We start from the raw sequence: 144,179 nt of genomic DNA, 5'->3' as shown, positions 1-144,179 counted from the left end.
AGCCCAAAACTGCACTGCATAATCAAGGTGAAGCCTTACCAGGGAACGGTACATTCTCTACTTGGAGTAAGGTGCTTAGTGGAGTTCCTCAGGGCTCGGTATTGGGTCCACTATTATTTAACTTGTTCATTAATGACTTAGGGGAGGGTATTGTAAATAATGTATCAGTGTTTGCAGAAAACTATGCAGCCCAATTAATTCCATCCAGGATACGGATTCCTTCCAAAAGGATCTTGATTAACTGGTAATCTGGGCAGCTAAGTGGCAGATGAGATTCAATCTTGATAAATGTAAAGTCATGCACCTTGCCACTGGGATGTAAAAATACCCAAGTCACTTATACCCTTAATGGGATTGCACTAGGCAAATCCATAATGGAAAAGGACCTTGGAGTCCTTGTAGATAATAAACTTGTCTGTAGCAAGCAATGCCAGACAGCAGCTTCAAGGGCAAAAAAAGTTATTAAAAGGGGCATAGATTCACAGGAGGAGGGGGTTATTCTTAAACTCTAGAATATGCTGTACAATTTTGGTCTCCAGCAACAAACAGAACATTATTGAATTAGAGAGGGTGCAGAGAAGAGGACCTAGTGGGGTCAGATAGTTTGGGGGGAACAGAACAGCAGCAGGATGTTGAGGCAGCTAGCTGGGTGACAGTTAGAAAATCTAAGGTGGGCAAAAGGAAAATGGAGGCTGATCCGGAGATTATACATCGCAACAAATTTGCCAGATTGTGTGAAGATGATGGGAGTATGAACTCTGGATTGGCAATTCTAGATGGGGCTGATCTCTCTAACAGCCGGGAGACCAGTTTCTCTAGTAGTGGTGAGGAGGAGAGTAGAGTCAGGCCTAAGCAGATTGTGGTTGTAGGGGACTCAATTATTAGGAAAGTGGATAGGGTAATTTGTCGTCCGGATCGCTACAACCGAACAGTTTGCTGTCTACCTGGTGCCAGGGTTCGGCATGTGGTTGATCGGATAGACAAATTATTGGGTGGGGCTGGGCATGACCCAGCTGTCTTAGTGCATATCGGTACTAATGACAAAATAAATGGTAGATGGAAGACCTTAAAGAATGATTTCAGGGATCTAGGCTCTAAGATCAAGGAAAGGTCTTCCAATGTCATCTTTTCTGAAATTTTGCCCGTGCCACGTGCAAGTTTAGGAAAACAGCGGGAGTTTAGGGAGCTAAATGCGTGGCTCAAGTCTTGGTGCAGGAAGGAAGGGTTTGGGTTCCTAGAGCACTGGGCCGATTTTTCGTTGGGGTACAACCTATACAGTCGTGACGGTTTGCACCTCAATGGAAGGGGGTCCGCGGTGCTAGGGGAAAGAATGGCTAAGAGGTTGGAGGAGTGTTTAAACTAGGCAAGGGGGGTGAAATAAAGAATTATGGGGAAGCTAGGGTAGACGGGGCAGTGGGGTTAGTAAGGGGTCATGGGGGAGGAGTGAGGGGGGCATACAGTTTACCAGCTAAGGAGGTCCCTCTGTTACAAGGAAAACAGAATAATACTAACTTAACGTATAATTCTTCACTAAGTAATGCAAATTTCAAAAGTAAAAGTAGTAACCTCCGCTGTATGCTGGCAAATGCACGGAGTTTGTCAGGTAAAATGGGAGACCTGGAATTAATTGCATGCTCTAAAAATTATTATATAATTGGTATCACTGAGACATGGTGGGATGAAACCTGTGACTGGATTGTGAATTTAAATGGTTACACCCTTTTTAGGAGGGACAGAGGGATTAAAAAGGGTGGAGGAGTGTGTTTGTATGTAAAGCCTGAATTAAAGCCATGCGCTAAAGAAATAACAATAGCTGGCACTGTTGAGGGTATCTGGGTCAAGTTGTTGCTATGGGTGACTTCAATTATCCAGACATTGACTGGGGTAATGGGGTTGCTAAGACAGAAAAAGCTAGTAGGTTTGTAAATATGCTGAATGACAACTTTTTATTCCAGCTCGTTCAAGAACCTACTAGGAATAACTCTCTTTTGGACCTTGTAATAACTAACAATACTGAACTCATCTCTAACATTTGTGTGGGTGAGCATTTAGGGAATAGTGATCATAACATGGTCTCCTTTGAGATTCTGTTGCAGAAGCAATTCTATAAGTGAGTGACTAAAACACTAAATTTCAGCCGTGCAAACTTTGACAGTATAAGGGCATCTCTGCAACATATTAAGTGGGAAATGCTTTTCACATGGTTAAACACAGAACAAAAATGGGAAGTCTTTAAAATGCTGCTTAATAAATATACTTGTCAGTGTATTCCACTTGTAAGCAAGGAACGTCGTTGCAAAGCAAAACCTTTTTGGTTCAATAGAAGCTTGGTGTTGAGGTGGGTAAGAAAAGACGTGCTTTTAAGGCTTTCAAGTTAGCTGGTACAGCCAAAACATTTATAAGGTACAAGGAGGCCAATAAAGCATGCAAGGAAGCTATAAGGCAAGCTACAATTGCTATAGAAAAGGATATTGCCGCTAGCAGTAAAAAAATCCAAAATTATTTTTTAAATATGTTAATAGTAAAAAAATTAAGCAGGAAGGGGTGGGACCCTTACTATCAGAGGGGGGTCAGCTGGTTGATGAAAACAAAATAAAAGCGCAGATTCTGAACTCCTATTTTTCATCTGTCTACACAAATGAGGAACCAGTAAGTGAAGGTTTCCTTCTTAACAGTCCCAATTCTAGTAATACAACTAATGATGCATGGTTCACACATGAAGAAATTCAAAAGAGACTAGAACATGTAAAGATTAACAAAGGTCCAGGGCCAGATGGTATTCATCCCAGGGTAATTAGCGATCTTAGCTCTGTGATTGCCAAACCTCCTTACTTAATTTTTCAGGATTCATTGAGATCTGGCATAGTGCCGAGAGACTGGCAAATTGCTAATGTGGTGCCTCTATTCAAAAAAGGATCCCGTTCTCAGCCTCAAAACTATAGGCCAGTTAGTCTGATGTCAGTGGTAGGAAAGCTTTTCGAAGGGTTAATAAAGGATAAGATACTGGACTTCATAGCAAATCATAATACTATGAGTTTGTGCCAGCATGGTTTTATGCGTAATAGATCTTGCCAGACTAACTTAATTTCTTTTTATGAGAATGTAAGTAGAGACCTCGATTCTGGGATGGCAGTGGATGTGATTTACTTAGACTTTGCAAAAGCATTTGATACAGTGCCACACAAAAGGTTACTGGTTAAATTAAGGAATGTTGGCCTGGAACATAGTATTTTTACCTGGATAGAGAACTGGCTAAAAGATAGACTACAAAGAGTGGTGGTTAATGGAACATTTTCTAATTGGACCAGTGTTGTTAGTGGAGTACCGCAGGGCTCTGTACTAGGTCCCTTGCTTTTCAACTTGTTTATTAATGACCTGGAGGTGGGCATTGAAAGTACTGTTTCTATTTTTGCAGATGATACTAAATTGTGCAGAACTATAGGTTCCATGCAGGATGCTGCCACTTTGCAGAGTGATTTGTCTAAACTGGAAAACTGGGCAGCAAACTGGAAAATGAGGTTCAATGTTGATAAATGCAAGGTTATGCACTTTGGCAAAAATAATATAAATGCAAGTTATACACTAAATGGCAGTGTGTTGGGAGTTTCCTTAAATGAGAAGGATCTAGGGGTCTTTGTAGATAACACGTTGTCTAATTCTGGGCAGTGTCATTCTGTCGCTACTAAAGCAAATAAAGTTCTGTCTTGCATAAAAAAGGGCATTAACTCAAGGGATGAAAACATAATTATGCCTCTTTATAGGTCCCTGGTAAGGCCTCATCTGGAGTATGCAGTTCAGTTTTGGACTCCAGTCCTTAAGAGGGATATAAATGAGCTGGAGAGAGTGCAGATTGGTTAGACGGACGGAAGACTTAAATTATGAGGGTAGACTGTCAAGGTTGGGGTTGTTTTCTCTGGAAAAAAGGCGCTTGCGAGGGGACATGATTACACTTTACAAGTACATTAGAGGACATTATAGACAAATGGCAGGGGACCTTTTTACCCATAAAGTGGATCACCGTACCAGAGGCCACCCCTTTAGACTAGAAGAAAAGAACTTTCATTTGAAGCAACGTAGGGGGTTCTTCACAGTCAGGACAGTGAGGTTGTGGAATGCACTGCCGGGTGATGTTGTGATGGCTGATTCAGTTAATGCCTTTAAGAATGGCTTGGATGATTTTTTGGACAGACATAATATCCAAGGCTATTCTGATACTAAGCTCTATAGTTAGTATAGGTATGGATATATAGAATTTAATTAAAAGTAGGGATGGGTGTATGTATGGATGCTGGGTTTTCATTTGGAGGGGTTGAACTTGATGGACTTTGTCTTTTTTCAACCCAATTTAACTATGTAACTATGTAACTAAGCTGGTGAAAGGTATGGAAAGTCTTAGCTATGGGGAAGGAGGTTCCAGCTAAATATTCGGAAGGGATTTTTATAGTGAGAGCTGTGAAGATGTGGAATTCTCTCCCTGAATCGGTCATATAGGCTGATACATTAGATAGCTTTAAGAAGGGGTTGGGTGGCTTTTTAGCAAGGGAGAGAGTACAAGGTTATGGAAGATAGGAAGGAGCCTGGAAGGAATTTTTCCCCCTCTGAGGCAAATTGGCACGACTAGCAGTTATTCAGGTTATATATAGACTTAAAAGGTTGGACATCTGTCTTTTTTTCAACCTAACTTTGTAACTATAAAAAGTAAAAATCATGTTTTCATTGCTTGAGTTAATACCCTTTTTTATACAAGACTGTATTTGCATTAGTAGCTACTGAATGACACTGCCTAGAGTAACACAGTTCATTATCCACACAAATCCACAAATCCTTCTTAATTAATGATGCCCTTAACACTACCATTTAGGGGGTTATGTGATAAAAGACATTATGTTGCCCGGAAGCAGTAGCCAATAGCAGATATTAAGATGTTTCCTTTTAAACAGGTGACCAGCACTTACTAAATATATAGTTGTTGAAGCAACAAGAGTCACTATATATTAAGTGGAAAGAAAAGCATATGAAACCTTGCAGAATTTGCCCAGCGTAAAAAGTATATAATAACTCTGTTGATGCATACAAATTGCATTGCATTAATGTTTAATAGCAACACTCATCTACATAAAGAGGAACACTGGAAGCATTGTAACTTAAAGGAAAACTTTACCCCCAAAATGAATATTTAAGCAACATATAGTTTATATCATATTAAGTGACATATTAAAGAATCTTACCAACTGTATTTAAGTAAATATTGCCCTTTTACATTTCTTGCCTTGAACAACCATTTTGTGATGGTCTCTGTGTTGCCTCAGAGATCACCTGACCTGAAATACTAATTGTAACTAACTGTAACTCTAACTGTAAAAGGAAGAAGTGTGGGAAGCAAAAGACAGAACTCTGTCTTTTAATAGGCTCTTGTGACCTAACATGTATGGTTTGTTTGTGTGCACATGCTTTTTAAAATGGCAATTTTCTATTTAGGATTACCCAATGACACATACTATTAAGAAGTATATTATTATGAAAATGGTTTATTTACATGAATCAGGGTTTTACACATGAGCTGTTTAATACAATACCTTTTTATAAAGACCTACATGTTCATGGATATAGTTTTCCTTTAAACACAGTATGGGCAGGGGCAGTTCAATTCCTGCAATAACAAAAACTGATAAAATTGTTGCTATAGTTCATTATACAAATAAGCATCTATAATTTAAAAAAAAAACCATTTTGTTTTTAAACTTTCATTCACGTTCTTTTAATCATCATTTGTAGCTAGATTTGAATAACTGCAGCTGTATTCTCTGTGTGAACAGCTAATGATTTGGACATTGTCGTCTTGTAAAAAAAAAATGCACAGCTGGGTTGCTACATAGCTTTAGGCAAAAGCCAATTTGAAAAAAAAATATATTGTGCTTTGGGAAGTGGATGTTTATTAAAATGTTGCATTTATTAAAAATATATGATTCATCATTGGCTATTCTATGTGATCCATTACCAGCACCTTTCAGGCATTTAGCATGCAATGATAGCTAAACATAGCAATTATGTCTGTTTACTTTTTATACATAAATCAAAAGTTACAGTAAATTATGAATAAAATATCAACTCTTAAGTTAAAAGTGAGTAAAGCATGTATAAGTTTAAATATGGTATTTTAGCTAAAGGTGTACATGTCCTTGGTTTTAGGAATTTTGATCACATCAGAAACCATTAAAGCAGAAAATTAAATCGGGCATGTCATTCTAAAGAAACTGGTTTACTTTTTTTTTTTTTAGCTAGCAACAAATATTAAAAGATACCAGGATAAGATGCAGGATAAAGAAGCATGGACGTTTACTTTGTCATTATCTTATATAGAGTTTAAAAACTATACTACAAACTTCAAAGACAATAAATATTGTAAACAATATACACACACAATTATAAGCTTGTCTGTGCAACCACTAGACATAGGTAGCTTTGTAGTAAAGCAGGCCCTATTGATGAAGCAATTTAGGCCTATTCAATTTGAGAATTGTTTGTTTCTTGGTGTAGTATAGTAGTCATTATATTAATGTGCAGCTTTCTGAAGAATCGTCCTGTGCACTGACAAGTTCCCGCAGTGCCATAGCTAGATCAGGCTGTAGTGTTGCAGCAGGCCCAAACAACATGGAACCATATACACGGGTACCCATTACATTGAGTATATCTGTTATCCTTTGTCTGTAAAGTCTCTGAGTAGTCATATAGGAGTGGCAAAGGAACCTGCTCTGTGTATGTGTATGTGTATGTGTGTATATATATATATATATATATATATATATATATATATATATATATATATATACAGTTATATATATCTTTGGACAATACAGTGGATTATTTTGGGATCATAAATTTTTGAATGGCAGTTCTCAGTGTAGTGTTCATTTATGATTTATGCGCCTCCCTTTCCCTACACAGTAACAATCTCAAAATTTCTAATGGCTTTTATTTCAGTTGCTGAATTAACTCAATCAAACCACCAGCAGGCAATTACCAGAGGAATGAGTCTACCCAAATAAGGGGTGAATTACAATGGGGGTATCCCTTAGCCCTGGGATCTATTGCAAATATAGTAGTTTTCTGCCATTAACCTTGAAATTGGAATACTTCCCATTATGGTAAATAACCTCTAGAAGACAGCAGAGCCAAGGTTTTTTTACTTCGAATCCTTCACTCGAGGTTAGTGAATCGGCCCCATAGAGTTAGACAGAGTTGGACAGCAGTTGGATCAGAGTTTGATTAGAATCTCCAAGCAAACATTAGACATCACTGCTCATCAATTCTTCTATCAAGATAAGCCGGATTATACTGTTTAACTATGTTTAATTTGATTGCCTTCTTTTTCTCTCTCTCCTCTATACTTCTGCATATATCCTCTGCACTCTAACATCCATCAAACTATCCTGAAATTGAAATCTCCTCTTCGCTGCTCCCATCACCCTCTCTCAGTCTAAGCACACTATCTTGTATTGTTAAATCTATTATCCCCTCTCATCCCATCAAACAATACAATTCTCGCACTGTCAAATCTAGGTCACACCTTGTCTCACTCTCATTATTACTGTTACTTGCAGCTGGGGACATCTCCCCAAACCCTGGTCCAACTCACTCATTTGTACCCTCACTTATTCCTACTCTCAGGCATTCAACAATGTCTTTTCCAGTCTCTCAGACTTTACGCACTTCTAATCTTGCAAACCTAATTTACATAAAGCCGGCACCCTCCCTGCCTTTCTCATGTGCCCTCTGGAATGCACGGTCAATCTGCAATAAACTAACAGCAGTCCATGACCTCTTTATAGCTAAATCCCTTCACCTTCTTGCAATCACTGAAACATGGCTCTCCCCCTCAGACACTGCTTCACCTGCTGCCCTCTGCTATGGAGGCTTCTCACTTAGTCACACTCCTAGACTGGATGGCCGTCATGGCGGTGGGGTGGGATTTATTCTCTCCCCCAAATGTAGGCTTCAAAATCTAACTACACTGACTTCTCTCTCCTTCACTTCTTTTGAAGTCCACAGCATACGTTTGTTTTCTCCAATCTCTCTGCGTGTTGCTGTCATATATCGCCCCCCTGGTCCCTACTCCACCTTCTTGGATCACTTTGCTGCCTGGCTTCCATACTTTCTCTCCAGTGCGACACCTGCTCTCATTTTAGGGGACTTCAACATCCCCATTGACAACTCTGCTTCTGCTGCCACCTCTAAACTTCTCTCTCTAACAGCTTAATTTGGTCTCTCTCAGTGGACCGACTCACCTACCCACATTGAGGGTCATGCTCTTGACCTTATATTCTGCCACTCATGCTGCCCATCCAACTTAATTAACTCTCCCTACCCTCTGTCTGACCATCATCTACTCTCCTTCCAGATACTGCTTTCATCTGCACCTTCACAACCATCTCTCTCTACCCACACGTACAGAAACCTTAATGCCTTTGAACCACAACAATTATCAACAGTATCAGCACAATCCATATCTCATATTAATACTCTCTCCTGTCCCAATATGGCAGCTTCTCTCTACAACAATGCCCTTTCAACAGCACTTGACTCCCTTGCACCTTCTACCACCCGTCACAGCCAGCCAGCTAAACCCCAACCCTGGCACACTAGTTTAACACGGTACCTCAGAAGATGTAGTAGATCAGCTGAGCGACGGTGGAGAAAGTCACGAACTGATCCTGACTTCATCCACTCATTAGCCAAAGAACGATACATCTCTTATCTAATATCTACTATGTCCTCCAAACCACAGCAGCTGTTTGCCACATTTAACTCACTCCTATGCCCCCCTCCACCTATTAATGTTACCGCCCAAGACCTTGCCCATTTCTTTAATGAAAAAATCGATCTCATTAGGCTGAGCATACCGTCCGACAGCAATCTCAGACCAACGTGCAGTCCACTCACATCTACTTTGCACTCCTTCACCCCTGCAACTCTAGATGAAGTTAGCAAACTTCTAGCCTGCTCAAAACCCACCACCTGCTCCCTTGACCCCATACCCTCTCGCCTCCTCCACCCAATCTCTGATACACTCTCTCGTGCACTTACCCACCTATTTAATCTTTCACTCTCTACTGGTACCTTTCCATCATTATACAAACATGCACTAATCACTCCTATCCTCAAAAAGCCTTCCCTTGATCCCAGCTCTCCCACTAACTATCGACCGGTCTCCCTTCTTCCATTTGCATCCAAATTACTAGAAAGGCTTGTTTACAAACGCCTGATCCAGCATCTCACTCACAACTCCCTCCTCGACCCCTTGCAATCTGGCTTCCGCCCATTACACTCGACTGAAACTACACTCACCAAAGTAACCAATGATCTTCTATTGGCAAAGTCTAAAGGTCACTATTCCATTCTAATTCTTCTAGATCTCTCTGCAGCCTTTGACACAGTTGACCACACACTCCTCCTTGGCATTCTACACTCAGCTGGCATTTGGGACACTGCTCTTTCATGGTTTACATCTTATCTGTCTGATAGTTCCTTTAAAGTTTCCTTCTCTAACTCTACTTCTACTACTTTCCCACTCTCTGTTGGAGTTCCTCAAGGCTCTGTTCTTGGCCCCCTGCTGTTCTCGCTCTATATAACTTCACTAGGAAAACGTATTCAGTCATTTGGACTTCAGTATCACCTTTATGCTGATGACACCCAACTCTACTTGTCTACTCCTGATCTCTCTAATTCTGTCCTTTCCCAAGTCACAGACTGTCTCTCTGCTGTCTCCTCCTGGATGTCACAGCGCCACCTGAAACTGAACCTTTCTAAAACAGAACTCATTATATTTCCTCCAAGATCTTCCCCTGTCCCTCAGATATCTCTCACCGTAAACAACACCACCTTTCATTCCACCACACAGGCACGCTGCCTAGGAGTTATTTTAGACTCTCATCTGTCTTTTTCAGCACACATTCAAACACTTGCAAAATCTTGCCGTATTCAACTGTGCAACATTGCTCGAATACGACCATATCTCAGTTCAGAATCAACTAAAACACTGATTCAGTCTCTCATCATCTCCCGCCTTGATTACTGCAGCCTACTCCTCACAGGTATTCCAACAAGTCACCTTTCACAACTCCAATCTGTTCTAAATGCGGCCGCTAGACTCATTCATCTAGCTCGCCACTCAACATCAGCTGCTCCCATATGTATGTCCCTCCACTGGCTCCCAATCTCTTCTAGAATCAAATTCAAATTACTTACACTCACATTCAAGGCCCTTAATAATGAAACCCCTCCCTATATTTCATCTCTAATCTCCAAATACACTCCTTCACGAAACCTACGCTCTGCTTCTGATCTTCGTCTCACTTCTCCTCTGATCACTTCTGCCCATTCTCGTCTACAAGACTTTTCTCGGGCTTCTGCTTTTCTCTGGAACTCTCTGCCACAAGCTGTCAGACTTTCTCCTTCTTTCCAAACTTTCAAGCGCTCCTTAAAGACCCATCTGTTTAAAGAGATTTATTCAATGTACTTTAATTAATCATTGCTATATCAAAAATGACAAAGTGTTTATATAATCCTAATCTCTCAATTGTACCCTAACCTTTAGTTTGTAAACTCTAATCTCTAGGTCCTTCTCACCCTATTGTATTCTGTAATCCTTGTTTGTTATCCACCATTTATTCCCTGTTTGCTATAACTGCAGTAAAGCACTGTGTATCTTGACAGCGCTATATAAATAAATGATGATGATGATTCATCAATGTTTTGGCTCACATTGGATCTTGACTTCCTGAGGCATTAGGCTTCCTATAATGGGCCATTCACTTACTGGGTGGTTGTTTCATTTCTCCATTGTATTGTGCATGATTCACTTCTCTGGACTGTATATACAGTAGTGACTGGATTGTAGTAATCTATTAATAGTCATCCCTTTATGAGTTTTGCCTTATGGTGCCTATATAAAATGCCAACATGTAGCAGCATGGTACCTCTATCCTTTTGGTATGGTTTTTTTTGTACAAATTTTGGATAAATTTTAGTGTACCAAAAAAACATTTCATGTGTAATACTGCCTACATGCCTATCATTTGTATTATTACATTATTTATTCAAGGTCTAGGGCAATATTCACTAGTGGCTTACTCCTAGATGCTATTCAGCTGACACACAAGATAGATTTTCGAGATAATCATGCTTTCTTGCTCTGAAAGGGGTGGTTCACCTTTAAAGGAATAGTTCAGTGTGAAAATAAAAACTGTGCAAAATAAAAAATGTTTCTAATATAGTTAGTTAGCCAAAAATGTAATGTATAAAGACTGGAGTGACTGGATGTGTAACATAATAGCCAGAACACTACTTCCTGCTTTTCAGCTCTCTAACTCTGAGCTAGTCAGCGACTTGAAGGGTGGCCAAATGGTACATATCTGTTCAGTGAGTTTGCAAATGATCCTCAGCATTCAGCTCAGATTCAAAAGCAACAGATATGACCCATGTGGCCCCCCTTCAATTCTCTTATTGGTTCAGTGGAAACCAAGAGAGTTGAAAAGCAGGAAGTTGGCCTATGTTCTGTTATGTTAGACATACAGTCACTCCAGTCTTTATACATTATATATTTGGCTAACTAACTATATTAGAAACATTTTTTTATTTTGCACAGCCTCTCTATTTACCCAGATTTTATTTTTACACTGAACAATTCCTTTAAGTTAACATTTAGGGGCACATTTACTTAGTTCGAGTGAAGGAATAGAATAAAAAAAACTTCAAATTTCGAATGATTTGTTTGGCTACTTCGACCATCAAATTGGCTACTTCGACTACGACTTCGAATCGAACAATTCGAACTAAAAATCGTTTGACTATTCGACCATTCGATAGTCAAAGTACTGTCTCTTTAAAAAAAACTTCGACCCCCTACTTCGGCAAGTAAAAAGGTCCCCATAGGCTTTCTAACAGTTTTCTAGTAGAAGAAAAACCGTTCGATCGATGGATTAAAATCCTTCGAATTGTTCGATTCGAAGGATTTCATCATTCGATCGAACGATTATTTGTTCGATCGTTAGACTTCGATATTCGAAGGATTTATCTTCGACAGTCGAATATCAAGGGTTAATTAACCCTCAATATTTGACCCTAGGTAAATGTGCCCCATAGTATGTTATAGAATAGATAATTCGAAGCAACTTTTCAATTGGCCTTAATTTGTTCTTTAACATTTTTGAATTATAAGCCTTTTTCTTCCAATTATTTCCAACTTTCAAATGTGGGTTGCTTACCCCATCTTAAAAATCAAAATGCTCTGTAATGCTAAACATGTATTGTTATTGCTACTTTTTATTACTCATATCTCTATTTTCGCCTGGTCTATTCATATTCCAGTCTCTTATTCAAATCAAAGCATGGTTGCTAGGGTCGATCGAACGAATTGCGGTAAATCCTTAGACTTCGACATTCGAAGTCGAAGGATTTTACTTCGACAGTCGAATATCGAGGTTTAATTAACCCTCGATATTCGACCCTAGGTAAATGTGCCCCATAGTATGTTATAGAATAGATAATTCGAAGCAACTTTTCAATTTGCCTTAATTTTTTTTGTTATTGCTACTTTTTATTACTCATATATCTATTTGCGCCTCGTCTATTCAAATTCCAGTCTCTTATTCAAATCAAAGCATGGTTGCTAGGGTAATTTAGACCCTAGCAACCAGACTGCTAAAACTGGAGAGCTGCTAAATAAAAAGCTAAATAACTCAAAAAATTAAAACCAATTGCAAACTGTTTCAGAATATTACTTTCTACATGATACTAAAAGTTAACTAATATGTGAACAAACTCATTAAATACAGTTTTATGATCGCTATATACTTGACATATTGAAACTGCCTTAGCTATGCATTACTGCCTATTAAGTACCAAAGAATATCAGCTTTGCATTTAGTAACTGGTGGTGCTCCATTTGTATGATCACAGGTTCTGTCAATGTAGAAGATAATATGTATTTGGTAACACATGTTCAAAGTTTATCTGGTTTGACAGAATGTTGGTTTTCTCGGGTACAGTAATCACTATAAAATGGAGAGTTAAATTTCGGGCTAGGAAACTAAGAAGAAACCCTAGAAACACTGTGTTTCAAAAAAATTACAATGTCTTCTATGAGAGTTCAAATCCATATAAGAATAGTAAGGCCTGGCCCACAGATACAGCAGTGTCATGCTGCCACCTTGTGGAAAAGAAATTAATTTATTGCTTTAGCTATTAATAGATTCTGTCAAACTTTGGCAGTATAAGGGCATCTATTGTATGCAATATATTACATTTGAAATGTGTTTCACAGGGTTCAACACAGAACAAAAATGGGAGGTCTTTAAAATGTTGCTTAATGAATACATATGTCAGTATATTCCCATTGTAAGCAAGGAACCTTGTTGCAAAGCAAAACCTTTTTGGTTCAATAAAAGTATCTGTGCTGAGGTAACTTAGCTTGTCAATGCAGTCTTTCTTTGTTGCATAATAACAAAAATCTGGTTTTAGCTGACCACAGGCTAGCAGATGATTTGGCAGAATTTTTGGAACTCCCTTGTTTGATTTCTATTAACTCTCTATCTAAAAAATTCTGGAATATTTATGGGTCAGACTCACACTCGTTATCAAAATCAAATCAAATGGGCTGAGTTTTTACAATGTCAAGTGTCCCCCTCATATTTGGTGAAATCTATTAATAACTATAATAAATAAATTTTAGCAGAGAGTTGGAGGATACAACATTTTAAGCTTATCCATCTAGGCTATGGCTATGGCTATATAATAGTTCTATATCATATTGTCCTAAATGTGACCAGACTAATGTGTCCATTATCTATGGACTTGTCCAAAGGTTAATCTATTTTGGTGGGAAGTCACTAGTTTTTTGAATTTTAGACTGAAGATAAAAATTAAATTGTCATGTTTTGCTTTACTGCATCTAGATATAAATAAGCTTTCTTCAATTCCTAAGATAAATTTTATGACCCATGAGAGTAAGTTATTGACTACTTTATTTCTAGCTGCTTGTAGGAGAGCTTTACTTAATTTTTGGTTACAAAAGGAACCCCCCTGTAGTGATCTTACCTGGTGGTCTAGTGGGGGGACGGCAGGGACGTCTGCCGCTCCCTCGGCGGGGACGCCCGCCACGCGGCCTCTGCCTGTAGGCCGCAGGCGCCTGCTCACTAGGCAAGGGCGCAAAATTCAAAAACTATAAATAGCCTAATAGGGCTTCCAGACCTTTGCCCGTTATAGGAGTTTGTTCCTGGTGATATTTGAGCTTTTGCTAATCTGTTTTGATCCCTGTTGTGACCCCTGCCTGGCTTTTGACTATTCTGACCTCTGGATCCTGACCCTTACCTGAATACCGACTACCTCTTCTACTTAACCCCTCTGATTGACTTCCTGGTTTCACCCTTGCCTGCCTGACTACATTTATTCTCTGCCTGCCCCGACCTGGCCTGATCCGACTACTCTATTTGTCTAACGTCTTGTACCACGACCTTCTGCCCAAAGACTTTACCTACAGTTGTGCCCCTTCGCTTGTTTAGAACCTTTCGCCTTGCACCTCTCGTTTTAAGACCTGGCGGCATCTGAGTAGCTGAGGGCTCCTCCCGAGGCCAAAGGCGGCTGCTACAGGCAGAAGCACGAGCCGAGACCAGGGTGCTTGCCATTGGTTCTAGATTCAGGGTGCCAACCGTTACACCCCCTCATTATCAGACATAATTACTTATATGAACCAGCTTAGTTGGCAAGAAGCCTTAATAGCTAAAACAAAAGGAAGTAATTCCAAAGATTCTTTTAGGCTGATTTGGTCTCCTTATTTTGAGATCTGTAACTCTAATACTGGTGATCAAATAATTTGGTTTCTTCATTGGAAAAAGATTTGTCCAGCATTCCAGGTGATGAATGGGCGTTTTCTTTCTTTTTATTGCATTTACATCCACTGGCTTAGTTAATTTTAGTTAGTTCTTGTTAATAATAACATGCCATTGTGTCGAATGCAACATATTTTCTTCATCTGCATAGTATTTGTTGTCATTTTTATTTCATTTGTTTAATGTGAAAATCAAATCAAATATTTTAAAACGAATAAAGAGGACATTATAGACAAATAGCAGGGGACCTTTTTACCCATAAAGAGTACAGCACCAGAAGCCACCCATTCAGACTAAAAGTGAAGAACTTTCATTTGAAGCAATGTAGGTGGTTCTTCACAGTGAGGATAGTGAGGTTGTGGAATGCACTGCCGGATGATGTTGTGATGGCTGATTCTGTTAATGCTTTTAAGAGTGGTTTGGATGATTTCTTGGACAGACATAATATCAAAGGCTATTGTGATACTAAATTCTTTATTTAGTGTAGATATGGGTATATATCTACACTATATATCTACATACGAAGGTATGGAGGGGTGTGTGTGGATGCTGGTTTTTTTTTGGGGGGGTTGAACTTGATGGACTTTGTCTTTTTTCAACCCGATTAAACTATGTAACTATGTAACCCATACAAAACATATTTAAATTCACACAAACGTATGCAAAGAAAAGTGCTCTCGTTCATTAGAAACAATAGTAAACTTTTCTGTTGTACAGTTAGAAGTCAAACTTTTTCATCTTTTGTACACATTTATATAATTTTAAATGTTCAAAGTTAGTCAATTACAAAGAGCTATGATGAACCAGTTAAGAGGCCAGTGACAGACAACTTTTACTACAATGATTGTACATTAATTTCAAGGGCTGAGTGTAGGTGGCAGATTTATTGAAGGATAATTCTCTTTTCTATTTTATAAATGATCATTTGATGAACAGTCATTAAACATACATCTACATTATGATACAGCATTAATTTTTCAGAAGTCTGTGAATATGAAAGAAGGAAGGTGGATTCTCATAAGAAAATGGAAACATCAAATATGTACGCCAAGGTCAAAAGCAGATCTATGTACTGTCTCAGCTGTAACACTGTGAAGTCCATTTATCAAATATACTCACAATTTGATTGGGAGGTTATTTAAGAAAAAAATTGAATGTCTAATATTTGATCGAATGGTTCAGACCCAAATATTCAAATCACGTGAATCAAGTTTTTCTCCCGAAAAAAAAACAACTGGAATGTCAGGAAGGCTAATAACATCTCCAAATGGCTCAACGGACCTCTGCAATTGAACAAAAATTACTAATATGATCATTTCTAGTGCTCAACATCAAAATGATGTCTGCATCTAATTTTTATGTGCTGCATGTATTGACACAGGTCACAGTGGGAACCTCAGAAGTAGAAGTACCTTTAATAAATGGCATTAGTAGGTGAAACAACTGTGTTGGTATTGCATTCATTACAGTTACTATTGTATGCAATAGTAACAAAAAACCCATCTTTGATTTTTAAGTTTATAAACTGTAAGCAACAAAACATTCAAATTACCTTTCTACCAACAATTACTTTAATTCTCTGGTGGGAAAACAAAAGCCCACATATAATTACCCTCAGGTGATTTACATTAATAACGGTAGGAATGTAACTTCAGATGCTTTGTCGTACATGCTACAGGATATTGGGCAAAAAAATGTGCTGTCTGCCAGGGCCCTAAATGATCTTATATGTATTGCATTGTGTGTGCTAATTGAGCCTAGCATATATATCAGAGATTTTTTTTAATGAATGACCCAGTCTACTTCTTCCCACATTTAAAGGAAAATGACACCCCCAAACAATGTAAGTCTCTATAAAAATATATTGCATAAAACAGCCCATATGAAAACCATGCTTCATCTAAATAAACCATTTTTGTAATACAAGTATGGGACCTGTTATCTGGAAACCTGTTATCCAGAAAGTTCTGAATTATGGAAAGGACATCTCCCATTGACTCCATTTTATCTAAATAATTCAAATTTTTTTAAAAAAAAAAATGATTACATTTTTAGCAGTAATAATAAAACAGTACCTTGTACTTTATCCAAACTAAAATATAATGAATCTTTATTGATTTAATGTTTACATGATTTTCTAGTAAACTTAAGGTTTGAAGAAAGAAAGATCCCTTATCCGGAAAAACCCAGGTCCCGAAAATTCTGGATAACAAGTCTCATACCTGTAATATATTTTTTACATGAGAAGCATCGGCCAGCACAGATAAGAAGGTGTAAGGCAACGTTTCGGTGTGGCAACCCTTTCTCAGGTAAAAAAGGTACCTTTGCACTTGAGGAAGGGTTACTCCGAAACATGCACTTTCCTTTTTTTACAATAAGGAGCAGATTTATTAAATTGTTAATTTGGGTGGTTATGTAATAAAAGATACTAAGTTCACCAGGAGCAGTAATCTGTAGCAACCAATAAGCAGGAAGCATTTATTGTCACCTGTTTAAAAGCAAGGATCTTATTAGTTGCTGTTAGTTACTGTTCCTTAGTACTTTTTATAAGATATGGGGGTTAGAGCTCACCACAGAAAAACTCACTCACTTTCTATTCATTCCTATGGGATTTTTAGAAGCATATTTATCAAATGGCGAACTCCATTGATGAATACGATTCTAAAAATTCCATAAGACTGAATAGAACATGGGTACATTTTTCAATGATGAGCTCTAATTTCACATTTTGATACATCAGCCTATCCTATGCAGTGCCAATCCTGCCTTACCAGATGGAAGTGTGTGAACACTAAATGAGTATGTGAATACCAAATGCAGTATACTGCACCCCTCCTTAAAAGCCGCATAATTTATTATTAATATAATTATTAATTATTTTGTATGTATAATTATTTTTTAATTATATAATTAAACAGTTGAATTTCGGCGCATGCGCAGTTTTCGAAAACCAGCATACGCCCGAAAATACCGATCTCCCAGTCATCTTACTGAGGAGCCGGAAGATGGATGCGTGGAACTCCGCTGGAAGAATCTGCACCAAGGGGTAAGTATAAAGTATGGGGCATTTCCCCGGGGGGCAGTTAGCCTGGGGGGAGGAGGGTCTACCTGGGATGGATGATACGGCTTTTTTTAATCCACGGTTGAATTCTCCTTTAAGTGATCCAATATATATGCAAATACATGTATGTACAAAAACAGTGGTTTTTAGTTACAAAGTTATGATCATAAAATTGTTAAGCCATCCTAACACGTCAAGGTAAGCCTTTGAATACTATGACGGGAGGTAAACAGCTAGGGACCACCATATGGGGTTTACCTTAACGTGGTATGGTGGCTTACCAATTTTATGATCATAACTTTGCCAAAGCTCTGGGTCCATCCATCATTAATTAATATACCCTTCAGAAAAAGCAGGTGGCATATAACATGGGAGGAGCATGGTTCCCTTTTTGGAACCAACCTGTGTTTATTTTCTTTCTGTAAAACATTATACACTGACTTGAGGTTATCAAAAGTAAATTCATTCTTGGATGAAATCCAAAACCCAGGAAGAAAATCCTCAAATAACACATTGGCTTTCATTTGGTTTGGGTAAACCCTTAGGTATTGTGCAGAGATTTAGCTTTTGTTGGTAGGAGTTTAATTAGTTTTGTTTGCTATAAACCCACATTTGCTCCTAGTTAACTTTGGCCTGGACATAAAGCTGGAAAATTAGCAAATTGCACTCGCACACCCTAGCCTTGGATAGAAGATAGTCCCTGGTGCACAGCAATTGTAGAATCGGCGTCCCACCTTGAAATGACGAATCAAAAGGAAATTCACTGGCACACAGGTAATACTAGCAGGGTAAACCCTTGCTATTTTATTCAATGGTTTGCAGCATGCAACGTTTCGGGGTAACCCCCTTTATCAAGCATACAGACACATTATGCACATACCAATTTATAGTGTTAAAAGACAACGTGACCAGTAGTGAGGGCGTGGTTAACAATAATTAATTAATTCGATAATAATTCGTTTAAATACAATTAATCTAAACGAAAGTGCAATAGCCAATAAATACATATAATAAGATAAAATATCATAATAAGTGGAATATCCTAATAAAACTTTTTTCCATAAATACGTTTGTGAATAAATTCATTAGTGAATAAAATCATTAGTGAAACAAGTGAATGTCCATAGGATAAAAAATTGATTTAAAAAAATCGTTATGAAAAAGTCCAATAGAAAGAGTCTTTATGGAAAATTCCTTTAGAAAAATCCATGGAAAATTCCTTTAGAAAAATCCAAGGAAAAGTCCATTAGAAAGATCCAATAGGAAAAGGAACATCCTATAAAAAATAGCTTTGATATAATAGGAAGGAAAGGGTTTCTTTATTATAAACATCCGAGAAAAGAGATAAAAACTTAAACAAAGTATCCAAAATCCAGGAAAGGAAGTATAGCTACAAAAAAGTATCCAGGACCGCAGGTAACATTGAAGTAGACACATTTTACAAATGAATGAGACAATATTGGTAATAAAGCTAGATCACTATCTTACCCTAAATGTGGAGGGGTTCTATCCCTGCTACAGCTCCAACAACTGATTATCTAAAATAGAAAAAGGAAAATTATTATTGCAATTACAAAAAACAGGCCATATTAAACTCTTCGTTTAACCCCTTAGGGTGACGTGTTTGTAGAACCCAGATCCAGAAACATTCCCTTTGTAGTAATTGTTTTTTCCTATCCATTCCTAATTTAAAGTTGACTTTCTCCAAAATCTGCCATCTCAATTGCGACAATTGATGACCTTGTGCAAAGAAATGTGTTGCCAACAGAGTTTCAGATTTTGGTTTGTCCGATCTTTCATCAGACTTTTTGGAGAAGGTCTGCGGAGTGGGGGGTAAGGGACGGTAAGTGCGGATACTTGATTTGTGCTCATTAAGCCTCAATTTCATGGCCCGGCTGGTTTGACCAATGTATAATAGCCCACATGGGCACTTAATACAATAGACAACATCCTTTGTGTCACATGTAAAAAAACTTTGAATTGTGTGTTTAGTGCCCAAATGTGGGTGTGTGACGTAACTCCCTGCGATAATGGCGCTGCAGTGGCTGCAATTCCTGCAAGGGAAAGTGCCAATACTTTGAGTGCCCAAAAGATTCAGTACCCAAGATTTTCCAATGCTTCAATATTACATTGCGGTAGAATTTAGAATTTGTGTCAAAAGAGGTTACAAACGGAATTCTCTGGGATTTAGCATTTTTCTCTTTGGCCTTCTTAATTAAAGTTGTTTCCCTAGGGATAATTTCCACCTCTTTCTGAGTGGATAAAAGGATGGATTCGTCGTAACCTCTCTCCACAAATTTATTTATCATTTTATGGGATTCCAACTGATACAATTCAGGTGTAGATGTAATGCGTTTCACACGCAATAACTGACTACGTGGGAGGCCCTTAAATAACCCAGGAGGGTGAAAGCTTGTTGGTCTCAGTAAATTGTTCCTATCGGTGGGTTTGCTATACACCGAAGTGACCAATGTGGATTCACTGACTTGTATCAACACATCTAGAAAATGTAATTCAGATGGATGAGCCTCGAATGTAAACTTAATGGTAGCATGAACACCATTAAGGTAAGCCACAAATTCATGTAAAGCATTAATGTCACCACGCCATATGAAAAACGTATCATCGTCATATCTCATGTAATCCTGGATGAAATGGTTAAAGGGGCAATTGGAAAAAATGAAAGTTTTCTCAAAATTATCCATAAAGATGTTGGCGTAGGCTGGTGCCATGTTAGCACCCATGGCACAGCCTTGCAGTTGTAAAAAATATTCATCCTGGTAACGAAAATAGTTTTTGACCAGAACCATCTCCAATAGTTGACAAATAAATGTAACTTTATGTGGTGGTAAATCAGACTCAGTCAGATACTTAAACATGCATTCGATGCCTTCATTATGGGGAATAGACGTAAAAAGATCTTTAACATCTAATGAGCATAACAGAAAATTTGTTTCTAATGGCAGCATTAATGTATTCAATCTTGTTAAGAATTCTGTGGTATCCGTTAGACATGGTTTTAAAGTAGGGAGAATTTCTTGCAGAAAACTGTCAATGTAGATAGCAGGCGGTTGCCAAATGGATCCCACGTTAGAAACAATAGGTCTTCCCGGTGGCTTAACCAGACTTTTGTGTACTTTCGGCAGAAAATAAACATAAGGTGTTTTGGGATGTTTCTCAATGAGTAACTGGAGGATTTCCTCAGAGAGGATGCCCTCCATTACAGCTCCATTAAGAAAAATGTTCAATTCATTTTTAAACTTAGCAGTGGGATCCCCATTCAAGCATAAGTAGTGTGTTGCATTCCCTAATTGGCGGGTTGCCTCAGTATCGTAATCAGTTTTATTCATGATCACAGTACCACCACCCTTGTCGGCCTTTGTAATGAAGATGTCAGAGTTCTTTTGCAATGCTCTCAGTGCCATGCGTTCAGCCTGAGAAATATTTTGACGCAAACCGTACTGTTTTTTATTTATGTTAGCAATATGCCTACTGACATCGACCATTACCATTGCCTCGAAGGTATCAATAGTGGGGTAGCTACCGGGAGGAATAAAGGTACTTTTTGAACCCAATTTACTCTTTAATTGCTTAGAAAAAATATCCTTCTGGTCGTATTCCTTACCAAAAAAATGGGCCTTAAGTTTGAGTGATCTCACAAATTTGAATAAATCCACTGCAAAAGAAAAAGGTGCAGCAGTATATGTGGGAACAAAATTAAGTCCCTTATCCAGTACAGATAATTCATTAGTCTCAAGTTTGTATGAAGATAAATTAATGACCATGTTTACCTGCGGTAGTATCTCCCCGTTCGTGATTTCGTTTGGGGCCTGCCTTCTACGGCCTCTCCTGGTCTTTCTTTGTCTTTTTTCCGGTCCTTTCCTAAAAAAGAAGCCGATGAACTCTGGGAAGAAGCGGGTGAAGAGAGTTCGGAGTCTGATTGTTGTGTAGCCGGTCTCCGTGATGAGCCAGTGGGGGAATAGCGCTGATAGCAAAACGACCGCCTGGCGTCCCTCCATGTATAGACTTCTCCAGTTTCGTAATCCCTCGTGTCCCTCCTGAATTTGCGAAGTTTGAGTTGGAGTATCTCCTGTTGTAGCTTCTCGATCTTGCGGTCCAACTCCTGCACAGTTGTACTGCTTGCTGTCCCAGCTTTCGCCTTGTATTCGTCCTCTGCTACATGTATTTGTTGTTGCAGCTCCTTCTGCCCGGTGTGGAGTTGCTGAATAGTCAGGGTGATAAGATCCAAACTGCAGCGGTTCAGTATCCCGCGCCATTTTGTGAGGAAATCTTGATCCCCGCGGAACAAAGCCGGTTGCAAAGAAATGCGCAAGCCTCGTGGGATCCTTTGTGCCCTTGCGTATTCGGTGAGAGAGGCTGAATGTAATCCCCATACTATATCGCGTCTTCTAAGTTGATCCAATTTACAGAGTAGATCTGGTTCAGAAGGTGAAGATACTTGCGGTAGGCTCTGGGACGCGTGCAGGATCTTTTTCCTTTCGGCTTCAGTGAAGCTGTACGTATCGGCCTTACGATCTGTAGTTGCTGCAATGTCGGCAAACGACATTCCGACGATGGCGTCGACGGGGTGCTGAGAGCGGTGCCGAAGGAAACCAACTGGAAAATTAGCAAATTGCACTCGCACACCCTAGCCTTGGATAGAAGATAGTCCCTGGTGCACAGCAATGGTAGAATCGGCGTCCCACCTTGACATGACGAATCAAAAGGAAATTCACTGGCACACAGGTAATACTAGCAGGGTAAACCCTTGCTATTTTATTCAATGGTTTGCAGCATGCAACGTTTCGGGGTAACCCCCTTTATCAAGCATACAGACACATTATGCACATACCAATTTTCCTTTTGATTCGTCATTTCAAGGTGGGATGCCGATTCTACCATTGCTGTGCACCAGGGACTATCTTCTATCCAAGGCTAGGGTGTGCGAGTGCAATTTGCTAATTTTCCAGTTGGTTTCCTTCGGCACCGCTCTCAGCACCCCGTCGACGCCATCGTCGGAATGTCGTTTGCCGACATTGCAGCAACTACAGATCGTAAGGCCGATACATACAGCTTCACTGAAGCCGAAATGAAAAGGATCCTGCACGCGTCCCAGAGCCTACCGCAAGTATCTTCACCTTCTGAACCGGATCTACTCCGTAAATTGGAGCAACTTAGAAGACGCGATATAGTATGGGGATTACATTCAGCCTCTCTCACTGAATACGCAAGGGCACAAAGGATCCCACGAGGCTTGCGCATTTCTTTGCAACCGGTTTTGTTCCGCGGGGATCAAGATTTCCTCACAAAATGGCGCGGGATACTGAACCGCTGCAGTTTGGATCTTATCACCCTGACTATTCAGCAACTACACACCGGGCAGAAGGAGCTGCAACAACAAATACATGTAGCAGAGGACGAATACAAGGCGAAAGCTGGGACAGCAAGCAGTACAACTGTGCAGGAGTTGGACCGCAAGATCGAGAAGCTACAACAGGAGATACTCCAACTCAAACTTCGCAAATTCAGGAGGGACACGAGGGATTACGAAACTGGAGAAGTCTATACATGGAGGGACGCCAGGCGGTCGTTTCGCTATCAGCGCTATTCCCACACTGGCTCATCACGGAGGCCGGCTACACAACAATCAGACTCCGAACTCTCTTCACCCGCTTCTTCCCAGAGTTCATCGGCTTCTTTTTTAGGAAAGGACCGGAAAAAAGACAAAGAAAGACCAGGAGAGGCCGTAGAAGACAGGCCCCAAACGAAATCACGAACGGGGAGATACTACCGCAGGTAAACACGGTCATTAATTTATCTTCATACAAACTTGAGACTAATGAATTATCTGTACTGGATAAGGGACTTAATTTTGTTCCCACATATACTGCTGCACCTTTTTCTTTTGCAGTGGATTTATTCAAATTTGTGAGATCACTCAAACTTAAGGCCCATTTTTTTGGTAAGGAATACGACCAGAAGGATATTTTTTCTAAGCAATTAAAGAGTAAATTGGGTTCAAAAAGTACCTTTATTCCTCCCGGTAGCTACCCCACTATTGATACCTTCGAGGCAATGGTAATGGTCGATGTCAGTAGGCATATTGCTAACATAAATAAAAAACAGTACGGTTTGCGTCAAAATATTTCTCAGGCTGAACGCATGGCACTGAGAGCATTGCAAAATAACTCTGACATCTTCATTACAAAGGCCGACAAGGGTGGTGGTACTGTGATCATGAATAAAACTGATTACGATACTGAGGCAACCCGCCAATTAGGGAATGCAACACACTACTTATGCTTGAATGGGGATCCCACTGCTAAGTTTAAAAATGAATTGAACATTTTTCTTAATGGCGCTGTAATGGAGGGCATCCTCTCTGAGGAAATCCTCCAGTTACTCATTGAGAAACATCCCAAAACACCTTATGTTTATTTTCTGCCGAAAGTACACAAAAGTCTGGTTAAGCCACCGGAAAGACCTATTGTTTCTAACGTGGGATCCATTTGGCAACCGCCTGCTATCTACATTGACAGTTTTCTGCAAGAAATTCTCCCTACTTTAAAACCATGTCTAACGGATACCACAGAATTCTTAACAAGATTGAATACATTAATACTTCCATTAGAAACAAATTTTCTGTTATGCTCATTAGATGTTAAAGATCTTTTTACGTCTATTCCCCATAATGAAGGCATCGAATGCATGTTTAAGTATCTGACTGAGTCTGATTTACCACCACATAAAGTTACATTTATTTGTCAACTATTGGAGATGGTTCTGGTCAAAAACTATTTTCGTTACCATGATGAATATTTTTTACAACTGCAAGGCTGTGCCATGGGTGCTAACATGGCACCAGCCTACGCCAACATCTTTATGGATAATTTTGAGAAAACTTTCATTTTTTCCAATTGCCCCTTTAACCATTTCATCCAGGATTACATGAGATATGTCGATGATACGTTTTTCATATGGCGTGGTGACATTAATGCTTTACATGAATTTGTGACTTACCTTAATGGTGTTCATGCTACCATTAAGTTTACATTCGAGGCTCATCCATCTGAATTACATTTTCTAGATGTGTTGATACAAGTCAGTGAATCCACATTGGTCACTTCGGTGTATAGCAAACCCACCGATAGGAACAATTTACTGAGACCAACAAGCTTTCACCCTCCTGGGTTATTTAAGGGCCTCCCACGTAGTCAGTTATTGCGTGTGAAACGCATTACATCTACACCCAAATTGTATCAGTTGGAATCCCATAAAATGATAAATAAATTTGTGGAGAGAGGTTACGACGAATCCATCCTTTTATCCACTCAGAAAGAGATGGAAATTATCCCTAGGGAAACAACTTTAATTAAGAAGGCCAAAGAGAAAAATGCTAAATCCCAGAGAATTCCGTTTGTAACCTCTTTTGACACAAATTCTAAATTCTACCGCAATGTAATATTGAAGCATTGGAAAATCTTGGGTACTGACCAAAAATTTGGGCAATTGTTTAAAACTCCTCCCCTCTTCTCATACCGAAGAGGGCGTAATGTGGGTGAACTAATTAAACGTAAGGCTTGCCCAACGAAAGGGAGACGCAATCTTTTGGGCACTCAAAGTATTGGCACTTTCCCTTGCAGGAATTGCAGCCACTGCAACGCCATTATCCCAGGGAGTTACGTCACACACCCACATTTGGGCACTAAACACACAATTCAAAGTTTTTTTACATGTGACACAAAGGATGTTGTCTATTGTATTAAGTGCCCATGTGGGCTATTATACATTGGTCAAACCAGCCGGGCCATGAAATTGAGGCTTAATGAGCACAAATCAAGTATCCGCACTTACCGTCCCTTACCCCCCCACTCCGCAGACCTTCTCCAAAAAGTCTGATGAAAGATCGGACAAACCAAAATCTGAAACTCTGTTGGCAACACATTTCTTTGCACAAGGTCATCAATTGTCGCAATTGAGATGGCAAATTTTGGAGAAAGTCAACTTTAAATTAGGAATGGATAGGAAAAAACAATTACTACAAAGGGAATGTTTCTGGATCTGGGTTCTACAAACACGTCACCCTAAGGGGTTAAACGAAGAGTTTAATATGGCCTGTTTTTTGTAATTGCAATAATAATTTTCCTTTTTCTATTTTAGATAATCAGTTGTTGGAGCTGTAGCAGGGATAGAACCCCTCCACATTTAGGGTAAGATAGTGATCTAGCTTTATTACCAATATTGTCTCGTTCATTTGTAAAATGTGTCTACTTCAATGTTACCTGCGGTCCTGGATACTTTTTTGTAGCTATACTTCCTTTCCTGGATTTTGGATACTTTGTATAAGTTTTTATCTCTTTTCTCGGATGTTTATAATAAAGAAACCCTTTCCTTCCTCTTATATCAAAGCTATTTTTTATAGGATGTTCCTTTTCCTATTGGATCTTTCTAATGGACTTTTCCTTGGATTTTTCTAAAGGGGAATTTTCCATAAAGACTCTTTCTATTGGACTTTTTCATAACGATTTTTTTAAATCAATTTTTTATCCTATGGACATTCACTTGTTTCACTAATGATTTTATTCACTAATGAATTTATTTACAAACGTATTTATGGAAAAAAGTTTTATTAGGATATTCCACTTATTATGATATTTTATCTTATTATATGTATTTATTGGCTATTGCACTTTCGTTTAGATTAATTGTATTCTAACGAATTATTATCTAATTAATTAATTATTGTTAACCACGCCCTCACTACTGGTCACGTTGTCTTTTAACACTATAAATTGGTATGTGCATAATGTGTCTGGACATAAAGCTGGCCATAGACGCAAAGATCTACGGACCGTGTGTGGAGAGTCCCCACATTTTTCATCCCATGGAGATCGGTCGTTCAGTTGATCGGTCAGGATAAAAGATTTCGGTCGGCTGCCGATAATTTCTCTGCATGTATTGCCGATCAGACGATTTTCAGTGGGAGACTGTCACCAGCTTTGACATAACTTTCATACGATTGCTGTCAGGGGCGGAACATCGGCTAATCTGTTCTTACTGCTTTATTTGATCGGAATGGTTTGTGGCAGGTCGGGAAATGGGGAAGTCCGATCGTTCCGAGGATTCAAATCATCGGATCTTTGCATCTATGGCCAGTTTAGCATCCCCATCCATAAATAAATATTTTTTAACCCACAAAAAGGGATTTATTGGGATTTTTTGAAATGTGTCATAAATATAACAAGATATACCTCTATAGCTTTTGTATTCATTTAAAATGATGGTTAAATAAGCCAGAGGTAAATTGGGTGGGCTCTCTGTAATAATATTCCAATCAATGCAAAACTATTAGTACTCTTCTCTCTCTTTCTCACTATTTTTAAAAAAAACCCTTTTAGTGACCCACGTGTGCTATAGCAGCACCGGATGTGATAAGTAATTTTTTTCAACAATTAATGCATTCAGAAGGCAAACAATATCTATCTATCGAACAACAGGGAGATTGTTATTTCGCTCTGCCGGTGCTAGGATAAATTTGTCAGTGCTTCAATCCTCAATGAAGGGTTATCCCATATTGATCCATGAAATGGCAGTTAGAGGAGAGCACTCATAGTGTATTAAGGCAATTTACCTATGTGCAAGTATGAAAAATTGGTGCAGTCCACCAATTTTTTGCAATTTGATTTCCTGTGCTCTAATGACATGTAATGCCAATCATTAAAGAATCTTTAAAGGGGAACTCCACATAAACATAACTTAAAGGAGAAGGAAACCCTCTAGCAAAAAACCCCATACCCCCAACCCCACGTAGACCCCCCTCCCTCCAGGCCAACTGCCCCCCCCACCGGGGAAATGCCCCATACTTCATACTTACCCCTTGGGGCAGATTCTGGCAGCAGATTTCACGGAATCCATCTTCCAGGTCCTCGGTAAGCTGACTGGGAGATCGGTATGTCGGCGCATGCGCAGTTGGAGCAATTCGCCGAAATTGACGGTGATTGCCGATCTCCCAGTCAGCTTACCGTGGACCCCGAACATGGATGTGTGAAGTCTGCTGCCAGAATCTGCTCCTAGGGGAAAGTATAAAGTATGGGGCATTTCCCCGGGGGGGCAGTTAGCCTGGAGGGAGGGGGGTCTACATGGTCTTGGGCGTACAAGGTTTTTTATCTACAGGGTTTTCTTCTCCTTTTTCAAAAGTAAACATAATTTCAAGCCACTTTGCAATATCCATCAATTAAAAAATATGCAGACTTTTCATGATTTTAATGGTTTGGAACAGTTCCCTAAGCCTAGCCCCCTGCTCTCCTGCCGATCTAGCTGACTACTTTACTGAACCGGCTGACTACTGTTACTTTGTATCAACAGCCATCTGTCCTCAGCCTTCATACTCCAAACCCCACAATTCCCTGCACACGTGATTTGAATAAGGAATGGAACATCACAGTGCAATGCATTGTGGGTTATGTAGTTCCTTCATGCTGTCTGTAAGCTATGGAGAAGTGTTTAGTCCCTCCCTCTCTGGATTTCAAATGATGCAGAAAGAGAATTGTTAAACAGCTGGATTTCAGCATAAAAATGGCCTTTATTTGTACTTTTTAAAGAAACAGGTAACTGTAATGGGTATATTAGGGGTTTCTGAGTTATGTGGGCCTCTTTATCAAATTTTAGTTTGGAAGCCGGAGTTCCCCTTTAACATTTTGCCCAAGAGAAGAGAATGTTTGTTTATACATAGAGAACATTTTAGCATACCAGGTAAGGCCTTGGATGCTAGAAAAGACCCTCAGAATGAGCAGACAGAACCTGAACTTAAACATGTATTAACTTGCTGCCACAGCTGGTTTACTATAGGTGTTAGTTACCCTAAGACCCATATAGCAAAACTACAATATTAAAATTAAATACCACTTTCATGTCCCTGTGTATTGGTTCTCTGGAGACCCTTAAAGTGATACTTTTCAAAATATGAATCAACATTAAAAGTTACATATTAATCGTTTTTTGCTGATAGTTCTGCTTTTGTAAGTAATTTTTACTTGAAGTTCCTAAACCTGACTGTTTTTCCAACCTGACTGTCCCATCTCAGCCTGTCACTTAGAAATTCTAATGCTAATGGACTACTTCTGCACAAATATGGCAGCCCCATCGTAGAGGAACATGGGGGTAAGTAAGGTAGTGTAAAAGCATCAGGCAAATACTTTTATGGCAAAATTATAAATAGCTTTCAAAGACAATGTTATGATGGATATAATAAAGGGTTATTTTCTGGTGTCAGTATATCTTCAAAGAAGAATTCAACCATAAAGTAAAAAAAAAAAACCCTACCCCCAGCCTAGCTGCTACAACGGGGAAATGCGCCTTACTCTTTACTTAACCCTTGGTGCAGATTCTGTCCAGTGAAGTTCATAGCAGCCATTTTCTTCTCTTCGCTAATCTTTCGTAAATAAGTGCCGTATCGGTGCATGCGCTGGAATCTCATTCCGAAGATTACCGAAGAGCCGAAAGATGGCTGCCCTGAACTCTGCTGGACAGAATCTGCACCAAAGGGTAAGTAAACAGCTAGGCTGTGGGGGAGGAGGGAGGGGGGGGTCTATGTAGGGTAGGGTTTTTTTTTTTTTACTTTAGGGTTGAATTCTTCTTTAACAACTAGACATGTCAACATGCATTCACCTGCTAGGGGGCCTTTAAAAAAGAACTAATGTTCAGCTAAAGAAGTAGCTAGTAATGTTGTACATTATATTTTGGGCTTCTGTACCAGTCCAAGGCAACCACAGTCCTTTAGCAGTAAAGATCTGTGTCTCCAAAGATGCCCCAGTAGCTCCCCATCATCTTTTCTGCTGATTCACTGCACATGCTCTGTGCTGCTGTCACTTACTAAGCTTAGGAGCCCACTCAAAATATACAGTACACAAAGAATAGAAATTACAATAGAAATACATTTTTTATTTTGCACTGCCAGTTTTTATTTTTATACTGAAAGATTCCTTTAAAATATATATATTTTCCTTTCCCACAAGTCTTAATTAAACTATGAATTTATAGAAACTCATACAGTATTCAGTAGACAAGTTATACTGCTAAGAGACCTTTAAACCAGACACACTTTCTATAATTAAAACCCTTTCTTTCACATGGCATAAGATAGTCCATGGGTTGCTAAATTCTGCAGGGTGCAGTGAAATGTGTGGCTAAGAAAGCTTTCCCTGCAGATATCTCCCCAGATATTTGATTATTAGGAATTATTAAATGTTAGTTATCACAAAATATGCAAATAGCAGATTCCATATGATCTTTTTTTATGGCAAGAGGGAGGGATAATCTCTTATATAATCTCTGAGCTATAAGGTCCTGAATGTGGTAAACTGCAGTAGACGGTCTATACAAGACTCCCTTTAAAGCTCACCTGCATTATTGTAAGTTTTATATAATAAAATATATAAAAATAAAAGATATGGAAAGTTTGGTGGGAGGCCGGGCTGGAGGAAGAGATGAGAATGGCGGATTTACTGTATGTTAAAAGTTGTGTAACTATTAAATAAAGCAGCAAGTAGCCACCCTACAAATGCCACCACTGTATTAGGTATTGTGGAATTAATACCTCACTTCTCAGAAAAAATGTTTTCTGCAATTTTTTTGGTTTGTTCTTTTTCCTTTTTTTTTGTGTGATTTGCATTCTTTTATTGAAGTTGTATAACTGAAATGCTTTTAAAAAAAACTGAATTAAAAATATACATCCTCAAATCATGAAACATTTAAACGCGAATGTCCTTTATTAAAATTATTGCACAATGGGTAGACTATTATAAGATCTTTATCAGGATAAACTAAACAACTAAATACTATTTTTTTATGTTATGTAAAAGGCAATGTAAAAACTTATGTTTTAGTAAAGTCACGGCGTCGCCATCATCATGTCACAACAAAATTGTGAATCTACACAATATACAGAAGTAAAGACCTATTGCTAGTACACAAACATGTAAAGTGTGATTTTAAAATCATTGACCACATCAATAGCCTTTTCTGGTAATAGTGATTAGCAGAGCAGGCTGAAAGAATTAGAAAACTGGGGTCCAGTCAGAGCTGGAAAGTGTGTATCTATAAAGGGCATCTGAAATCTCCAGACTCATTACTTGGTTGGTATTTTACCAGTCTAACTGGTAAAGATAATGTTTGATGCCAATGTTATTTATTAAGAAATAGAATTAGAAAATAGAAAAAATGGAAACCTGAAATGGGTGCTTCACCTTTAAGTTACAGAATGGCCAATTCTAAGCAACTTTTCAATTGGTCATTGGTCATATATATATATATATATATATATATATATATATATATATATATATATATCAAACAAGGGAAAGTTGTGCTCACCACTATTTTTTTTAAAACCATTAAGCGGGGGTGCAATGAGGCTGTGACCACAAAATACATATAGTCAAATACAAGAGTCCTCTGCACTCAACCCATTATCAATATATCTAAGACAGCGACATTTTGTGAATACTGCTACTAAAAAATGCCTTACCCTTTAAACAAAACAGGGATTGTTTGTCCATATATTGCAATATATGGACAAACAATCCCTGTTTTGTTTAAAGGGTAAGGCATTTTTTAAGTGAACCTCTTTAAGTGAAACAATGCACCCACTAGAAGCCCTTAGCAGAGCACTTGCTCTCAGAATGCTCACACCTACTTAGGTTTGCCCCTTCAATCCCTCAGCACTGTAAGTAGTTACGTGTCGCCTTAACATAGCGACATTATTCCCGTCCTCACCTCCATGTTCACTATTACAAGTTTGCAATTTTACTGGAAAACAAATACAAGAAAAAGCTTTTTGGGCGTTTACATTTCTTCACTTCTAATTGCCGTCAAGCATCAGCAACCCTCTTGCTAACCACTCCTCATTTTAAAGCACATAAAACGTGCACTATTCTCTTTCTGTCTGCTCAGCACGGGAACATTATACAACCACGCTTTCCCTTCGCGCTGCAATCAGCTGGACACGCCCACGGGTGACATCACGCTCTCCCGATTACATCTTAGTCACATGGCTGTGACATCATGACTTCCTGAATGGCAATAGAGTAGAATGGTTCCCCGGAGAATAGAAATGCTGACAACGACATCACTGCACAAGGAAGGGATTACAGGAGGTGAGGGCATACCTGTGAGGAAAACGTTGTGACATGAAGCCTGGGGGCTTGTGGTGTGGTCTGTAACCTGTTAAAGCTGCTAGACTGCAATGTGTATAGTGTTGCTGGAGACAGTAGTGCAGTGTGATGTACAGGGAGGCTTCTGGGAAAGGGAAATGTGATCTCATGTCCTGTTAGCTGCTACATGCATAGGTAGTGTGCTGTTTTAGACAATTTGTATAAAGGCCATAATGAACCAGTTCTAGTAGGGGTGTAATTATAGAGAAGCAGGTCGTGCTACTGCTGGAGACACACACACACACACACACACACACACACACACACACACTCACTCACTCACTCTCTCACTCTCTCACTCTCTTTTTTGGCACCCAGTAACTTCTATTTATACCAGTGCACTTTGAATTGTTATCTAGACAGGGCTGCTGGTGGTCAGTGTAATGCCTAGTACTAGGATACTTGGGGACAGTAGTATTGCAAGAACAGGGTTGCAGTGTTTTCTGAGTGAACTGGAAAAATAAATTAACTAGTATACTAATTGGTGCAGGGTGGCATAAGTGCTTTTTGCTGTAATGGAATGGAAATTTAGAAAAGAAGACTAACAATCCTTCAGATTTAACATTTAGGGACGGAGTTGAGGGATTTCCTGTATAGTTATATGAATATGAAATGCAGAAGTGCTTATTTATATGGATAAAAATACACATTTTTAAAATGATATATAGGGACACAATGTAAATTAATCATAGTACAATAATATAATTACATTATTGGATATGAACATACCAGTTTTACTAACTAGTATTTATTTATTTTGTATTATGTCCAGGCTGCAGCTGATCTAAAATTCCCAGCATTTCTTTAAGAACTGGAAGCATGCTGGTTACTTCTTCCTGCTGATGTCCAAGACTACAGTCACCTGATTGAAAAAGTATAACATATTAAACGTCACTTCAAGCTTAATTGCTAACTCGTTTTAGAGAAAGAGAGAATATAAAATTTGCTCAGGGAGCCATTTGCTTCCCAAAGTGTAAGTTAAAATTAACTGGTGTGCATCATACGAAATGTAAATTAAAACTTTCCCTTTTAACCCTATCTATCTACCCAAACTTTGTAGAATTCATTCTAATAAATATGTCCCATAGTGATTTTGAAATCTGATTAGTTTTGTTACACTGCATATATTCTCTACTGGCATATTTCAGCAGGTGGACAAACACATGAAATGGGACAGTACCAGTGCTGTGTCATGCATTTCACTTTTAAGTGAATGAGTAACATTGATGGTGTTATGTAATAAGACACTATGGGACATATTTATTTTTTGACATTGGAGACAAACCGCAACTATTCATCAATTAGATTTGAGCAATCACCTACAAGTTCACAAACAAAAGCAAATCTGATTGGGTGTTCTGGACAACATTACCAGTGATTTTTATCTTGTTTATCTTTAGTGTTAATAAATATGACACCAAGTGCAGTAACCATGTACCTCACTTGTTGGTATGTTCCACAGATCATTGGTGTATGTAGAATAAAAACTGCTTGTGGGAACAAGCCTCGAGTACCATGTAAGGCCTAGAATAGACTAAATTTGTCACTGGTTGATTGTCAATCAACATCAATAAGTGTTTGCGAGAACATTTATTTAATAAGTTTATTCAAACATAAAAGCCATTGAAAGAACAAGTTATATAATAATTAATTGCATTGGTTTAATTTTTTTAAATGTTGTTAAATTTTTTTCAGGTTTAAAACACCTTTAACTGCACAATGCACCAGAAGTTGCTGAAGAGCGTCCACTACATAGAGCTTGGAAGCTACCAGTATTGGCCCGTCCTCCTTCCCCGGGGTATCAGACTCTATACTTATGAACAGATTCCTGTTTTCCTTAAGGACAATCCATATATTACTGATGGCTACAGAGCTTACCTTCCATCCAAGTTATGTTTGAAAAGGTAAGTAAACCGTAAAATACAACAAAATTGTATTGGTCTTGGTAGTATTCTTCCCAAGTCTATGTGCCACTGCTTAAGCATGTCCAGTAAGTAATAGGGCTTTTCACTGCACAAACACACCAGAACTCACAAATTCCCAAGCTAAATTTCTAGGTACTTCAGTGGGTAGGTATGTTGCTGTTAATAGATGGTATCAAGGAAATTCTGAGGCTGTACAGTGTCAGCACAAGCCAGTTTCATTGAACCAGAAAAGTTACAGATATATTCTCATGTTTCTGTGGAAAAAAAGGCATATATTGCTGTTTTTGTTGGATGGGGTTACATTTTTTGACTGGTGATTTTTGATATGCTCTTAGAATCAGATAATATCCTCTCAAGGTTCATGGCAAGATGTATACTACTTTACCTGAGAGTGTTGTTTATAGGATGATTTGTTTAAGAGGCAGTTAATATATTTTTCTAGGAAACATGACCGTTAAGAAAAATTGACTGGAAACAAAGCAAGCAAAATCTCTAAACTTTTGCAATAAATTCAGTTCTGAATATGAAGCATTTTGTGTGTCTGAAAATATAATAGAATTAAATTGTTTCATTGTGTGTATTTTAAGAACAAACATGCAAAGCTCTAATTACCTTTATTTTTATTTTATTTTTTTTTAGAAAAGAATATTCTTGCATTTACAGTTGGTAGTTGTAATGTAGGAGTAGTTTTGTTGCATGAAGTGCATGGGCTGGTTTATGTTTCCCATAAAATTCTTCTAATTTTGTTCTTAATTTTCTTACAGCCTCTTCATTTTGTCCAATGAAACAGTAAATATTTGGAGCCACCTGCTGGGTTTTCTTCTCTTCTTCACTTTGGGTGTGTATGATATGCTATCAGTGTTGCCATCTGCAAATGCATCCAGGGAAGACTTTGTTATCTGCTCAATTTGTCTCTTTTGTTTTCAGGTAAGCTCATATAATATCGCAAGTTCTTTGTAACCTGGAAATAATTTGGGACAATATATTTATTGATTTTATTTTTTTTTTACTAAGAAGTTACAATTGTTAAAATAATGCTATGCAGAGTTTACAAAGCTCTTTTTCGACCCTTGCTACATGGCAGAATAGAGCCTGTCCCAGTCGTAAAGTCCCTTACAACTTGCATTACATAAATTTTACCTCGCTGCTCATTAATTTTGGGGGCTTAATGATCCTGTTTGGTATTTGAGTTGCCACTGAGCTAGTAACACCCAATTGTAAAGAACATTAATCAGCTTTTTGAACTAGATATAAGCATATTTAGGGGATTGCTCACTCTAGTTTGGTCATGTTCCCAGTGATGGCAGATCATACCGTCTAAAGGCCTGTATCACACAGAAAAATTATCAGTTGCCACTTATAAGAATTGGCTTAGATTTCGGGAAGCATACAGTAGGCTAGTTCACCAACACAAAACAACAATACCAATTTGTAGCCAGATAATATTCTCTATTCATGACCTAGGCATAAGGGTTATGTGTGTTTCCATCACTACTGGTAAAACGTAAATTGTAAATGATTTCATCAGAAAATAATTTATTAGTAAGATTTAAACTGCAAACTTTGAAGCTAGATATTTGCTATTACTATAAGCACTGATCTTTGTCTCAGGCTTTTGTTGTATTTTCTCAGGTACCTTCTATACTATGTTCTCATATTCTGTATTCTTTCTCAGGTCTGCATGCTATGCTCAGTGGGCTATCATCTCTTCTGCTGTCATCGGTCGGAGAAAACAAGCCGTCGCTGGATGGCATTAGATTATGCAGGGATTTCGATTGGCATCTTGGGCTGCTATGTCTCTGGAGTGTTTTATGCTTTCTACTGTAACAATGTAAGTAACTTTTTTTTTGTATGGTCAGTGAAAGAAAGGCATTCATTTTTTTGACCTTAAATCATGGAAGCTATCATCTTTGGTTCTTACTGCCACAGGCAAAGCTTCAGTTTGTGTTTTCAAGAACTTGAGCATTATTTATTTTGCTAATGAGCACTGCTGGGAGCTGAGGTCCACATAATTTACATGAGTGAATTTCCATACTAAAAATAATGAGTGAAGGGGAGATTTGAACTGCTGGCTTTTGTGTGTCCTGATTGAACATTATTTGCCAACTGCAGCTGCATTTAGGGATGGTAGCAAAATGCCAGCTGATTCATTTCAGGATTGTTAACTGTATTTTGTGATTTGGGAATTGAGTGTCTCTGTTCATGGCCAGTGTTTTATTTACAGCATTACCTATGAAAAATGTGCATGTTTGCATGGAAGTATTTGAACAACCCTAAATGGTATTTCTGTTTTTTTTTTATGTCGGGCTATTTAAACGAATATTTGATAAAATCACATAAAAGAATTTAAGGCTCCTTATAAGTAATAAACAGGAGGAGTCTTAAATAATATATGCCCAACTCTGAATTCGATATTGAGACTTCCCAATCAATTGGTACAAAGGGTGAAAAATCAGGACAACTATTTAACAAAATAATTAATTTATGGAGCTTTAAGACATCTGATCCTTTTCTTTTATTTAGCTTGTAGTTTAAAAGTCTGTTTTTCTCTTTCCAGTCCTCTTTTTCAGTCCTTTTCTTGGTCCTCTTTTTCAGTTCTTTCCTTTCTTAGTCTTTCCTTCTTTCCTCCTTTCTTTAGCCCCTTTTTTCTTTCTTTATTCCTTTTATCTCAGTGTCTCCTAATTTATCCCTCATTTCTGTCTAAAACTCAACCCCTAGGATTAATCAACTAACCAACTGGAATTGAAGGGTAGTCTCCAAAGTTAAACTATCACCAGATAATCTAAATATTTTGTAAAATGTCAATTGTTGACCCCTGGACGTGATGTCCTACACTACCTGTAGATGGCGCTATTGCCTCAAACATCGTGGCCTAAAAATATCCAAAAAATACAAAATAGCCTTTGACCTCCTTAGTCTGGTGTTAAACATTAATGTTGACATTGCCTCAGACTGGAACAATGCTTTATGATTCCTTAATACTTTTGGTACATATAATATACTTGCGAACACACTAGCCGTTCAAAATTGGTCTGTCCTTGATTAATTATTACCCTAATAAACATATAGGCTCTATTCTATGGATAGCTTTTAAAATTCTTTAAAATGTTCCCATCTTAAACAGACACCAAGGATTATACAACCTTTTAAAATTTGCTTAAACTTAAAGTCGTGAAACACCTGGGTCAGCAGTTTGGTAGAATAAATTTCATGGATCTTTGCCATCCAACATTAATTTGAATAAAACAAAATAAAACACTTATTCCTCATTACTACATGATAGATCAAACATGCATAATATATAAATCATGTATACATAAAATAATAGAAGGTTATATTATATAAAACAGAAACTTATTCATTTATTTAAAAATCCGACATTTATATAAACATAATTTTTATAACTCATCACTAGTACCTAACACCAGTGTAAAATATTTGTTTGCTACCAAAGCCAACAAAGCATTTTTCATTGCTGGTTATATTACCATATACAGTAATAATATTTTAATTATATTGCTATTTGTATCTACTGTGTTAATGCTGCCGAGCATATTTCTATATGCAGGGGTGCTGCACCAATGAGGCAAATTGGAAAACTCTCCTCAGGTGGTAGTGCCAAACAGGTGACCAGGGGAGGCAAAACACCACACCTGGTACCTTTTTAAGAGCTGAATTTCTGGGTTTTAAACTGAAAATTCAGCTTTACTATTGCTAAAGAGTGCAATTGCACTCTCCGCACTAGCATTGCAGCCTTTCCCCAGACCCCTGTGCAGTAATTAGGGCGACTCCTGCCTCAGAAACGTGACGTCCCTGTCTATACAGTGGGTATGTTGCCTGGCATAGATTGTGGTGTAGTAGATCTATTGAGTCCATTATTTGACCACTAGCCAATATACCTCCCATTAGACATCCCTGTGCTATGTATTAAGAATCTGTATAATCAAGTAGTCAATCTAGCTATATTTACTTGCCTGCAGACTTGTATAATATAAAGCCCTGATTGTTGTTTTGAGCATGAGATAAACATTCATGAATGTTTCTTTTACAGCTCTTGGGTATATCAGGATGTACATAAAGGAATTTGCAGGAATATACAATATTATATATAATTACAGAAAGGCAGGGCTGAGCAGAATCATAAGAGTTTCTTGGTGAAGGCTAAAACCACTTGAATTATTATTCCATCGAAGAGGTTGATATGTGTGTGTGGACTGAAAACAAGCCCTTGGGATGCAATCTGTCTCTAGCAGATTTTTACATTGCAGATTAATTTTCTACTCTTGTCACCCAAAAGTAGACTCAAAACATTAATATTAATGGTAATTGCATGTCCCCATATAATAGGTAATTTAAGAAGGCACCCTCAAGTGTGGTTGTTCTGATGATGATGATGATGATGATGATATTCATCTGCTCTTATTGATGCTGAGGAAACTGGTGACACCCCCAGGTTTCATACAGTGGGTTGCATCAATAAACGCACGTCCAACTCTGAAAGGTCTATATGTAATTTGTATTAAAATACAAGGACAATTTTTCCAGTTTTGACAAATCCAGTGCAATTGCAGCACAACTACAATTACGGCAGGTTTAGTGAAAAAATTGCTGTATTATGGGTAAAAATAATAGCAATATGAGTTATTTACTATTTGCATTTATAAATAAGCCCTATAGTTAAGTTATAACTAGCGAAGTTGCCGCTCAATACATTTTTTTTGCTGTTTCGTCTTTTAAAAAGTGTATAAGAATATGTGATCAGTTTGACACCTTTTTCATATTGTTAAATCTGAACATAATACAAATGTGAATTTATTTTGATAATATATTATGTCATATGGATAATATCAACATATTTTCAATATTGGTCTCTTTTTTTTTTTTTTCTTCCAGTACTGGCGGCAAGTGTATTTAATCACTGTACTGGCTATGATTTTGGCAGTGTTCTTTGCTCAAATTCACCCTAGCTACCTCACCCAACAATGGCACAGGCTACGCTCTGTTATATTCTGCTCTGTGTCTGGCTACGGAATAATTCCTACAGTGCACTGGATCTGGTTAAATGGAGGTGTTGGAACTTCAGTTGTTCAAGTAGGTATTAGGCCCCTAAATTCAATGTATGTATATCACATAGTAAATATTTAGCATATTTCTTATATTGCATGCTTCATGTACACATCATGGTGTGGCATAATTAAAAAGAATAGGGTGTGTTATAACAAATATTATTTGTCATGTAGAACAAATAACCTCTATGTCCTAGTTCTTATGTGTAGACTTAAATTTATTTCAGTTGCTTAAACCGGTTGTCCTGTACAAAACAAGCCATAGCATTTACTTTAGCTAAATATTAAAAATCTGTACCCAAAATCTTTTTTTGCCAAATGATAGAGATATACATATACACACAATGATGGTGGTTCGTACTCCAAACATCTTTATTTCTCAATTCTTTGGCTCCTGCTTGAGGCCTTTTTCAAGGTTAAATAATACAAAGTGAAACATACTATTTATACCATGTGACAATTGTTAACAAACAGTCTCCACACATGACTATTAAATATACATATACAATATATATGTACAGTGGTGTGAAAAACTATTTGCCCCCTTCCTGATTTCTTATTCTTTTGCATGTTTGTCACACAAAATGTTTCTGATCATCAAACACATTTAACTATTAGTCAAAGATAACACAAGTAAACACAAAATGCAGTTTTTAAATGAGGGTTTTTATTATTTAGGGAGAAAAGAAATCCAAACCTGTGTGAAAAAGTAATTGCCCCTGAACCTAATAACTGGTTGGGCCACCCTTAGCAGCAATAACTGCAATCAAGCGTTTGCGATAACTTGCAACGAGTCTTTTACAGCACTCTGGAGGAATTTTGGCCCACTCATCTTTGCAGAATTGTTGTAATTCAGCTTTATTTGAGGGTTTTCTAGCATGAACCGCCTTTTTAAGGTCATGCCACAACATCTCAATAGGATTCAGGTCAGGACTTTGACTAGGCCACTCCAAAGTCTTCATTTTGTTTTTCTTCAGCCATTCAGAGGTGGATTTGCTGGTGTGTTTTGGGTCATTGTCCTGCTGCAGCACCCAAGATCGCTTCAGCTTGAGTTGACGAACAGATGGCCGGACATTCTCCTTCAGGATTTTTTGGTAGACAGTAGAATTCATGGTTCCATCTATCACAGCAAGTCTTCCAGGTCCTGAAGCAGCAAAACAACCCCAGACCATAACACTACCACCAACATATTTTACTGTTGGTATGATGTTCTTTTTCTGAAATGCTGTGTTACTTTTACGCCAGATGTAACGGGACGCGCACCTTCCAAAAAGTTCAACTTTTGTCTCGTCGGTCCACAATGTATTTTCCCAAAAGTCTTGGCAATCATTGAGATGTTTTTTAGCAAAATTGAGACGAGCCTTAATGTTCTTTTTGCTTAAAAGTGGTTTGCGCCTTGGAAATCTGCCATGCAGGCCGTTTTTGCCCAGTCTCTTTCTTATGGTGGAGTCGTGAACACTGACCTTAATTGAGGCAAGTGAGGCCTGCAGTTCTTTAGATGTTGTCCTGGGGTCTTTTGTGGCCTCTCGGATGAGTTGTCTCTGCGCTCTTGGGGTAATTTTGGTCGGCCGGCCACTCCTGGGAAGGTTCACCACTGTTCCATGTTTTTGCCATTTGTGGATAATGGCTCTCACTGTGGTTCGCTGGAGTCCCAAAGCTTTAGAAATGGCTTTATAACCTTTGAAATTGAACTCAGGTGTGATAAACCACAGTTGTTATTTTTTAACAAGGGGGGCAATCACTTTTTCACACAGGCCCATGTAGATTTGTAGTTTTTTTTCTCCCTTAATAACGTAAACCTTCATTTAAAAACTGCATTTTGTGTTCAATTATGTTATCTTTGACTAATAGTTAATGGTTTTTGATGAGCAGAAACATTTAATTGTGACAAACATGCAAAAGAATAAGAAATCAGGAAGGGGGCAAATAGTTTTTCACACCACTGTACATGGATGACCCTATTGCACTCATTTTATTACACATTGTTTTTATTACACATTGTTTTGCATTTCTGTGTCCATCCATAATTTTTTTATTTGTGTTTATAAGTTTAGTGTTGTCATAAGAAATGCTGATATTCTGATTTGATTTGGTTTAAACTGAAGCATGCACAGACATTTGTGCAAACAATTTTGCTAGGAATTTTAAGAATTGTATGAAACTCTGTGCTTGGGTGGCCAACTTTAATGCTGTTATAAAAAGTGAGTTGTGATTCAAACTCACCCCTCTTCTTTCTTCCCCCCTCATTTTATTTTAGGAATTTGCTCCACGAGTAATTGTCATGTACATAATTGCAGCTGTTGCTTTCCTGTTCTACATTTCAAAAGTGCCAGAAAGATATTTTCCAGGTAAAGAGTTTCTCTAACTAGAATACAGCTTGCCAATTAAAATATTAGCAACATCTGTATGAATTACTGCCACTGCATAGCCTTTTGAATATTTAGTCATTGTTTTATTTAAGTGTTACAGTACTGTAACTTAATGGCCATGATATTTAGCTTGCAGTGAAAAATAAACCTAGATTTACCCTGCAAAGTGGTCAATTGTAGGCAGAAGGGAAAAATGTCTATCTATTTATCACAACATACTATACATATATTTGCAAGTACCTGTTTTTAGCAGCCATATTTTTGAGTGGTAGGATACAATACATTACAACTTTTTGGAGCACTTAAAAGGCAGCAAACCTGTCTACTCTGCCATATAATCAGGTACAGTGGAAACAGGGCTGCATTCAGGAGTTTGTAAGGGGGTGTGCCTTTCTTAGGGCCTTATGATGTATACAGAGCTTTAGCTACATAAACTTTGGTTATAGGGAATTCCATGAAAACTTTAAATCAGAATGAGATCAGTTTCTGATGAACAACCATTTTTCATATTTAAATGCAGCATAATATATCCCAAATCTCCAAGCCTGCTGCCAAACTAACTTTGCTCTTAGACTAGTATTGGGCAGGGAGCTTTTCAACCTGATGTATTTCAGTTTGAGGAATCCTGTCTTCACCTCTTACAACTCCACTTTCCAGACGGCTGAAAAGCAACCTGTCTGACAGCAGCCTTAAACTGTTGTGGTAGACATTTCCTAAAGATAATTCAACATGCAATTTTTCTTACAGGACAATTGAACTACCTTGGCTCAAGCCATCAACTGTGGCATATACTTGCAGTTATTATGTTGTATTGGTGGCATCAGTCTACAATATACATCATGCAATACAGACATAGCCAGCCCTGCCCGACGCATTCAGAGTGAAGGTAAAACATAAATAAAATACTTTCTTAAGGCAATGATCTCTGTTTAATGAACGTAATGGGTTTCATGGTAATCTGCAAAAGCCTTCTACATTTGTCTCTAAAATTCACATTGTAAATAATACAGTTCACCTTTTCTGTCACTTTTCTTTTCAGCTGAGTGACCTGTATACTGGACCCTGTAAAACACATTAAATGAGCGTCTTTAAAACAAATGGAATTTGTTGGAGCGCCATGAATTATTCTCGTGGGAAACTGATGTTTAAAGATGCCAAGGATAAGGAGTGACGCAAAACAGGTTATTTTGATTTCTTTGACATGCTTTAAAAGGATATTGAAAAACTGTGCTACGCCAGTGACTATCATCTTTGGATTGGAAAGAATGTGCAATTGCTTCTGTCAGGGAAGAATTGTATTTAAGATGACAGAACAGTGTTAAACTGACCAACTAAATATGCAATCTTTTGCAGACTGCTGTGGTCAAGCATTCCTTTTCTATTTATCTCTCTGAACTTCTAGTTATAAAGCTTATTCAGTGCTTCAGAAAAAAACAACTTTGCGCCAAGGTACATTTGTTATCTGCTATAATATGCATGCAGTGCTTTGAAGCGGTTATAACTGTGAATGTTAACATGAGGTATTGTAAATACTTATAAATGACAAGCTGACATCTTGGATGGAGAAACCCAACCCCGACATACTGTAGTAATGTATGAAACAGTTTTCATCTACATCTAGACATAAATGTAAATACATTGCTGAAGTGTCTTGATTTTAAATTGGGATGAGAGTAGGTCAGGCGTGACCAAAGCTGTTTGAGTATGATGTTTGCTATTTAAAAACAATGTATGATAGGTGCCAGTGCCACTTTTTTACAGAGTACAGAGGATGACTGTGAACCAACTTAAATAGCGTTGTAATCAGTTTTTGGGTTTGGAATCAAGTTCTGTGCATCCTTTATCATACTACTAATTGCAAATGCTGCTACTGGAGTAATAGCAGTTACAGTATGCCTGAATGTGGGTAGAAACAATAGCCAAAGTGCAAAAAATAGGGCACTTGATAAATGTGGCCTTTATGTTAAGCTTTCAAACAAGTATTTATTGGGCTTGCAATTATTCTGATGCCGATAGTGATCCTAACTTTTAATATGATGTAGAGAGTGATATTCTGAGACAATTTGTAATTGGTTTTTAATTTTTATTATTTAAGGTTTTTGAGTTATTTAGCTTTTTATTCAGCTGCTCTTCAATTTGCATTTTAAGCAATTTGGTAGCTAGGGTCCAAATTATCCTAGCAACCATGCATTGATTTTGAATAAGAGACTGGAATAGGAGAGGGTCTGAATAGAAGGATGAGTAATAAAAATTTGCAATAACAATACATTTTAAGCCTTACAGAGCATTTGCTTTATAGAAAAGATCAGCGACACCCATTTGAAAGCTGCAAAGAGTCAGAAGAAAAAGGCAAATAACTATAAAACTATAAATAATGAAAACCAATTGAAAAGTTGGTTAGCATTGGCCATTCTAAAACATACTAAAAGTTACTTTAAAGGTGAACCACCCCTTTAATTGGGAAGATTAAATAAATGACCTGTAACTTACTGTCATGAGAATTACAGTAAACACTTTGTAAATAATAGTTCATGGAGAGTGAATAGACAGTAATAAACTGAGCACTCCTGAGACTTTATAAATGGTGAAAAATAAAAAGAAAATATTCAGTCAACATTTTAGTCCCTCAAGTGAACATTCCAACAACCAAACCAAACCACCTACCATTCCCCAAAACGTTTATGTACCACCAGTGCAATTTTGGAGGTAGAACTCCCAGTGATGACATCAAAGTAAACCGGATGCATCCTCATGCTCAGATAAGTATTGGTGCCTGTAAGTGCAGTATACATAAAAATATCATAATTAACGGTGCATATTAATCTTTTGATGAATTATTGATGGAATTTGTTAGTGCAAATTAGTCCCCAGAATTAAAGCTCCAGCAATACCATAAAACTGTTTTTAAATGCTTTTACAAGTAAAATGTCCTGCCCCTTGCCAACTTGTTCATTCTAAGAATAATGATCTTTTTTTTTTTTTCTTCATTGCTTGTCACTGTATGTACTCATGAATATATATTTTTTAAAGTTCTGCTAAGCAACGCTTTTAGATTTTTAGACTTTTTTTTATAAAAGACCTATAAAATGTCTGCAGACACTATGCAAGTAGCAAACACACTAGGGCTTATTTATAAACACTGGGCAAAGTTTCACCTGGGCAGTAACACATGGCAACCAATCAAATGTTTGCTTTCATTGTTCCACATGCAGCTGGCTGAAAAAATGTGGTTGCTATGGGTTACTGACCATGGGCAAATGTGCCGTGTTTATAAATAAGCCCCACTGAAATAAAACTATGATCAAAGAAAAGATTTTTCAATGGCAATTATGCTGGTTACTGGAAATGGAGAATCATTTTCATAAAAGCATACTGTTTGCAATTTCAGTCCAAATGGCACTAGCAACCATGCATTGATTTAAACTGGAATATGAATAGGAGAGGGTCTGAATAGAAAGATGAGTAATAAGTAGCAGCAATAACTACATGTATAGCATTTGTTTTTTAGATGTGTCGGTGACCCCTATTTGAAAGCTGGAAAGAATCAGAAAAAGAAGGCAAATAATTCCAAAACTTTGTTTAAAAAATAATAATAAAGACCAATTGAAAAGTCGCTTCGAATTGGCCATTCTATAACATACTAAATGTTAACCTAAAGGTGAAGTTTAAGACTGTTCACCAGAATGTAGGGCAAAAGCACTTCAATGAAGGTGGAGCAAGTGTAGTAAAGTGGCAAAGGAACAGAGTAAAATTGCATAAGAAATTAGAGACCCTATCACCAACTTTTTGAAATCTATTGACTTTTTCTAGACTTTGCTTGCCCCTTTACTCCTGATCCTCTGTATAGGTCAACAAAGCCAACAGTCTCAGTGTTTGGTAACAGCCTATATCTTTGGATCCACTGATCACTTTGACAAGCAGTTTTCGCTGACAGTCCTGCTTATTTTTTCGGAGCTTCCAAGCTCATGCTTCCCTAGTTTGGCAGCAGGGTCTCTTTTTAAAGGAGAACTAAACCCGCCCGTATCATAAGCCCCCCCCCCCAAGCTTAAAGGCATTGCTCCCTCCCCTCGATGTGCTTCAGTTTAAAAAAAAAATTCCATCAAAAATTCTAACCCTTAAATGCAGAGAAGTGCAGCTGATCTTCGTGTTGTCTTCAGGTCTCAACGCCGCTTTGCACATGCGCAGTTGAAACTGATTCCTGACTTGGTCTAACTGTGCATGCTAAGGCAGGCTTTGTGACGGTAAAGAGACCCAAAGACTACGCGAAAAGCTGCAAGATTGTGACCAGGAGCTCCACTGTGCTTCTCTGCATCTAAGGGTGAGAATTTTTTAAAGTTTTTTTTTTTTATATAACACTAAACAGATCATGGGGAGGAGGGCTTCTGGTAGGGGGCAGTTTAGTTCTCCTTTAAGTAACTCAATTTATTTAACTACTATTTAAACTGTAAGCCCTATGGGGTAGGGTCCTCCAGCCTTTTGTCTGTGCAGTGCTTTGCCCTCAAGGAGAACTATACAAATAAATATACATACAACTACATTAGATTCTCCTCAGGGTTGCTAGATTTTCCCATTTATTTACTCCATTTTGTTTACACATAGCTTTACAGATGCTTCTTCGCTTTTTAAATTTTGATTGATTTCAGACCTATTTAATGAAAAAGGGTTGCACTGGTAGTCTGATTCATCCTTACCTCGTGTCTCTTAAAATAAGTAAACATAGGTAACAACATTGTCTAAGAGGGTGTCGCATATTTAGGTTTTTGATACCCTAAACTGGATCTTAGAAATTCCACACAGAGGAAATATATATACTAACTTCATCTTTTGGTACAAGACTTAGGGCAACCAGTAATATAATACATTTTATTGCGTATATTGCAGGCATGTGAAATGGAAGGGCCCCCCATTATTTTGGAATGTCTTTTCCTCTCCAGTCATTGTATATTGAAGTACATACTAAATACTCATTACAATAGACTTTGTTTTCAATGATGGTTTATGAGAGCAATCTGATAAAAAAATTATGCCATTAATGTGATAAGCAAGGGGCAAGCCAGTTAATTGTTTTCTGTGTTGTGTTTTTGTGTATTATGTACAGTAAAAAAAACTAGCTGGATGTTCAGTTTTAATAAGTAAACAGATTTTTGTGTGTCCTACTACTGCGTTTTATAGTTTCAATGAGTAATGCTTGTGTATTTATTAAATATGTAATGTAAACAACCCCCCCCATGGATGAGAAGTATTTATTGTTTTTAAAGGCGTTGTTCCAAAAACTAATTAAAAACACAGTGCCTAACAATTTTTGTCTTTACTGTTTCTTTAGTCAAGTACAATGCTTTAAAGAGTAAATTAAGTTTACATTAAGCTCCTCAAAAAAATATATGTTGCTCCCCAATCCCCCTTTCATTTAGGGACTGATTTGCTAATGGTTTATTAAAAGCTTATTTAAAATGTTTATTTAAATGTATTTTTAATGGTCTTAACAACGAGGAAATGACTGATTCAGTAGGAAATTATGGGCACATTTAGTTTATTTCCAGTACCAATAATTCCAGTTGAAAGCATTAACTGCACTGCACTGTAATGTAATTGTTGCCTCCTATGCATTGTGTGGGGGAGGGGGGGGGGAGGGACAGGCGGCTGTAGCTTTAAAGGATAAATAAACTTTAAAAATAAGTGAATGTAAATTGATGAGGGTGCTATTCTAAACACTTTTGCTTTGTACATTTTATTTATTTATTTGCCAAGATATTAAAGGATGTACTGTTATCAATGAATTTTGTTACAACATCGCCACCTGCTGGTCATTTTCCAACCAGTCTGACGACCAAGTAGCGAAGGAAGTTGTCAGGAGAAAGAAAGCGGCTGCGCTGATGTTCTTCTGGTTAGGATAGATTTGAGAAAGGTTTCTCATTTTTTTCCTGGCAAAAGTGCTTTGAATAAAACCCTCATCAATTTTACATTCACTTATTTTTAAGGTTTACTTAGATGGTATCCTAAAACAGTCCACTAATCTGAGCTAGACCTTACTATTGTGAAGCATTAAATTGGGAAGTAGAGTTTCATCTTACAAACAACACTTAAGTGAGTGTGCCCTGCTAGTGGGCTAGAGTTAAAGGGATAAAGAAGAGTTGGCACATGTTTGATACTATTTGGATTTATTGCTACCTAAAGCACTAGGGACTAAAGCTAAAATTGGCTAAAGCATGCATGGGCAGTTTTTTGACCTCTTTACAAAAAAAGAAGTAAGCTGAACTAATGTCTTGCAGTGAAATAGTTGCCTAGTTATGCAAGTGGTGAATGGAGCAAAATAAATAAATAAAAAAGGTGGTGGTCATAGGCTGCAGAAACTACCACTCTGCATATGTGACCAGCAAAAATGCTATTAGGTTATTGGTTCACATCACAATATTCTAAACATGAACCACAACAGATGCTTGCATACCTCCCAACATTTGTAAAACAGAGAGAGAGAGACAAAAAGTTGTGTTGCACATAGCATGGCTAATTGTTTGACCATGCTCACTTTATGACCACCTAATTACCATGTCCATTTTACAAAATTTAGCAAGTAATGAAAGTTTGAACACATTCTGTGAATTTTAGTGCAGTGTTTTATTTGTTTTGCTACTGAAGCTGAAATTGCCCTTTAAACTGTGAGTCAGTTACACCAAGAGACTTGCTTATCTTAAATAGTTACAATTGTACTTTGCTTATCTTAAATTATTACAAATGTATCTAAGAGCAAGTGTTTAGTAGTCTTGGCTCTCTGCTAATAGGCCTTAAAACTTTGTAGCTTTTTCTGGTGTCAGTGCAGGAGATCAAAGAAAAACTCTGTACATTTCAGTAAGAAACCCAAGACTGCGGGCTGAGCAGAAAACTGGACAGTTGGGAGGTATGGATGCTTGTATGGCAGATATTGTCCATTCTAATATCTTTACGTGATGTAGTATGCAACATGCTAGAAGTGCAATAGGTATGTATATAAACGTATATAAATGCTTGCAATTTTAATGGTTCCTGCTCCTTTACTTACCTGCGACTCTGTAGCTGATCTAATAATTGCTCTTCTCTAGAGAGTGTAGGTATGTTGCTACAGAAGATGAAAGTAGTCTGCTGAAAGTAGCTCTGAGATTAGCCAATGAACTTCAGTTTCCCATGTTACAAAACACCCCTTTTTATGAAAAAAACGACTTGTTTTTTTGTATTTTTAATGGCTACATGCTGAACAAAAACATGAAGACATTTAGTATGCAATCACAGTACACAATTTTTATTCAATGCATTTTAATTCAAGCGTACAGTATGTTTTCACAGTTTTATTAATGCATACAAGAGATTTTGTCCTTCTGTCAAAATGTTTGGAATTCATAAATGCATTTATAGCCTCCGGAACAGAAAATGTAAGCGTTATAAAAAAATTGGAATTTCACTGGATCCTTGGATCAGTAATATCCCTGACAAACAAAATTCCCAGCAAAAGAACAAGGCATGGCAAATTGCCAGTTCTCTTACCTTTAAAAGTCCCAAACACTTAGTTGTGTGTGTATGTATGTATGTATGTATGTATGTATGTATGTATACACACACACACACACATATTTTAATGGATGCTATTTTATGCTTTTGTAATGAACTTTGTGTGAATTGGTAAATTACATCAGCCTTCTTTTGAATCCAGCATTAAGATGACTCCTAACAGAGAGCATCTTCCATCTTCACATGTAAGAGATATGCAACTGTTTTGGCTTAGTTACGGGTTAGTTACATCTTCACAACAATCTTTGTAGTTAACCAAAACTGTCAGTAGTTAAAAAAAAAATCTGGAGTTGTGGTTCAACAGCTGGTGCCTTTATTTGCATATCCCATATGGGCAGCAGCATATTTCTACATGACAAATAATTTAGCAGTAGGTGTAGAAGAGTAATAGAAAAAACACAGACCAAACAGTCATGACACGCATGCTGCTGATTCTCTGTAATTGAGGCTTGTTCCAAATAATAGCAGTGTGGAGTTCAATTAGTGAGGTCATTCATTCTATGAAAAAAGCAAGTGTCAATTACAGCCCATCTTTAAAGGAACAGCAACCCGAAAGTGTTTTAAACATTGAACATGTAATGTTCTTTTGCTAGGCACTGGTACACTGGTGTGTTTGCTTCAGAAACTCTAGTCTAGTTTATATAAGCAAGCCGCCGCTGTGTAGCCATTGGGGCAGCCATTCAAAGCTGAAAAAGGAGAAAAGGCACAGGATACTCAACAGATAATCTATCTGGTATACAATAGGATTCGACATAGCTTATCTGTTATCTACTGTGTATCCCATCCTTTTGAGCAGTGCTGCCCCAATTCAGTCTACAGATAAGGGATCCCTCCATAATTTGAACTGTTGGAAAATTAAGCATTAAAAAAACAATTGAACTTTAGCTTGGATTTATGCAAGTAAAAGGCACAGCTGAAATAAAAATCTGGACATAGGATCATAGTGCTGCATAAGTAGGCTATTTATCTGAAGTACTTTCATGAGTACTACAGTATAAAAACATGAGGTTTAGTGATGAATTTATTTAAATTTATTGCAAGACTCCTGTGAGTTTCTGGATGTCAACTTGAACAGTCTCAACATTGACAAACAATTACGGCCATAACATATCATGTAGTGCTAAAGCTATGAATGAATGTTTGTGTAAATGTTTGTCATGTAAATGACAAATATATTGCGAAGTGAACACGTGCTTCATTCATCTCTTACACTATGCCACGTTGGGCTGCCCTGCAAGGATTTCAACTTCTGATATCAATTGATCCCCTGGCAAAAGGCTGCAATGCACTACAATATAAAGTGGGTGTGTGATCTTGCCCGTGTTTAGCTAAATGCACCATTAAAGTGAGTTTTACTTGTATCTATTATTAATGTGATAAAAAAACCTATATATGTAAAAATATTGGAGTGTGCTCTGATAGAAAAGATTCTTTGTGGTTTTCACAAAAACTTTTCTTTAGACGGAGGTGCAAGCCCTCAGTATCTCTGGCTACATGCATGTAAAAACAAATGCAAGAGGTGATATTGTGATTATAAGCACTGAACAGCTTAACAGAAAATTATTATTATTTATGTGTTTGCAACCACAAAAAAAGTGTGGCCTCCATGCTGTACTGAGGATGATTTCTTTCTCAAAAGTATATTCCCTGTGAATAAGCACAATAGTGGTATTCTGAGTGGATAGAAAACCTTTAACACTGCACATACAATGTATATATTCATATAAAGTGCAAGTTATTGCTATAAATGTCACATTCTGGCACACCTCATTTGGGTATCTGCCCCTTTTACATAAATGGAATCAAGCTTGCAAGCCTTGAATAAGTGTCTCATGTTATCATTCTGAGCAGTGCTGCCCCCCCCCAAAAGTAGTTCTTAAAGAAAAAGTAAAATATATCATACATCATAGGGCCCTGAAGAAACCTGGCTCCTGAACCACACAGCCAAACATGGATCTTTACTCCTGCACGTGATCTTCAAAGGCAGAATGGCGAAGTAGGATTGGTGGCTTCCATGTAGAGTCACTTCCAATTCATGGCCCCCTGGTACTGATTACCAAATGTAAATAAATGTGCATTTGAAGTTGATCTCATCAACTGATGATGCTCCTTGTTGTAACTAAATATAAGTGGTTACTTTGGGGACCTCTTTAGGGGCTCTTCGGTGTATAAGACACTTCAGTTCACATTTAGAGGCACATTTATCAAGGGTCGAATTTCGAATTCATGTACGTTTTTTAAAATCCCATAAATTCGATCAAACTTTTAGTGAATTCAAATTTTTTCAAGTCAGACAAATTTAAACCACCCCCAAAACTCAAATCACATTCGATCAAACCTAATTCGAGTTTTTTTGCAAATGGTAGGAAGGCTGCAAACATCTCAAAATTGATCCCTGGACATCTTCCATTGACTTAAACAGCAATTGGGTTTTAGGTGGCAAATAGATAAATTTGAATTCATAAAGGGCCAGAGTATGATAAATCTCGAAAATCAAATTCGATTTTTTTTTTTTTTTTTTTAGAACAAACTCTAATCGAATTTGGATAACTCCCTGGTTGAATTTGAGAGTTTTGACCATAAAAAAAATTGAAAATTCTAATTTTTAATTCGGCCCTTGATAAATCTGCCCCTTAAAGTAATGCTTTTTAAAGTTATTCTGACAGTCTTGTAAAAACATGGAATGTTTTAGTATCGCTTTAATGGAGTTGGTCATTAACCAATGCAGAAAACCCAAAAAATAAAATGAATAAAAAGCTTAGCACTTGCCAAAGGGAGCTTGAAGAAAAAGCTACAGGCAATTAAAATGTCAAAGGTAGCAAAGCACAGTTTTAAGTATACAATTTTATTTATTGATTTTAGGGGAGTAAAGTTTTCATGTCATTCTTGTTCTGAGGTGGAGATATTTTATAGTGCTTCATGGAGGCTAATATATACCATAAGTGCAAACAATCTTGCAGCAAGATTGTCCAGTTAGAAAATATGGTAAAACACAGGTTTTTTCATTTCTTATAAATATACAGTAGAACCCCCATTTTACACTTTTCAGGGACCAGAAAAAAAATTGTGTAAAATCCAAGAAAATTTAAAATCAGGAAAATGTATTACGCATAATATATAGGTGGGACCACAAAACAACAATGGAAAATGAAAAATTTAAAATCAGGGGATGTCAAATTGAGGTTCCACTGTATCTCATGATAGGAAAAATATGTCTTAAAATGCTATGAGTATAAATCACAGTTTCAAATGTAAGTAACATTCATACTTATTATAAAAACAATATTAAAAGTAAAGTTGGATGTACCTATAAATACTCATATTGCAGCTTAATATGTTGTCTGTTACACCACTCACTTCCTACAGTATACCTAGAATCTAATGAATGAAGTTTTTGAAAATGACAAATGTAAAATAAAATGTAATGTTGATTTTGGTCTCATAATTGCAATCATCTTTTGGATAAATACCATGTAGTTATCCATACTTGGTTATATTTCATGTCCAGTCCTTTGGAATGTTTACCTACTGAAGATAATGAACATTAGTAATCAGTGATTACCAATTAAAAAATGTTTGTTTTTTTCAGGAAGTAATTTGCTAAGAAGAAAAGTGGCTTCGGTATTCTGATATTAAAGCAATTGATATATATATATAGATTTTTTTTCTATACCACATTAATGTACTTAAAAAAGTAATAAAAATAAGATTTTTCTGAAAAGATTAAAAAAAGTTACATGTTCCTAAATTTTGTGATTTCTTTTTTAGTTTTTTTTATACATTATTAAAGTGCCTATTGATTAAAACAAAATGTGCCACTTGTTAAAATATACTTTTAAAAATAATTCATGCTAAATCTTTGTAACCAAATGTTTGTACAGGGCTGGAATCCAGTTTATACAGGCAAAAACAGTTATTTTGATTTTGCACTGGAAGATTTAAGATACCTATAGTTTACTCTTCTCTGCTACTGCCTATATAATAACTAGATCTGGCAGAGCAAAGTGCCTGTGCATATTGCAGGCATCTACCCATGTAAAAACAGATATAGTAGGAGCGACAGAAAAACTCCTTCCAATGCTAAATCGGCATATAACTTTAAAGTGAGACTTATGCCTTGTTTTCTTCATGGTTCTAAAATGATACATTCTCACTGCTACCATATTTTTCAGTTGGATTAAAAAAGTATAAGAAAAAAAATATAAGAAATTCTACTGTTTAGAAGGAAAGGGTGCTGCACCAAATGGGTCAAACTCTAATGGCTGCTGTGTTTGCTGGCTATGCTGCTGTGTTACACTCTGCAAAACGAATTCTGTGAAAGGCACTGCACCAAAGTCATCCATATTAATATGATCATTGCTGTGATATCCCCCAGGTAGGGAACTCTGCCTTGGTCTGCCAGACATCGCTGTCTGGTGATCTCCATGGTTGTCTGTGAGGCCCTGGTGTTGTGGCAACCGCAAATCCTGAGGATGGAAAGGTTTGGCACCAAAAGGATCAATCAAGCTTTCGTCTGTTTGCAAAAGATGGCTGTGATCTTTCCCATCACTCAGTGAAACACTAATATTTTCTTTTGAGTCAGACAAAGTAAAAAACTCGTTGCTGCTTTGAGAGTCACGGCGACCTCCTTTTTTATGTCTGCGTGCTTTCTCAGGTGTGCGATAACTGGGCTTGGGTGTCTTTTTTGTGCTGGATGGTGTGCCGTGGTGACGTTTTCCATTGTTGTTTGCTGCCTCCTGTTTTGTACGCCTCTGACGAGAAGACAGTTTCTGCAGGTTTCGTTGATGTTTCACTTTAGGTTGTGTCTGATTTCCTGCTATATCTTCAAAAGGCACCAATCCAAAAATGTCCTCCCTGCTGTGAGATTTTTCTCCCTCTAAAGGAGCTGGCTCAAATGGTGAACACCCAAATATATCCACACTCTCTGGAGCAATAGAAGTCACCTGGCAATCAAGTTGCTCAACTTTTTTACTAAATGGTGCTTTTGAAAATACATCAAATTCTTCCTGAACTTTGTTGTTCAAGGAATCATCTGAAGTCTGAAGGTTACAGTCATTTTTAGTTTGAGGCAGGTCAGACCTCACTGAGAAAAAAGGAACAGCTCCAAAAACATCAAGTTGCGGATTAGAGGTTAATTTTACCACATTATTTTTTACAGTGGATAAACTGGAAATGTCAGTTGCACTTATCCCTATACCAGTATCTGGTATAAATTCACTTACACGGTTTTCATTGGCGTTTTTCTTTGTTTGTTCATAGTCAGACTCAGAACTGTGCTTGTCGTCTTCGTCATTTTCTTGTTCTTCCTCAGAATCCATTAAAAGGGGCCTCTGACCAATATGTTCTGGTTCTGTATCATTGTCATCATTGTAAATCACTTGCTCATTGTGCAATATTTCTTCATCTTCTTGGTCCTCATCTTCACTACTCTTGGGTGAAGGGGGATCAGACTCAAAATCACTTTCAGATTCAATTCCTTCTTTTTTTATTGAATTCTGACATGGAGAGGTTTCTAGCATTTTTTGTTCCACAATTTGTTCTCCTAATGATTGAGTTTCCTTACTAACTTTTCTTGAAAATGTGGGAGTATTTTCTTGACTACATGCAATTTTTTCTGCTGTCCTTTCAAGTGAGCCTAAAATTAAAAGTAAATTCAAATTACTGTGAAACACAATAGCTATTAAACAAGGCTCTGTGATTATTTGTTGTTGTTAAGGGGGAGGGTACATTTAAGAAATTATAAAAAAAGAAATAAGAATTATTTTTTAAAAATATCACAGGATAAATACTATTGTGATGCTTTCAGAAAACAAATACAACTCTCCAATCTTAGATGAAAAAAACTATTTAAGTCAAATTTCTAGCACATTACTTAAAAGGATAATGTTTTAAGTACATGTATTTGGCAAACAAAATAATAACATACTTTATCACCAACAACTTTTCCCCAATGAGCCAGGGTTGAAAACACTAACCATTTTTTCAAGCAAATATTTGCCAGTTTTGCATGGACATTGGGCCGGGGGGTCAGTTGGGGGGGCAAAGGTAGACCTGTACTTAATAGGTGATCAAAAAGTTCAGAACTCTTGCACCTCATGTACATTAATAGATGCAACTGGTTCTAAGTGCAAGAAAACTTAGAGACTAACTGCTTAATGGTTGGTGGTTTTGTGGCTAGCACAGTACCCACTAAAACTAAATGAAGCCCATGATTTTTTGAACTTTTTAATCCATAAATGTGTGGACATTAGGGATGGGCGAATTTGACCAGTTTCGTTTCGCAAAAAATTTGCCACCGGCGAAATGTCGCAGACGCCCATTAAAGTCTATGGGCGTCCTTTTTTCGGCGAAACAAGGCGAAAAAATTTGCCCATCCCTAGTGGTCTTCTAAAATATATATCCATTTTAATGTATACATTTAAAAATGAAAACATCCTTGTTGCTGTCATTAATAATAATGTAAATGCCATAGTTATTACCAAACTGTAACAATGCAGATACGTTTTTAAAGATAATTTTAAGTTTTAGGTTATAGTACAATGTATAGGTTTTCATTTCATATGACTGGCCTTTACCAATATAAATAATGAAGGTGGTTGCATCATAGCTTTGTCTGTATACATCTACCTTTCAGTAGTTTTTAATTTTAGCCCTCCTTAGCAGTATTAATATAATGAAATTGTATTTGTATTTTTTCTTTTTTTAAAAAAAGGGCATAAGCATCAGGTGATTAAAGCACAATCAGCTTTTTTTCCTACTGTAATTTTTCATAACTGGAAGTTCCTAGCTTAAATATACCAATGCATGTTTGATTTTCTGTTGATATTAAATAAGGATTAAATGACTGCTTAGTTTCGATTTCCCTAAGGTACTACCTTGAGGAGCTTTACATTCTTTCAAAGCCACAATATTTTAATATTTATTGGGGTTGCAAATATATTGAAAACTGAGAATTTAAAAATGGTGGAGGTTATAGAGACAAATTCCCACAGTACTGTAACTTAAATGGCTTACTTTCTATTTTAGAAACAATAAAGCAAAGCAGCTCTGATATCTGTAGCTTTGGCTTGCATGGTATAATACAAAACAGAAATAATTCATATGTACTATATTTTAAAGGGCCAGAAAACTAACATTGTGACCCTAAATGCCCAAACACAAGGGTACACTCACTGAAATGCTTATGATCATGTTTATATGATTACAAACTGTTTAGCTAATAAGGGTATGTGTGTGACACAGCATTAAGAATAGGATGACATGGACACTACATATTTATATATACAGGTATTCCAATCCTATAGGGTTACATTCAGTATGGACCATATGTACCTCATTGGAGGTTCTAAACTTTTGCAATGTACTGGACCTGTATCTGCTTAGTAATTTGAGTTGATCGTCTAGAGAAATTATACACTGAAGTAGTTTTAATTTAGATTTCCTAAACAAAAAACCTCTTTGCCGAAATGGTCCACACAATTTATGTGTATTCTTACAAAAATATATTCTAAAATGAAATTTGTATCCTGGTTTACCACAAATACACATTTGCATAGTTGCCGATAGTCAAGCGGTTTGCTGTTGTAAGCTTATGGAAAAAAATAGCTGGAAATCAATTTCTGATCGTGATTTGACTGTAGCAAGAAACCATTAATTTATCTGACAATAAAAGACTGGCATGTGTTGGATAATCCTATGTTTAATAAACCTTCCATACCTAACATACTGGAGAAATATTCTAACTGTACATCTACTGCAAAGCCCTTAACATAATTATTCCAGTACACTAAAACTGTAACTATACATTGGCATACTAAAAAATGTCTTAGATTCTGCATTTAAAAAGGTCTATGGTATGAAGTTATATATACCTGAAACAGTAAAATAATAAAGTAAAAATATATACAAGACAAAAATGCAAGTGAAAATGCAGCCAAAGTGGCCATCTGTTGACAATGTGGAGCTTAGATTTCTCCACTAATAATTATTTTAAGGACAATTGCTCATCCTTTAACCGCCAGTCAGGGGAACATCTTTAATCATCCAAGATCATCCCAATCTTCAAGGAAATGTAATGTTTTGATGTTCTTTTTTCCAACATCCGATTAAAGCTGATTAATGCCTTGCAACTAGTAATTACATGCCTTCTGCTGCATCGTCAGTTGGGGGTGGGAGCAACAAGCTTCAAGCAGGCTTTCAATTGGTAACATACTGACACCATCATTTCACAACAATTTGAGACATGTCAGGCCCAAGGATTATGGAAACGTTTCACCTAAATCTGCACTATTTCTTTGAGGACAGCCAAAGAAGCAGCTGCTCAGAATTGCTAGATTTATTGCTCTTATGTCGTTTCTAAGGCACATAAAAATGTGAAATTAAAAATTGTCTTAGAGGTTTAGGTCTTAAAAACAAACCTTTAATATAGGTCAGCAATTGGGAAAATAATAACGATTTATCCTGTCAACAGTTATTCTTTTGGCTTGTTTAAGTACAATAATAATAATAATAATTTGACTTGTTTTATTTCTGTATATATATATATATATATATATATATATATATATATATATATATATATATATATATATATATATATATATATATATATATATTATATATAAAGTCCAAAAATATAAGGAAGCACTCACGGCATAAAGGTTGTTATAAGTCCTTTACTGAATCATATAAACATCTACGCGTTTCGGTACCTCAACGGACCGTCATCACGATGTGTGTGTGTGTATATATATATATATATATATATATATATATATAGTGAATAAAGTACCCCCTCTTGTAAAATATAAGGATATTATAAGTTACCGAGGAGTTTCATGACCATATAAAAACACGAGGTCATGGAACTCCGAGGTAACTTCTAATATCCTCATATTTTGCAACTGGGGGTACTTTATTTATTATAATACACAAATTTCAGTGAGTCATGTAACAGAAATGACATCAGAACTCACCGTTTATAACTGATGACATCAGAACTCACCGTTTATAAGGATATAATTTACAGGATATTCATGGCTTTTGTGTATTATATCTTTATCTATATCTATATATATATATATATATATCTATATATATATATATATATATATATACACACACACACACACATACAGTGGTGTGAAAAACTATTTGCCCCCTTCCTGATTTCTTATTCTTTTGCATGTTTGTCACACTTAAATGTTTCTGCTCATCAAAAACCGTTAACTATTAGTCAAAGATAACATAATTGAACACAAAATGCAGTTTTTAAATGAAGGTTTACGTTATTAAGGGAGAAAAAAAACTCCATATCTACATGGGCCTGTGTGAAAAAGTGATTGCCCCCCTTGTTAAAAAATAACTTAACTGTGGTTTATCACACCTGAGTTCAATTTCAAAGGTTATAAAGCCATTTCTAAAGCTTTGGGACTCCAGCGAACCACAGTGAGAGCCATTATCCACAAATGGCAAAAACATGGAACAGTGGTGAACCTTCCCAGGAGTGGCCGGCCGACCAAAATTACCCCAAGAGCGCAGAGACAACTCATCCAAGAGGCCACAAAAGACCCCAGGACAACATCTAAAGAACTGCAGGCCTCACTTGCCTCAATTAAGGTCAGTGTTCACGACTCCACCATAAGAAAGAGACTGGGCAAAAATGGCCTGCATGGCAGATTTCCAAGGCGCAAACCACTTTTAAGCAAAAAGAACATTAAGGCTCGTCTCAATTTTGCTAAAAAACATCTCAATGATTGCCAAGACTTTTGGGAAAATACCTTGTGGACCGACGAGACAAAAGTTGAACTTTTTCGAAGGTGCGCGTCCCGTTACATCTGGCGTAAAAGTAACACAGCATTTCAGAAAAAGAACATCATACCAACAGTAAAATATGGTGGTGGTAGTGTGATGGTCTGGGGTTGTTTTGCTGCTTCAGGACCTGGAAGACTTGCTGTGATAGATGGAACCATGAATTCTACTGTCTACCAAAAAATCCTGAAGGAGAATGTCCGGCATCTGTTCGTCAACTCAAGCTGAAGCGATCTTGGGTGCTGCAGCAGGACAATGACCCAAAACACACCAGCAAATCCACCTCTGAATGGCTGAAGAAAAACAAAATGAAGACTTTGGAGTGGCCTAGTCAAAGTCCTGACCTGAATCCTATTGAGATGTTGTGGCATGACCTTAAAAAGGCGGTTCATGCTAGAAAACCCTCAAATAAAGCTGAATTACAACAATTCTGCAAAGATGAGTGGGCCAAAATTCCTCCAGAGCGCTGTAAAAGACTCGTTGCAAGTTATCGCAAACGCTTGATTGCAGTTATTGCTGCTAAGGGTGGCCCAACCAGTTATTAGGTTCAAGGGGCAATTAATTTTTCACACGGGATTGGATTTCTTTTCTCCCTAAATAATAAAAACCCTCATTTAAAAACTGCATTTTGTGTTTACTTGTGTTATCTTTGACTAATAGTTAAATGTGTTTGATGATCAGAAACATTTTGTGTGACAAACATGCAAAAGAATAAGAAATCAGGAAGGGGGCAAATTGTTTTTCACACCACTGTACATAAATAAAAAGCAACAAAATGCCTATTTAGTCTCTCTGAGTGCAGTGCTGTGTTCCTGTACATTTTTGCTTCATCTGCACCCAGGAAAGTTGATACATTGTATTGGGAGTGCATAGATCTAATAAAGGTAAATTTTAGTAAGACATTATTTATTAATTTTATATATACCCACTCCAAACATCCTCACTCAGAACGGTCTTTCATTGATGTGAATGGCAGGTCAATATTTAATACATAGAATATTCAGAAGGACCCCCACTCCAATTTAATGATCGTACTTGTGCGAAAATACATCTGTAGTATTGGGGTTTCCAAGCAGTATAATGATTACTCACCACATAAAAGAAGTGGCCCAGGTGCACCACCGAAATGTTGGATGCACAAGTATGATCGACGAACCAATATGGAACAGGCATTCAAAAAAGGCAAACTTCCACCAGGCAACAATTCATAGTGAAAATTGTTTATTGTGGCCTCCGGCTGAGGACACAAACTATTTTTTGCCTGGTGGAAGTTTGCCTTTTTTGAGTGCCTGCTCCATATTGGTTCGTCGATCATACTTGTGCATCCAACATTTCGGCCCCCTAATGTGGGCTGAAACGTTGGATGCACAAGTATGACTATTAATGCACTATGATTCATCTATATTGGAGTGTCGGCCCTTCTGAATATTATAGAGAGAGAGCAAGAATCAGACAATTGCAAAAACTAGAAGTACAGTATAGTGGGAAAAAACAGAGTATTAAAACTTGAGCCACTATTTTATCTTTTATATTCATATTTATTATATTTATATTCTCTATTATATAAACAGTTTATATATATATATATATATATATATATATATATATATATATATATATATATAATAATTTCTTGGAGTGCCCGCACCTCTGACAGTAATTGATTGGAGGTGCTTGATCAATAATTGTAGTATAAATGATGAAGGATCCGCACTCTCATTTTCAAAGTATAACAACTTTTATTTATCACATTACAATCCGACGTTTCGGTCCCTCCTGGGGACCTTTCTCATCCTTGAGAAATGATCCTTCATCATTTATATATATATATATATATATATATATATATATATATATATATATATATAGAAACAATAAAGCAAAGCAGCCTTCTGCATATGCAAATTAGGGGCAGGGAGGAAAATCTTGTGACTTTTTGTCACAAAACAAGGAAGTAAAAAATGTTTTCCCTTTCCCATCCTTAATTTGCATATGCAAATTAGAATTTCGGTTCGTTATTCGGCCGAATCTTTCACGAAGGATTCAGGGGTTCGGCCGAATCCAAAATAGTGGATTCAGTGCATTCCTAATATGTATATGGCCTACAGCAGTTTAACCTGAGAAAGGTAATATAGTCTAATTTCAAGGAACAGATAACATTGTCCATTGACAAAGATTGCTCTTGCAGTTTTGTTTGCCCCACTTAGCGTGATTCTTGCTTAGTAGGTGACTCATCATAATGCTCTCACTGCTTAAAGCAAATGTATTAGAGCCCCATAAATAGTAACAGTAAACAATATATAAAAAATAAGCTGCTGCAAATTTGCAAGCATATTAAGCTTTATTGGAGCTCCAAACCTTTGCTACTAGATGTTGGACAAGACTGAAACTAGGGGTATGCAGAAGAGATATGTGCCTAGGGTACAACAGCAGGGAGGTGCTGGGACACTAGACATGTTCCTCTTCTGCTTCTAACACCAGCCCTACATTTGCGGATTGTTAAGAGGACAGGGGTAGTGGAAGCAGAAAAGCAGCTAGTGGTAAGCAGAAGACAGGAGGGGGGGAGTGACAGCGAGGGTTTGCCTTGGGTACCTTTGTTCAGTGGTCTGGCTTCAAATGTGGGGGATCATGGGATTTTCTGTACTTATAAGTTCTGGAAGCTACAAAAAATCCATGAAATGCATGTTTGCTGCAGCTCCATCATTAAGGTTGTATTTGGGTTGCTTTCTTTGTTTACCTGGGAACATTCCTTCAAATACACATTGAAACTATACCGTTTTTTGTGTAAAAACCTGGATAACTACATTAATAGTAATGAGCCTATGACTAAGAGTTTGTAACACGAAACGCGTAAGGCTGTGGATACAATAAATTGTTTTACTTTGATTCAACTGCCTGGTGGAAGAATGCCTTTATTTGAGTATTGAGAATTTTCGATTCGATTTCGACTACATTAATAGCCAGGGCATTTTCCATCTTTAAAGTGCCGAGTTTCTAACACACAAAAAGTTTTATTTTGCAAAAATTTCTTTAAACAAATGGAATAAAATCATTAAGTAGTACTACCCTCAGTAGTAATTTAGCAGTAATCTAGAGAAGCTGCTAGAGGAATCTCTCAGGTCTTTCTCATTAAACTTATTTGTAATGGCAATATCTAAAACAATGTATCGGTTATTGATTAAAACACTGTAGAACTTGCCTGATCCAGAAAAAAAAGGCACAGAACCAAACGCATCTTGTGTAAACTGGTCATGTGGAGCAGGAACAGGCTCTGTATTGATGCCTGTGGAAGACCTACACTCCTCAAGTTTATCTGAAAAATAATAAATAAAGCACAACAAAAACAAATAAAATGAAAATGGTGGCATGCATGCTAGTCTACCAGCTTGTCAGCATATTTCCAAACTAATGGTGGGAAGCAAGCAAATACACAGAACCTTGCAAAATTAGACTCATTTTACTGAATTGCAAATCCATGTTTTTGTCTGTGGTAGTATAATATATGTAGAAAAAAAAAATCTTAAAAGTAAATAAAACTCAACTAGATATTGATCACATTTACAATTTGGCTCCATTCATGCACTAATAGGCTGCTGATGCATTTGCAAGTGGCCTGTGTAAGGCCAGCTTCTGTATGTCTCATTTATGTTACGGTTTACCAGAATAATACAATCTCTTTTATGGTCATAGTATCATTTATAAATTAAGGAAAAATGAAAAAATAAAGCAATCCAAAAACACAACACGTTTTTAAATGTTTTCAAGAGGATATTGCTCTATTATTTGTTGTATTTGATAAATAAATAAAATACATTTAAAAGGCAAAAGTTAAAGATGACTATCATAATCAATCACAGTTCTATGCACAAATGAATAATTACAGTAACACTGGTCTTGCATGGCTTTGCAGTATAGATATACAAAAAGTATAATTTATTTAATTATCTTCCAATTGAGGTTTGTTTAAAAAGTCACATCTAGGTCTACCTCAATCAACATGTGCCTTTTATTTGTTAGTTACAAATCTAACTTCTATGAAACTTACTGTCTCTAACGTTCTGTCTCTCATTTTCCTCTACTAATTATAATGACTTTAGGCTCACTGGTACATAAGGCAGACTCCCCTCCCCCGATCATTATTTAAAGCAACAGTTTGCATCAGAAACTATATATTTTATATAAACAAGCTGCCGTATAACCACAGGGGCAGCAATTCAAGCACAGGAGACATAGCAGATAACAGGTAAGTCCTGAAGAATCCTGTTGTATACTGTGTATATCTGCTGTATATCCTGTGCCTTTTCTCCTTTTTAAGTTTTGAATGGCTGACCCCATGGCTACACAACAGCTTGTTATGTAACCTATAGTAGAGTTTGTGAAGCAAACACACAAGTTTTTCTAGCACAGGGCAACAGTACATTCTATTTTCATTACTTTAAGACACTTTACATAGATACACGTTACCTAAAATAAAGATTTTGTCAAGGAACTTGAACCTGAATAAGATAGCTCTTTGATGTTTCTTTTTTTCCTACACTGCCTGACCATTTATGTTTTTTTTAACTTAATGTTCATCAAGGAATGGGTGTGGCCTCTAATTTTGTAAAGGCACTTCCTATAGGTTCACAAGGTTTATTGTTATAACTTGTGTATTCTTTTTGGCATGTACAGCAGAATCATTGTCAGCAATTAGAAATTGGAGCAATACAGAAATTATTATCCAGTGGTTCATTGGTAAGTATAATATTGTGGTTATGGACAGCAAAATACTGTAGCATAATATACTACAATCCACTTCACAGTAGTTATGTAAAGTTAAGGTAAATGGTGCAATTTTAAGCATAGAAAACTAAAAAAAAAATCATATTTGTAATGCTAATATATAAATCATTGTCATCCATGTTTATTGCATTTGCAATTATGAAGCCAGATTAAACAGAAAAAACAAATGGCCCATGATTTTTTAAAGTGTTTTTGAAGCATTAATCATTAAAAGGATTAGACATTTTAAGATTGTTTTGTGTCTCTGTTTTTTTCAATATGTTTTTGTTTGGGTTTCTTTCATTTGATAAAGTCTGTTTTATAAAAAGTTTTCTTCAAATACATTTAATGGCTATTCTTTACTTGCAAAATAAAACATCGTTTTACATGTTGTTGACTGTCAAAAATCTGCCTAGTTGGTAAATCATTTAAATTGAAATGTATGTTTTTGCAATCACTCCAAGACACTAAATCCTCAGTTAGAAAAATAAATTATAATGCTTTCTGAGGAGCGACATAATAAACAGTGCCTTGTTAAGTTTTGTTTTTTACTAATGTTGTTTTTACTATGTCGTTTAGATTTTGTCTTTATTTCACTAAATCATCTAAAGCAACTAAAGGTCAATGCCACCTAAAATCATTGGGAGTGCCATTTTGCTTATTAATTAAATTCTAGGATTCTATTTACATTTTTGTGTATTATGAAAGCTGTATACAACAATGTTTCTAATTTTTACCCAACATGGACTGGTCATGTTGCAAACATTTCTCAGTACTGTTCTATTAAGTAGTATGCTGTAATACAAGTTATTGAGCTTATTTAATGATCACTCAGCTGCTTTGCAGGGAATCTGTTTCAGGCCCTAAGCCTTAAAAACAACATACATGGTTGCATTCTGCTTCAATGTAATTAGATTCATGGCAGAAATGTTGCTCAAAGTGGTCTTATAAAACATCCCCAAAGTACCATTAGCTGCTTAAAAAAATGTCTTACCTTTGGATGAAAGTCTAGATTAAAGCCATCATAACATATATCTGTAAAACTATATGGTAACCTATCAGAGCAGAGGGGATTATTGTATTTTTAATACAAATGTTTGATCACCTCCCTCAAAGTAGTCTCACATTGAAACCTCATATGCATTAATCTCCATGACCTTCAACTGTCCTTATTCCTTAGATCTATTCACAAAATCAGCTATAATTCAGTGGGTTGAACAAAAATATTGCATAAAAATGTGTGGAACTGAACCCTGTTTTAACACAATCACTTCATTTCAGGGGCTGCTGCAGGCCTTTACTGCAGGCCTTTACTGCAGTGGCTTTCAGTTGCTGTTTGTTTGTGGGCCTTTCTGTCTGTCTTCAACAAATGAAATGCATGCTCAATTGGGTTCAGATCAGGTGACTGACTTGGCCATTCAAGAATATTTCACTTCTTTGCTTTAATAAACTCCTGGGTTGTTTTGGCTGTATGTTTTGGGTCATTGTCCATCTGTATTATGAAACACCTCCCAATCAATTTGACTGCATTTAGCTGGATTTGAGCAAACAGTATGTCTCTGAACACCTCAAGCCATCACAATGCCTCTGCCATGTTTTATAGATGATGTGGTATGCTTTGGATCATGAGCTGTTCCACGCTTTCTCCATACTTTTTTCTTGCCATCATTCTGGTAGAGGTTCATCTTGGTTTCATGTTTCCAAAGAATATTTTCCAGAACTGTGCTGGCTTTTTTAGATGTTTTGTTTTTTTTAGCAAAGTCCAATCTAGCCTTTCTTTTCTTGATGCTTATGAGTGGCTTGCACCTTGCAGTGCTCCCTCTGTACTTACTTTCATGCAGTCTTCTCTTTATGTAAGACTTGGATATCGATATGCCTACCTCCTGGAGAGTGTTGTTCACATGTTTGGTTGTTGTGAAGGGGTTTCTTTTCACCATGGAAATGATTCTGCGATCTACCACTGTTGTCTTCCGTGGATGTCCAGGTATTTTTGCATTGCTGAGTTCACCAGTTCTTTCTTTTTTTTTTCTTTTTTTCTTTCTCAGGATGTACCAAACTGTAGATTTTGCAAATCCTAATATTGTAGCAATTCTCAGATGTTTTTTTTTTTCTGTTTTTGCAGCTTAAGGATGGTTTGTTTCACCTGCATGGAGAGCTCCTTTGACCACATGTCTGTTCACAGCAACATTTTACACATACAAGAAGCCCCCCTCAAATCTACTCCAGGGCTTTTATCTGCTTAATTGATAATGACATAACAAAGGAATTGCCCACACCTGCCCATGAAATAGCCTTTGCGTCAATTGTCCAATTGCTTTTGAGTCCCTGAAATGACGTGATTCTTTTAAAAAAGGCTTTAGTTCCACACATTTTTATGCAATCGTTTTGTTCAGCCCACTGAATAAAAGCTGAAAGTCTGCATTTCATCTGCATCTGAGTAGTTTCATTTAAAAATTCATTCTGGTAATGTACAGAACAAAAATTAGAAAAAAGTCTCTGCCCAAATATTTATAGACCTAACTCTAGTTAGCTATGGATAGCAGATATAATAGTACTGTTACTATTTTCTCATTATCTGAGGTTAGCTAAGGCCCCAACTCTTGTATATGTATGTTTATTTACTGTTACATATATGACTTACAGCACTAGTGCGGGTGAGAAAGATGTTATCTACATGGTGTGCCTATTTGTATACTAAAGGCCCCCATACATGGCTGATAAAATGTCAACAGACCAAGTCGGCAACTTATCGGGCTGTCTGTAGAGCCTCCTCGATGGGCTTTCCCGATCCTTATCTGCCACAGCGATCGGGCAGGGTAAAAATCCTGTCGGATCGTGGCCGCATGTTTTCATTGATGCGGTCCCGCGATCCGACCACCCGTTTGGCCTCCATTCTGATCCGATCATTAGGCCCTAGGGCCCACGATTGGATTAGCCCGATATCGCCCACTTCAATGTGGGCATATTGGGGAGAGACCCACTCATTTGGCAGCAAACAAGCAGATCTCCCTGTGCATGGCCACCTTTAGACTGCCTTATCTGTACATACCCGAGAGATGATATGAAGAATCCGTTTGCCTCTTTTCGTGGAACCTGCCTGGACAGTTATGTGTAAGCATGTACACATATACATACTCTAATTCCATCTATATATTTAATTCCAGTGCATAAGGACTGTCCTTTGTTGTTAATAATTAAAGACTTTCAGCATATGTTTAAGATATAGCTGTTGACTTCCCAGTGTAAATAAGCAGCAAATAGAGGCCTAGTTCTATTCATTATCTTTGCCTGCATCTAAGTATAAGATTATGGCATTAAAATATATTTTAGCAAGCATATATTTGTGGAAAATTAGAACAGGATATTATTGGAAAAGAATTTTAAATGATAGAATAGTGTTTAATCAACTTACCATTGCAGTATATTAGTTTTTAACTAATGTCCCTGCAGTGTTTTGCGGATATAATAAGAAATTAGATTTTAAAATCCAATGTTTTATATGAATAACTTTTTGTAATGGATTGCTTTGTATTTTGGTAATATAAGTCAGATTAATTTTGCAACATCAATAATGCATTCAAATTCTTTTGTCTGGCAAAATATGACTGTGGTACAAAGAATGGAACCTAACAGTCTACAAGCCCTTCAGCATAAAAGGATACAAGTGTAAATAAAGAATTTACAGTTCAACACTGACACCTAGGGGATATGTTTGTTAGCAGCAAGTGTAATACTGACATTTTATTTTCAGCTGTTGTTTAAATAATAAAGTATACATAAGAATGTTCATCAGTGGCATGAGTAACACAAAAATCTGTTAATTACAAAGTCTGTATTGTGTTGTGCAGCAGTATCATTTCTTTAATAAGACAAATATAAAAAAAAATTAAGAGATTCACTAGATTTTAGGCCAGTGGTACACTGATGAAAAGTGCTAGTCACCACGTTCCATGGAAAGGGATATACACTGAAGTAAAGGTCTAAGAGCCAAAACTTAAAGGAAAGGTAACACCAAAAAGTAAATAAAATATAATGTAGCATTGTCCTGCCATAGTAAAACTGGTGTGTTTCCTTTAGAAACACTACTATAGTTACATAATATTACATAAATCAGCTGATGTATAGCCATGGGGACAAAGTACTGTGTTATATCTACAGCACACCCGCAAATCCACTCCTACTGCAATAGCGGTGCTGGTCCTCCGTTGACCAGCCAAGGTCCCTTAGCAACAGCAATTTGATTCACGGATCCGAATTCTCTGCAGTCAGGGACGTGGCCCCTCTTTTTATTATTATATCACCAACATCAATGTTTCGGGGGGGATTTAACCTTCCTTCATCCTGATGAAGGGAGGTTAAATCCGCCCCGAAACGTTGATGTTCTTGGTGATATAATAATAAAAAGAGGGGCCACATCCCCGACTGTAGAGAATAATGTGTGAGCGGATCTGTGAATCCAATTGCTGTAGCCATGGGGACAGCCATTTAAAGGCAAACATGCTCAAGTTACACAGCAAATAACAGACAATCTGTGGAATATAATTTTGTGCAACAGACCTTATCTGTTGTCAGTGTTGGACTGGGCTGGCTGGAAACCAAGAATAACCCAATGGGCCCCACCGGCCTAGACCCGTGCCCTGGCCAAAGCAGTTGATCCTATCTCTGACTTTCCTATCTCTCTACACAGCAGTTTGTTTATATAAACTATAGTAGTGTATCTGAAGCAAACAGATACATTTACCAGTGCAGGGAAACAGTCCATTCTATTTTATTTAATTCAACACAGTTTCAGTAACAGTGTTACTGTTCCTTTATGCCAACAGGTCTTACCAAACATATTTATGTTATCCTTCAAGTCTGCTTTATAAGCTTCCGTACTTTATTAGTACTTTATTCGATTTCGTAGCCACTGATACTGCCTAATGTTCATGAACTTATACAGATAAGACACCCAAATCCTTCTTAAATTAGGCAATTGAATAGTTTTTATTTAGTCATTCTTTTTGACTATGTACATCAACATACATTTTATCTACATTAAAGGGGTTGTTCACCTTTGAGATAACTTTTAGTATGATGTAGAGAGTGATATTCTGAGACAATTTGCAATTGGTTTTCATTTTTTATTATTAAAGGTTTTTGAGTTATTTAGATTTTTATTCAACAACTCTTCAATTTGCATCTTAAGCAATCTGGTAACTAGGGTCCAAATTACCCTAGCAACCATGTATTGATTTAAATAAGAGACTGGAATATGAATAGGAGAGGACCAGAATAGAGGGATCTGTAATGTAGGTGAACCACCCCTTTAAAACCTCATGTGTCAATTTGCTGCCAAATTCTCTATTTTTTTTTTTTTATATTGTTCTGCAAAGTGGAAACATCCTGCTGAGGTTTCTTAAGTATTTTTGCTGATATCATCAGATAAACCACAGGCAGTGCTTACAATGCCGATCTCAAGGTTGTTTATAAAGAAATTTAAAATTAACGGTCCAAGGCCTTCATAATGTATAATGCAGCAACAATAAATAGTACTTTATTTTCCAAGTTAATGCTTTATCAAATTCAATGTAGATCCACTGGTACCCCAATGTAAAGGCTTCTGCTCACCTCCTCACAGAAGACACTTGTCTGAGAAATATTTGTCAGACAAGTGTTATTGCACATAAAACCCATGCAGGCACATACGAACAGTATTATGATTTTAAATGTATTCTAGTACCTTATATTATTCCTTGTTACAACATCTAAAAGCTTTCCTACCACAGATGTCAGTCTTACAGATCTGGGTCCTTTGATAATTGTCAGAAGCACTTGGAGAATTGCATTTCTAAATATTATCAGTATCAAGAAACTTTGATTAAAAAAAACATCAAACACCATAAACAGAGTGATTAACAGGACAAAGGTTAAAACTAATAAAGATCAGGCAATGACCTAAACTGAGACACCTCCCTCTGGAAATTTGAATAAAGATTAATAGGTATTAATGACATTTGAGGTGTGCCGTTTTTTAGGAACTAATTTGTATCCTGTCTCGGTTATAGGAGCCCACAATTCTTATTTGCTTGCAAATTATTCCTCTTGATATGAAGATGTGCAAGATATGTGCAAGATTTTAATATATTTTGTGTTCTAAAAATGCATTGTGTGCGTTGTTTGCTTTTTTTATATTCACCTTATGTTATAACACAAAGAAATCAATTTAAATAAAGCCTTAAAGGATGAGGAAAGCTAGTGTCACGGTTAGTCACCCTCTGGTGACTCTAATCACTTAACTCTTACATCAATGCTCCTCTTTCATGAAAATGCACTGGCACTAGGTAGTTTGTACTGCAGGCTACGAACATCTTACCCTATCTACCCAGGCATTTATAGCACTGAATAGTTCTGTACTGCACATGTGGCAAGTCTAAAGAGGTGCAGGGGATATCTGGGTAGTAAGGGAATGAAAGGAAGCTTGTCCTGCTGAAAAAATCCTGGCCCCTTGGGTAAAGAGTAAGCAAGTCTGAAGCATTGCTTGTTCTTAAACTAAACCACATAAAGCACAAGTCTGTACTATCCTTTAGGAACAGTTCAGTGTTAAAATAAAAACTGGATAATAGAAAGGCTGTGCAAAATAAAAACTGGATAATAGAAAGGCTGTGCAAAATAAAAAAAATTCTAATATAGTAGGTAAAATTACATTTTTGGCTAACTATATTAAAAAACATTTCTTACTTTGCACAGCCTATCCATTTACCCAGTTTTTTTTTTTTATACTGAACAATTCCTTTAAGGAGAACTAAAGTAATTTTATTGGCTTGCATCCTGAATCACCTCATGCATCTTAATTGAAAACTATTAAGTAAGTTTGGATATAGAGCATAGTAAACATAATAACAGCATGCTGGAGTCCTCTTTAAATTTACAAGCATGCTTTGGAGATTTTTTTGAAGTTATTTGGCTGCACCTCATGCAACTTAACATGTAATGTCTTATTGTTAAAAAGCAAAAGCAAATCATTTAAAATCTCTACTGAGGACCTGTCACCCAGACATAAAATCAAATTAAGCCCACATTCTTTTTTTCATTAAAACATTCACACCTGTTATAAATGCATTTAAAGATTTCAGCTGTCAATCATATATTACCTGCCTGCCTTAGGCAAAGATGCAGGGCAGGCAATTACTTTCACATTCCATTTTTATTTCCTACATGTCTCTCCACTCCTCACATTACCCCTCTCTCTTCACAGTCAATAACTGTGTAGCCAGTGCATGGGCATCAGCTCCCCGGTTCTGACACATAAACAAGATTTTGAGGTGTTACAAAGCTTGTCTTAATAAGTTTCTACAAAAAGGCTGCTGCCTGCTTGCTGTGATTGTGAATTCCCACACAAAAGGAAACAAAAGGTAAATAATTTGTGTAGCATAAGTAAAATGTATTTTGCTCTACTAACACTATAAAAAAGAGTTTGAAATTATTTCTTAGGGTGATAGGTCCCCTTTAAATAGGAAACGGACATAGTTCAGAGCTTACTGGAGAATGGGATCCTGGACAACAGATACCATATCCTGTTCCTCTGTTAGCTGTCAGTAGGTGACTAAATTTCACTACAAGATATTGATATGTTTTACATGACAACTAAGGTATGTTGTTACAACATTTAATGAAATTCTGCAAAAATGTCTTGTAGCTGTGGTTGAGTGTTACTTACTTACTAGTTACCCCATAAAAACTGATAAAAGTTCCATTATTAATCTCCGGAAAAACTATGTTGCACTGTGCATTATGTATTACTAAATCTAAGTATTAAGAGGCTCTCCATCAGGCTCAATCAAAACAAACAAAAGAGTAGGATAAATGGTTTATTTAGCTATTTCCATGTTAGAGGACAAGAAAGTTACTCTCATAGGCACCAGCTTCTCGGATGAAGATTACAAACATTAACATAATGTGAACAGGACCAACTCTTCTTTCAAGCGCTGTCAAAGGGCATCACTGGTTAGACACAATGCGCAAAATAAAATGAAGCAGGGACGATATATAAAATCTTCTTGTGCTTGCATCAAAAGTATAACAGTATGTGAATAGTGGATAGTTTCATAGCTGATTATTTTGTTTGTAGCTTGAGAATATAATGTGTTCCTGATAAACACAGAACTCAGTGTTGCCCTTAGACGCATAGAAAGAGAAGTTTTATTTTTTTTTTAATGCAAAGTTTGTGGTCCATGTGCCAGTGCAGCCTCTGGCTGTTAATGATTGGTCCATACTTATTGTGATGCAAAATAGGCCTTCAATTGCCCCTTACTTGATCTTAGAAGGTCAAATTCCCTGTCCAGTAATTCTTCTTCTGTTAACTTAGAGAAATTGTCATCTCCAAATGGGTTCCACCCAGACATATCCGGTGGGTTGCTGCTGTTTTGTTTGGGAACATTAGAACCAGTTTCCTTCTCCGAAATGGTCACAGATCTTAAAAAGAATATACATACACATATATACATTATTTTCCTGTTATAAACCATATTCACTAGTATATGTCTCAAAGGAAACTGTTGTCTTTAGTAATATAATAATATATTTGTTGTCTTATATTAAAGAGATACTGACATCAGAAAATAACTTTTTTTATTATATATCATAACATTGTATTTGAAAGCTATTTATAATTTTACTATAAAAGTATTTGCCTGATGCTTTTACATTACCTTACTTACTACCCTGTTCCTCTATGAGGGGGCTGCCATATTTGTGCAGCAGGAGTCCGTTAGCATTAGAAACTCTAACTGACAGGTTAAGAACCTGACGTTAAGAACGTGACCTATAGGTAACTTTTCATGTAGATTAATATTTTTTGGTGTCAGTATCACTTTAAAATAAAGACTGAGGGGATTATTTGTTAATAGGCATCAGTAGAAGCAAACATGCGATTTGTCTAGGTGCACTGGTACAATTTAGCACCCATAATAAAGAAGTCCCAGAGCACAAACTCTTAGGGTGTTATTTACTAAAACTTCTTCTCACTTTATTTAAAAAAAAAAAAACATTCAACCAAACTCACAAACCCAAAATAAATTAAGGTTGTTTTAAAGGAATGACAATATAATTTACTGTTACCCTGCACTGGTAAAACTGGTGTGTTTGCTATAGAAACAAAACTATAGGTTATATAAACAAGCTGCTGTGTAGCCTTGGGGCAGCCATGCAAGCACAAGAGACACAGCAGATAACAGATAAGTTCTGAAGAATCCCATTGTATACTACAGAGCTGATCAGTTATATACAGGTATGGGACCTGTTATCCAGAATGCTCGGGACCTGGGGTTTTCCGGATAACGGATCTTTCCGTAATTTGGGTCTTCATGCCTTAAGTCTACTAGAAATTAATTTAAACATTAAATAACCCCAATAGGCTGTTTTGCTTCCAATAACGATTAATTATATCTTAGTTGGGATCAAGTACAAGCTACTGTTTTATTATTACAGAGAAAAAAGGAAATCTTTTTTAAAAATTTTGGATTATTTGGATAAAATGGAGTCTATGGGAGATAGCCATTCGGTAATTCGGAGCTTTCTGGATATCGGGTTTTCGGATAAGGGATCCTATACCTGTACTAAGTATCGTGTGACTTTTCTCCTTTTTCAGTTTAGAAAGGCTGACCCCAAGGCTAACCAGCAGCTTGTTTATATAAACTATAGTGCAGTCTCAAATTCACCAATTGTACCAGTGCATTACATGCTCATTACTTTAAGACATTTTAATTTTTTTGTGTTACTGTTCCTTTAATTTACAAATAAAACTTTTAAAAAAATTGGTGCAACAAAAAGTTGCAACAAAATCTAGTGTCAATTCAAATTGTGTGACTTTTTGGAACTGTTGCCCGAAAACTAATTTATTGGAAGCCCAAAACTATTGAGAATCCTGAAGGTTAAAAAATTGTTCCAGTTGCTTAAGGGACCATCTGCCATCGACTTCTACATAATTTCAACATGTTCAGATATGAAGTTCTTGCAACTTCACAGCACAATAAATCTCCAAAAAACTCATAAATTTTAAGAAAAACGGGGGAGCAACATTCCACTGTTTTTTTCCCCACAGACAGTACACTTCTGTCCTTAGAAGTGAAAATGGTCCTGGTAAAAAACTTTTCCCTATTAAATTCACTGATGAATTTCCTTGTCCTTTATAATGGTCTAGACATGTAAGTATCATGGACCAGGGCAAACTGGAAAGAAAATCTTTAAAATATGCTATTGTTGAATTCAGAACACAGTGTCACTGCATGTACTACTTGAATTCTGTATAATGAATGGATATGGGGAAGAAATTAAGATTTTGTGCTCTGTTGGAGTCTGAGATTTTATGATAAGAGCAGAATATGCTTCATAGTGATAGCTACGTTAAACCTACAAAACTAGTGGACAGACTTGTACGGGTAAATACTGTAGGTTTTCTAATACACAGCTGTTTCTAGAGTGGTCTGATTTTTCAGGTATGAAAAGCAGTTGCAATTCCAGTCAGCAGCTGCAATTACAAGCAAGCTTTTGATTTGTATTAAATGGATATAGATTTGAGTATGGTAAGTCTCAGTTATAAAAAAGAAAAAAAAAGTACCCAAGTTGGGGTAGTTTATGCTGTAGAGGCATTAAAAGGAAGATATTCTATGTATAAAAATGTACTTAATTAACTGATGCTTTATTTACAAGGGCATCCACTGTGATAAGAGGAAGTTCCATCTTAATATGCAATGGTTAGGTATGATTCATTTAAACAAAAAGGTTTAAATTGGACCTGTCACCTATATATAAAAATCTTATAATGTCCTTTGATATGAAACATGGAACACAATTTTTTTTTTTTTTGCATTAAAACATCCATACCTGTTATAAAGGTGATTAAATATCAGATCACATCCATACCTCTATAGTATTTAGTGATTATATAATAAATTGTACTTTTAATATATTGGTTTTGCAGTCCTTCTTGTTCTTGGTACACAAGTTTAATCTTAATAACAGTGTCCACAAAATGGCTTATGCATGCTTGCTGTGATTGTGTAATTCCAAGACTGAAGGAAACACAATTTAAATAATAAATTTAGGGGCCCATTAACTTAGCTCGAGTGAAGGAATAGAATAAAAAAAAAACTTCGAATTTCGAATGATTTTTTTGGCTACTTCGACCATCGAATTGGCTACTTTGACCTTCGACTACGACTTCGAACTAAAAATCGTTCGAATATTCGACCATTCGATAATCAAAGTACTGTCTCTTTTAAAAAAACTTCAACCCCCTACTTCGCCACCTAAAACCTACCGAGGTGCAATGTTAGCCTATGGGGAAGGTCCCCATAAGCTTTCTAATGTTTTTTTGGTCAAAGAAAAATCGTTTGATCGATGGATTTTTCGTTCGATCAAACTATTTGCGGTCGAAGGATTTCCATTCGGCAGTCGAATATCGAGGGTTAATTAACCTTCCATATTCGACCCCTAAGTAAATCTGCCCCAAGTAAAGTTTATTTTGCTCAACATAATTTGGAATTATTGTATTTGTTAGGGTAACAGCTCCCCTTTAACTCAATGGAAATGTGTATTTTTTCAGTTTAAATTATTTTGATATGATGTTTGTAACCAACCTTTTAATAACTGTGATAAAATTTTAAACCCTTAGGAATCCCCAGTTCATATATTTTTAAATTTGATCTTGCTAGTGTTACTATGCTGCCTGTAAATTACCTCTGAAACCAAGAGACTGTGAAGCTTCATCTGTATTATATTAATAATTGTTAATGCTTATATTTCTGATCTCGCCCTCTTTTATTCATCCTATTCTTACTTCTTAAGTACTGTTTGCTAGGGCAAATAGAAAGCATTGAAATTCCAACTTTCTACCTGTGAGCTGTGGAACAATTACAAGTAAATTACATGAAGACTATAACATAAACATAAACTATAACATAAACACAAACTGTCTCAGAATATTACTACAACAACTAAAGGTTGACTGTAAAGTGAAATACCCCATAGTTAAGTCTCCATCATAAATCTACCTATAGAGTTAAGGTGGTCATGCATGGCCTGATTGACACAGTGAACAACTGATTGGCCCACGGGTCAAACAGACGGATAACGTGCAGTGGGTTATGCATGTGCATTTCCACTTTACTACTATTCCGTTTGTTGGGGTCCACTTCCCCAACAATCAGAAGAGCAGAATGTGAAGAGGAACCACAGAGATGCAGCTTTCTTTTCTTCACTTTCTTTACCTCAAGCAAGAGAAACTTTCCATCAGGGCTGATGATTTTTTGATTTACCTGGATCACAGGATCATTGGTCTGAGGGTCTCCATGACTGGACATACATGTACAGTTGGTTAGACATTATGGTCAAAATCAGCCTAACCAAATCTGAGCCTGTATTGTCACAGCTTTACATTCATGCTTTTGTGTTTCTTATCCTAATACCCTAAAATAAAAACCTCAGTCAAGGCTCCTCATTGCTCACTGTCTTGATTGTCTCCATGTCAAAATTGCCGTTAATCATTAAAATACCTAGGTTTGCTGTACTGGGTTGCTTTACTATACCACATGTCTGCTTACTTGGTACTGGATGAGTTTCCCAGTCCTCCCGCTTGCTCAGGTAATGATGTAGCATATAAAACTGGTGTAAACTCTTCAGGGGACATCAGGTGCTGAACATGCGGCTGGTGCTGAACAAGGACTTGCGGTTGATGTTGTATATGTGTCTGTTGATATTGATGAACCTTTGAAAACATGATATGAAATGTATTTAATCAGAAGTGTACTGTTGTTGCCAGTGGTGTAACGAATGCAGCCAGGTCTCAGCTGAAGCCATGCCCCTTGCACTGCACACGCACAAAATATTCCCTGCCCTCCTGTCTGTGATTTACCCACATGTGATCGCCTCGGCTACACCACTGGTTGTTGTGCAGCCAATTTCATAAGTAGATCATTCAGTAGTATTACCATAACATGGACTAGAGCTTGTTATGGCTCTGCTGATCCCACAAGAAACACATATGAACTATGTGAGAAAATGTGATATAGCACACTACAGTATTTATTAAAATAGGCTGTATTGTGCCAAAAAAGTGTTTACTATCACATTTCCACCAATATCAAGCCTACACTGATTAGGCTTGTTTACGAGAAAGTTTCTAACACCCACAGGATATAACTGAAAGTGACAGTTCTAAGCAGTCAAACAGTCTCTGAAGAACTGACACACTCATGTGCTTTGATAAATCCATTAGCAATTTGTAATTTGTAACGGATGCCAATACTTCAAGATCCCCCAGTTTGAATTTAACCAACTCTGCTTAGTGTATTTTACTTACCATGGTTGGAAATGTAAGTGAAGGCTGTTGCTGATGGTAAAAAGAATGCATTAAGAATTGCTGCTGAAGGATTTGCTGTTGAATTGCTTGTTGATACTGTTAAAAAATGATTAAACCAAAGTGTTAAAATTTAGTTCTGAACTGGTTTTTAATTTAACCACCCACCTGTCCTGGCAGAGGTAAAATATAAAAACACAACCTTTATTGTGACTACAAAACATGAATACATATTAAACTTGTATGCAAATGTTTCCTGTTCCTCCCACCACAGTTCAAGTCCCTAGCTTTATTTTAATTTCTTATGTAAAACATACACACATATTGATGTATATATTGAATATGTCGTTTATGTACGTTCTGTCAAAAAGCCCACGGATCTAAAAGCATTTGTTAGTACAAAGACAAATAGTTCAGTCACTGAGACTGTGTTTGCAAGCGCAAGAGAATTTGGAGCAGCCATTAGCATTCATTCAAAAGGGCACTTCTACTCAGTGTCTGACTGTACTTTGCACATTAAACCGGATAATAAAATCTTGTGCAAGGTGAAAAACACAGCTTTGTAGGCTGTTATGGGGTCCTTTACTTTTGCCCACTTTGTGACAGGAGGTAAGTAAAGGGCCCCATAGCAGCCTGTCCGTGCTGTTGATCTCCAACACGTCTACCTACCTTTCCCCGAAACCACTGCTGAAAACAGAGCTGAATGAAGTTCTGTTTTCATTAGATTAATGCATTTGGACTTGTTCTACAAAATGGAGCTAAGTGACTTGTATTCAACTAATGTGTAACATAAGGTAAAAAAAAGTGCAAATACATGGTGAATTGAGCTCTATTTTTGCACCTTGAATGTTGAATTCATAAATGCCTGACATCTAAGTACAAGGATACCCTATAAATATGAATGCCATGGGAAATACATATGTTTTTTTTAACTATATATCACATAGACAGCCAAAATATAAACAACACACAAATATTTGTGAAATGTTACAGTCCCTGGTATTGCCATATGCTCTGTATAGTAACTCATGAGACAACCAAGAGCTACAACAGGAAGCATAGACAATGCATGCATTTTCCCACCTGTGATTAACATCAAAGAAAAGGTAATATCAGACATCTTGATAACTGTTCTGGAGAATAGTAAGCATGTGCGACAAAGTTTTGTGTGCCTGTACATTAAAGGGGTTGTTCACATTTTTTCAATTCAGTTGTTTTTAGATTGTTCCCCAGAAATAAAGACTTTTTTCAATTACTTTCCATTATTTATTTTTAACGTTTTTTCCAACATCTAAGTTTAAAGGTGAATGTCTCTGGTGTTTGAGTCTGGCAGCTCAGTAATTCAGGTGCAGACTCTAAACTGTTACAATTTTGCAACATTGAGTTGATCCATTTCTCAGCAGCATCTCTGGAGTTTTAGCAACAATTCTATCAGCTGCCTGTAATGAAACCCAGAGATTCTGCTCAGCAGGGACAAAGATAAGAAATGTATCAACTAAATGTATCCATTTAGAACAGTTTACAGGATCGGCGACCCCCCCTCCCAGAGCTGCTTCAGAAGGAGAGAAATGACACTTTACACTTTAATATTAGAAAAACCGTCACACATAGAAAATAGAAAGTCATTGGAAAAAGTTGTTATTTCTGGTTTTCTATCTAAAACCAAGTAGTTGTTTGAAGGTGAACAACCCCTTTAATACTGAACTGAAGAAGTTGATTTAAATTTGCTTTATGGAAGGAATGGGTTTGTACCTGCTGCATGTAGGCTTCCTGGAGCAGTTGCTGTTGCTGTAATTGATGCTGCTGTTGTTGTAATTGATGCTGCTGTTGTAACCTCCAGTCTCCCTGTTGCAGCTGTTGCAAAACTCTGTGTTGTTGTGGAGGCTGTTGGTTGCCTCCCTTTGCCAGCACGGTTTCATAACTATTATCAGGCCGTACTGCTGTTGTTACTAGTAAAACAAATAAAGTGAATTTTAACATGTACCATCAGTTTCAGTAAAGTGCATTTAAAACATATCACTGACACAAACAAATTAGTATCTGAACTGGTAAATCTTACCTAAGTTGTAGAGCATGCTACTTTATTTCAGTTAACTATGTTAGCTGTTTGGCTATCTGGGAACAAAGGAGCATGCATGCTTGCTATTTACAAGGTGAACTTGTAGACAACAAGCATGCACACATTACCAGTGTTTATTTTTTCTATCAATTTCTGTAATATGTAATTTATGAGTACATTAGAGTACATTACAGTTTTGGTTTTGATGAGCCTGAACACCTTGACCAGGCATCTTTGCTGGGGTTGCTGAACTATGGATTGTTAGCACGTTTGTTGAAGCTGTATAGGCATTGGCCTTCGGTCTCTGTCTTGGTGCAATTGACGTTTCTGTTGGCCCAAGTGCATCCGTTATTCTGGAAACAAAGAAATATTTTTAGTCTCTAATTACACTTTATCCCTAGTATGCCTGCTGCAAGATCTCTTCAACTGCTGAAAACGTTTTATACATAAAAAAATAATTGGAGAGATTTTGTATGGACGAATGGTCAAAAATACAGATATCCAGATTTCAGACACACATCAATGGCTATAGGAGAGGTCTAGAGGCTGTTACATTTGTGAAAGGAGGCTCTACTAATCTACTAAGTATTGCTGTAATATCTCTAATTTTGTTATGATGCATATTGCATATCTTCTGTTAATCCAATAAACTATGTCACGGCTGAAATACTACTGTTTCCATAAGGCATGTTAAATATTAAAAGGAAGTTGCTACTTTGAAAGCTCAGCCAATGATAAACAAAACGCCAAAGAATTAAGAGGGGTTCCCAAACTTTTTCATATGACTGTAATTATATATACTAGTCCCATCCATAGAAAAAAAAAATATACCTGTTTTTTACAAAACAAGAATTGGGGGGGAAAACAAAAGCAATCGACTGCATAAAACACAAGTGAGGTCAGTAACTCTCATGTTTTCGTCAGAAAACTATGACTGAATGATCAAAAATATGCCCCTTTAGAGAAATTATAAGACCTAGCTGCTGGTTTGAAGACAACCAGGGATTTTGGATTTGATCAAATATTTAATCCCCTGCCACAAATCAGAAATGAACCAAATCTGAACCCTAATTTTCATATTCAAATACAAGTATGAGGAAAAAATGGTTACTTTAGTTGTCCAGGGTTTCAAATATACATATCTTTAACAATTTGGATCCTGTTCAGAAGAACAATACTGATTTGGCCAAATCCTACATACTGTATACTGCTGGGATTAAGCAGCTTCCCAAACAGAAAATGATCCTACCTTGCTTTTGCTTGGCTCCTTTTTGAAGCTGCTTCACTGGCTGTCATGGGTTCTGGAAGCACATGAGGAATTGGAGAGTTCTATAAAATAATGTAAAAAAAAATAGAATTGACAATTGCTATATTATTTAAATGGTACATGTAGACAGAGTACAGTAATGGAGTGAATAACAAAGGACAGACAAATGATTCAAAACAAGTTGTTTAGAATTAGATTTGGCTTATGTGGACTTTTTCTTCAAAATCAAAATATTGCAAGAAATCCTATTTCACTGTAGGATTTGTCGTTCAATAAATAGCAGTATTGCTTAAAGGAATTGTTCCAGTCACTCCAGCCTTTATAGATTACATTTTTGCTTAACTAACTATATTAGAAACATTGTTTATTTTTCACAGCCTATCTATTTATCCACTTTTTATTTTTACACTGAACTGTTCCATTAAGGTTGCTGTATATACAAATATTATATCTATTCGTGTTTTAGAGAACAGAAATTGCAAAATACTAACATATATATTTGGAAATGGGCAGTCTCTTTTGGCTAACTTGAAGGCAAAATAAGATACTTGATAGATGTCAGGTCTTTTCTCCTGATCCGGTTCCAGCATGTATCCTGGAGAGAAAAAAAAATAACTGAAGTTAATGGCAAATAATTTACATTTTTAAAGAACTGTATTGTTGTTTTTAACATATTACAATTCAGAAGATATACATGGAACAAGCTGCAGAACACTGGATATGTCAGTAGTTCCACTCTCAATATTTTCTCAATATTTGGGCACCTAAACATCTACAGTGCTCCCTCTTAAACCTACAATGAGGAAAGTAGACACTCTAACTGAACCGGATGATTACTGGTGAATGAAAACTCTATAGGCATTCATATTTATAGTTTCAATAGAATAGGAAGCTCTATCACCTCATACATTTGAAGGTATATCGATCCAGCTGAGCACATTTAATGATTTACCTTAGTCTGCTTTGGTAATATGCAAACATCTTATAGAGGTGGTTAACTTTAAGTATGTTATAGAATGGCCAATTCTAAGCAACTTTTCAATTGGTCTTCATTATTTATTTTGATAGTTTGGGAATTAATTGCCATCTTATTCTGACTTTTTCCTGCTTTTAAATGGGGGTCAAGGACCCCATCTAAAAAAAGATAAATGCTCTGTAAGGCTGCATATTTATTGTTATTGCTATATTTTATTACTTCCTTTTCTATTCAGGCATCTCCTATTCATATTCCAGTCTCTTATTTAAATCAATGTACAGTATCTGTGCTAGGGTACTTTGGACCATAGCAACCAGATTGCTGAAATTGCAAACTGGAGAGCTGCTGAATAACAAAAAAAAAACACACAAACAAAAAAAAAACTTTAACCCCAATTGCAAATAGTGCCCCCACACATACACACACGATTGCACCCTAACCACGTGCCTCTTTTGTCTACCCCCAATTCTGGGTCTGTTATTATTCTACTATTCTCCCTTTTAGAAAGCAAAAAATTTAGACCACAATGGTCATATCCTACCTTAAATCTATTTTTTACAACACTGCAAGATTTTGAAGTCTTAATCAAAAATAAAGCTAAATGATTTTGATTGAAAGCTTTACTGAGCAACAGTATTTAGATCTGCAACTAAAATATTGAAAAAAGATATTGGCCTTCCTGTACATACAGTTGTGTTCAGAATAATAGTGTGTTTAAAAAGTGAATAAATCTCAAAGTCCTTATAATAGCTTTTATTCCCATACATGCAAATGCACTGGGAACACTGCACATTCTTTCAAATCAAAACATGAAGAAAAATGTATCAAATTTATGTTATTTCTTTGCAGAAAGTGAAGAAAATTGAATATTATATTCTTTACAAACTCAAACATTCAAGGTTCTGTTTTGATTTGAATCACTGAACTAATATAACCAGTGTTTCTGAGAACTGCTGCACATCTGTGTTGCATGGAGTCGCCAACTTCTGGCACATGTTACATTCCACAATTCTTCTGCATTTATTGGTTTTGCCTCAGAAACAGCATTTTTGATGACCCCCCCAGAAGTTTTCTGCATGCAAATTTACATTCGTTTTGATGTGACGGAATTCTGGTAAAAAATGCTGCATTGTGGCAAAAATGACACTGCATACTGCACCACATTTGTAAATGCCCCTTCTGGTGTCACAGTGCTTTTGTGGTCCCTTAATAATTAATTGAAGGAAACAAAGGTTTCAGATCACTGCTAGGTTTATTGGTGGGTTTGTTGCATCCGCATACTAATCGGTAGGTTTAGATGAACAAAATATTACTTGTTACTGGAGTGCTGCCGCACTGACATCCTTCTGCTATCTGAAGAACAAAACAATCAGCTTTAATTTTATGAATGACTGATAATCTGGGTAGCCCTTATGCCATCAACAAAGTTGAATCACCCAACTGGGTGACTGTGAAAATCTTAGGCATATACTCCATGCTCAGGGCTCATCAGAGTAATTAAAAGTGGCCTTTGCACTGACCCATACATGTACGTGTATTTGTGGTTTTCTTGTCCTCTAAAAGAGCAAGGGCCACTAATAACTAATAATGTCCAGGCAAAAATAAATACATAAATAAATAAAAATTCAAATAATTCTGTTAATAAAAGCATACTGTCATAAATCACAAAAAGTGGACACTGGTACTTACTAATCAAACAGTGCAATGTGTGGTTATAGCGTGAATTATCTGGAACTGTGATATTTCCATCACAAATTGCAACCTGGCTCTCACCAAAAGGCAAAGTGAAGAAACATAGTTTGTACAGTAAGCAGCCCAGGGCCTAGAAAACAAAATGTATATAATTGGCATACAACAGTCAGACAATGTATTTAAATGTATTTGAAGTCTATTGTACTTTTATACATGGAGTGCTTCAGTATTTATATTTTGTATTAAAAAAAGATGCAAAATCTAATTGTTTAAAATGAATGCTTTTTACAAGGTACATAATATAATAGTTTCTTCTATTCATGTCAATTAGAGAAACAGTAGCTGAAGCTAAAGATCTACTGCAGTGATCCCCAACCAAGTGGCTCACAAGCAACATGTTGCTCATCAACCCACTGGATGCTGCTCCCAGTGGCCTCAAAGCCGGTGCTTATTTTTGAATTCCTGGCTTGGAGGCAGACTTAAGTTGTATACTAATGATATGTACTGTCAAAAAAAGCCTCGAGTAGGCTTCCAGTCCACATAGGGGCTACCAATAAGCAAACCACAGCCCATATTTGGCACCCCCAGGAACTTCTTGCATGCTTCTGCTGCTCTCCAACTATTCATTATATTTAAATTTGGCTCATGAGTATAAAAAAGGTTCAGAACACCTGTTCTATTATGTCCCATTGTCCCATCAGCTGTTAGATTCTATTCCCAACATTTTCATTTACGCATCTTCTACCATGTACAGTCTCCAACCTGCTCACATAAAGAAAACTGTCAGTGTCCAATAGCATATATTAGTGTCTCTACAGCTATCCTTGATGCACAAACTCTAGCCAATGGTGCAGGCAGTTCCTGTTCTGTAAAATCTAGGAGGCCACTCCCACACATGGAGTAATATATTATTATTGAATAGCAGATATCAGACTGTAGCCCTCCAACTGTTCCTGATCAACTATCTCCAGAAAAGCATGAACTCTGTAACAGCTGGGGACCAACTGCTTACATGGAGAAAAACCTAACTATTCAATACTACATATCAGAAGATAACCCTCTAGAAGATAACCCTCTTAGAAGATAACCCTGCTTCCAGTCATGGGTGCAGGCAGTTCTCATTTTGTAACAGCTGGGGGGGGGGGCAACTGTTTACATGAAGGGATTTTTTTTAACATTATCCAATGGCACATACAAGTAGATGGTGTTGAGCAGTCCCTGTTTGGATTCAGGCAAATCCTTGGTGCTCAACCCATGATTCAAACCCTAAACGTACTCCCCCATATTTAATATAAGCACAACGACTGCTCAAGTGCAGTAACTCACAATACCCAATAAGATATTTGCTTTTAAACAGATGACAATTAAATGCTACCTGATAATTGGCTGCTAAAGGTGAGAACTGTAGCAAACTTTGCACTTCACACTTCTTTACAGTGCTGGACAACCAATTTCAACACATTGGTCACAATTACTATAAAGTTTTTTTCATTGCACTCAAAATCTCAGATTAAGATTTAGATTTAGTTCAGTATTCAGCAGAATCATTTATGTGCCTAATCCCAAATATTAGGGTAAGTGATTACAAATAGAGTTATAATTTAAGCCCTGCACAGATTTTATTTTGGTTCACTCTCATTTATCCTCCAAAATTTGGCATGTCCATCACAGAGATACTAATATAAATATGAAAGCTGCTGTTTGATATTCATAGCCATGACAACAGTGGTGTTAGACAGGAAGAAGCAAACCACAGACCTTATGCTTTTAGCTGCATGTTCTTTTCCCTTCTCATTTCAAGATTGTTGGGTCATTGAAAAAGCAGGGCTTTGCTTGTGAACTGCTCAGTACAGACTAATAAAATGTAATGCATCCTAAAATAATGTTGCGCACCATTTGGCTGTTTTGAAGAAAAAGCCATATCCCATAACATTATGGAGAGTGACGATCCCTTGAAATAGTTTTAAAAAAACTTCTCATAATGTAAAAGTTAAAGTTTCAGCAGTGAAGCAATCACCCCACTGTAAAATAGAAAACCTTTTTTTGTGGAAATTGAAGGCAATAATAAAATTCAGTCCAGCTGTTACAGATTCCTGAGCTCATCATTACTATATATGGTAGGAGCAGTAGTATGAAAACTCTTGATTTAAGGCAAATTTCCTCCCCTATTGAATTCACAATTGAACATACTGAATACATTTCTGTCTGCCCATCTATTTCATTTGCCTTATTCAGTTAATTACTGACAGTATTCCCAAGTGTTTCATCATAAAGCTGTAATAACCTATCCAGGGCTTCATAAAAACTCAATCCCCAGCTATGCAGCAGTCCATGGAAATCTTGCTTGGGAATTGGGGTAGGGTTCAGACCTTTATATAGTGCAAAATAAATGAACCAGGCAAATCATTTGTGCTAATCCACCTTATGGAGTGATTTCATTTATGGAAAGGAAAGTGGCCAGCCTGAGGTTCGCTTGGTATTAAAACTCCATGAGGGTCAGCACAAAGGTCTAAAGGAGACAAAATACAGGTCTCTTGTTCTGGGCCAGGAACAGGTCTGCCCATCCAGACTTACACAATCAACAACTATAAGGCCTTTGCAAACCGAGAAATATATATTCCAACCCAATACTGGTCGCTATACACAAGCCAATAAGCTGGAAACTGGTGGTATTTAGGAGCAATTGTCAGCCCATTTACAGCTAGTTTTAATTTGATTCTCCCATTACACTGTCTTTACTTCCTTTCTATTAAGAGCTCTTCTTATACATTTTTCAGGTGATATTTTCAACTCTAAGCACTTTTTCCCTTAGGGCTAAACTACACAGGATATTTTGATCAGGGTAAGATTTTATCTGACCTTCCCAAGCAATGCCATGCAACAGAACAAGATTTGTAGGATGCTAAAAAATCTGATCCCCACAGCTGTAATGTAATTTCAGATCAGATATATTTGATCAATTCCAATACAATATCGGTTTTTATCTTGCATCCAACTTGTAGGATGTGATCAGTGTGATCGGCCAAACTGACACAATCTCCAGCGTAGTTTAGCCTTTAGATTTGCTAATCTTTTCTCCACTACTGATTTTGTTATTGCTTTCTCCTTGTTTTCCCAATTACGTCACAACTTTTGTGAATCTTTTAGTTGGCAGGAAACAGTGATAAATTAACCTTTTAAAAGAACTAAACAGCCCAGCAACTTCACTATATTTGTGGCCAGATTTACATTTCTATAATTTTGAACATAATTTTCAACATAAATTTAGGATAAAATATAAGGCTATAGAAATGAGGGAGATACTGTTGGTGTTAATCTGCTGATAAAATCATGGTTTTAGCATTTTATTGTGGCCATGGAGTTTTGTATAGTCAAGAATCAGTAACAGAAATAAACACAAAGGTTAGCTTTTAGACACTACCAAAAGGCAGAATAAAACTGTGTATATAATATACTATAAGTATACTTCTCAAAAACACAATTAAGAACAGAATGTTGCAGATGATTAGGACTTGTCATATATATACACTGTTATGTATTAGAAGTCAAGGGGGCCAATAAGGAACATTTGTCATCCTAGTGTTTTTTATCTTTGTTTTCTGACTGACTACAGGTAAGGTCACACTGAGCGATTTGGGGAGATTTAGTCACCTGGCGACTAATCGCCTCGTCTTTGCGGCTACCAATCTCCCCGAATGCCTTACCTCTGTCTTGCGTTGGCTAAAATAAAAAATCGCCTGAGGCATGGCACATGCGTCGCTTCGTATTCCGAAGTCGCACAAAGTTGCCTTGCGAACTTCAGGCGATTTCGGAATACCAAGCGACACGTGTGCCATGCCACAGGCTACTTTTCATTTTAGCCGGCGCAAGACAGAAGTAAGGCATTCGGGGAGATAGGTCACTGCAAAGACGAGGCGATTAATCACCAGGCGAAATCTCCCCAAATAGCCCAGTATGACCTTACCCCAAAGGTATAAGGGAAATAGATCTAATTAGCCATTGCTAAAATTGAAGGGACCATGAAAGAAATGAGAGTAACCTAGAATTGTTTTATTTAAATACAATTGCCTCTTCATCCCTTAATTGTGCCACAGCTGTTTTTTTTCTTCTATAAAATATTTAATCAGCAGGTCACTTCATTTAGATGTTGAAATTAGGAATAATTTCATTCTTACCCAAATATCAGCCTTTGTGGTAATCGGCTTTCCTCCATAGAGGTTAATCATTTCAGGAGCTCTATAAGAAAGAGTTGTGTACCTGGGAAGGGGAGAAAGTTACCATCAATACAACAAAACTACAAATACATCCAAAATATAAAGAGGTAGGGCATTCTGCACGGAGAAGTATATCTACTATGTACTAAATGTTCTCATAGTAAAAACTATGAAAGCTGTATGACAAGGTAAAAAACATTATTCCTGAACTGGGATTTGCTTTTAAAGGGGTTGTTTACATCATGTATGTATTTAGAGGTGGAGATCGATATTCAATTTGCAATTGGCTTTCATTTTTATTTTTTGTGGTTTTTCAGTTATTTAGCTTTTTGTTCAGCAGCTCTCCAGTTTGTCATTTAGCAGATGTCTAGTTGCTAGTGTCTTTAGCGTCTTTACCTTAGCAACCAGTCAGTGGTTTAAATGAGAAGAAACTGGAATAGTAATAGGAGAGGGACTGAATAGAAAGATATTTAATAAAAAATAAAAGTTAATAATACATTTGTATTTCAATAACACTTCAACTGCCGACTACAACTCCCAGGCCAAACACGTGGCAAATAAACAAGTCAATAATCAAAGACCCACAAACGATAGCAGAACTAAAGGAACACCTACAAACATACTTTAAAGAAAATGCCACAACAGAGGTCTCAGCAATAACATGCTGGGAGGTACATAAGTGCGTGATTAGAGGAATCCTGATTCAAATTGGCTCTAGAATTAAAAAAGTAAAATGGACAAACAAAATGCTCTGCTATCTAAAATACGGGCACTAGAGACACAACATAAACAAACAAGCTCAGAGAAAACACTATCCAAACTCACTATAGCTAGACAAGAGCTTAAAAATTCACTTGACAACTTTACCAAGAGAGCTATCACTATTTCAAGACATAGGTTCTATGAACACGGGGACAAATGCGGGCTCCTCCTAGCACGGGTTTTGAAAAGTAAACAAGCGAAAAACCATATTTCCTCCATTAAGGATGACAAAGGTAAAATACATCACTCCATAGATAAGATAGCAAACACCTTCGAAAAATATTATACCAAACTATCAAATAGGAGACCAACATAATACAGTGAGCCAACATGAAGCTAACCCAATACAGGAATATCTTAGGAAATCTAAAACTCCCAAGCTATGAAACGAGGATATACTGTAGATGCGCTAGAAGCAGACATAACAGGGGAGGAAATAAAACAAGCCCTGAAAGGCACCCCCACCGGAAAGAGCCCTGGCCCGGACGGTTTCTCTGCCATATATTATAAAACATTCCAAGACATCCTGACACCAGATTTCACAAAGTCGATGAAGGACATTACCAACAAGAAACAGTTTAGCACTTCTTCGCTGGAAGCTCATATCACACTAATACAGAAACCAGGCAAAAATCCACTGGAACCGGGAAACTATCGGCCTATCTCATTAATTAATAATGATATAAAATTACTCGCCAAAATAATAGCACCTAGACTCCAGAACTGTATCCAGTATCTTATAGATTCGGAGCAGGTGGGGTTCGTGCCAGGGAGAGAGGCCCGTGATAAAACCACAAGACTTATAGATCTCTTACATGTAGCCAAAAGACGCCAGCTTAAAATATTACTTTTGTCGACAGATGCCGAAAAGGCATTGGACCGAGTGAATTGGTCATATATGATGGAATGCTTAAGATATTATGGCATAGGCCCTAATATGAGGCTGTGGATACAGACCTTATACTCTTATACTCAGGCCCTACCGCCTGGGTCAAAATTAATGGTTCGCTATCTCACCCCATTCACATAAAAAACGGAACACGCAAGGGCTGCACTCTGTCCCCATTCCTTTTTATACTTGCAATAGAGGCACTCCTAAACACAATAAGAATACATGGCCTGCAGATAGCAGAACGGCACCATAAGATCCTGGCATATGCAGACTACTTATTGTTTACAATCACAAATCCGGTAGAAACAATACCAGCACTGAATCTAGCCCTAACAGAATTTGGAGAACTTAGCAATTTTAAAGTTAACCAAAACAAATCAATGGCCCTAAATATATCGGTGCCCCCAGATATAATAGCCACAATTCAACCATATTTTCCATACACCTGGACACCCAATACATTTACATATCTAGGGATTAAAATATCCAAAGACTATACAGACTGGATAGACATAAACATAAAAGACTTTTTCAATAAACTAAGAAGAGATTTACACAATTGAGACTCTAACCCTATCTCATGGTTTGGAAGAATCAATGCAGTAAAAATGAATATTCTCCCACAATTTTCAAGCACTACAAATGCCCATTCCAGACTCATACTTTAAAAGTATACGCACCTTAATCACCAAATTCATATGGCTGGGGAAAAAACAGCTAAACTGGAAAATTTTATGCAGATACCTTAAAAAAGGGGGTGCGGGCCTACCAAACATAGTTCGCTATCACCAAGCTGCAATACTGAATCACATCATAGACTGGTCACATCATATTGAGGCTAAAATATGGGTCAAAATAGAACAACAAGACACCATCACCTAATACATCTCCCCTGAATAGACAACATACACAGAAGACTCCCATACAAGGATCACCCCACGGTAACGTATACACTAAATATGTGGGACGAGCTGAAAACGACACACCTTCTCACTAAACACCAATCTCCACTTATACCACTCATGAACAACCCGGCTTTCCTAGTGAGCCTTGAACCAGGATACTTTCAGCACTGGCAGATACAAGGGAATCTGCAGCTGACACACTTTATAGAAAAAGGAGTACTAATTAGAAACAAAAATTCCACGACATCAAGCCCTTCACGGCTCTAGACCATCTAAAATGTAAACAAATTGCACACTCTTATCACACTCTTGGGGGCACAGCAACATTAGCCCATCCATTAACAACCTTTGAGAAATACTGCACACTACTAGACCCACCTAGACATAACATAGCGATGATATATAATAAATGCCTTCAAAAAACTACAGACCTATCCAATCTACACTTTATTCAAGCATGGAATAAGGAGCTAAATATTACACTGACAGAGGAACAGATTGACAATCTTGTATTAAAACTCATGTACAGCACAAGGTGCAACAGGATACAGCAACTAAATTATAAAATCCTAACCAATTGGTACAGGACGCCTGTAAAATTGAGGCGTATATATCCGCAAACCCCTGACTTGTGCTGGAGATGCCTTAAAGATAAAGGAACAATGCTTCACATTTTTTGGGACTGCCCAATGATAAAGACTTACTGGGACAGCATAATTGACATATCTGCAGAAGTCTTAAACTATACAGCCTGCTTACTACCTGTTGTTCCACATGGATAAGCCTACCTAAGTGTTTAAGCATTCCATTGAACCTTTTCTCTACAATGCAGCAAAGTATCTTATTCCCCTGCACTGGAAATCCAGACAGGTGCCAACAGTGAAAGACTGGTTTGCCAAAATAAAAGAGCTGTATGTCTTTGAAGAACTCTCGGCGAGCACAGAGGACCAAAACATGAACTTCATGGCTATCTGGTGGAGGTGGCTATCATTTAAAGAAACAGAGAGCTATAAAGCTCATATCTAAATCTCCTAATCACCACCCCCCTTTTTTTTCCCCTCTCTTTCTTTCCTTCTCTCTCTCCCCTTCCTTTCCTCTACTTATACTCCCTGGTCTTCTCTCCTACAACCCCTGGGTTAATCCCACACACGCCATTTAGTGTATTTGTTTTAGAGTTTACTATGTTGCGATAAATGTACAGAACATTGATACTGAATATGAGATTGTACTTTATTCATTCTGTACCATGTTGGATCTTTCAATAAAAATTACAATATGAAAAAAAAAATAATAATAATAAATAATAAAATTTGTAACCTCACAGAGCAATTGGTTTTGGCTGTCAAGGTCAGTGGAAAGATGTAAAATTGTAAGGCAAATAATTTGAAAACTATAAAAATAAATAATAAAGACCAATTGCAAAGTAGGTAGGAATAGGATATTGTATAACATCTAAAAGTTAACCACCCCAAGGCCTCGGACAGCGGGCGCTAGGACCAGGAGGCCTGGGGGTGCCGTGCAGGCAAATCGGGCCCTTCATACTGGCCCTATATATAATTTCTCCTAAACACTCTCAAACACTCAAAAAGCACTCCAAAGGCATGGATTATATAGTCTGATATTCCATCAGAGAAGTTTGCAAATTTTAATAAAAAAAGAGTACATTCTGATATTGGTCCATGGAAATTATTTACAGGCCACTAACAAACTATAATGAAAATGTATTTTAATCTTTAATCTTATTGAGCACAAACATAAAATTCTGGACCAACAATATTTCTTGCGCAAGAACCTATAATTTAATAATTTGGAAATTATAACATCACTGGTGTTTTTAGGTGGAAGGTGCATACTGACAGCTACTGACAAGGTTACTCAATGCTTTTGGAAACAGACCTGAAGCAAAGTGACAAAGCACAAAGTCGAGATATGCAACCTGGGAGTACATATAGAGTATAATAAACTACTGAACAAATTGAAGATGTAGAATATATACTTTTTAATTTCTTCTTCCACAATGTTCACACCATCCTTTTGCGGGTCAAGAATTCTGTTTGTAGAGCTTCCGAAGTCACATAAGACGTAGTTTCCATTATCATTTAATAAAATATTCTCAACCTTAAGATAAAGTAAAATAATTTCAACATTATCTACTTTTTCATTTAAGTAAAAAACAATAAATACACACAATTACAGGTGATTGGCCAGTCTACCAATTAAGAATACTTAATTATAACAATATATAAAAAGTCACAATTTAAATAGACTAATGTCTACCTTAATTATATTTACTTAATCAAAAAAAGGAAAACTTATAGGCACATGTGTGCTGTCTCCACTGAAGCTGTGTCCTAGGCACCAGATCTCTTTAAAGAAAATAGTGCCCTGTATCTACCCCCTGCAAATAACTGGTAGGTTATTAATTAAATAGGAAGAGTTGACTAGCTAAAAGTCAAAAATGTGGCCTCTTCCCAGGTCCATTAACACTCAGCAACCAGTGACCACTGTCAATTTTCAGACCCCCAAATTACTTCATTTTTCCCTATAGGTACGTTCCCTTGCATGACTTAGCATCCTACCCCCATATGTAATAAAAGGCACAAAGTTTGCCCAGGGGCAGTAACCCATAGCAACCAATAGAATATTTGTTTTTAAACAGGTGCCCATGAGAAGCTACCTGCTGACTGCTTGCGAGGTGATAGGAATGTAGCAAACTTTAGTAGCACCTTACCTGACGTAACATATTGCAACAAAAAGAGGGTTTTAGTTGCAAAAAAGGAGATTTCTCTATTTTAAGTCCTTATTCTTACAGTATAGTATGTGCACCATGCATTTTGACAGTAAAGGTTCCCAAAAAATCTGCAGTTCCTTGCATTTACAACTCTTCATTACATTTTTGTTAAAAAATATTTTCCCACCAAGGCAAAGTTATATTGTTACCTTGAGATCACGGTGCACAATTGGGGTTTTGCACTGGTGAAGTCGTGCTACTGCCTCACAGGTGTCACAGAATATCTTCAGGATCTCTGGTTCTGTAAACCCAATCTGAATTCTCTGATTCATCTGATTCACTACCTGACCAGCTGGCATACAAAACAAAAGCAAGGCCTTTTTTCATGAGATGATGTAGCACAATCATTTTAAATAAAAAAAAAATACTTAAAATACTTTAGTCAAATACTAAATATGGAAGTATGGGTTACAGAATAAAGCAGAAGGGTTTGAGGGCCATACTCAAGCAAGTCAGGCTATGTAATTTTGTTTCTAATCTTCCTGTTGGTACAGCAGCACAGTGCATATTTTGAGGACGATATCTAGATTTCAAGTGTGACAAGTTAGCTACCTTACAAGTTATTGCAGCTCTGGTTACGTCCATACAGTTTCACTTGAGGATCTGCAGGCTTTTGTTGCCCATAGACTAGAAATGTCATAGTGATGAGTGTTTCTTAAAGAAAACAAATATTTAAACATACTGAAAAAATCATACAAAACGTTTTGGAATATGCATGCCAGCTGGCAGATCCCCACTGATTTCTGTGTACCATGGATCTCGGTCTGCTCTTTGATGGGGTAGGTTGAAAATTGTGCAGGAGCAACAGCTCTTTTTTTATTTCCTACAGTTCTGAAATGTGTCTGTCTGCAAGGACAAACAGAACAATACAAATGTAGCTGTATCATGTATGGCCTGAGGGCCAGTTGGTCGCATAATGCACAGGACTGACTGATGTATGGACACATTTACCTGCAATATCCAGTAATCTATGCTCATAAGCAAATGTTGAAGCTGTGAACGCATGAGCAACTGTCACATTACTACACTGTACATTTAACTCCAATTGCAAAATAATTGTATGTCAGCTAACATTAAATGAGAGATAGCATAACTACAAAAAAAGCAGTAAAGGGATAATGGACCTTTTTATCAGAGATTCCCTTAGATCTGCTACAGTCGCTGTCTGTATTACAAAGGTGGTGGGCATGTACTAATGGTACATGCCAGAAGCACAATAAGAGGGCACAGTCAGTTACAGCCCAGCAATCACACAAGCATAACAGGCTTCCTTCCCTATCAGGTCATGCTAGCTGCTGATTGGTTTCTATCCCACAGCACAGTGTGCTGAGTGCTGCCAGCTCCCCTGCACAGCCTACGAAAGAGGCAGCAGACAGTGAAACTGATGGGGTGGGGCAAGAAGGATTTCTGCAGAAATTTTCAATAAATCTGCTACTTTTTCTTCTGTACTTAATCTTCTGTATTTATAAGAGTATAATGCGTTGGCACTTTGTTTTTCACGCATAGGTCCCTTTTAAAGGAATTGTTCAGTGTAAAAATAAAAACTGGGTAAATAGATAGGCTGTGCAAAATAAAAAATGTTTCTAATATAGTTAGTTAGCCAAAAATGTAATGTATAAAGGCTGGAGTGATTTGATGTATAAGAGAACACTACTTCCAGCTTTTAAGCTCTCTTGGTTTACACTGAGTGGTTACCCTGGCTACCAGGCAGTAACCAGAGACTTGAGGGGGGGCCACATGGGTCATATCTGTTGCTTTTGAATCTGAGCTGAATGCTGAGGATCAATTGCAAACTCACTGAACAGAAATGTACCATGTGGCCCCCCCTTCAAGTCGCTGACTAAAGGTGGCCATACACGGGCCGATAAAAGCTGCCGACAGACCGTGTCGGCAGCTTATTGGCCCGTGTATGGGGGCCCCCGACGGGCTTCCCCGATCGAGATCTGGCCGAAAGTCGGCCAGATCTCGATCGGATGGGATTAAAAATCCCGTCGGATCGCGGCCGCATCTGTTCGTTGATGCGGTCCCGCGATCCGACCGCCCGTTTGGTGAACGCTAGGATCCGATCGTTGGGCCCTAGGGCCCACGATCGGATCAGCCCGATATTGCCCACCTCAAGGTGGGCATATCGGAGGGAGATCCGCTCGTTTGGCGACATCGCCAAACGAGCGGATCTATCCGTGTATGGCCACCTTATAGAGCTGAAAAGCAGGAAGTTGGATTCTGGCTGTTTTATTAGACATCTGTTCACTCCAGCCTTTATACATTGCATTTTTGGCTAACTAACTATATTAGAAACATTTTTTATTTTGCACAGCCTATCTATTTACACAGTTTTTATTTTCACACTGAACTATTCCTTTAATGACAGAATCCGGTCATCATTTTAGAGGCTGACTGCCGCAGCCACACAACAATAAAACTTTATAACTAAAAATTATCATTCAAATGTTGGACTTTTTATAGCACTTTATTCAGTGACAAGGGTACACTTGTAAATGTCTCATTGGACTTTTTAAAGGACAAGGAAAGTTAACCTAAAAAAAGTAAGCTAGAAATGTTGTACGTTATGTTTTCGGCTTCCGTACCAACCCCAGGCAAGCACAGCCCTTTAGCAGTTAAGATCTGTGTCTCCAAAGATGCCCCAGTAGCTCCTCATTTTCTTTTTTACTGATTCACTGCACATGCTCTGTGCTGCTGTCACTTACTGAGCTTAGGGACCCACTCACAACATACAGTACACATAGAATAGAAATGTCACAATATAAGGCTGATATAGCATCAGCTTGTATGACAGGCCAACCTCCTTTTCTGCTGGATAATTTGTGACAACCCCTAAGTTTAGCTTCTCAGAACCCACTGAGCATGTGAGTGTTGTAGACACTTTCCAAGATGGTGACCCCCTGTGACAAGTTTGAAGACCTGAATCACTGCTGCAATTGAGAAGCTGAAACTTTTGGCTTTTGCAATAAGTTCAGTATATAAAACATGGCATTTTTAGTCCTATTCATTTTTAGGGGTTCCTTCTCCTTTAACACAAGTCCTTACATTAACAGACAATTTAAAAAGGAGAATGGTTCACATAAACCAGTTACTGTACCTTTCCCTGTTGTTTTTGTGTCCATATGTATGAAAGAACCAGCATGCTGTTAAGCAACAGAGAATTTTAAACATCATTTAGATTACACTAGAAATATAACATTACTTACCTTTGCAATACTCCATTAGAATAAGGACTTCCCATACATTATTCCCAGCAGAGTTAATGACAGAGTCTAAATACCCAACAATGTTCTTATGACCAGACAGTTCTTTCTGAAAAGGAGATTTAAAAAGGCCTTCATTAATTTGGAATCAGAATAAATGTGTTATTAGTAAATAATTATATTAGCTCTACATTAAATTACAAGTTGTATAAATAATGAACAAATTATTTCAAATAAAAACTGATCACAACAGTCTGGTCTTTAAGTCACAGAAAAAGTTACAAAATAAGTAGATATTAATATAGATAAATATATTTGTTTTATTTTTACTATTTATAGTTAAATATACTGTATATGCTTTTGACAAAGTGCTGCATGTTTACGATTCAGTGCTTGCTCTACTATTAAAATGCTGCTTTCTGGGCCAACATCTGTTCAGAAACATCACAAGGTTGAATATATTGATATGGGTAGGCACTTCCGTGACCACTTTTGCAATTAGTAGAATTTTTTTGATGAATAGATGATTTATAAATGATAAACTGTCTGCCACATACAATGCTGTTTTAGCACCTCTCCCTGGACAGTTAAATAACATCTCATAGCTCCAATCATCCTAATACAATCAACACCTAACCCCCATGAGGTCTCTGACCCCATGCTGGTTTTACTAAGGGGTTATGTTTATTGTTGTAAGAAGCCAAGGTATATAACCACAAATATTTATGCACATAGTAACATAGTAAGTAAGGTTGAAAAAAGACACACGTCCATCACATGTCATTCTGAATGACTAGCGAAACATCTTCAAGGAAAAAAAAATACAGCAAGTCCAGTTGATTTGACTATTACTATAGATATACCATGACCTGGATGAATGAGAACCTTCACAGACAACTTGTGAAAGCCTATTTATTTAAGATTGAATATTAGTGGTTTTAGAGCTTTTTGAAACTATGATTAAACTCTATTCCTCTAAAACTATGAATGCCATGTAATTTATTAAAAGATCTGAATATAAAAATTATGAACGGGAAAAAATGCAGAACGAAGCACAAAAAAGTAAGACGTTTTTCAGGTACAGTAATTACTAGCGGAAAAAAATTGAAAACCTCTTAAAGTACAAATAGGTTCAATAGGATCAGCACAGCTCCCATTGATTCTTGAGAAAAAATAAAAAAACTTTTGATTGTTGGTAAAAGGACCCCTAAGTGTTCACTAGGGGTCCACTAACAATAGATATACAATATATCTTCTTACCATAATTGTTATTTCCCTCTTGCAAATGTTAAGATCAGGCACGTTATTAACATACATTCTCTTCAATGCACAACGTATTCCTCCATGAGTTCTTACAATGAAGACAGTCGAGAAGCCCCCTGGGGAAAAAAGTAAAAAAAGCAATTACTTCAGTATTTTATGGCATTATGATGGGGAAAAAATCATAGAGCATAGATCTTAAAATTAACAGTTTTTATAAAGGAAGTTCTGGCCACGGAAGTTCACGGCCCCATCTTCTTTCTTCAGTCTTTTTCAGAAGTCTCAGCACATGCGCAGTTGGAGTAAATTTCCGGTCCCAAACTACTGCGCATACACCGAAAGTCACAAAAATTTCTTAACATTTTTCGGAAATTTCCGTGACTCTCGGCACATGCGCAGTTGTTCGGGACCGGAAAGTTGCATACATGAAGATTACCGGAGAAGAAGATGGATGCCAGAATCTGCACAGAGGGCTAAGTAAAAAATTAGGGGCAGGTAGGCTAGGGGGGGATGAGGGAAGGTGGGACTACCCAGGGTAGGGGGGAGGGTTTTTTTAAACTACGGGCTGAATTCTCCTTAAAAGCTGCAAGCTAGTGGCGGGGAGTATCTAGCCCTCAGACTGAAACCAAGGTTCAGGAGACATTTACTCCAAGTAATGCTACTATGCAGAGAGGTACAAGAACTTTTATACTATGACCAGAGGTAAACAAGTTAGGCACCACGTTGTGGAGTTTACCTTGATGTGGTATGGTGGCTTATCAATTTTATGATCATAACTTTGTAACTAAAAAAACACTGTTTTTGTAAACACATGCACTTGCATATATACTGAATTACTTAGACAGGGGACCAGGGAATGTGCATTGATTATTTGGCCAAATCAGTAGCACTTCCATTGTACTAAAACACATTTTAACTTAACCTTAGGAATGCACCCATAAACCCCCTTTTTGTATGTTACATATGAGCATAGACTTCTTTGGATCAACCTGGGCCTAGGTCTCCTATTGGAGGAAAGTTTTTCTTCCCACTGAGATGTGTTATTAGGCTACACTGTTTGCTTATGGACTAATGAGTTTAAATGCACTACAGACTTAGAATGCTTATTGGCAGTGTAGGACTCACATTTAATGAGGGGCAATGAAATGGGCACATGAGCATACATATTTTGGCCAAAGTGCAGTACTAACACCTAATTTTTTGTAACAATTATTTTAAAGGCAAATAACCCATTTTTATTGTTTCTAGCAGCTCCTCAACTCCAAAATGTAGGTTAGATGAAGCAATGGCACAAGCGTGCTTCTAGCAGCTGGTCAATGCTACAGTGTATGTTATACAGACTTATGTCAATCTCTTTCTGCAATGGCCAGAAGGAGCGTCATTTGTCATGAGTTCTAATTCTGATAATGAAAGGTCTTGTTCAAAGATCTAATTGTTGCATATGGGAGGAATGTAAATATTCACTAGTGGTGAACAGTATGGGAGCTAGTCTCCAGAGGGTTTGGATTATGTAATTGGTATATCTGCTTATTTAAAAAAATCTATCATAATTTTGTGTATTTCTTGGGCTGAGTCTATCAATTTAAAGCCATTAGTCTACAATTGTGATTTTTATTTTATTTTACTTTAAGTGATCTGTCTGGAATTTTACTGCATTGACTGCCATGGTTGTGAAAGTGCCTCCTCAGCGTAAAGGAAGCATGGTCGATTTCTGGTCAAATCTGGAGAGGTACAGGAGAGTTTGAGTGTTGAATCAAACAGCATTTTATGTATCACATCTTTTTTTCTTTTCCATTCTGTCATTTGAGCTCTCTGTTGTATTTGCATTCTCTTATTATATGATTATATGATTCCTATTCTATAATTGGGTCATTAGTGGTGTTCATTTTTTTTCAACACAGGAATTAAAAAAAAAACAACAAAAAAAAAAACAACAATCTTCTGACCTTTATCACCATTCCCTTGTTTTCAAAAAAAAAAACTAAAAATGGGGAGGCTTCTTAGACATTGTATTTAATGGTCAGGTAATTATCAGGATGAAAATAATAAAATGGAAACCACACAATGCAGAAAATAGAAAATTATTAGTATTTATTGTTTCAAAATTCATTAGGTAATGGACTTAGATGACTCCCTGCCCATGCCAAGACATATCTTGTAATGCATTTAAAGCCAGTGTATAGAATTGGGGATAGCGATTATAAATTCAGTGAAATAACTCAATAGTGAACTTGTTATGACAGGCTTACGTTTTTGTTTTATTTTAAAATGCATACATCTAGCTCAATTACTAGTTGTAGACAATCTTTATAATAAGTTAACTGACTCTTGGCAAGTAGTTAAAAACACAAAATAAAAAAAAGTATTGCTGCTGTTTTTTGTTATAAGAGGCCAAGTGCCAACTAAATATATGAATGGGAGAACTTGGTTATGTGTTTTCAGTTTGCTATATAGAATGAATGGAATTTGAATATATCCTGAAAATTGGTCATTCCAAACAAATCTGGAAGCAAAGCAATATATTGTGATCTGCTGAAAACAATTGTGGAAATTGTACATTACCCTTTTACACAATGTCACATATTATTTTTTTAAACTTGCAAAACTAGTTTGTCTCTCATAAGACAAACTGCAGCCTACGGCATTTTTAAATAATGTACACATAAATCTAAGTTATTTATCCTATCCTAACAGTATTTTTTTTTTCTTTTAACATAAGAGTATCTGTTCATCTGAGGGTGAACATGTGATAATGGAGCTGAGCTCTTATCTGACATGCTCACAAACAAGCTGCAAATGTCCTTTACAGCTTCACAGCATGTCTGTTAGACAGTACATTACTTGCATCCCCAACAAAGAGCTCACTGTGCAAGGCGTCAGCTTGGCTTCATACATCCAAAGAAAGAGGAAAACAGTCTGTGCCTCGATTCAACAGGCAAGAAATTTTGTAAGCCATCTGGCTTACCGAGTACTTCCAACATATGTTAAAGGAAAACTATACCCCCCAAACAATGTAGGTCTCTATAAAAAGATATTGCATAAAACAGCTCATATGTAAAATCCTGCTTCATGTAAATAAACCATTTTCATAATAATACACTTTTCTAGTAGTATGTGCCATTGGGTAATCCTAAATAGAAAATTGCCATTTTAAAAAATAAGGGCCGCCCCCTGGGATCGTAGGATTCACTGTACTAACAAAGATACCAACAAACTATACATGTTAGGTCACATGAGCCAATTAACAGACAGAGTTGTGTCTTTTGCTTCCTCACTTCTTCCTGTTACAGTTAGAGTTGAAGTATTTCTGGTCAGGTGATCTCTGAGACAGCATACAGACCATCACGAAATGGTGGCTCAAGGCAAGAGATGTAAAAGGGCAATATTTACTTAAATATATATTCCAGTTTGGTGAGATTCTTTAATATGCCACTTAATATGATATGAACTATCTGTTGCTTAAGTGTTCATTTTGGGGGTATAGTTTTCCTTTAATCCTAAAGCACTTCACAACAAAGTTATGAGATGTACTGTACTATCAATTTTTGTAGCTTTCCATGGTTTTGTACCTTATTTTATAAAAATATGCATGATACACACAAATGTAGAAAAAAAAATAGTTTTTGTTAGGTTACTAATTATATTTATCAAGCATCCTCTTTAGCAAATTTCTTGATAACAGATCCCATACCCATATTATATGATCAGTAATGTATTTGTGGAATTACTGCTTAGTTAGCCCTCATGCAAATCTTTTTGTTTAGATTTAATTAAATGACTTAAATCAAAAAGGCTTTCTACCTTGTAGAAAAAAAATCATAGTGTCTTAATTAAAGGTGGTTAGTACTGATGAATATGGTAATACAGTTATATATATGAAAAATCGACAAAATATGACCATTAACATCTACCTCTTCATTTGGTCTCTTTCAAAAGGTGTCCTCATCAGTAAAAGTAAAAGTAAGCATCTTATTAATTTCCTGAGCAGCAGTGGTATAAAAAAAAAATCTAGGTCCCCTCTGAGATTTTGTGTGTGGGGGGGGGGGTGACCTGCAATATGGATCATGTTGTTGATCACCGGTGGCCTTCTGTGCACAAAAACACAGGTGACTACCAAGAAATAAGACAACAATTGGTTTTCTTTGCTCAGTAGTCATGCTGTCGCTGGGCACAATGTTTATATTGGAGTTTTCTGCAATATTACTGCATTATTGGAGGCTATTTAGTCATAATTTTGGGAATTCTAGTTATCTACATCCCAATAAGTGTGGAAACAGAGTTGTTCAGGGAAAGGGAAAATATATATTTACAGTGATTTGCCTTTCATAGTCAAACTATATATTAGGTATTACCATCCCCTTTCCAGTAGTTTCTAAAGCTGGTTAATAAAATACTGCAAAGGAGGTTGGGGTGGCCATTTTAATCTTTGAAGATGATCCTTTGAATGGTGAGATCAACAGAATTGTGATAAATTTTCCCTTCTTTTTCTTGTGACTGCTGCCTTAAATACAGAAGAAATAGATTGGAATAAACTGTAAAGGACAATAACTTTAGCATTAAGTGAAATGTTATTTGTGTACACAAGATAGCAGTAAATGTTTCATATCTCTTGCAAATTTTTAATGTGTCCTATATAAATAATATAAATGCAACAGTTTAGCTGGGGGTTGCCAAGACAAGCTACAGTGGTGTGAAAAACTATTTGCCCCCTTCCTGATTTCTTATTCTTTTGCATGTTTGTCACACAAAATGTTTCTGATCATCAAACACATTTAACTATTAGTCAAAGATAACACAAGTAAACACAAAATGCAGTTTTTAAATGAGGGTTTTTATTATTTAGGGAGAAAAGAAATCCAAACCTGTGTGAAAAAGTAATTGCCCCCTGAACCTAATAACTGGTTGGGCCACCCTTAGCAGCAATAACTGCAATCAAGCGTTTGCGATAACTTGCAACGAGTCTTTTACAGCGCTCTGGAGGAATTTTGGCCCACTCATCTTTGCAGAATTGTTGTAATTCAGCTTTATTTGAGGGTTTTCTAGCATGAACCGCCTTTTTAAGGTCATGCCACAACATCTCAATAGGATTCAGGTCAGGACTTTGACTAGGCCACTCCAAAGTCTTCATTTTGTTTTTCTTCAGCCATTCAGAGGTGGATTTGCTGGTGTGTTTTGGGTCATTTTCCTGCTGCAGCACCCAAGATCGATTCAGCTTGAGTTGACGAACAGATGGCCGGACATTCTCCTTCAGGATTTTTTGGTAGACAGTAGAATTCATGGTTCCATCTATCACAGCAAGTCTTCCAGGTCCTGAAGCAGCAAAACAACCCCAGACCATCACACTACCACCACCATATTTTACTGTTGGTATGATGTTCTTTTTCTGAAATGCTGTGTTACTTTTACGCCAGATGTAACGGGACGCGCACCTTCCAAAAAGTTCAACTTTTGTCTCGTCGGTCCACAAGGTATTTTCCCAAAAGTCTTGGCAATCATTGAGATGTTTTTTAGCAAAATTGAGACGAGCCTTAATGTTCTTTTTGCTTAAAAGTGGTTTGCGCCTTGGAAATCTGCCATGCAGGCCGTTTTTGCCCAGTCTCTTTCTTATGGTGGAGTCGTGAACACTGACCTTAATTGAGGCAAGTGAGGCCTGCAGTTCTTTAGATGTTGTCCTGGGGTCTTTTGTGGCCTCTCGGATGAGTTGTCTCTGCACTCTTGGGGTAATTTTGGTCGGCCGGCCGGCCACTCCTGGGAAGGTTCACCACTGTTCCATGTTTTTGCCATTTGTGGATAATGGCTCTCACTGTGAGTCCCAAAGCTTTAGAAATGGCTTTATAACCTTTGAAATTGAACTCAGGTGTGATAAACCACAGTTAAGTTATTTTTTAACAAGGGGGGCAATCACTTTTTCACACAGGCCCATGTAGATTTGGAGTTTTTTTCTCCCTTAATAATGTAAACCTTCATTTAAAAACTGCATTTTGTGTTCAATTATGTTATCTTTGACTAATAGTTAACGGTTTTTGATGAGCAGAAACATTTAAGTGTGACAAACATGCAAAAGAATAAGAAATCAGGAAGGGGGCAAATAGTTTTTCACACCACTGTAGCTAAGCATATACAACTGTGAAAACTGCTAAAATATTTTATACTGAAAGTACCTATGATTTATCATTCAGTGAGATATGATTTAGCAACAGGCAGTCTTTTGCAAGGATGGGCAGTTCCGACACTGATAAAGTTGTAACTGGTCTAAACTAGAACTACATTTTCCATCTCCTCCCCTGTTCAGACACAGGAAAACTGAAATATACAGCACAAAGAGTGTAGGAAAGACAATACTTTACAACACATAATTTTACTGACCTAATGAACAGTTTAAGGTTTCCTGTGAAATGACAAAAGCATGCTGGCAACAGAACTACAGAACAAGCAAATTAACACTTGGGTTGGCCTTGTATGCACAAAAATAAAGCAAATATTTCAAAGAGGAAACCAGACAGAAATAAGCAGAAATAAGGGTTAATGCAATAAAAGAGGAACATGTTTCATAAAATTTTTTTAGAACAGCCTGGGTGAACTAACAAAGGGAAGTGGGGGTGGATATTGAGCTCACAATCCTCCAGCTGTTTGTAAATGATACATTTGAAATAGTGTCTGGCAGAAGAGGATGCTTATTTTAGTTTTGCACCAAAGATTTACTAGTGTCCTTCATCATTCCGAATGTACAGTACTATACTGTTTCTCATCAGTTCCATTTCTGTCAACCTTCGATTTTTGAAACTCAGGTTGACTGTCGTTAGGGACTTCAATAGAGAAACAATTGTACGATGGTTTAATAATCTCTTTTCTATATAAAAAGCAGCATCTGTTTATAACATACATTTACTGTAATCATGATCAGCGCAGGTATGGAAACATAGATTCTGTCCTTTTTATCGCTAATTCATAGCACAGTCTACCTTGAAGCATTAGACAATACTGTTACAAAACTATGAAACTGGTAGTTTTAAAGAAGCATCTTCGAATGAAAACCATCACCTACTGCCAACAGAGCATTCCATTTACAGGCATACTGCAGTACTTAGAAAAGGTTCCTATAGCACTAGTCATTCAGGTCCCCTGAAAACCATAAAAGTCTATGACTTGGGTTTGTCCAGCAGTCTACAGCCCCAATCCTCTCTTCGGATGCCAAATAAGCCTATAATCATATAAACCATATTTTTTTAGAAAAACTCCTAATCATTATATTTAAAATTTCAGCCCTAACCCCAGCATAACCGAATCGCAAGACACTTGTCTGAGCCATTCACGCTAACAAATGGCACTGGTTTCCCCACTTGTGTTTTATTTATTTATTGAGGTCCTAGCCCAAAATGATAAAAGATAACCACAAAATTCCGAACTTTCTTAAAATATATGGGGAATATAGGGAACGTCCTTTTTTTTCTACCTTTGCCCCCCCCCCCCCAAACTAGGCAAATGTGTTGATTTTGCAATTACTGGAATTATAGAACTGATAGCTCAATTGGGGAGTCTACATTTTGGGGCCCCTATGTAACACATGCTTAGGTAAACCTATAAATATTGGACATCAAACTGTTCAGTGGACTCCTGGCAATCATATTTAGGGTGTTTTACATTGGTACCCTACTGTTAGTGGAATGTTTGGCCTTGAAATCAGAAGTATGCCGTTTTGTGAAGCGGTGCTTTGGAAATTTGGTAGTGTATTGCTTGGAGATTTTGATATACAAGTGAGAAATCTCCATAAAACTCTATACTATAATATATATATATATATATATATATATATATATATATATATATATATATATATATATATATATATATATATATATATATATGTTTTGTTTTTTTTTTTGGTATTGCCGCATTCAGGAGACATAGAACTTTCCAAATCGGCTGTGTTCTCATACATAAAATAAATTATATTTCTGATATATGTGATTGTACTATGTGAAACATGATTTTTTTTTTTATTTTATTAGATAGCCTATATCTTTTTACCAAAATTCTAGCATATTTTGAAAAGCTCAGGTTGTCCTGAAAAAAACAATATATTGATTTCCTGGGTAAACTAAAAGACCTCCCAGGAAAGGCCCTTAAAGTCAAAGTACAAACTGTCTAAAATCTGTTTGGCAGTAGATGTTCGCATTTAGGACAAATCCGCTGGCAGGAAAAGGGTTAAACATTGGTTTCTTTTTTTTTTAATTGAAATGTTGGATTCTACAAACCAGTGTGTCTATTAGTTATAAAATTAACCCTTACTGAAAACCATATGTTGGAAATTTAATGTTCTAATGCTGCAGCTGCATACCTCCCAACTGTCCTGTTTTCTGCGGGACAGTCCCAATTTTAACAGCTCTGCCCGCAGTCCCAGCTTTTTATTAAAAATTCCTGAATTTCTCTTGGATTTCCTGCACTGACACCAGAAAAAGATACAAAGTTTCTGAAACGTAATTTAATTTAAAGGAGTTATTCACCTTCTAAACAAGTTTTCCAGTTGTTTTCAGATTGTTCACCATAAACAAAAACTTTTTTCAATTGCCTTCCACATTTTAGTTTATTTTCCCAAAATGTATGTTTCAAGTTCCTGTCTCTAGTGTCTCAGTCTGGTCCAGGAGCATTCTGAACTGTTACAATTTGCTACATTTAGTTGATACATTTTCCAGCAGAATCTGTGTAAAATTAGCAACTATTGTATCAGCTATAACAGCTGCCTTTAATGAAGCTCAGGGATTCTGCTCAGCAGGGACAAAGATAACAAATGTATCAACAAAGAGGCAGATTTAATAAGGGTTGAATTGAAAATTCGAATTTGAAATATTTTTATGTTCAAAACTGTCAAATTCGACTATGGGATTATCCAAACTCGATTAGAGTTTTTAAAAAATTCAAATTACATTTTTGAGCTTTATCTCACTCTGGCCCTTTAAGAATTCGAATTTGACTATTCGCCACCCAAAACCTGCTGAATTGCTGAATAAGTCAATGGGAGAGGTCCAGGGATAAATTTGTTTGTAGCCTTCCTGACATTCAAGTTTTTATCAGAAGAAAAACCTCAAATCGTGTTTTGTATAATTCAATTCGAGTTTTCGGATCGGTAAAATATGTACAAGTTTTAACAATTTGATTTTTTTAAAATTCGAATTTCAAATTTAAGGGAATTTAAAAAAAACTCACATGAATTCGAAGCTCGACCCTTGATAAATGTGCCTCTAAATGAATCAATTTAGAACAGTTAAAGAGTCGTCGACCCCCCCCCCCTTCCAGAACTTCTTTAAAAAGTGAAAAATTCAACTTTACACTTCAATATTAGAAAAACAGTCACAAATATATAATATAAAGTAACTGAATCTTTATCTCTAGTGGACTATCTGAAACCAACTGAATTGAAAAAAGTGTTTGAAGGTGAACAACCCCTTAAAGATAAGAAAAGATGCAATTTTAACTATTTGAGATAAGCAATAGTAATGGGCAAAGACCCGTTTCCCCGTTTTTGAGAAAAAATTCACAAAAATTCGCAAAATTTCTCCAAAATGCACTAAGGTCTATCGGCCACAAAATACTTTTGACATTTCAACCCATTGAGCAACAAAGTTTTTACTCATGTATGGGCGTAATTTTTGAGAAGAAACTTGGCAAAAAATTTTGCTCATCAGTAATAATAATGTCCTGGGAAAACTAAGACCCACAGTTTAATGGGGAATTTCCCCTTCATAAGAAAACTTGTTATCACATAAAAAATTTCCCTAAAACTCCCAGAAATGGGACTTTCATAACCTGCCAAATTTTGTAAAATGTACATGGTAATTAGGGGTGTGGCCATGAAATGGGCATGGTCACATTGTATTCACCACACGCAGAGTGTCAGATCTTGTTGTCCCTCTTTCCATTTAAGCCTGACTGAGCATTATGGTTGACAAGCAGATAACAATGTATCTTGCCACTGCACACACAGCAAGAACCCCACAGAAGGAAGTTGTGCCCATATAGAAGCCTGTTGTAACTTGTCTGAACAAGTAGAAGGGAAGTAGCCATCACCCAGATTCAATCCATAACACATCCATACCAAATGCAGAACAGTTGAACAATTATTTTTGGCAATATAATGATATATAGCTGCATCGATACAATATTGACGGTGAGCTAACTTGTTAGCAAAATCTTAATTTTATAATAAATGAACACTCCACAAATAGAAAAACGAGTAAAATAAAAAGCACTACATAAAATAACACATTTGTGGATGATACTCTGCTCAGTGAGATCATTTCCTTTCAATTTTTTTGGTTGAGTTAAGGAAAACATGTGTATACTGATATACCACATCCTCAGGAAAGAGTTGTCAAGTTAAACGTTTCAGTAAATCCTTCTTCACCTTCACATCCACCAAATACCTGACTAGCATGGAAAATATAAAATGGAAAGGATATAGCTTGATCGTATAGATCTGTTTTAAATGTTATCATCTGCTGGAATAAAAATGCATTTATAATACAGGTATGGGGTCCATTATCTGGAAGCCTGTTATCCAGGAAGCTTTGAATTACAGAAATTACAGACTCTATTTTATCCAAATAATCCAAATTTTTAAAAATGATTTCCGTGTATGCCATACTCTGCCTGTGGGACACAAGACTGGTAGGTTTGTTAGCATTTGAAAATTGTTGTTAGGGGCCCCTAATGTGTAATCATGTACTGGGGGGTGCAGTGTTTTCCACACGGGTGGAGGAGGCATATTAATTCAAGGGTATGTTTTAATATGACTTCAATTTTTCACATATGAGTAATGAATAATATCCCTGCAGTGAGCATGGTCTTATAAGTTCTTGTGGTAACATGGGTGCAGTTTAAAAACAGAAGGTGGTCAACAATGGCTTCCATTAACAGCCCTCCACCACGTAGGCTAGAAAAATTTCAGACCTCTGTATCACAGAAGTTAGACAGCACTGACCTAGAGGCTTATTTATTAAAGGTTGGATTTTAGTGGTTTTTGAAACCACAACTAAACTCACAAACTCTAAAACCTGGATGGTCATGGAATTTATTAAAAGATCCAAATATAAAAAGTAAGAATGAAAAAAAGTGCGGAACAATGTGCTAAAAAATACAAATACCTTGAAAACCTCTAAAAATTTTAGTTTTTCTGACAATTCCTAGCGGAGAAATTCTGAAAAGCTCTAAAAGTCTGAGTTGATTTAAAGGAGAAGGAATACCATTTTACCCTTGAGGTGCCAAAAGTTAGGCACCCCCAAGTGACTACTTTTACTTACCTGACACCCCGGGCCGGTGCTCCTATCAGCAGAAAACCACACCGGCCCAGGGTTCTTCTAGCGAGTACCAAAAAGAGACCCTCTTCGTGCTTCTAAACTTTGGAACTCCAATTGTAAAATGGTATTCCTTCTACTTTAAAGTGATCCAATCAGATTAGCACTGCTCCAATTAACTTCTATAGGACATCAACAACTTTTACTTGGTGAAGTTTTGTGGTTTTTACACGTAATAAATCCAAATTTTTAGTGCATTTTAGAAATACGGGAAAACCACAAATTTTCGAGATTCATTGAAAAAAATAAATTCAAACTTTAGGAAATGGGCCCCTTAGTAATTAGTTGTTTTTTTTGCTTGTTACATGAAAAGCTGTCTCTTCCCAAAATCCTTTCCTGTTGTTTTAATGCAGCTGCAGAACAATTCAGTAATCTTCGGAATGAGACCGGCGTAGCGGCGAATGTGCAGTTGGAGAAATTTTCTGTCTCGCGACAACTGTGCATGCGCCAAAACTCACGGAAATTTCCGAAGTACTGGAAGTAGACCCAAAGATTACCGAAATGACTGAAGATGGCACCTGTGAACTCCGCTAGACAGAATCTGCACCAAGGGGTAAGTAAAGACTTTGGGCCTTTGCCCGGGGTAGCAGCTAGGCTGGGGAGGAGGAAATATATGTAGGGTAAGGGGGTAGGGTTTTTTACTTTATGGATGAATTCTCCTTTAAAGCTTATTTGTCTGAGCCTTCAAGTTTTGAACTAATAACATTTAAAGCACATCGCTTCACTTCAGAATGTATACTTAACCAACAGTTTATATCATATTAAATGGCCTACCAAAATTCTTACTGAACTGGAATATATACACAGTAGAACCCCCATTTTACTTTTCAGGGGACCAGAACCAAATGGTGTACAATCTAGAAAATGTAAAAATCAGGGAAATGTATTATCTGTTATATATTGGTGGAACCACAAAAAAAATCAAGGGTTCCCTCAGCGCCCTACGTGAATAGGCACAGTACACATGCATCTAAAGAATTGCGCTCAGACGTCTTCACACACTGGAGAGGACAACAGGCAAACTCAGAAAATATTTGGTGCAATTGTGCCTGATCTGCGATGAAGTCCATGCACAGTTGTGCCCACTTTGCTAAAAAGACACAGTTGCACCTAAAGAAGAGCAGTTGAGTCAGATATAGTGCAATTGCATCTGATTCATCACCCGCATTGGGCCAGCAATGTCACTAGAATTCTGGAAAAAACGGGTGCATTGAAAGAAATAGCACTTTACACACTGCTTCAAAGTAAATTAATGTGTCCTCATGTTTTAATGGGTACATTTAGTGGCATACCAAAGAATAGCAGGAGAGTGGCTCTCCTTTTTTAATATAGGTATGTTAGTAAATTACTTCCCTATCCTTATGTGTCTATGAATAAGTTATATTTTGTTTTTCAATGATTTATTCGACTGCGATTCACCCCACTAATATTTCTTGTCTGGTGGGAACCACACCTGTCACTTCCTGCTGGCTAATAGGCAGCTACATATAGAGCTGCAGAGACCAAAAGAGAAAGACAAAATGTGCCCTACAGGCCTACATATCTGCCTTAGTGAATGACAAGGTAGACAAGTATAAACAAATTAGGGACCCCTGCCTTGAAATGTTTGTTTGATACCTTGGTTTTTATGCAATGTATACGTTATGTTAAATCATATCTGAAATATAACTTGCCCAATTGGTAATCATGTTATTTGACTTTATACTTGATATGACCCTTTTGAAATTACCAACACCAGATCGCTTGTGAATTTGATCTTTTTTCTTTTCTTTTGATTTTTCTTTTCAAAATTTTAGCTTGACACAGTTATATATTGGAAAACGTAAATAAAGATATTTAAAAAAAAAAAAGTGCCCTACTTAATACAGATCAACATTTTCAAGTTTTTTTTGTGTGGATATAAAATGCATATAACAACATTATAATACAGACACTCCCAACCAATATGGCTAAGAAGTAAAATGAGTAATGAATTGATGTAAACTTACTCAGAGTGCTTCTCCAAACACTTTTGTAATTAACATTCATTTTTTATTTTTTAGTGAATATTTGCAACTGACAGCAACCCTAGGATGAACTAAAACAAAAAATCAGATCATAATAGGGGCCTATGTAGACCCACTGGAGGTTGCTGTGGTTGTCGTCCAACAGTATTTTTAATCCAGACAGGTATAGTCATTTTAGTCCTATATATGCCCAACACATGGCCAATAAACGATAATGTAATCTCGTGTTTGGCCAGTTTTACTCACCATGTAGTCATGTAAATAGATTGGTGTAAGGTAAATTGTTATAATTTTTATGGAAAAATGGTATATGTCTGAATCAGATTCATATCTACATTCACTTACTTTCTTTAATAAGCTTCAAACAAACGTGTATCTTAGCAGCTTCTCTACTAGTTAACCAACACACAAATTACAGAGACCTTTATCCCTTTACCTCACCTCAAGAACAATGATAAGAATTTCTTAACAGAAAACATTTTGGCATGTAGAAAATAGGGTTAATTTGATAAGGGGCTAAAAGGTACAAAGTGCTATATCATATTTTAAAAGAACAGTAACACCAACAAATGAAAGTGTTTTGAAGTAATTATAATATAATACACAAAAGCCATGAATATCTTGTAAATTATATCCTTATAAACGGTGAGTAGTGATGTCATCAGTTATAAACGGTGAGTAGTGATGTAATTTCTGTCACATGACTCATTAAAATTTGTGTATTATAATAAATAAAGTACCCCCAGTTGTAAAATATGAGGATATTATAAGTTACCTCGGAGTTCCATGACCTGTATAAAAACACTCGGCCTTCGGCCTCGTGTTTTTATAGGGTCATGAAACTCCTCGGTAACTTATAATATCCTTATATTTTACAAGAGGGGGTACTTTATTCAATATATAATCTACTGTTGCCCTGCACTTGTAATGAGTGTGTCTGTTTCAAAAACACAATAATAGTTTATATAAATACGCTGCTCTTTAGCCATGGGGGTAATTATTCAGTGAAAAAAAGTCTGTAGAATATAACAGGTTAAGATTCCTGTGTAAAAACTAAACCCAGCTTGTATTTTATTTGTTAATTAACCTGTGCCATTTAGCCCCATTTTAACTTGGCACCCCCAAGAGGTAGTTCACCTTTAAGCTAATTTATATGGGAGAATGTAATAAAACTCTGTAATGGACAAAACATTCACAATGCGAAAATCTATGCCTTTGCACAAAAAAATTTCCTTTGTTCAAATTTAATATAGCGTTAACGAACCCGGAAACTGTTGTATTTAGAATTTAGGGGCAGTCCCAGTCCTAACAATGTGCTACGGTCTTAATTTGGATTGGACTTGTGGACATTTTCCAGTTTTGGGTTTTGCTTACTGGTTATTTTATTCTGACAGAGTTCTATGCTGGCTTTTGAAAGAATAAGCCACAGGGAATTACATTATGAGCACTTGCAATCTGCGCTGGTTCATTTGTTCCAAGTGTTTGTTTTTCATACATGATGATTAAAAAGATAAAATTAATCTGGTTCACTGAAAAACTGTAAACACTTTTTTTTTTCATCTCCTAGAAAAACAGTTCATCTGAATTGTTCTGAATATGAGTTTTTCTGTGAGGGCTTTGAAAAAAAGGAATAATTATGAGATTGTCAGTAATTATAATTTGGTCCTTGGTGAAAAAATGTTTTAGAGGCAATTAATGATGGATAAGAAGTATGTTAACGACAACAGCATACTAAACAAGACCAAGCATTTCATAGTTCAAAATGTTTCACAATTTATATATAAACAAATAGCAGTGATCGGCACTTTCAACAGATGTCCCAAAAATGAGCAAATCCACATAATTTTAGGATCTACCAATACATTATTAACACCTTGAGTAAGAACACAGTAAAGCTGGCCATAGATGTTGAGATTTTTAAAAGATCAGATCCTGATCATGAGACCACGATCTTCTCAGAACGATAGTACGAATTTACCATCAACTAAAAAGACCAATTTGCCAGGAAAACAAAGGGGAGCTGCCTGTTTGGCCCTGCAAACATAGATAGATTGCACTGGGATTGACAAAGATTTTTTGACCTGGCCGATCAATTTCCTGACAGATGTCGGCCGAAAAATCGTAAGATGTAGGATCGTTCGAATCCCACTAACTGCACGATAATTTCGAAGGATTGGTCGGGCTTCCCTAAAATCGGTCGTTCGGCAAGAAGAATCGTCGCGTCTATGGGGAGCTTAAGACATTGGCTTTGGACAGTCCACTATAATTAGAAAATGAAAGCAAGGGTCTGATAATTTGCTATGGATGCCATTCATGTATGTTTGAAATGATTCCCAGAGACCTTTTGTATATTGACATTGCCGTCGGGTGGGGAAGCGAGAAGGAAAGGTCCAATCCATGGGGAGTGTCAAATGTGAAGGCACCCCAAGGATTGTAATGACTTACCTGAAACCCATAGCTGGTGCTCCTGTTAGCATAAAACTGCACCAACCCAGTGTAATGGCAAATTGTCTTCCTCCCTTCTTTCTTCAAAATCCAGTGGTCTACGCATGCACAGTTGAGCGAAAATGCCAGCAAGTTATCGCTATTGTGCATTGGAAGGAAGGAGTATTACTTGCTCACAAGTATCCTTTGCAAGGAAAAGCAGCCAGGTGTATCAGGTAAGTCATTAAAATTCTTGGTGGTACCATAACATTTGGCAGCCCCCCGCCCGGATTGGACATTTCCTTCGCCTTTAAGTATTCATTGTTATATTTAACTTTGTTGGATTAACGTATGAGCACTTGCAAGCACTGTTTTACTCTTTTGGGGGGTTTTCTGTCCTGACACACTGACATTCTGATATTCCGTTTTCCTATTAGAATAGGTATATAATTAGTTCAGTGTTCCTTAGACAACTGAAATGATGTGAAAGTGATCCACAATTTTGGAGAACAGAAACTTGCACTCAAACCATGTTCTTTGGCCCTTGGCCTTATTAGCAGCAAGGAAGTGACAAGGTGATTCAAGGTTTCAGGGGGGCAAAACCTGACAAAGGGATGTTTTATGCTCCGAAATGTTGAATTACAAAAGTATCCTGAACTGTACAAAAAATGTAATTCATATTTGCAATTCATTCAATGGTCATTTTTATGAACATTATGGTCATTTTATTTCAAAACTGGTTGTTTTGATATACAGGTATGGGCTCCGTTATCTGGAGACCCATCATCCAGAAAGCACCGAATTACGGAAAGGCCATCTGCCCTTCCATTTTATTTAAATAATTCACATTTTTAAAAATGATTTATTTTTTCTGTAATAATAAAACAGTAAGTTGTAGTTGGTCCCAACAAATATACAATGAATCACATTGGTTTCATTTCTTATTTAAATACATTTTTTGTAGACTTGAGATCCAAATTACAGAAAGACCCCTTATCTGGAAAACCCCAGGTCCCAAGCATTCTAGAATTACAGGACCTGTAATCACAAATCTTAATTTGTGGTAACCTAGACAATGCCATGCTAAAGTTTACAGCAAGGATTTAAAGCCAGGCCCAGATTTGGGCCTGAGGTGGTGCGCGTGGAATGTGTCGCTAGGACCCGCTAGGCCTTGGATGGCGGACGCTATGACCGAGAGGCCTTGGGGCACCAGGGAAGCAAATCCGGCCCTGTTTTTTTAAATCCCAACAATATGTATCAGAAAGTGTGCACCAACTTACAGACCAATAAATACTATACTTTAGCAATATCTTTTTAAAGGAACACTTTTCATAAATCAGAAACCTCTAGTTTTATATAGCTACAACTCAATGACTTACTTGTTGATTTAAAAACATTAAAGGCTATTTTAACATAAGGCCCTGTTCTTAAAATATTCATCTTTTCTATACCTCAGTTAACAATATGCAGTGTTATATAAGTGGAACTTGTATGTCTGCATGAGATACTCTTAATATATTCAAATATCAGTATTTCATGCCTCACCCAATTTGAAAAGCGTGATTAGGACAGTTTCAACAGAGATCGGAAGTTTCATAACATGCAAGCTGTGGCTTGTATGTTTAGTCAAGCTGCTGGTGACATAGTAAAGTACACCGCAAATTTCATTTAAAAATATAATTTACCTTCATAGTTCAAAACTGAAGAAAATAGGCTATATGGGTCCTCAATTTAATTTCATCATTTTAATTAACTTTCCATTATATATTCAGTAGTTATTTTTGATTATTTAAAAGTTATTTAATGTAAATGTAAATGTAATTGCTACTCAAATTAGTATTTATTTTTATTCTCTGGATATAACTCAGTGTAATAAAACAATATAACAGTCAGTTCTCCTGTTAATCAGTCTTAAAGGAGAAGGCAAGCTACCAAAGCAGTTTATTGCCAATAGAAAGTCAGAATAGTGCAAGCTATAACATTATATTTATTCTGCAGAATGTGTTACCATACCTGAGTAAACAGCTCTAGAAGCTGTTTGTTTAGGATAGCAGCTGCCATATTAGCTTGGTGTGACATAACTTCCTGATCACTCATAGCTCTGGGCTCAGATTACAACAGGAAGGGGAGGAGTTAGGGGGAAAAGGGTGGGGGAGAGGGAGAGAGGAACACACTGAGTATGCTCAAGCCCTAGCCCTGGATGTTTATGCTGAATACAGGAAGTCTGATACAGAAGCCCATGTATATACAATAGAAGTAAAGAAATGCAATGTTTCTTTTGACAGGACTCAGAGCAGGGTTGAGGGTTTACTGGTGTATTTATATAGAACTTTCTGATAAAGTTTATTAAATGTTTGCCTTTCCTTCTCCCTTAAGGAACTCTCCACCCAAAACCTGTTTTTTTTTTTTGTATGTTTGGGTTCTTTGTTTTTTTTGCACATTACAATGTAATTCTAAGCAATATACATTTATTACAAGGAGCTAATGGTTTTAAAGTAACTGGTAAATGTTATAGCTGACATGTAATGTAATGCACTCCTTGCTCTCATTTCTCAAACAATGTTGCAAGCCATCAGAACAATCAGTTAAAAGCTTTAGCCCCTGCCCACTCACACAGTTAATTACGGCTTTGGAAATTCCCATTGGTGAATTGCTGCCATGGGTGACTAGGAAAAACAGGAAATTGTTACCTACTTACCGTACCATGGCAGATTTCACCAATAATATTCCCACCCTAATTGGACAGCTTTTTAACGTAGAGGGGGGGGGCTAAAGCTATTAACTGATTGGTGGGAGTTCCCATCCATTGGACCAGAGGGGAGATTATCCCATTGGTGAATGCTGCCATGATAGGTGACCAGGAAACAGGAAATTGTTACCTACTTACCTTACCTGCCATTTCTGTTCTCTTTATAATACGGACAGCCATAACTGATATGTCAATATCATCCTTGTCACTACCAACTCTGCTCATGCATGCATTTGTGCCACATATTGACCTTATGTGCTATAGTAGTAGTATCTATAGTAGTTACTATAGCTATAGTTTCAACACACACTAATGTTTTTAAACTCAACTTTTGACATGAAATGCTTGTATTAAAGGAGAATGAAAGTCATTTTTATTTAGGCACCCCCAAGTGATCGCATTTACTTACCTGATACTGGGGCCAGTGCACCTATCAGGAGAAAACTGCACCGGCCCGGGGTTATTCCAGCAAGCACCACAAAGCGATTGTGTTCTGGATTCCTCCTTCTTCAAATTTCCCAGGGTAGACTAATGCGCAGAAGAATGAAATAGCTGTCTTTTTCGTTAAAATTCACTTTTTACAACACTGCGGCATGTGCACCCGTGAGAAGAAAGAAGAAGCCAGAAGACTATCGCTCTGTAGCGCTTGCTGGAATAACCACAGTCCGGTGCAGTTTTCTCCTGATAGGGGCACCAGCCAAGAGTGTCAGGTAAGGAAATGTGATCACTTTGGGGGCCTAACTTTTGCCACTCCCAAATATAAAGGGGCTTACTTCTCCTTTAAAAGCTAAATAATAATACAGCACCTGTTCCATGATTTGGAATGCTGACTGCAAGCCAGACATAATGGTCTAACATCAGTCCAAACCTCATGCAACTGTATTTGTGGCTGAATGAAAGGAAATCCTAGCAAATCCTAGTAAAGGCTGTTAACAATTGTAAACAAGTTTCATATGATCTTGGTTTTGGAAAAAGATACTAGTTTCAGAATGATATGTTGAACGAAAAATGGAAATACAGTATACATTGCTTGCTTTGCTTCCAAGAAGAGTCATCTCTCAGCCATCATAAAAGCTGCATTTCTGAAAGCCTGATCTAGGGAATCAGCAGAATCCCCAATTTCAAATTGACACCTTTATTCAGCTTTGAATATTGTGTCAGTCAGGAAGTGTTTGGCATAATAAACACCTCCATATCTAATAAAAAGGTACTCATTTTGCCCGGGTACAACTACAGCAGCGGCAATTAATAAGTTGTTTGCTTTTAAACAGATAAAGAGTAAATGCTTTGAGCGGATTTGCTGCTATAGGTGATCAGACCCAGTGTTCTCCCCAGAAATAGAAAAACAACACCGGACGGGAAAATAAAAATTTAAATATATGCCTCCCAAATCTGTCAATTGACTGTGTAAAAATGGAGTCTCTCTCACAAAAATATTTCTATACAGTAAGAAAAAATGTTTGTACTTAAGTTTAAAACCATATTTATTTCCCAACATTTGATAGGAGTGATAACATCACATAGGGGCATATTTATCAAAGAGTGAAAATAGAGATTAGACCACTAGAGTGAAATTTCACCACTCCATTCATTTCTATGGGATTTTTAAAAGAGTAAAAGTGAAAGTTCCCTCTTTTATTAATATGCCTTTAAAAATTCTATAGAAATTAATGAAGAGTGGTGGAACTTCACTCTAGTGGACTGTGGAGATCTCTAACTTCACTTTTTGATAAATATGCCCCATAGACTTTAAATGCCTGCACTTATTAAAAATTGGCCTGGCCTGTATGCAGGCTAATAAATAGTCCAATAATCTATCTTCACATGCAAAAACAGGATTCTACACCCTCAAATTTAGTTACAAACAATGGTGGAGATTACAATTTTACCTAATGCAATAGGCTTTGCCAAAGTGAAATAACAAACACAACTTTGTCCTTAAAAACATATAGTGGTGAGAAAGGTGATAATGTGAAATCTGGTGTGACACAGTTGAGTTAAAACAAACTGTATCCAAGTATAGGTGCAGTTAAATGAACCATATCCATCAACTGGGTTAATATGTGTAACTTACAAGTAATACAAGTAACTAATTATGCAGTAGCAACAGATCAGCATGTTATTACTTTTTAATGGTCCTAGTCTTGTGTAAATATTTTAATGAAAGAAATCTTACAGTGTCCACAGTGAATGCAATTAGACAAGACTAGAAATAAATGGCCAGAAATGAAGGGTTAGAAAAACAACTAAACCAACTTGCTACATAATATGTGAGGAAAAGAATTTAAGGAAAACTATAACAATGATGAGCCACATCTCCTGCAACAGCAGATTGTCTGCATCCTGCCAATTGTTACAATTACTTGTCTGGATCCAGGATTAGGTCCATAACCATTCATGCAGTATCACAGCAATAGTCTCAAGGTTTAACAGTAACATGCAAGTTACATATGGATGTGCTAATTTTCTCTGCTGATGCACTGCCATGATTATTATTATTGCCATTATTATAATTGCCATGATTATTATTGTCATGATATTGTACAAGTGATTAAGGGACTTAATCTTGGATCCAGGGCTCGATCCAGATATACAGATTTATTTTGTGTGTCTTTTTCTTGGAGAAACTAAAGCTGGCCATAGATGAGCAGATTGTCTGACTAACCAATCTTCTGACCAGCAACTAACCATCCAGATTAATATATAGTAGTAAAGAGAACAAATCAGACAATGCTTGTGTCATTAATTGACAGACAGCAATCGTGCAAAAGTTATGTCCAACAAACAGTAGTGAAAATCAACCTCTAATATCGTCAGATAAGCAATAAATGCAGAGAAATTATTGGTAACTGGTAGAAATCTTTTAACCTGTCTGCTTGACGGCCAATTGGCATGGAGCTAAAAATGAAGGGACATGCGACACACGGTCCCAAAATTTTTATGGTATCTTTTCTATGGTAAGCTTTAACTGATACAAAATGAAGGAGCAGGGCTTCAGGACTGTGTTATGTTCAAAAACAGGAAAAAGAAAGTGGCATTCACATATTCTTCAGTTGATATTCTCACACTTTAATACTGCGGAGGATTTTTCACTGTAAACTGCAAACATTTACTCACATGGATTACTTTTTTCTACAATTACATCACTATAAGATCATATAAGTATTATTTTTTTTAATCGCAGTAACATTCTGAGTTCAGCAGACCATTTTTAAAATGTTTCAAATATACAATCAATGTAAAGTAGGTATATCTGCAGACAATTACAAAGCAGTTTCTGTCCATCTGAAATGAAATATGGTTCTTCTATATGCAGCATTTACAATTAATTTGCTAACAATGTTGCCCTGAGTGTTTGTGCTTACTGAGCCAAGTGAAAGGTGCTGAACTGCTTGTTTTATCTCAGTTTAAGGAAGTCAGCGCTCATGTGACCATTTTACAGCTAGTCTGTAATCTACTCTATTTCTCAGTTGCTTACTCTACTAAAGTAAATGTTTAAACAACTCATTCCAGACCAGTGTGTTTATTTAACCAATTTGACAGACCCCAACATGTAGGTAAAAGTATTAAGCCTACGGAGAAATAAGTGGCTACAATGTTATAGACTGTGATTTTCACTCAACCTTTTCCTTGCTTTGGGATGATTTGTCAGTATATCCCATATTTGTAGGCCGAATTAAAATACATTTATATCATGCAGAGTTCTCTAGAGCCTTTGAACAGTTGAGGGTCCATAGGAATCTCTAAATGGGTCACACCTTTTTTTTTTTTTTTTAAAGACCACCAGTTAATCACTTTGCTCTCTTACGTTAAGACAAGGCTGTCCCGTATACATCAATATTACAATGGATATTGTATGATCTAAAAACAACTTTTTAAAACAGATTTCTTGACCTGTAGCAATGCATAGGCATGCATGAAAATTGTGAAAGTAACACTGCACAACACATAACATAATATGTCCATGTAAGAACATATGTTAGATCATTTGGCACACATAACTGACTGTACTACTTCATGCCTACCTCAATACAGGGCCTTAACTAACCTATGTGTTGAGCAGCATGTTAAAGACACATACATATAGGTCATTAGTTAACTCATTATTAATATATACTTGTTGGTAACAATACAACCTATTGTAGGCCAAGCAGCTTGCAGTTTAAGACACTGTTAGCATTACTGATAGATTACCTTCTGCCAAAAGCTCTTCTACGGTGACTTGGAAGTGACCAATAAAAAAGCATCTCCCAACATTTACACCTCCAATGCTTGTTGTGCCCGAGGAGCCCGCAGCCAGGCTGGACCCACTGCCCCCGCTACCCTCCGACTTCGGCATCCGAGAAAACTTTTTCATGATGTTGTTACCCGCTCGACACCCACAGAAACCACCAAGATCTTGGGCATACCGTCCAACAACCCCGCTTCTCACGGGACAGTACGGATTTTCTTTAACAATACCCGCAGACCCAAATCGCTGCTTAAACGTCCCGCAACAAATATCCAGCTCCCTGAAATCTGGCTGACAGCTAATCCTGACGTCACAACAAGCCTCATCTCGCGATGACAGTGGCGTCACGACTACCGTGTATGTAAGCGCCGCCTTTAGGGTTGTCAGGAGAGAGTGTTTTTGTAGTGCAAGGAAAAGCTCTAGGGTAGTACAGGCTGACTGTCACTTGACAACGTTTGCTTGGAGTCGTAGCGTTTAATTATGTCATGGATAAAGTATATTTTTGCGGAGCCTACCCGTTGCCACTTGAATACCGTATTATCTCTATTTTTGTAACAATTTATTAAACCTCGATTTATCTGAGCGCTAAATCTAATAATTGTGGCTCATACGTGCCTGGGAGCGGAACGAAACACTTTTCTGTTTTGTGGGGGTGCAACTGGAGTCTTTGTTTCTAGTAGTTTCGTCAGAAGCCATTTAATATATTTCAACTCACTGTTTCATACTTTCTAACATTTTGAGATTAGAAAGAGGGACAAAAAGATTTGCTGTTCTGGGCGTGGTAGAAAATTGTAACCACGCCCATTTTGTGGACTACCCCCCCCCCAATTAACATTTTACAAAATTTGGCAGGTTATGGAAAGTTTAAACACATTTCTGGGGGTTTTAGATTAGAGTCAGGTTTTATGTGTTATTACAGCTTTGCTAATGAAGGTTAATTACCCTTTAAGCTGCAAGTCACAGTTTCCCCAAGGGAACTACCTTTGTAGTGATGCCTATCCCTATATACCAACACCTAAAAATATTATTTGAGTATGAATTATAATAGTCCAAATTAGATTTGAAATTGAAAAAAATTCGAATATTTATCATGTACTGTCTCTTTAAAAATTCGACTTTGACCATTCGCCATCTAAAACCTGCCCCCAATGGGGAATCTCCTAGAACCTATTTGAGTCAAATGGATTTAGAAAAACCGAAGGTTTTTTAGGGAAAAACCTCAAATCGAATTCGATCAAATGCACTATTACTTAGATTCGTACAATTTGAATTTGGCTGAATACAGACCTATTCAATCGAAAACGGACCTATTCGACCAAAAAAAACTTTGACTTGGTCTTTTTAAATTTCGAAGAATTAGAAATTCAACCCTTGATAAATTTGCCCCATAATGTCAAAGTTGGCTGCAAAGTATGAATAAACTGATTATACTATCATATGAATAATGTTCATACTTGTGTATCACTGATTTTCTATATTATTTTTATATAATGATTGATTATTCCAAAAAGCCTTTCTGCACAAATAAGTTTGGGTAATAGAAAGATGTAACATCAATATGAATTAGGCAGCACATTTACTAAGCTCGAGTGAAGGATTCGAATGAAACAAACATCGAATTTCGAAGTATTTTTTTGGGTACTTCGACCATCGAATAGGCAACTACGACCTTTGACTTCGGATCGAACGATTCAAACTAAAAATCGTTCGACTGATCGACCATTCGATAGTCGAAGTACTGTCTCTTTAAAAAATACTTTGACTACATACTTCAGCAGTTTAAACCTACCGAGGTACAATGTTAGCCTATGGGGACCTTCCCCAGCAGTTTGCTAACCTTTATCGCTTAAAATCGTTTGATTCGAAGGATTTTATAGTTCGATCAAACGATTTTTACATCGATCGATCGAAGGATTTGTCCTAAATCCTTCGATATTCGAATTCAAAGGATTTAAATTCGAGGGTTGAATTCGAGGGTTTATTAACCCTCGATATTCGACCCTTGATAAATGTGCCCCTAAATGATTTTCAAGACCAACCAAAGAAGAGGCAAAGGCCTGTATTCCTTATATATACTGATAAATGCTAGAAAAGCACTAAATCCATCTATTTTTATATACCGAATATTCTACCATAGATTTTTCTGAAAACAGGTATGGGACCTGTTATCCAGAGTGCTCATGGCCTGAGGTTTTCTGGATAATGGATCTTTCTGTAATTTGGATCTTCATACCTTATGTCTACTAAAAAAGCATGTAAACATTAAATAAACCCAATAGGCTAGTTTTGCCTCCAATGAGAATTAATTCTATGTTATTTAGGATCAAGTACAAGCTACTTATTATTACAGGGAAAAGGGAAATCATTTTAAAAATTTGGAGTATTTGGATAAAATGGAGTCTATGTGAGGCAGCCTTTCCATAATTCAGAGCTTTCTGAATAACGGGTTTCTGGATAATGAATCAGAATGAATCCAATCTTAATTTTCATATTTATAAGTAACTAAAATCCAAAAAAAACAAGGCTTGCATCATCTGAAAATGATTTCAACATTTATAATATTACTTATGAATATAGTGAATAAAGTACCCCCTCCTGTAAAATATAAGGATATTATAAGTTACTGAGGAGTTTCATGACCACCGTTTATAAGGATATCATTTACAAGATATTTATGGCTTTTGTGTATTATATAGGAATATATCAGCACTGTGTTTTTTTTTGATTCAGCAACTGTATGCTGTTGTTTGCTGTATGAGGCTTCTATGTTTGGTGACACTAAAAGGCTTCACGGCCTCAACTGTGGATTTTCAATTGTCTTAAACTTTATCACCTAGAGAAATTATAGATATATTTGGCAAATCCCAATACAGTGGATTCAGTACCTCTTATAACCTGTGTATTATGATAGCATTGTGTTATTGTATATCACATAAAATATTAACAAATTAAATGCTAATGTATTGACATGTCATTATATTTTATATTTTTTGCAAAAATTCTCTATAAATCACACTCACTAACCAATAAATATAGGTAAAAATCTATTTAAAATTGCTCTAAAATACACTCACCTCTGCCAGTCACAAGTCTTAATGTAGACTGACACAAATGCAGCTGTGATGTTTATATACCCTTATTTGGCATTGTGTTGTCATAATGACATGTCATGTAACTAAACAGGGACCGAAAACTGGATTTCCCCAACAACAGTTCTGTGATGAATTGTGAGGACCACAAAGGCTGATTATTAAATTCTGATGCTAATAGTTACATAGTTAGTTACATAGTTAAATTGGGTTGAAAAAAGACAAAGTCCATCAAGTTCAACCCCTCCAAATGAAAACCCAGCATCCATACACACACCCCTCCCTACTTTTAATTAAATTCTATATACCCATACCTATACTAACTATAGAGCTTAGTATCACAATAGCCTTTGATATTATGTCTGTCCAAAAAATCATCCAAGCCATTCTTAAAGGCATTAACTGAATCAGCCATCACACATCACCCGGCAGTGCATTCCACAACCTCACTGTCCTGACTGTGAAGAACTCCCTACGTTGCTTCAAATTAAAGTTCTTTTCTTCTAGTCTAAAGGGGTGGCCTCTGATATGGTGATCCACTTTATGGGTAAAAAGGTCCCTTGCTATTTGTCTATAATGTCCTCTAATGTACTTGTAAAGTGTAATCATGTCCCCTCGCAAGCACCTTTTTTCCAGAGAAAACAACCCCAACCTTGACAGTCTACCCTCATAATTTAAGTCTTCCAACCCTCTAACCAATTTAGTTGCACGTCTGTGCACTCTCTCCAGCTCATTTATATCCCTCTTAAGGACTGGAGTCCAAAACTGCACTGCAAACACCAGATGAGGCCTTACCAGGGACCTATAAAGAGGCATAATTATGTTTTCATCCCTTGAGTTAATGCCCTTTTTTATGCAAGACAGAACTTTATTTGCTTTAGTAGTCACAGAATGACACTGCCCAGAATTAGACAACTTGTTATCTACAAAAACCCCTAGATCCCTCTCATTTAAGGAAACTCCCAACACACTGCCATTTAGTGTATAACTTGCATTTATATTATTTTTGCCAAAGTGCATAACCTTGCATTTATCAACATTGAACCTCATTTTCCAGTTTGCTGCCCAGTTTTCCAATTCAGACAATTTCCAATTTTTTGTTATTCTTCTAAATTGTCCCTTTGGGATGTTTCTTATCCATTGGGGGTCATGGTTACTTGAGGCCAAGATGTAGTTATTTGCATCTACTTCCTTGAAGAAAGTTGGTATCTGTAGTTTATTATTTTCAATATATGTATATTGGTATGATGGGGGCTACTATCTCCAAATATGTGGGACCGCGATGCGAATGAGGTTTGCGCCCAGTTATGCTAATTTATTCATGGGACACTGGGAGGAGGTTATATTGAAATCTCTAATACAGGACGCAAGCCTCATTCTCTGGAAACGCTATATAGATGATATTATACTAATTTGGAAAATAGAAATAGAATTACATTTTTTTTTACAACAAATCAATTCAAATGACTTTAATTTAGAGTTCACTTTGAACTACAGTAGTAAAAACATGGAGTTCCTAGACTTACAGATATATATTGAAAATAATAAACTACAGACACAAACTTTCTTCAAGGAAGTAGATACAAATGACTACATCTTGGCCTCAAGTAACCATGACCCCCAATGGATAAGAAACATCCCAAAGGGACAATTTAGAAGCATAAGAAAAAATTGTAGCAATATACAGTAAAAGATTACGATGTACAATCAAAAATCTTAAAGAATAGGTTTTTGGAAAGAAGGTATAGGGAAGAAAATATACAAGGGACACTAGAGGACATGAGAAAACAGGATAGAGACAAAATGTTGGAATACAAAAAAGAAATGCATCAAGGAACTAAAGTAGAGGAGAAATTCAATATGTGTTTTGTGACGCAATATAATTCAAAGGCAAAAGAAATTAGTAAAATTATAGAGAAACATTGGAATGTACTGAGTTTGGACAAGGAATTGGAAAAAGTTCTCCCAGAAAAACCCCCAACAAAAACTAATACATACTTGTTTGACAAAAAAAGATGAAAAAAAGTGTGACATATATCAGGGATGTTTTCCATGCAGTTTATGCAAGGCATGCCAATTTGGCACAAAAACAAAAAGTTTTGTAAGTAAGATATCTGGGGAAAATTTTGAGATAAAAGATTTAATAAAATGTGACACGATTAATGTGATCTACATATTGGAGTGTCCATGTGGCCTCCAATATGTGGGTAAAACAAATAGGAAATTAAGAGAGAGAATGGGGGAGCATATAAATAATATAAGGAAAGGAAACGTAAAACATTTAGGGGCCGATTCACTAAGCTCGAGTGAAGGATTCGAATGAAAAATACTTCGAATTTCAAAGTATTTTTTGGGTACTTCGACCATCGAATGGGCTACTTCGACCTTCGACTACGACCTTCGACTTCGATTCGAACGATTCGAACGAAAAATCGTTCGACTATTCGACCATTCGATAGTCGAAGTACTTTCCCTTTAAAAAAAACTTCGACCCCCTACTTCGGCAGATAAAACCTACCGAAGTCAATGTTAGCCTATGGGGAAGGTCCCCATAGGCTTGCTAAACTTTTTTTGATCGAAGGATTTTCCTTCGATCGTTGGATTAAAATCTTTCGAATCGTTCGTTTCGAAGGATTTAATCGTTCGATCGAACGAAAAATCCTTCGATCGATCGAACGAACGTTTAGCGCTAAATCCTTCGACTTCGATATTCGAAGTCGAAGGATTTCAATTCGAGGGTCGAATTTCGAAGTATTTTTTACTTCGAAATTCGACCCTTAGTGAATCTGCCCCTTAGTGTCAAAACATTTTCTAGAAAAGCACAACAAAAATCCAACAGGTTTAACCCTTTAAGTGCCACAGAACGTAGAATCTACGTTCTGTGGATCAAAGGACCAAAGTGCCACAGATCGTAGACTCTACGTTCTGCAGCACTTCCGGGTTTGCGAGCGGAGGAGCGGCTGTTAGAGCCGCTCGCTCCGCTCCTTCACGATCCCCTGCCCCTAGACAACGAGCAGAGCAGGGGATCGTGTGGCCCCTGGGGCGCGATCGCCCAGGGGCCCCAAAGCAGCAGCAGGGACGCGTTTCCTATGCGTCCTGCTGCTGCCTGCGCTGCACTTCCGCCCAGCTCCGCCCCCACATGGCTGATGACCGTTGGAGCTGCAGATCTGCTGCGTGGAGCCCTCTCTCATCGATCTGAGGCATCTACCCCAGGTAAGTGTAACATTTACACACACAAAAACACACAAACACACCAACACACACTTATTACAGTAATATACACTTACATTCACACTTACACACACTCACACATAGATTTTTGGGGATTGGGGGGGTCACACACACTCACAGCACCCATGTACACTTGCACACGCGCACACGCGCAAATAACATGCAATTTACCCGTTGTGCACACGCATATGTACATATATGGCTTTGTGGCTTTTTTTTTTTTTTTTCTTATCGCATCGTCTCTTTTTGGGCTAAAAAAAATGTTTTATTGCCGTTCCGAATAGCGTATTCGCTAACCGTACTGTGCAATAGCATTTGTATGTTATTTTGGTGGTTATATTGCAATTTTGGGTATTTTGGTGCATTTTTAGCCATTTTATTGAATTTTTAGCCATTTTATTGCATATTCAGCTCTGCATTTGTGTTGTTCACTTGTTTCTGTCCGTATAATCGATTTGGCCCAGCTAAAATATTCAAACGGTAATTCTGGTGGCCGATTACACTAGTGTGAAAAAAAAAAGCATTGATTTTTGTGGTTTTATTAGTTTTTGGTGATTTATTTGCATTTCACACTGTTCTGTGTTATTTTGTTTTGCCTATGTAAATTTTATCTACTATATATCCATTTGTGGGTCTCTGTGCGCCACATAGTTTGGTATATCTATGCATATTGGGCATCAAAGTGTTCAGTAGACCCCTGGCGTTCATATTTAGGATGTTTTATGCTGATACGTTACGAAATGTGGGGCACATAATGGGGTAAAATTCAAGCTTTGTGACGATTTTCAGAAATTTGATAAAAACCGTTATGTTCAGCATTGCTTTGCAGTTTGGCAGTTTGCAGTAGAAACACTTATTTACCCATTTTGGATTCGTCAGAATGTGTACTTTCTGAAAATATATGGTTTTCTGGGGTCTCTGTACTGTTAGGGGGGTCTAATGTCGCATATTACACACACCAGGTGCTTATATTGCAGCAGCCAGCGCGTCAGCTGTGAAAATGTCTATACATATTGTCATTTGGGGGTCTCTGTGCGCCACATACTTTGGTATATCTATGCATATTGGGCATCAAAGTGTTCAGTAGACCCCTGGCGCTCATATTTAGGATGTTTTATGCTGATAAACTACGAAATGTGGGGCATATAATGGGGTAAAATTCAAGCTTTGTGACGATTTTCAGAAATTTGATAAAAACCGTTATGTTCAGCATTGCTTTGCAGTTTGGCAGTTTGCAGTAGAAACACTTATTTACCCATATTGGATTCGTCAAAATGTGTACTTTCTGAAATATATGGTTTTCTGGGGTCTCTGTGCTGTTAGGTGGTCTAATGTCGCATAATACACACACCGGGTGGTTATATTGCAGCAGCCAGCGCGTCAGCCGTGAAAATGTCTATACATATTGTCATTTGGGGGTCTCTGTGCGCCACATAGTTTGGTATATCTATGCATATTGGGCATCAAAGTGTTCAGTAGACCCCATGCGCTCATATTTAGGATGTTTTATGCTGATAAGTTACGAAATGTGGGGCATATAATGGGGTAAAATTCAAGCTTTGTGACGATGTTCAGAAATTTGATAAAAACCGTTACGTTCAGCATTGCTTTGCAGTTTGACAGTTTGCAGTAGGAACACATATTTACCCATATTGGATTCGTCAAAATGTGTACTTTCTGAAAATATATGGTTTTCTGGGGTCTCTGTACTGTTAGGGGGTCTAATGTCGCATATTACACACACCAGGTGCTTGTATTGCAGCAGCCAGCGCGCATCAGCCGTGAAAATGTATACACTATTGTCATTTGGGGGTCTCTGTGCGCCACGTAGTTTGGTATATCTATGCATATTGGGCATCAAAGTGTTTAGTAGACCCCTGGCGTTCATATTCAGGATGTTTTATGCTGATAAGTTACGAAATGTGGGGCATATAATGGGGTAAAATTCAAGCTTTGTGACGATTTTCAGAAATTTGATAAAAACCGTTATGTTCAGCATTGCTTTGCAGTTTGGCAGTTTGCAGTAGAAACACTTATTTACCCATATTGGATTCGTCAGAATGTGTACTTTCTGAAAATATATGGTTTTCTGGGGTCTCTGTACTGTTAGGTGGTCTAATGTCGCATAATACACACACACCGGGTGGTTATATTGCTGCAGCCAGCGTGTCAGCCGTGAAAATGTCTATACATATTGTCATTTGGGGGTCTCTGTGCGCCACATAGTTTGGTATATCTATGCATTTTGGGCATCAAAGTGTTCAGTAGACCCCTGGCGCTCATATTTAGGATGTTTTATGCTGATAAGTTACGAAATGTGGGGCATATAATGGGATAAAATTCAAGCTTTGTGACGATTTTCAGAAATTTGATAAAAACTGTTACGTTCAGCATTGCTTTGCAGTTTGACAGTTTGCAGTAGGAACACATATTTACCCATATTGGATTCGTCAGAATGTATACTTTCTGAAAATATATGGTTTTCTGGGGTCTCTGTACTGTTAGGGGGGTCTAATGTCGCATATTACACACACCGGGTGCTTATATTGCAGCAGCCAGCGCGCGTCAGCCGTGAAAATGTATACACTATTGTCATTTGGGGGTCTCTGTGCGCCACATAGTTTGGTATATCTATGCATATTGGGCATCAAAGTGTTTAGTAGACCCCTGGCGTTCATATTCAGGATGTTTTAGGCTGATAAGTTACGAAATGTGGGGCATATAATGGGGTAAAATTCAAGCTTTGTGACGATTTTCAGAAATTTGATAAAAACCGTTATGTTCAGCATTGCTTTGCAGTTTGGCAGTTTGCAGTAGAAACGCTTATTTACCCATATTGGATTCGTCAGAATGTGTACTTTCTGAAAATATATGGTTTTCTGGGGTCTCTGTACTGTTAGGTGGTCTAATGTCGCATAATACACACACCGGGTGGTTATATTGCAGCAGCCAGCGCGTCAGCCGTGAAAATGTCTATACATATTGTCATTTGGGGGTCTCTGTGCCCCACATAGTTTGGTATATCTATGCACATTGGGCATCAAACTGTTTAGTAGACCCCTATGTTTATATTTAGGATGCTTTATGCTGGTAATGATACATGGACAATACGATGCTGGAAAGTTGAAGCTTTGAGGCAATTTTCAGAATATTTTACCAAAACCGCCAAATTTGGCAAAGCCTTGCGACTCAGTAGTTTGGGGCAGAAAGGCATGGGTACCCATTTTAGATTCTGTATAATGTGTGCTTTCCAAAAATATATGGGTTTGGGGGGTAAACATATATTTCTGTGTTTTTACCCCACAAAAATGCAGTCAATGTGTTGATTTTTCATTAGCTGAAGTTACCCACAGGACTATTTGTATGCGCTAACTTCATTTTGGGGCCTCTAACTGCCATATACTTTGGTAAACCTATGTACAGTGGGCACCAAACTGTTTGGAGGACCCCTAGCAATCATATTTAGGGTGTTTTTTTTTGGTGCGTAACGATACATGGGTGATATGGTGCTGAGAAGTTGAAGCTTTGAGGCAATTTTCAGATATTTCACCAAAACCGACAATTGTGGGAAAGCCTTGCGACTCAGTAGTTTGGAACAGAAAGGCATGGGTACCCATTTTAGATTCTGTAGAATGTGTACTTTCCAAAAATATATGGGTTTTGGGGGGTAAACATATATTTCTGTGTTTTTACCCCACAAAAATGCAGTCAATGTGTTGATTTTTCATTAGATGAAGTTACCCACAGGACTATTTGTATGCGCTAACTTCATTTTGAGGCCTCTAAATGCCAGATACTTTGGTAAACCTATGAACAATGGCCACCAAACTGTTTGGAGGAACCCTGGCAATCATATTTAGGGTGCTTTTTCTTGGTGCGTAACGATACATGGGTGATATGGGGCTGAGAAGTTGAAGCTTTGAGGCAATTTTCAGATATTTCACCAAAACCGACAATTGTGGGAAAGCCTTGCGACTCAGTAGTTTGGAGCAGAAAGGCATGGGTACCCATTTTAGATCCGGTAGAATGTGTACTTTCCAAAAATATATGGGTTTTGGGGGGTAAACATATATTTCTGTGTTTTTACCCCACAAAAATGCAGTCAATGTGTTGATTTTTCATTAGCTGAAGTTACCCACTGGACTTTTTGTATGCACTAACTTCATTTTGGGGCCTCTAACTGCCATATACTTTGGTAAACCTATGCACAGTGGGCACCAAACTGTTTGGAGGACCCCTGGCAATCATATTTAGGGTGTTTTTTTTTGGTGCGTAACGATACATGGGTGATATGGTGCTGAGAAGTTGAAGCTTTGAGGCAATTTTCAGATATTTCACCAAAACCGACAATTGTGGGAAAGCCTTGCGACTCAGTAGTTTGGAGCAGAAAGGCATGGGTATCCATTTTAGATTCTGTAGAATGTGTACTTTCCAAAAATATATGGGTTTGGGGGGTAAACATATATTTCTGTGTTTTTACCCCACAAAAATGCAGTCAATGTGTTGATTTTTCATTAGATGAAGTTACCCACAGGACTATTTGTATGCGCTAACTTCATTTTGAGGCCTCTAACTGCCAGATACTTTGGTAAACCTATGAACAGTGGCCACCAAACTGTTTGGAGGAACCCTGGCAATCATATTTAGGGTGTTTTTTCTTGGTGCGTAACGATACATGGGTGATATGGTGCTGAGAAGTTGAAGCTTTGAGGCAATTTTCAGATATTTCACCAAAACCGACAATTGTGGGAAAGCCTTGCGACTCAGTAGTTTGGAGCAGAAAGGCATGGGTACCCATTTTAGATTCGGTAGAATGTGTACTTTCCAAAAATATATGGGTTTTGGGGGGGTAAACATATATTTCTGTGTTTTTACCCCACAAAAATGCAGTCAATGTGTTGATTTTTCATTAGCTGAAGTTACCCACGGGACTGTTTGTATGCGCTAACTTCATTTTGGGGCCTCTAAATGCCAGATACTTTGGTAAACTTATGAACAATGGCCACCAAAATGTTCAGAGGAACCCTGGCAATCATATTTAGGGTGCTTTTTCTTAGTACGTAATGATACATGGGTGATATGGTGCTGGGAAGTTGAAGCTTTGAGGCAATTTTCAGATATTTCACCAAAACCGACAATTTTGGGAAAGCCTTGCGACTCAGTAGTTTGGAGCAGAAAGGCATGGGTACCCATTTTAGATTCTGTAGAATGTGTTCTTTCCAAAAATATATGGGTTTGGGGGGTAAACATATATTTCTGTGTTTTTACCCCACAAAAATGCAGTCAATGTGTTGATTTCTCATTATATGAAGTTACCCACAGGACTATTTGTATGCGCTAACTTCATTTTGAGGCCTCTAACTGCCAGATACTTTGGTAAACCTATGAACAATGGCTACCAAACTGTTTGGAGGAACCCTGGCAATCATATTTAGGGTGTTTTTTCTTGGTGCGTAACGATACATGGGTGATATGGTGCTGAGAAGTTGAAGCTTTGAGGCAATTTTCAGATATTTCACCAAAACCGACAATTGTGGGAAGGCCTTGCGACTCAGTAGTTTGGAGCAGAAAGGCATGGGTACCCATTTTAGATTCGGTAGAATGTGTACTTTCCAAAAATATATGGGTTTTGGGGGGTAAACATATATTTCTGTGTTTTTACCCCACAAAAATGCAGTCAATGTGTTGATTTTTCATTAGCTGAAGTTACTCACGGGACTGTTTGTATGCGCTAACTTCATTTTGGGGACTCTAAATGCCAGATACTTTGGTAAACTTATGAACAATGGCCACCAAAATGTTCAGAGGAACCCTGGCAATCATATTTAGGGTGCTTTTTCTTAGTACGTAATGATACATGGGTGATATGGTGCTGGGAAGTTGAAGCTTTGAGGCAATTTTCAGATATTTCACCAAAACCGACAATTTTGGGAAAGCCTTGCGACTCAGTAGTTTGGAGCAGAAAGGCATGGGTACCCATTTTAGATTCTGTAGAATGTGTTCTTTCCAAAAATATATGGGTTTGGGGGGTAAACATATATTTCTGTGTTTTTACCCCACAAAAAATGCAGTCAATGTTTTGATTTCTCAGTAGCTGAAGTAAAGTCCTGAACAATTTGGATGCGCTAACTTCATATTTGTGTCTCTAAATGCCAGATACTTTGGTAAACCTATGCATAATGGGTATCAAACTGTTCAGTAGACCCCTGGCAATCATATTTCAGGTGCTTTTTCTTGGTACGTAATATAGTTTGGGATATGCGGAGCAGCAAAATAAAACCTTTGAAATGATTTTTCAAAATTTTGAATTTTATTTTGAAAAACCGCTATGTTCAGACAAGCTTTTCTGTTTGGTAGTTGGGAGTAGAGAGACATAGTTACCCATTTTGTAATCGGCAGAATGTGTACTTTTCAAAAATGTATGGTTTTCTGGGGTAAACCTATGGTTTCAGGATTTTTTGCCTTGGAATCTAAAGCATGCCGTTTTCTGCCTTAGTGCTTTCAAAATTCAGTAATATACTGCCGGGAGTTTTTGCTGTACAGAAATCCTAAATCTCCCTAAAACTATACATATCTGGTATTGGCACGTTCGAGAGACATAAGGCTTTCCAAATACGTTGGATTTTCATCTGTAAAATGAAATATTTTTCTGGTATAAATTGATATACGATGAAAAATGGTAATTTTTCATTTTTTTTTGTTATTTAGCACTATAAATTTTTTTGCACAGGTGGAAATACATGAAAACTCAGGCAGATTTAGAAAGCTCAGTTTCTACCGAAAAAAACAATGTATAATTTTCCTAGGTAAACTATAGGTTTCCCCTCAGAAAATGCCCCTAAAGTGAGAGAGCACAAAATGCTTAAAAACGGCTGGCATTTCGCGTAACCAAAATGTGAAATTCTGCTGGCACTTAAAGGGTTAAAATCGGTAGGGATTTAAAGAGTTAAGAGGGATTGGAGTGGAGGAGATTTGGTTTAAAAAAAAACCCTACAAAGGGAAAGTTGGTGGATCCATAGGTTAAAAACCTTGGTTTCACAGGGTCTAAAATGTGAATTTTAACCTTAGAGCTTTTTTGGATTAAAAAACCCTTGCATCCCCGATCCCTATTTTAAAGAAATGGGTCAAAATTCAAATGGGAAAGATTCTTTTTATGAGCAAAATTTTTTAGCGTCTTGATTGGCACTATAAGTGTATATTCTAGACTGTATTTTTTAGATTGATTATAATATATTGTGAAGCAATATACATTAATGTGATTTGTATAATGTGATATAAAGGAAATTGCTTCATTTTAGTTTGAAAGGAGTTAACAGAATCTTGTGAAAACGTTTTAGAGAAATAAAGTTTTTTGATGGGACTTATTGAAAAAGAAAAAAAACGATGGGAGATAAATCAGCAGTAGAGAGCAGGAAACATCATCGCTCAGGAGGAAGCCTATAGTCGAAACGCGTCAGCGTGATTACGCTCTCACCTTGCAGAAGCGCCGCGCGTGTTTACGCCCGCGATTTGGAGCAGCGCCGCTCGTGACTTTTAAAAAACAAGCACAAGTTCCAAGGGACGCCGAGGAAACCTAAGTGCCAGAAGGACTTTACAAGGACATTTCAATGCGCTGTACCAGAGTGTGTTTGTGAGTGTGATTTTATTTTTTTTATTAAAATGTTTTAAAAGCGCTTCTGCACAGGATATCTGTTTTATCTCCCCACCAAGATAATTAGGAAGAAGGAGCCTGGACGAGAGACCATCCTCTTTGTGTTTCACATTAGTTGAAACTCACTTCGTGTGAGTATATAATACCACCGGAAAGTAACAATCCGGAGTTGTGTTGCTAACCTCACTATGCCTTAGTTATGGACCCACCCACCCCTGTCTTATCTCTTGCCTGAAATAAGGGTGAAAAAGCTATAAATGAAGACACAGGGTGAATAAGCTAATTTAATGCACAAGTGTATTTTTTTCTCTGTATCACAGTGAAAGAGTGTTTTAATAAGAATTGGAGGACACTGTGGGTGTGTTATATTTAATATTAAAATTACTACACTATATAAACTTTCTGTTATCTCCCCTCCCCTCTGAGGGATACAGCAACATCGTCTATTTCTGTGAAGCTAAAAGTTAAAGAGAAATTAAACCTGGTGAAAAACAATGCCCATCTAGTTTGCCTAGGATTTAGTCGCTTGGCCGACTCTATATACAGGAGATTTTTATGGTCAGTAAAGACCGTTATCAAATGTTTTGCTCCCTCCAATAGATGCCGCCATTCCTCAAAGGCCCAGTTTATAGCCAACAATACTCTATCACCGATGTCATAGTTTCCCCAGCAGATCCCTGAAGAAGTCATTGACAAATTCTTGGAACACTGCGGGGGCGTTACAGAGACCAAATGGCATTACTAAGTATTCGTAGTGGCGGTTCCTGGTGTTAAATGCTGTTTTCCACTCATCCCCTTCCCTGATGCGAATGAGGTTATAAGCACCTCTAAGATCAAGCTTAGAATAGATCTTGGCATCTTTGACCTGGTCGAATAATTCAGAATTTAGAGAAAGGGGATAGCGATTCTTTACGGTGATCTTGTTTAGACCCCTATAATCAATACAAGGGTGAAGGCCCCTTTCTTTCTTCCCAACAAAAAAGAATCCTGCCCCTGCGGGAGAATTAGAAGGCCTAATAAACCCTCTATCAAGGTTCTCCCTGATATACTCTTTCATTGCCTGGGCTTCCGGCAAGGAAAGGGGATAGGTTCTACAACGAGGAGGAGTAGACCCAGGTATTAGATCAATTGGGCAGTCATACTGCCTGTGTGGGGGTAGGGTTTCTGCAGCTTTTTTAGAAAATACATCAGCATATTCAGCATATGCTGCAGGTAAACCTTCTACAGAGGTAGTTGCCACCACCGGAGGAATATAGGTACCACCACACTTAAAATCCCATTGAATATCCCCTGATACCCAGTCAACATGAGGATTATGGGTCTGAAGCCAAGGTAACCCCAGAATAAGAGGAGAAGAAGCACCCTCAATAATATAAAGGGCTAACTTCTCACTGTGTAGGTTATTAGTACACATAAAAATGAACACAGATTTTTTAGTTACCAGGCCTGACCCTAAGGGTTTTTTATCGACCGCCAAAATCCTCATAGGAGGAATTACAGGGGTTAAAGGAATACCAAATTTTGCCGCAAAGGTAGCATCCAAAAAATTCCCCTCCGCCACCGAATCCACAAAAGCGGACACCTTGACAGAGCCCGTAGGCCAGGTTAACTTAACCGGTACCAAAATCCTAGAGGTATTTCTGCACCCAAATGTAGCTCCCCTTCTCCATTTAGGCTTGGAAGTTTTCCGGCCTCTTAGGACATGAATTCAGAAAATGACCCTTTTCCCCACAGTAAATGCAAAGACTTAGGGAACGTCTGCGGGCTTTTTCCTCAGAGGTTAGCTGGGATATGCCCAATTGCATGGGTTCATCCAGAGGTTGAAGCATGGAAGGATTAGAGGACTTAAAGGGGACCCATCACCCAAAAAAATTATACAAAATCTTATTTTATCACATTAGTCAAGCAAAATGAACTTTAATTACACTATATAAATTATTTGAATCTTGCTTCCTTCAGTCTGGGATTTCAAAATTATAGCAAGCAGGCAGGAGCCATTTTGTGGACACTGTTATTAAGACAAGCCTTGTATCATCTCAGAATCTTGTTTGTGCACCAGAATGGGGGACCTGATGTCCATCCCCATGCCCTGGTTACAAAATTAAATGGTAAAGAGAACGGGGGGATGTGGGGAGAGCAGTGACTACTAGGAAGTGCTGAATGGAAAGTGAAAGTAATTGTCTGCCCCGCCTCTATGCTACTGGCATAGAGAAGTGGCAGACAATATTTGATTGACAGCTGAGATTTTTAAATGAGCTTACAACAGCTATGGATGCTTTAATAAAAAATAGAAATTGGATTTCATGTTTAGTTTGAAAAGGACTTTTATTGTACAGCTTTGTGTGTCTGGGTGACAGGTCCACTTTAACATTGGACACTACATTAGAAAAGTTAGACTTAATATTGGTAAACCCAGAATGCAAAGAAGAACCCCTTTAACCTATTCTTTCCCTCTGCCTCCTATCTACCTGGATGGCAAGTGCCATGAGATCATCCAGGTTAGAAGATAGGGGGTAATTTATTAAACTGTCTTTGACAGATTCAGCAAGCCCAATACGGAACTGGCTGCAAAGAGCCATGTCGTTCCACCCAGTTCCACCGGCGGAATTCAGTGCAATACACCTCCACATCCCGTTTCCCCTGGCGCAATTTACGAATCGCGGAATTGGCAGATGATGCACGATCCGGGTCATCGTAAAGTATAGCCATGGTTTTAAAGAATGTGTCTAGGGAAAAACGGGCAGGATCAGAGATGGGCAATCTAAGGGCCCAAATTTGGGGATCACCCTGTAACAGGGTCATTACGAACCTCACTTTTTCTTCGCCAGCAGTGAAAGAGTGGGGGAAAAGCTGAGGTATAATTTGCACCCCTCTTGGAACACATAGAATTTAGATCTGTCCCCATTGAACTTATCTGGGAACACAATTTTGGGTTCATGGACCTAGCAGAATAACCCACAGGAATGGCCATAGGAGCAACAGGACTTGGAGACTGAGGTGTGGACTTCAGTTGGTGGGTCAGGTTGTGAAAGCCCTGCATGAGGTAATCTTGCTTCCGCTCGTGATCCTCCAATCGCTGAAGTAAGGTGGTCAGGAGTGCTTCAGTAGTAGATGGAGGAGTGGCAGCAGTGGCATGAACTTTGTCTTCCATGGCCCGTGATAATGTCACGGTCGGCACCCAACACTAGAACAAATGCCAAGCACCCTGGTCTCGGCTCGTGCTTCACCTGTAGTGTGACCGCCGTTGGCCTCGGGAGGAGCCCTCAGCTACTTGGATGCCACCAGGACTTAAACGAGAGGTGCAAGGCTAGAGGTTCTGGATAGGCAGAGGGGCACGACTGTTAGCAAGAGTCTTTAGGCCGAGGGTCACGGTACAATACAGGAAACCAGAATCGTCAACAGAACCAGGCCGAGGCAGGCAGAAGTCAATCGTAATCAGACAGGCAAAGGTCAAAACCGGGTAATCAATCAGACAGGAGGGTTCAGCAGAAGGATTGTCGATATTCAGGCAAGGGTCAGATATAGAAGTCAGGATAATCGTATAGCCAGGCAGGGGTCAAAACCAGAATCAGAATCAGAATAAGCTCACAAAGCACCAGGAACAAGATCCTATCACAGCAAGGTCTCACAGCCCCAATGAGCCTTATATACTGTTCAAATTTCACGCCATTGTGCGCTGGCGTCATCACGCCAGTGTGCCTTTAAATTCCACAAGAGCATGCAGCGTGCGCCCTAAGATACCAGCGCCTGCAGCCTACTGGAAGCCGCTCGACGCGGTGGGCCTCGCCGCCGAGGGGGCGGCAGGCGTCCCTGCCGTCCCCCCCTAGACCACCAGGTAAGTTCACTACACTACTTCTTTAGTTAAGCTTTAGTTCTTCTTTAAGCTCTGTGTCATTATATGAATTCTGTGTATATCTATTGCGTATATACTTTTATATATTGTAATGTTATTTATATTGTACTTGTATACAATGTGCGGTGCTGCAGCTTACAAATAAAGTTATACAAACAGTGGTGTGAAAAACTATTTGCCCCCTTCCTGATTTCTTATTCTTTTGCATGTTTGTCACACAAAATGTTTCTGATCATCAAACACATTTAACTATTAGTCAAAGATAACACAAGTAAACACAAAATGCAGTTTTTAATGCAGTTTTTAAATGAGGGTTTTTATTATTTAGGGATAAAAGAAATCCAAACCTGTGTGAAAAAGTAATTGCCCCCTGAACCTAATAACTGGTTGGGCCACCCTTAGCAGCAATAACTGCAATCAAGCGTTTGCGATAACTTGCAACGAGTCTTTTACAGCGCTCTGGAGGAATTTTGGCCCACTCATCTTTGCAGAATTGTTGTAATTCAGCTTTATTTGAGGGTTTTCTAGCATGAACCGCCTTTTTAAGGTCATGCCACAACATCTCAATAGGATTCAGGTCAGGACTTTGACTAGGCCACTCCAAAGTCTTCATTTTGTTTTCCTTCAGCCATTCAGAGGTGGATTTGCTGGTGTGTTTTGGGTCATTGTCCTGCTGCAGCACCCAAGATCGCTTCAGCTTGAGTTGACGAACAGATGGCCGGACATTCTCCTTCAGGATTTTTGGTAGACAGTAGAATTCATGGTTCCATCTATCACAGCAAGTCTTCCAGGTCCTGAAGCAGCAAAACAACCCCAGACCATCACACTACTAAAGTCTTGGCAATCATTGAGATGTTTTTTAGCAAAATTGAGACTAGCCTTAATGTTATTTTTGCTTAAAAGTGGTTTGCGCCTTGGAAATCTGCCATGCAGGCCGTTTTTGCCCAGTCTCTTTCTTATGGTGGAGTCGTGAACACTGACCTTAATTGAGGCAAGTGAGGCCTGCAGTTCTTTAGATGTTGTCCTGGGGTCTTTTGTGGCCTCTCGGATGAGTTGTCTCTGCGCTCTTGGGGTAATTTTGGTCGGCCGGCCACTCCTGGGAAGGTTCACCACTGTTCCATGTTTTTGCCATTTGTGGATAATGGCTCTCACTGTGATTCGCTGGAGTCCCAAAGCTTTAGAAATGGCTTTAAAACCTTTGAACTTGAACTCAGGTGTGATAAACCACAGTTAAGTTATTTTTAACAAGGGGGGCAATCACTTTTTCACACAGGCCCATGTAGATTTGGAGTTTTTTTTTCTCCCTTAATAACGTAAACCTTCATTTAAAAACTGCATTTTGTGTTCAATTATGTTATCTTTGACTAATAGTTAACGGTTTTTGATGAGCAGAAACATTTAAGTGTGACAAACATGCAAAAGAATAAGAAATCAGGAAGGGGGCAAATAGTTTTTCACACCACTGTACATACAAAAGTAATTGAGTTTTTAGGCTTTTTTTTCTCTGGAATAAGTGTTTTATGTGACAATTATGGCCAGATTTTTAAGAATTTAAGGACTAATTTATTTAAGAGTTTTAAGGTTATTTTTCATAATTTAAAGGAACAGCTCAGTGTAAAAATAAAAACTGGGTAAGATAGGATGTGCAAAGAAAAAATTTTCCCATATAGTGAAATCTATAAAGGCTGGAGTGAGAACAGAATACAATTTCATGCTTTTCAGCTCTCTAACTCAGAGTTAGTCTGCAACTTTAATGGTGGCACATGGGATATAACTAATAGGGACTTCATCTTTCTATGCTGCTGTCACTGCTCTGCTTTGGGTTAATAGCATGTGCTGGCAGGCCGCCATACCAACAAGGAATTTATATAATTTGCATTACTGCCAATATGGTTATCATGCAGAGGTGGGATAGTATTCTCTCATATGCATAGTATTTTAGACCCATAGCTACAAGATTTGCAGGAGCTGAGACACACATGGGCCCCCCTCAGGTAGAGCCCATGGTCACAGTGAATGCATTCTTTTAATTTAAATGTTTAAGAACAATGCAATAGAAAGAGACCAGTCCACAACTATATGAACATGGGTTCAGACATATAAGTGAATAGAAGGCATATAGAATTATGAGGGGTGAAGTTTGGGACAACCAAAAGAGTAATATCAAGAGTGAAGGGATTGTTCTTCTGACACCAATGCCACTGCAGAATGAAACTACTTTTTCTAACACTACTTTGGGGGTGCAGTTTATGTTCTGGCTAAGCTACTCTTTGTGATGTTTCTCTATTTAGATATTTGCCCATATTCTATAAGCCCATGCCTTCATCCCTTTCTTCTGTACTTGAGGACTGTCTAAACTAAAGGTTGTAACCTATAAAAAAATGTGTACAACTATAAACCCTGATTTCTATGATCTGCATATAGCAACCAGGCATTGGTTTAAATAAGAGACTGAAAGATGAATAGGACAGGGTCTCAATAGAAAAACAAATATTACAGCAGGGCAATGTTTTTTTTTTTTTTTGCATGCTGGGGTCTGAGACCTCTATTTTAAGGAAATGTAAACAAGGGGACAGATTTATCTAAAATAATAAATATTTCTCAAACGTTTTAATTTTTCTCATGAAGGGGCTAATTTATAATATTTATAATTTTCTCTAATTTTGGGAGCACAAAGAGCTCTGTCTTTGAGTGCATTTTGTGGGACATGCTGTAATGTGCAAAAACTGGATAACTTGTCCCTTGTTTCTATGCATCCTGCCTGAGAAGTCCTCTGCTTTATAATTTTTTCCTGTTTTTTTTTTATTTACATATTTTTAGATTAATCATGCATTAATCTGTTGCTTGATATTGTCATGATATTTTTAGCAGCATTATGAACTTTATTTATATGAAGTTTTCAAATCATGAACTTTATTAATTGATATAATTTTTATATGAATCTTTATATATTTAAGCATTTACTGGTTAATGTATTTTCTATGTATTACTGTTTTGTGTAGTTTAGCAAACTAACTAATCAGTATGAAATAATACAGTACATTTATTGCCATAACATTACCATGTGTGAAAGCAGGGGAGTAACAAGAGTATGCCGCCCCCCCCACCAGAAGGAGGGCCCATCACATACAGTGACTCCCTCCCACAACCCACCCCGTTGGCAACCTCCCCTCCTGCCAAAAGCTCGCATAGTTGTGAGTGCGTCAATTAAGTAAAACTTAAAGAGAGTGGCAGGAGGGACATTTGAAGGCTATAAAGGAACTCGACCCTACAGTCCGGGCACCCTTTTCCCCAGGCCCTTTCTTCTATAGTTACTCCACAGAGAGAAATTTACTAAAGGGCAAATTTTTGCCTTGAAAGGCTCCAGCACACATTTCAGACGTCAATTCGCAGAGCATAGGCTAATTCATCAAAATGCGATGTTACATCTGAGCAGACCAATGCTGGCAAAGTGAAATTTTGTCAGTGCAAGCATTTCATTGCAAACTTTTGCCAGTGTTAATTTATGCTTAGCGAAACTTTGTTAACACATTCATGATTAGGTCAATTTGAATAGGGAGGGACCATATAGGTAATATAAATGTCTTTATTAGTGATATTGGTGAAATTGCTTGAAGTGGCCACTTATTATTAAAAATGCCGAAGGATTCAAAATAAAATAAAGACAAAATAGATCCTCTATTGCAGTGATCCCCAACCAGTAGCTCGTGAGCAACATGTTGCTCTCCAACCCCTTTGATGTTGCTCCCATTGGCCTCAAAGCAGGAGCTTATTTTTGAATTCCAGGCTTGGAGGCAAGTTTTGGTTGTATAAAAACCAGGTACACTGCCAAACAGAGCCTCAATGTAGGTTGACAATCCACATAAGGGCTGCCAAATGGCCAATCACAGCACTTATTTGGCACCCCAAGAACATTTTTCATGCTAGTGTTGCTCCCCAACTCCTTTTACTTATGAATGTTGCTCACGGGTTCAAAAGGTTGGGGATCCCTGCTCTATTGTGTTAGACATGAGCCCACCCTAAAACAAATGTGGCATGACACTCAAATGGTTAAAAAAGTATTTAAAAAAATATTTAACAGTTACAACTTTTAAACACAATCCCACTTTACAGGAGAAACAAACCCCTTTTTTAAAAATAAACCCACCCCAGACAAATGCCCCTAACTTTTTACTTACCCCTCGGTGCAGATTCAGGGATCGGAGTTCACGGCAGCTTCGGGTCTTCTTGGCAATATCCATCTATTCCTCCGATTCCTGAATCTGCACCGAGGAGTAAGTAAAAAGTTAGGAGCATTTGCCCGGGGTAGCGGCTAAGCTAGGGGTGAGGAGGTTGGGTTGGGGGTTCTATATGGGGTAAGGGGTATGGTTTTTTTAATAAAGGGTTTGTTTCTCCTTTAAAATATGAAAAAATGCTAGCGTTTTGTCTTTCTTTAATGACTTTTCAGGATACAGGATATGATATCACTGACATAAGATTGAGGATGTAGCTTTATCATATCAGTTCAACAGGTATAACCAGTGTAGCAGACTTTGGCAAAAGGAGTATTGTACTGGAAAATTGGCACTTTAGTGAATTTGTGGAGTAAAAATCGTTTAACTGAGCGGAAAATGTGTGTTGTTCGCTAGAGAATTGGATTCTACACCTGTTAATTGCCAATGTCTCTGTCTTTCTGGTGAATTTTCGCTAGTGAAGGCCACTTCGCCCTTTAGTAAATTTGCCCCACTGTATGAAAAAGTGTTTTTATTATAGAGCATGTAATTAATATGGAGAGCTAAAGCACTGTGTTAGTATGATTGGTAATACAGTAGTTTTGAGTTGTTGTGAAAAGATATATAACCCCTTTTAACCATTTTGATGTGTGTTATATTGCATTTGTTTTGCTGTAAAAACAACCTTGCTCAAAGGAGGAACCACTGGGATTTTCTGTGGAACAGTGCTGTCCAACTTCTGTGGTACTGAGGGCCGGAATTTTTCTTGCCTACATGGTGGAGGGCCGAAAATGGAAGTCAGTGTTGACCACTCCCCCTTTAAACCACACCCATGTTACCACAAGGACTTTTAAGACCATATCCACAATAATGGGGGTAGCACACCAAAAAAACAAATGGCTTGTGCTCACTGCAGGGATCACTCATCACTCATATGTGAAACATTTAAGTCATATTAAAATATATCCTTAAATCCATATGCCTCCTCCTCCCCTGTGGATAATACAGCAACCTTCCCAGCACATGATTAAACACCTTAGGGGCCCCTAACATCAATTTCCAAATTCTAACAAACCCCCAGAACAAACCCTACAAGGCTCACATCCCACAGGTAGCATAGAGTAGGCAGAGTATGGCACATACAGGGAGCATAGGGCAGGCAGAATATGGCACACACAGGGAGCATAGGGCAGGCACAGTATGGCACACACAGGGGGCATAGGGCAGGCAGAGTATAGCGCATACACAGGGAGCATAAGGAAGGCAGAGTGCTACATACAGTGACACAATTTTGGTGCCCCTTTGTGTGAGGTGTGAATAGGTAAACAATGTGGGCAGTTTCAGTCTGGACCTCAGATATGAACAGTAACATAGTAACATAGTAAGTAAGGTTGAAAAAAGACACACGTCCATCAAGTTCAACCTTTTATTTTTTTTTTTATCTGCCTAACTGCTAGTTCAAAAGCAATACAGGCTACTACACACAGCAAGTAAACTGGGGTCATACCCCTGGTGTGTTTATTGCGTCACAATGTTTTGGGGGGCATTCCCCCTTCATCAGGTGATCACCTGACGAAGGGGGAACGCCCCCTGAAATGTTGTGACGTAATAAACGCCCCAGGGGTATGACCCTGGTTTAACTCGCTGTGTGTGCTAGCCTGTATTGCTTTACTACTTGGAAGTTGGGGTGCCGTCTCCCTTAGGCGTTTAGCACCAAGCGGAACCAGCGGTGAAGGCCCTGAGTGTGCACGTGACCTCTCTGTATAACTGCTAGTTGATCCAGAGGAAGGCAAAAAACCCATCTGAAGCCTCTCCAATTTGCCTCAGATGGGGAAAAATTCCTTCCTGACTCCAAAATGGCAATCGGACTAGTCCCTGGATCAACTTGTACTATGAGCTATCTCCCATAACCCTGTATTCCCTCACTTGCTAAAAAGCCATCCAACTCCTTCTTAAAGCTATCTAATGTATCAGCCTGTACAACTGATTCAGGGAGAGAATGCCACATCTTCACAGCTCTCACTGTAAAAAAACCCTTCCGAATATTTAGGCAGAACCTCTTTTCTTCTTATCGGAATGGTTGACCTCGTGTCAGCTGGAAAGACCTACTGGTAAATAAAGCAGTAGAGAGATTATTATACGATCCCCTTATATATTTATAGATAGTTATCGTATCACCCCTTAAGCACCTCTTCTCCAGCATGAACATCCCCAATTTGGCCAGTCTTTCCTCGTAGCTAAGATTTTCCATACCTTTTACCAGCTTAGTTGCCCTTCTCTGTACCCTCTCTAATACAATAATGTCCTGTTTGAGTGATGGAGACCAAAACTGTACGGCATATTCTAGATGGGGCCTTACAAGTGCTCTATACAGTGGAAGAATGACCCCCTCCTCCC

The 144,179-nt window shown here is 37.4% G+C and overlaps 2 protein-coding genes across 4 annotated transcripts; one reads left to right on the top strand and one right to left on the bottom strand.

The window, feature by feature from the left end:
• Window positions 1–31,885: 31,885 nt before the first annotated feature.
• Window positions 31,886–46,817, top strand: paqr3.S (progestin and adipoQ receptor family member 3 S homeolog). Of its 2 annotated transcripts, none has more exons than XM_018235818.2 (9): window positions 31,886–32,099; window positions 32,929–33,030; window positions 33,852–34,060; window positions 34,846–35,008; window positions 35,757–35,912; window positions 38,975–39,172; window positions 41,405–41,495; window positions 42,264–42,402; window positions 42,556–46,817. In XM_018235818.2, exons 3-8 carry the CDS (start codon window positions 33,876–33,878, stop codon window positions 42,398–42,400), a joined length of 930 nt encoding a protein of 309 aa, XP_018091307.1. In that variant the 5' UTR covers window positions 31,886–32,099; window positions 32,929–33,030; window positions 33,852–33,875; the 3' UTR covers window positions 42,401–42,402; window positions 42,556–46,817. The 2 variants fall into 2 exon arrangements, with proteins under 2 accessions (XP_018091307.1, XP_018091296.1); XM_018235807.2 differs by having other exon boundaries at window positions 32,929–33,129.
• A 6,185-nt stretch (window positions 46,818–53,002) lies between these two features.
• On the bottom strand, window positions 53,003–120,086 carry LOC108706817 (BMP-2-inducible protein kinase). 2 transcript variants are annotated; one of them, XM_018243546.2, is made up of 16 exons: window positions 119,711–120,086; window positions 96,987–97,105; window positions 95,730–95,835; window positions 92,670–92,812; window positions 91,726–91,847; window positions 87,132–87,213; window positions 82,954–83,086; window positions 80,780–80,883; window positions 80,271–80,350; window positions 79,214–79,374; window positions 78,715–78,911; window positions 76,966–77,061; window positions 76,208–76,371; window positions 71,920–72,080; window positions 62,065–62,178; window positions 53,003–54,690 (listed from the first exon to the last, which is right to left on the bottom strand). In XM_018243546.2, the coding sequence occupies exons 1-16, from the start codon at window positions 119,871–119,873 to the stop codon at window positions 53,267–53,269; spliced, it is 3,369 nt and encodes a 1,122-aa protein (XP_018099035.1). In that variant the 5' UTR covers window positions 119,874–120,086; the 3' UTR covers window positions 53,003–53,266. The 2 variants fall into 2 exon arrangements, with proteins under 2 accessions (XP_018099035.1, XP_041435787.1); XM_041579853.1 differs by lacking the exon at window positions 62,065–62,178.
• Window positions 120,087–144,179: the final 24,093 nt, after the last annotated feature.

The sequence above is a fragment of the Xenopus laevis genome, chromosome 1S (assembly GCF_017654675.1).
Source record: "Xenopus laevis strain J_2021 chromosome 1S, Xenopus_laevis_v10.1, whole genome shotgun sequence".
NCBI classification, from domain to species: domain Eukaryota; kingdom Metazoa; phylum Chordata; class Amphibia; order Anura; family Pipidae; genus Xenopus; species Xenopus laevis.
The sequence above is the reverse complement of the archived record's forward strand: the minus strand, read 5'-3'. Positions and strand labels throughout refer to the sequence as shown.

Excerpts from the sequence above, each read along its gene's own strand:
- paqr3.S (XM_018235818.2), top strand. The coding sequence starts at position 33,876 with ATGCACCAGAAGTTGCTGAAGAGCGTCCACTACATAGAGCTTGGAAGC. Across the intron at positions 34,061-34,845 it reads TCCAAGTTATGTTTGAAAAG|CCTCTTCATTTTGTCCAATG; the intron begins GTAAGTAAACCG and ends ATTTTCTTACAG. Across the intron at positions 35,009-35,756 it reads TTTGTCTCTTTTGTTTTCAG|GTCTGCATGCTATGCTCAGT; the intron begins GTAAGCTCATAT and ends ATTCTTTCTCAG.
- LOC108706817 (XM_018243546.2), bottom strand. The coding sequence starts at position 119,873 with ATGAAAAAGTTTTCTCGGATGCCGAAGTCGGAGGGTAGCGGGGGCAGT. Across the intron at positions 91,848-92,669 it reads TTGTGCACCGTGATCTCAAG|GTTGAGAATATTTTATTAAA; the intron begins GTAACAATATAA and ends CTTTATCTTAAG. Across the intron at positions 77,062-78,714 it reads AGGAAGCCTACATGCAGCAG|TATCAACAAGCAATTCAACA; the intron begins GTACAAACCCAT and ends ATTTTTTAACAG.